The sequence below is a fragment of the Uranotaenia lowii genome, chromosome 1, assembly GCF_029784155.1.
Source record: "Uranotaenia lowii strain MFRU-FL chromosome 1, ASM2978415v1, whole genome shotgun sequence".
In the NCBI taxonomy this organism is placed as follows: domain Eukaryota; kingdom Metazoa; phylum Arthropoda; class Insecta; order Diptera; family Culicidae; genus Uranotaenia; species Uranotaenia lowii.
Window position 1 is genome coordinate 96,006,193 of NC_073691.1, and position 144,179 is coordinate 96,150,371.

The window sequence follows — 144,179 nt, forward strand, 5'->3', positions numbered from 1 at the left end:
ATTAAAGTTTTTTATAGCATCGAAAAATGTAAGAAATTGTCCACCCATAGCTCGATTTTTTTTTTAAATTTTCTATGAGATCAAAAACTTAAAAAAAACTATCTCACGATGTGAAAAACTATCACAAACTATATCATCATCGTTTGGTTATCATTAAATGATAACTTTATAACATACCTAATATTAAAATATAAATTGAAGAAGTGTCGTGGTATACAAATGTTGCATCTAACCATGCTTTTGCATCATGCCCCGTTAGACGGTACTTCGCAAGCTTTTTTTCATTTTTCCCAATCACAGCAACCATTTCCATCATGTGAATGTTGACTATCGCCAAAGATAACGTCACTTCAAGATAAAGAAGAAGGCTTTGCCGCAAACATTCATTCTTCTATGCGGACTTTCGATATTCGCAACGCCATTTAAAAAGTTCCGGCAACAAAACGATCGCATGTTACTAAGGATACCAAAGTGTGTCTTGGGAAAACAAACCGCATTCATAGTTATCATGGTTGGCAGTCAGTACAGTTATGTCGCTCCATGCGCTTTATATCCTGAAGAATATATTTTGATTATTTCGTTGAGCTAATTGAAAATCTGTTAGTCAATGTTACATTTGTTTTTTTAGATACGGTATTGAGCTATTTTTCGCAAACTTTTTTAATCCACTTTTCCATTAAATAAAGCGAGCTTTCAAAAAAAATCAATAACCCGCTATCAAAAGTTGGTCGAGAAAAAGACCGAGCGAGGGAAAAGAGAAAAACGGTTGGCGTTTTTTCATTGTTTGGAGGAACATCATCGAGAGTGGATCGAGAAAAGAACCGGGCCGCCATCACGACCACCATCGAAGGTGTGAAGCTCGAATCCAGGAGAGTCGGTCCACATTTCGCGAACTCGGCAGGGAACTTCTGCTGCACACGGACCTCTACACTCTGCAGGACTGAAACGGGTCAGACGATCCGAAAATCGCGCAGGAGATGCGGTGGACCACGATCCACTGGATTCAGAAATTCATCCAACAGCCGATCAAGAGGACCCAGGAGAAGAAGACAAGGAACCGCTACGATTGACAAAAGCACGTGGTTTTGATTCAACCGGGCGACCTGGTATTGGACCGCTTCTTAGTTTTTTTTTCTTCGGAGGAGGACGCGGTCGAAAGGGATTGCCGGTGCCGCGCGGCAGAGGTCCATCCAAACCGTGTCGCACTAAACCGGAATCGAAGCGACAGTGAGCAAGGGTGGATGGCGAAGCAGAAAGAGCCCCGAGAGTCATCAGCAGCGAATTTGCACCGATGGGCCACGACCAGAGGCCTTGGCGCAATTGCCGCGCAGTCGAGCCAAGAGCGTGTTGAGGATGCTGCCAACCCCCATCCGGCCAAGCGAAGGAAGAGATGCCAGGAAGAATAATGTGAGTCGCTTTGCCTTCAAATATTTTATGGAGTGGAAACAATAAAGGGTACAACGTTGCAACCTTTGGTTTGCACAAAAATCACCAGTTTGCGTTATTATTTAATCATCATCAATCAAACTAAAATCAATTTGTTTTCATTTGAAACTATCATTCAACTCTTTCGAAACTATCGTGCTTTGTAGAAGAAGAAAAGTATTTAAAATACAGGTTTGAATAAATCAAACATGTTTTTGTTATTGTCACAATTAATAAATAATTCATTCAAATTATACTAAAACTAATTTACCTTATATAAACCTTTCAATATAAATACTTATATAAAGGATTACATAATTTTCTAATTTTCAATTTTTTTGACTTATCAGTTATTTTGGTTTTTTTTATCTATTGCAAGTTGATAGTTGCAATTCATTTCTCTTAGCTTCGCCCCTATAAGCTTATTTAAATAATTATCTACTAATAATGACATACAATCTTTGCAAAGAATTTCCAAAATTGAGTAGGACTTGTCTTTCTCTGATGCTATGTTTTCAATTATGTCCTTGAGTTCACACAGCCTTCACACCAACCGGCCCTATCTTTAGAAGAGGGATCAAATTCTCTTCAAATAATTTACAAACTCTTACAAAATAAATTAAATATACTTTCGCTTGGTGTGACTATTTTTGATTCGGGTCTATATTTTTTTATGTTGGAAAGAAAAGTTTGATGTTCGTCACTTGTAACTTTTTTGAAGCATTCTTTATGAGTTATTTTGCTACAGGCCCAGCCAGCAGTCAATTAAAGCTGGACAGTTGGCTTAGGTTCAATTCCATGTCAAATTCGACAGGATCTTTAGCTGGAATATATTTTTGCCGAGGCATACGTTTCTGCACGAAACCCATTTTTTGTATTACATTAGAGTTTATAATATATCTTCCCAAATCTGCTTCAACGTTTCCTATTACTTTAGGAAGCAACAATTGATTCACTACACCGGATTTGTATGCCGTCGTGAACTGCGCTGCCTCAGGATAATTGTTATTTACGTTTTTCCAACGTATTATTGAAAAAAAATGCTCCAAACAACCCTGCGGAAGAAGCTTGAATTCATATGTAGATTGGAACTCTTCCCAGAATAATGTTACCGCTGAAATGCGCAGTGTGAATGTCTCGACTGGAATGAAAGCAAAATGTATACTGATGTCTGGTAGAGGTCTTTTGAAATCCTAATAAACATTGAATCATAAGAAATATTAAACTTTTTTTTAACGTACGTACCTTTGTTCCATTAAACGATGAAGAGTTTGCAAAGTGCATCGAAATCCTCATAATATTCTGCTGTGTTGAGTGAGATGGTCTTTAATTAGTTTTTCTGTTGCGACATAAGCTCTTAAGCCAACTGCTACTGACTTACTGAGTGTTTCGACAGCTTGCCCCACATTCATTTCCGAAAATTTTGCTGGCTGAATGTGCTTAAAAGACCATGCAGGTATCCTTCGGGGTCTTGTTTTTACATCTTGGTGATATAAGTGAACCACATGTTCAGAGGAGCAAAATTTGTTCATATAAATATCATTTTGCTTCAAGAGGTTGTTCCGGATTGATTTCAGCAGATGCGGTGCGTCATAAAGGCAATAAATTTAGTCATTGTTTGTTTGTTTTGTGGTTGAGTTTTGATCGAAAACAATTGCCTTTGGAATAAACCCTGTTGCTCGCAATATTGCTATTGGTTCTTCAATTATTGCCTTTTATTGACCGCTATTCAAATTGCTACAGAAAAAATAACCTATCGCTTGTTTGAATCCAGATTTTATGTACTTTATCATGATAGCCAAGCTCGATTTAGCCCTTCTTTCAATATTTATTTCATCTAGACCTGAAATTAAACTTGGGAAGCCTGTGAAACAATCCGAATCCAAATTTGCCACATATGTGGTCCTTTCTGTTATTGACATCTCGTCCAAAAATATTGACACCAATTTATCCTCGACATTCAACGATGATGCCTTCAATGTTAAAAGTTTAATTATGTGTTCAGAAAATCTGTCTTTGGTATCAATTTTGGCTAGCTTTTTTTTATTGTGCTAATCGAAGGTAGACACAAATACGTTTTTATTTGTCGGTAAGCTTTGGGAGAACAATATAATGGATTATTAATGCCATTTTTTTTTCATTATCCCTTTCATTGAAAATTGGATTTTGTGCAATGTTTTGCAATCGCAGTAATCCGTACAAAGGTTGACTGACATTCTTGTTCGGACTGCGCGACTGTACGGACGTTATTACTCGGTGCTCTTAGTTCATTTTTGCCACGAGACTTTCCCAATCACGGACTTCGCTTTGAAATAATATACAGTGCTTCTTCTTTTTCTTGCGGTGTCTCGACAGAAATTATTCTGAGAGTTTTCTGGGAGTCTTCCATCACTATGGTGGACCCAAATCCGCCATGGGCGAACAAATTCGCCTTTCCCAAACAGAAAAACGAACGAACCATTCCACCCTGGATGGACCCCGAAGGAATGCATGGAGACGTGCAGTTTCTAGTGTTGAAAGCGGCAGAAAACCACAAACTTCCCGTAAACCCGTTTATCGTGTCCAAATCAATAGACCGTGCCGTAGGACGCATACATGGTGCTAATCCAATCAACGACGGGGAAGCTTATTTGCTCAAGATAAGAAGCCCCAATCAAGCAAATAAACTTCAAAATCTATCCGAACTGATCGATGGAACGAAGATAAACATAGCGTGCCACCCCACCCTCAACACATGCCAAAGAGTCGTTTCCTGTCGGGAGGTTATTGACCTCTCGCACCAAGAAATCCAAGAAAACCTTGCCGATCAGGGAGTAACAAAAGTTTATCGCTTCATTAAAAAGGTTGACGGGAAAGGTATTAAAACCAACTCTATGGTTTTAACAATACGCGGAACTGTAGCTCCTGAGTACATTTATTTTGGCTACATCCGCGTTCCCACCAGGCCTTATTATCCAAGAGTCCTTATCTGTTTGAATTGTGGAAAGTTTGGCCACTCCAAACTTCGATGTCGTCAAGCCCAAATCTGCCTTAACTGTGGTGAATCTCCAGCCCACTCTGAATGTCCTAAAGAGCCTCATTGCCTCAACTGCGACGGTGCCCACTCTGCCATGAGCCGCCTCTGCCCTGTTCAAAAGGAGGAACAAGAAATAGTGAAGATTCGGGTGGACCTGGGAATTACCCAAGGAGCCGCCGTCAAGGAATTTCGAAACCGCCAAGCTGCATCTCAAATCAAAAGCCGAATTCAACAACGTCTCACGATTCCTTCCCCGACTGAAAGCGCAAAGGATTTACGTATCATTCAACTAGAGGAGGAAGTGGCCCAACTTGTTACTCAACTTAAACAACTCTAAGATCCGGAATCCAGCACAGAAACCGAAACGGATAACTCCGATACCACCACGGTCACCGGGAACAGCCAGCCCAGTGTCAACTCTGGCACTTCCAAAAGAAGCCGACGCAACAGAAAACCCAAAAATAACACAACCAAACATACTGCAACTCCCAAAAAACAGTGCCTTGAAAACAATAACCAACCGGGTTCATCCAAAACAACAGAAAAAACGTCCCCCCTCCCACTTCAACAGTCCGGTAAGTTAAAAAAGACCAATCAGTAAATATGAGAACCAATATCTCCAACCAGAACCCTACCATTACACCCACCACTTCTACAAGCAACATAACCTCCAACATAGTCTCTTCAACGCCTCCTCTCTGCAATAACACACAAAATTCGCCGACTCGTAAATCAAAAATTACCCTAGCCATCCAATGGAATCTTCACGTGCTAAGAGCCCGAGCATCAGAGCTGCAAATTCTCACATCCCAGTTCTCCCCGATACTCGTTGCCTTACAAGAAACCTTAGCGCCACCACACCTCATATCAAATAATTTTATCAAAGGCTACCATCTCCATCTACACCAGGCCGGACAAGGTGCTGGCCTGGCGGTCAAACATGGGAACCCTTATACACTTTTACCGATAAACTCATCACTCGACGTTGTTGCTATTGGCTTGAAATCTCCCATAAAAACATCAGCAGTCTCCATTTACATTCCTCCAAAACTACCGTTCCAAATTTTTTGTGATGAATTGGAAAATATTGTTAAACAATTACCCGAACCCGTTCTGATCATGGGTGACTTTAACGCACACTCCACAGAATGGGATGCTTCTCGCACCGACAACAAAGGCTCTTTTCTGGAAAACTTCACCAACAGGAAAGGCCTTACTATTCTCAACAACTCGCTCCCGACCAGAATTTGCCCCTCCTCAGGCAACACATCTGCAATTGACCTAAGTATTGTATCCTGGGAAACAAGCCCTAAATTAAATTGGAAGGTCCTTGAAGACTCCCATGGGAGTGATCATTTTCCCATTTCAATTTGGTTAGAACAATCCACCCCACAATCATTCTCCAGACCTAGGTGGAAATATGACGAGGCTGACTGGGCAGGATACCAGATAGATGTTGAACTTGCACTACACAGAGAGACTGCACAAAACATGGAATCCTTCTCCAAACTCCTATATGACGCTGCATCAAAATACATTCCAAGAACAAGTGGTAAACCAGGAAAACCTTTTGTTCCCTGGTGGAGCTCGGAAGTTCGCGATGTTGTCAGTGCTCGCCGAAAAAAGTTACGATCCTTAAAACGTTTACCCAACGACGACCCCCGTAAACAGGGCGCTCTCGAGGAGTTTAAAGCAGCCCGGTCCATTGCTAGATCGGTCATAAAAAAAGACAAACATGAATGTTGGAAAAATTTTGTCGAGGAAATAAATCCCTCCACCCCTTCCTCAAAACTCTGGGAAAAGATCAAGTGCCTCAACGGGTCCAACCGCTCCAGTCGGTTCTCCCTCCTGCTAAATCGACACTACTGTAACGATCCCTCCATCCTAGCTTACTCCTTCTGTGAATTATTTTCCTCCGTCTCCTCTCCCGATCCAAATTCCACGCAACACCCACCTATAGATTTCTCAACCCAGCTCCAATTCGACTACAATAACGACTTCAGCCTTAATGAACTCGAGAAAGCCCTCGAAAAGATCAAAGGACGCTCTGCTGGACCAGATGAGATAGGATGTCCTCTGTTGAAAAATCTCCCCCCGATTGGTAAAACGATGTTTTTAAATATCTTGAATAAGATCTGGAAAAACGGAAATATCCCCAACCAGTGGAAAGAGGGTCTAAATATTCCCATTCCTAAACCACAACAAGATCTGCATCAACCCTTGAAGGTAACCTTGAAAACGCACTATCCAAAAACTGGCACGCAGAATGTCTTTCCCTAGACATCTCCAAGGCTTTTGATCGAGTTAGCCGCCACAAAATTCTTAGCTCTCTTAAAGGTTGGGGAATTTTGGGTAGGCTAGGCAAATACATTCAAAGCTTCCTGTCCTGCAGAACGGCCAAGGTTTTCATCGATGGAGTTTACTCGCCTCCTAGAGAAATATCAAATGGAGTTCCACAAGGCTCGGTGATAGCTCCCACCCTTTTCTTGATCGGTATGCAATCTCTTTTTGTAATTATCCCCGAAGAAATTGAAACGCTAGCCTATGCTGATGATATCACCCTGATAGCCACCTCTCCTTTTTCTCGAATCGCTCGGAGGAAGCTTCAAACAGCTGTAGACAAAATTGCCGCTTGGGCCCCTACAATCGGCTTCACTTTTGCTCCGGAGAAGTCTAATCTGCTGCACTTTGGTCCCCATAGAAAAAGATTGCACAAAATTCCTCTTCTTAACCTGTGCAATAAGACCATTCCCCTAGTTCGCGCATCCCGTATTCTTGGGGTCTGGGTTGATGACCAGCTCAAATTCTCAAATCACATAAACCGAGTGCGTAAAACTGCCAATCGAAAACTTAACATCCTCAAGAAACTATGCGGACGCAGCTTTGCAGGATCGCGGGCAACTTTGTTGCTCTTCGTCCATGGTTGGCTGTTGCCTACAATGTTACATGGTAACGGAATTTTCGGCCGTGGATATGATTATGCAATAAGAAAACTAGCACCTGCCTACAAGCATGCGATACGAATGATCAGCGGGGCTTTCAAAAGCTCTCCTATACTTTCCCTCATGTCGGAAAGCGGCCAAGTTCCCTTTGAGTACATCCTTCTGAAAAGCCTATCCACAAAAACAGTACGATGGTTGTCATTTGCGCGAGACCCTGCAGTCCCATTGATTGCACGCACTGAAATGCTTCTTAATGAAATCCAAGCCACAATTCCTCATATATCTCCTCGTAACGAACCAAGACTGCTGAAATGGAATAGAAAAATGCCCAGCGTTGACCTCAGTCTACTATCAAAAGTAAAAGCAGGCGAAAATCCTTCCAAAGTGTTACCCCTTTTTCGCCACCTCTCAAGGGAAAAATATGGAAACGTCCCCAAGTACTATACGGACGGTTCAAAAACAGCTGACCAACGGGTAGGTTGTGGTATCCACAGCGAAAATCTGAACGTATCATTATCCCTCCCCACTACCTGTTCGGTCTTCAGTTCAGAGGCTTTGTTATCAACCGCCCTCAACTACTGCCCTCCATCTGGCTAGGTTGTATTCTCGGACTCTGCCAGCGTTTTGAAAGCTTCATTTGGCGGAAACGTCAAACATCCCTGGATAGCCGAGCTATCAGAAGTAGCTGTCCGAAAAAACATCACTCTGTGTTGGGTCCCCGGGCACTCTAACATCCCGGGCAACGAAATAGCTGATCAGCTCTCAAACGTCGGAACCCAAATGGATCCTCCCAACCAAGCAGTACCGTCTCCAGATGCAATCAAATGGCTAAAACAGAAAATCAAATTATCTTGGTCCCATGAGTGGACCCAGAGAGGTCAAAAATTCTACTGATACATGGAATGATCGGAAAACCGTCAGCGAGAGACGCATTTTAACCCGTCTTCGAATAGGTCATACCCGACTTACCCACGAGTACCTGATGGAAAAGTAAGATCCCCCTGTCTGTATTGCCTGTAAAATCCCGCTTAGTGTCAAACATATTATCCTGAACTGTCCGCAGTACCAACAAGCCCGAGTTGAAAGTGGGCTTGCAGATAACCTTCGACAGGTTCTTTCCAACTGTCCCACCGAAGAAAAGAAGATTTTGACCTTTCTCCAAAAAAGCAAATTAATAAGTCGCATTTAGACGAAAACAAAACAAAACCCAAAACAGAACAAAACCCAAAACAGAAACGGAGGAATGAGGATGAATAACTCGAGAGAGTTAAAATCCCCTAGAAAAAGAAAAAAAAAAGGTTGACTGAAAAGCAGTTAGCGTGTAGAACTCCGACAGATTTTACCAAGGTCTTTAAATTACGAGGTTTTCTGACTTTTACAGTCAATAGGCGTGGAGAGCGCGGTGAAGTGGGGTGACGCTCGTTATCTTTGTTTACAAACTAGCAGTGTGCTAGAATGAAAAGGCAAGCTTAGGTCTCAACTGTTCTATAGATTAAAGGTAAACAAACGCAACGAAGCAATCAACATGGCTGATTCTGAAATTTGAGGGATAGTATCTCCTACTATTTACCCCCCTTGGATTTTACTCTGATTTGACAGGTCGCACAAATGTACGAGTTCGCACAATTGTCGCAGTCCAATCTAGTGCGCTGCGGAATATGCCGTCTGCATATCTCGCTCCTTTAGATTTCCACATCTTATTTTTTTGGAGTTCATTCAAAATAGGATCATTTAAATTTCGTTTCAAACATGCGGTCCGTTTTCATAAACTCATTGAGTTCTTCGCGTAGAGCTCGAATTGTTAAGTTTTTGTGGTACAATCGTTATATTGTTTTTGTTTATTTATTTTTTTTAAGTCGAGGAATCTTGCTGTTTCTGTATTTTTGCACCATTGAAATGTATATTTCATTAAAAAATTGTAGTAATGATCGCGGCTGATATTATCAGTACATGAATTGGGCTTCTGAGCTGTGATTAACAGGGAATGTTCTAGACCGCTGCTCGTTATCGCATTTGACATCTCAATAAGAACCTCTCCAGCCACACTCAATTCTTCGATATCTATTGATTTAGAATGTAATGAGATTATATATTTTACATTCATTCAGATTATTTTAAAAATGCTCAAGATTTCACTTTCTTCGTTAAAAAAAAAAAACCTTTATTTCCCCCTGCTACATTTTTAGTTTTTCTGGATTTAACTGTATTTAACTGTAACTGTAACTGTAGTTTAACTGTATATCGTATCGTCATTCAATAAAATATTTGGATTAATAGTGAAACCTAGTTCACTTGTTTATTTTTTTTCTATCGTTTCATCCGTTTAATATTCAAAAGAAAATAAAAGATTAAGAAGCTCAGATAATCAGGTGAGCAAGAAAGCAAAGCAGTTGCAGTTTTTCAAGGAAAAATGCCTTTGCATTATAATTCGTAGCTCAAATTTGTGACATTTATATTAAATAAACGATCAACATATTCAAACTTATCATTTTCAGAAACTCAACAAAGTTATTTGATGAAGCTCAGTTCAGGGAACGTACAGCAACAGCTGTTTTTGGAGGAATTTTCGAATGTAAGTAGCTTAAACAAGAAAATGAAGTTTGTAGCAATTATTCTTACGAAAATTTCACTTTGAAATGTTCAACCTTTTAATACTTAGTATTTTTTATAACACATCACTAACTCGAAACAAGCGTGAATATTCTCGTGATTGATATTTTTTTTGGGAAATTGGAAGATCCGAAAAAACGTATCAAACATACGGGGAGATGAGGGCATAACGAGCACCCAGGGCATAATGAGCACTCTTTTTTTCTACATAAGTACGTATTTTCTTAAACAAATTTTCATAAGGACTTGTTTCGTACTACCCATAGTATTAATTTTTCACCAAAAAGAAAATAATCTTATCATCTTTACAGAAATATTAAATAATAACCAGCTAGGTTCTCAAGTGACGAAAATATTATAATTTTTGAGCACCACCAAATAAACTTTTATGACCTTTAAATCATCTTGATCTGAAATGTACGCACTGCAACATGATCTACACATTGTTTCTCAATTTTCAACATCATAAAATTTTTGATTTTTAACTTTAATCAATTTTAAAACGATTTTTTACTTTAATTTGTTCACTAGAGGCGAACAGAGCACTATCAATGAAGGCATAATGAGAACTTTCTGCCGGGGAATCTAGCAGCAAATTCAACTTGATGGAGTCAACTGAATGATAAATGAAAAAAAATCACCTCCACCAGGAATCGAACTCGAGCCTACTGATTACCTCTCCGACATCTAACCAATTGGCCAAATCGTCAGACGATACAAGTTAAGCTGTAGCTCTATTACTCAGCTGACTTCATCGAGTCGAATTCGCTGCTAGATTCCCCGGCAGAAAACGCTCATTATGCCTTCATTAATGGTGCTCATACTGCCTCGGGGAGTTTCTCATTATGCCTCTACAGTGACTGGTTTTCAGCTTTCGGCATAAAATTTTCAAATGCATTTTTAAACGTTTTTTCTACTTTTTCAAGTTTCATCCAATTAGGCAATAGACTATTTGAGTGTCTGAACACGAAACAATGATGTAATTCACATATTACAGCTGTTCTCTATGGTTAAATAAGCGTTTTCCTTAAGGTGGCCATTATGCCCCCATCTCCCCTAAATAAGACAAATTCCAAAAGAGAAACAGTTGTTTACAATTGATGTCCTAGTGTGATGAGCCACGAAGGTTGGTATCAGTATTTTCTAAAAAATAGTTAGGTATTTAGAATAGTTAGGTAGTTGGATTTTGAACCTTGAAATCATCGAAAAACTAATTTTTCACAAGTTTTTATAAGTTGATAAGTCGCTATTCATGAAAACTGCCCTGTGTAATGATTCCACTAATTATTGAATACCATGAAAAAATATGTTTTTCCGACTACGAATTTGACACATGTGGAAAAAAAATTCGTCAACCAGCACTGCGCAATATTTGTTTATGGCCTCAAATCTGTTTGAACGGTAAAAAAATTCAGTTCAAACAGTAAAACTTCAATCAATTTCCTTTAATTCCCCAAAAGTAGCATTAAAATCGTCTGATCATAAACTCGGAAATCCCGGAGGCCCTGATTTGGAAATTGAATGTCGTATAATGCGAGCAAAATCGGCTCCACATTCACGCAGAAAACCACCAATAAATGGTTCTCGTGAGAACACCTGCCCTTTTGAGTTCTTCCTTTTAGCGACGACTGGTAAAACTTGTCTTTAATTGAAAGTCTAGTCATCTGCATCGTGTTTTTGCCCAGCATAAATGAAAAAAAAAATCAAAGCATATAACGTATCATAACGACCATTCATAACTTTTTTCTTTGGTCTCGTGATTATCATCATCCTACCAACGATTACGTTGGTGCTTTAAGTTTTTTTACGCTATCGTATCGCAAAAAATGTTGAAACTATTATTTGAAAATAACAATTCAATCGAGTAGTTTTATATATATTTTTTGTCTGATTGGTTGTTACTCAAATAATTTCGATTGAAAATGAATCACCCTAAGAGTAAATTGCTCCCGAACCAACAAGATTACTACACAGTCCTTTTATAGCGGCATGTCCAACTTAACAGGTTGCTGCGATTGTGAACGCCCGGGTAGGTCTGAAGGAAGGATAAATATAACAAAGTCTGCTATTCCGATCTGTGGCCTATTCTGATTTTGTTGAAGAACTTTCGGAGTTGGTACCTATAAAATTTAGCAGAACAAAACGATCGACAACACCACATATTTAGATATTTTTCTAGATCCGTTGGGAATCATATCGCATGAAGACACCACTAGCTGAATAAAACGCTAACGATCGTTAATCAAAACTTTCGAACGAATCATAAAAATTGGCGCTTGCTTGATTGAAATGGTAATCGCTTACCATTGAAAACATTTAAAGATCCTTTGACAGGCTCAATAAAAAAAAATGTGATTTATATTTTTTCACTTCCTGGGACCTTACCAAAAATTAATACAGTGAGCGAAATAAGAATAGTACCCATACGTGTTTTGCTTGTTAAAATATGAATGATTGAAAATCACGAAAATTTTCTTATACAATTTGTTCTGAATTCCTTAACGGATAATTCAAGCATTAGTTTACTTTTTTTGGACGTAGCAATTGGCATTGAGGACCAAAAATGTGAAAATAAGGGTGCGAAATAAGAATAGTATAACTTGAGTTTTTCAACAAAAACAAAAATATTTACTGTTTAAAAGTGAATAATAATATTTTTACAAATTATTTGAATAGATAACTGCATTTTAAGGAGTTTTCCAAAATTCCAAAGGTTTTCAAAGGTATTAAAATGGGGGTTTAATTCCTAGAAACAGAAGGACTAATGGAATCAACATGAAAATTGTTATTTTTCATGGGTAACATATAAGGCACAGATATAAGGTTAATATAAGGTTTTATAAAAAAAACCAGCCTGCGCAATCTGATGAAACTACAACTTATCGTTTTTCCACTCGTAAGCACTTTCGGGAGACTTGAAACATAATTCTAACAAATTTCGTCCTTGTTCGAGTGAAAAAGGTGCATCAATCTTCGACTTGAAAAAGATATCCGCCGCCATGCTTGCCGCTATATGAGTCAAAAAATTAAATTTCGTTGCCTACCTGAAGGCTTTTTACCTTAAGGAATGTAAAAAATGTGTCTTTGAAAAACGAAATTTTCGATAAGTTTAGCAAGAAATAATGATTTTCCGTCAAAGTAGGGTTGGTTTATACAAATATGAGGAACATGTCATTGAAGATACACTAAAGTCTTTTTTTACGCGGTTTGATTTTGCTCAGTTTTTTATGATGTTTCAATTATCAACAGCCGTCCCGGCCCTGTATTCGGAGAAGGCAACGGGGCTCTCCAGCCTGTGCTGTCAGGCAAGTACTCTTCTTCTTCTCCCGTTGCGTTCAATGACTGCCCCTCAATTTGCAGCTCTCGTCCTATCGACTATCGCAAAACATGCCCAATTGACGCATCCAATTCATCTGATGCGCTGCGCCTGTATTACCAGAACGTGCGTGGTTTGAAATCAAAGATTTGTGAATGCTTCGTTGCTACATCAGAGCTCGGCTACGAAATCTACTCATTCACCGAAACCTGGCTCGATCCTTCTGTGCCGACCCTTCAGGTCCCCTTTCATTAAAATGAAATTGGACGATGCTACAAGAAGATATCGCAGTTACAACCGGTTTTGCTCTCGACGTTATGTTGCACGTACGCAAAGGGAGCTTCGACGCAATCCGAGAAACTTCTGAAAAATTTTCAACTCGAAACAGAAGGAATCCGGTCTACCTGCGGTACTCCAACTAAAAGACAGAATTGCCACGTCTCATGCCTACTCTCTATACTCCTACTTGATAAACCGACGAGCATTTGTGAATCTACGAGGAATCAGATCTCAGCCATTTGACGCCCCTTCAGGTGTTCCCCATGGCAGCCACATAGGACCACTAATCTTTATCCTTTTTGTTAACGATCTTGCTTGTTTACTGCAATCCTCTAAATCAGTGATTTTAAAAGTGGTCCCTACCGCCCCCTTGGGGGCGTTGAGAGCTTCCAGGGGGCGGTGAGCTCAATTTTCAAATTTGGGGGGCGGTGGGAGGGATCAGGTGGGCGGTGAGGTCGTAATTCATATTTGCACAACTCACGAAACAACGTAGATTTGAAATAAAAACGTGTAAGTTCGATGCAAAACAATGAAATGATATTGCAGGACTAAACATCTGGTTCAAGACTAGTATATCTTTAATTTTACAGAGCTGCAAAGCAAATTTTTATTCCAGTATTTAATTTTTTTTCTCAAAATGTACCTTGGAGATTTTTTCGAATTGTTACAGATTTTGTATACGCTGTATATGTTGATCTTGTTCTGATAGATAGAGCTAAAGGGTGATACGGTCAAAATTTGGTCAAGGGAAAATGCGTGTAAATCGGTGAAATCGTTTATTTAAAAAATCAAATTAAATTTCTTTTCAAGTTTAATTAGTATAAAATTCAGGAAAAATATTCAGTTAGGCTTCCGCTTTTCCAAATCCTAATTGCCGGGCCTTACGCTTAACCCCTGCCATCAGATTTTGTACAGCCACTTTGTCCACCTTCTTCGCCGCAGAAAGCCAGTTTGCCTTGAACTTCTGCTCGTCTTTAGCAGTTTTTTTTGGTCTTCTTTAGGTTCCGCTTGACAATAGCCCAGTATTTCGCAATTGGGTGGAGCTCTGGCGTGTTGGGAGGGTTCTTGTCCTTGGGAACCACCTGCATGTTGTTGGCGGCGTACCACTCTATGGCCTTTTTACCATAATGGCAAGATGCCAAATCCGGCCAAAATCAGTACGGAACAATCGTGTTTCTTCAGAAAAGGCAGCAGACAGTCCCGGAAGCTATGAAAATGCTGCTTTTCATGCCACAGGTACAGATGGCGTGCCAAACCAGATATTTCTTCGCGAACTTCGACAGCTTCATGTGCTTGGAGATATCTTCTACCTTTCTCCTTCCTTTTGCCGTATAAAACTCCTGTCCCGGAAGCTGCTTGTAGTGTGGCTTTGACGTAGGTTTCGTCGTCCATACCACCAGTCAAACTTCGTCAGCATCGTCGTGTACAGCCTCCGGGATCGCGCTTTGGCCGTCGTATTTTGTTTAACATCGCGATTTGGAGTCACTACCTTCTTGTAAGTCGATGGTCCGGTCTGTTTTTTGGCTCGATGCACGGTTGTAGACGATACAGCCAGCTTATTTGCGGCATCTCGGAGAGAGAGGTTAGGGTTTCGCTTGAAACTACCGGCAACTCTCTTTGTCGTCTCAGCAGCTTCCGGTTTTCGATTTCCTCCCGATCCAGACTTCCCGGCTGTCGACAAACGTTCCCCTAACACTTTATTTACATTTGTAACGGTTGATTTGGCAACTTTTAGCGATTTTGCCAGCTTTGCGTGCGAGTAGGTCGGATTTTCGCGATGCGCGAGCAAAATTTTGATACGCTGCTCTTTCCTTTTTTGAATTCCAAAATCAAAATAGGAGCAACATTCTACACACACACCTTCAAAATAAGGGGTGTTCAGGTTTTTTAAATGCAAAATTGAAAGAAATACGTCAAGTTTATATTGACCAAATTTTGACCGTATCACCCTTATACTAAAAAACATCAATATTAAATGGCAATACTTGATAAGACAATGCAACAAAATTAACATTTTTCCGAGATGCAAAGGACTTCAGAACTGATTAAGACTAATTTGGGGGCCCTGACTCCAAATATTCAATTAAATTTTTTTGAACAGCTCTTATTTTTTAAAGAACTTGGGAGGATTAGTTTAAAATGTATTTAATCAATTTGAGCAAAAATGTAGAACATTATAAAGTTTTATAAATAAAAGGTTTCAGTTAAATGATCAAATTTCTCCGAGATCGCAAGTAATTTCGAGAAAAAATAATCATAATTCATAATTATTAAAATTAATATGAAATACTCAAAAACTTTCCTCAGCGGTGTCAGAATTAGTTGTAACGTTATCTATTAAAATTTCTCAAAATTAAGGAATTCAATTTTTTGAAAGCTATACATTGTTAAATATATAATATTTTGGCCAAATCTGAATCCTTGATTGAAAGGAGAAAAATAGTTAGATTAAAAATCAGTTTCATTCATATGTTGTTCATTCATAAGTTATCATTGATCGATTTTACTCAAAATTGATAAACTTTAAAACTTCCACACGCCGTATCACTAAAACGAGAGCTGAGAGACAAAACTTAGCAAATTATTCGAGTTCAGAACGCCAAAGTCTCCCAAAAACAGTTATTAAATCATGTGCCTGTGATTAAAAAGTAAAAATGATGTTTCCTACCGAATCACCTCCAAAAATCTACTTAACAAAAAGACCTTCGAAAAAATCTGTGTAAAAGGGCACCATCAGTTATTTATTGATTGATTTTAGGTAAGAGAACTTTTATTTTAGCTTTGATTTGTCCATTTTTATTTCAATCGATTCAAAAATTCAATTGTGGCATTTCCCATGGTTTAACTGGATAAACTTCTAATCAATTCGGTTATCACTTACATTTCCGGAATTCAGTTATTGGAATCTAATTTAAAGTTTAAAAGTCGTGAATGCTGCATAACTTTCAACAGGACTCGAATTTCGATTTTTAGTTTCATAAATATTAGATATGTATGTATGTATGTTTCCCCCATCGGTAGCAAGGTCCTGCCTATGTCTGTGTGGCTTGGCCTTCGAATTTCTTCTAGGGCTTCCACGGTCCGATGGTTCGTCGAAGAAAAGCATCCAACCCTCAGAAACCTACAATGGCCGGCTACCCGTGCCGCTTGCAAAAGTTTCTTCAGGTTATCCCCAGATGCATTCCTTCTAAAATATATATCAATTTATCTAATTATTGGTAAGGAGAATAGTGAAAAAATCGTAGGAGTATATGATGAGAATATAAAAAAGAAAAATTATTACATATTTATTAATATTTAAAAAGGATACGAATCTGAAAGAAAAATTTATTAGCATATTTATGTCTCTTTCAAAATAAACATCAAGCCATATAAATTAAATCATTTATACAAGTGGTACTTTAAAGATTAGTCCAATGCCCAATTGCCGAAGGATCATTAATGGTTCTAATCATGTAGACCAGTTCAAATTACAATAATTTGGTTTTATGGCAGGAAAACATATAATATTGACTAGGATAGTTGATATTGAAAAAAAAAAATGATAGACAACTACGATAATCTATCGAAGTTAACAAATCTTCATGAAAAATGTTGTTCATTAAAATTAAAATGACAAATTTTATAATTAAATTTGGCAACGCTGGATCATTCGGCGAGTAGCGAAATTCAATAGCTGTAGTTCTGCTACTTGCCACTCTTATTCGGATGACGTATCTTTAATTTTATTTATCCAAGTGAGAGAGGAAGGAAGACGAAAATCTGTATACAAACTTTTGAAGTATACATGTTATTTTCTAAAAACATCGTAGTATTTCTAGCAAAAAAAACCTGTGAAAAAAGTTATGTTAAAGTATAGAACGAGCTCACCGAATCATCGCATGTTAGTTCCTGCTCCCGCCACGAGTCTGCGGCAATTTCTTTCTAGGTTCCTTTTTTCTACCGCATGGCACAGATTGAGCAAATTGTAGTCACTACACAAACCAACACTTATACTGTATTTGTTTTCTCCACTCGTGGAGTGTTCCACCGTACCCGATAAAAACAAACACAAATCCTCGCCAGTGTATTGCTACCTCGCTCACTCACACGCTCTCTCGCAACACTGGCAAAATTATCGGTGGGCCACCGTCCGTAAGCAGAACTCCGACAGGTCAAAACCAGTGCAACACCGTCCGAATAAACAAACAGTTTGACAGCACCTAGTGGTGCACCAGTGCAACACTAGTGCAACACTCGGCATAAACAAATACGGTATTAGAAAACCCATCTCGAAATTTTGTTCTCATTGAAATGCTACCAATACCAACTCATTCTACAACTTGTCGCCATCTTTCTTGGAAGGCTACATTCGATTGTAAAACCACAGATTAAAACACTCAAGTGGATCCAATTCACAAAGAATAACCACAAAATTTCAAATCACACTCTCCTGTGAAGCCCACTTTATTCCGCCCGCACTATTCGACCAAACAGATAAGCTTTTTCACGTTTTCTAACGCGTTTGCCGAAAAACCATCACGCAGCGCACTGAAAAAGAACCGAACAGGAGTTTCATAAATATTAGATATCAAGAAATAATACTATTTTACGTAATTCAGCGGTTTTACAGTAATAAATTTGTTTTCAATTACGCAAATTAATGGGAAATAGAGAATTTTGTATACCAAAATCTTAGATATATGATGTGATATCAAAACAAACTAACCAATCCGTTTAAGTATTTGTCCAGGAAACTTTTAAATTTATTAAATTTTGACTAAAGGTTTGATGCAATATGAGGCTCTTGGAGTTAAAGAGGTATAAGTAAATGCATAGAAGCTAAATTCGAGAAAACAGGCCTTCAAGTTGTTATGTTTGGTAATTTTCCTTATATTATTCGAAAATTTGCTTTTTCTTCCGAATACAAAAGCATGTAAATAAAATTCTAAAAATCTGAAAAATCAGGAAATATAGTTGAAATATGAAGAATCGTTTGACATTTTTAACTTATCACTTTTTATCACTTACTAGCTGATCCCATACGAACTCCGTTTCGCTTTAAACTTGGAATATGTTATGAACAGTTTGTATGAAAGTCAATTGCCAAGCATTTTTCCAGATGCACTGCCGAATACATTGTTAAGTAATAATCGCAAAATATTAGACGATCACTTTTCTGACGTCTGCTACTTAATTTGAAAACATGAATCAATTGACCGCGGTGAAAACCACCGTGTATAAATTTCGACTCGATCGTTGCATAATAACGCAATTATTGCCAAAAAAAAAAATAAACCCATTTTGGTGACATACAATCTTTGATATTTGAAATCGATGACCCTTCCCTCAAAACTCCCGTGTGAAAATTTCCTAAGCAATCCATTGCATAATAACGTCAATATTACTAAAAACAGTGGAAATTTAATTAATGTGGACGACCCCTTTCGTCGACCCCTAGCAAAACATTTGACATCTGAAATCGATTGCCCGTCCCTGAAAACTACCGTGTGCAAATTTTCATCCCAATACTATAATGTATAATAACGACGATATTGCAAAAATACGGAAAGGTTAATATGGACGACCTCCTTTGCCGACCTCTTACAATGAATTTAATACCTGGAATCGATTACCCGTCCCTCAAAACTCTCGTGTGCCAATTTTCATCTGAATCCGTTGTATAATAACTATTATATCGCAATAACAGTGAATTGTTAATATGGACGACCCCTTTGGCCGACCCCTGACTTTAATTTGGATAAGCGTAATCTATTGTTTGTCCCTAATAACTCTTATGAGCAAATTTTCATCCGACGTATGAAAACGTCAATGTCACTAAGATATTGAAAGTTAATATGGACAACCCTTTTGAACGACCCCTGACTCCGCATTTAGCATCTCGAATTGATTGCTCGTCATTCAAAACTAATATGTGCAAAGTTTAATCTCAATCTGATGGATAATAACGCCAATATCGCAAAAACAATAAACAGTCAATATGGACGACCCCTTTTGCCGACCCCTGACCCAAAATGCAATGCCTGAAATCGATTGCTCGTCTTTCAAAACCCTCATGGGCAAATTTTCATCACAATCCGACGAAAAATAACGTCAATATCGCGAAAACAATATTTGTCTTGTATGGACGACCCCCTTCAGAAGGGGTCATCCGAAAATCCAAAAACATTTTTCATCATTCCTGGTCCTAATGAACATACATGCCAAATTTCAGCTCTCTAGCTCTTTAGACGGCTGAGTCTATAGAGGACAAACAAACAAACAAACAAACAAACAAACAAACAAACAAACAAACAAACAAACAAACAAACAAACAAACCCACAGAAATTGCTTTTTATATCAATTATAATAGGTACCCCTTTGGCTATGAGGGCCTCATGTAAATTTTAATAATTGAATAATGCCATGAGATAATGGTTTTTTAACGATCCAGGTCATAATTTTGTTTTTAAGATCTTCAAAAACCTTGCTCAGGGGGGCGTTGAGCTCAAAAATTTTACAAATGTGGGCGGTGTGTGAAAAAAGTTTGAAAACCACTGCTCTAAATTGATGTACGCAGATGACGTTATGATTTTTCGGATCATCGAATCATTAGTAGACTATGCAGCACTTCAAGCAGACATCTCGACACTTTTGGACTGGTGCAAGTCTCATGGGATGGAAGCTGATGCCAGTAAATGATGATGTGAGCAAGAACTCCACTATTTTGCCTACAAAATAGACACAGCAGAAATGGAACGAGTAGTTTCGATTGAAGATCTCGAAGTTATTTTGAATTTGAGTCAATTCAAACAAATTTAGATAATTTTAATTGAAGTTGCTACCGTTACCTAGGGTTACATTGATCACCGGAGAAACGTTAAAAAAACAGGAAATCTTCAATAGCATCTTGAAACTATTTTTTTTTAATATAGATTTTTCGAAAGCTTGTAAAAATGCAACCGAACACTTTACCTAATGAAATAAACACATTTGGAAAATTTACTTTACGAACTTTTCTTTCCAGTTTTTTATGTATATGAAGATATGAAGATTGTGTGTTATTTTCATTGTCATATCGTGGTATAAATATTTTAGATGGATAATTATTCAAACTAATACTGGCATGGTGAGGCCGGTTGGATTAGAAAAAAAACAATTACATGGACCACAAGAATATATTCAAAGTTTCATCTCCAATCCAAAGTCGCATTCGAAGCTGTGAGGAAACTCAGTTCTGAAATGTATCGACAAATTTTCGATCTGATCTAGTCTACGATACGCAGGGTGATCGCGGCCTACCACAATGATCGATGCCGGTTTTCTGGGGTCTACAACGTGCTCTCTTTGACGCACCAATTGGACCTCGCCTCGTTCGGACCACAAACGTTCGCTCTGGCATCGCACTGGTTAACCAATAATGATCACCTTCGAAGATCGGGATGTGATATTCGCGATCATCGAGCGAACTACATAGCGCAGAAGACCGGTCGAAAAGATAGCCAAACAGGTAGACAGCAGGTAGGTAGGTTATTTTATATAAGCCTTCAGAGTTCGATATTTTTTCTCATTAGACGCCGGTATGTCTCCCAGTTAACATTGGTGCTCTTCCCTCGGTCTCGGTCTCGGTCTCGGTCAGGTCGATTTGTAGAGCTCGATAATTTAATGCGTGTCATATTTATTGCTTATCGCGAAGTCGTTCGTTCATCGACCGTTGCTTGTTGCGGTTCGCGAGTGAAGTGTTTATGATCGCAGAGCAGCCTGCAAAAGAAGAAAAGCAGACAACAAAAGTCGCAAAAAACAGTGTTCTACGATTTTGATTGATTCTTCCGATCGAGTGTGGGGATCCTAGCAACGGGTAAATTAGTTTCCTGGTGATCCGGGCCACATACGAATTAGATCTTGACATGATCGATACGGAGTTGATTTATTAATGAGCACCGCTATTTGACAAATTGTGAACTCGTGCTGTGATCAAATGAATAAAATCAATCAAGTTTAATGCCACGAACGTGAATGAAATTCTCATTGACAAGTTTTATAGTGAATGTTATTGCTGCCATGATGTTATTTTTGATGGGTGTTAACTTTTATAGAATTCGTTGGAAGTTTATTGATCGCCGCGCCTGCAGCCGGGAAGATCGATGATTTCCGATATCGACATTTATTGGGTGTAGTATTCTGAAACCAAAGTTTTGTTCATCAACGGTTATAAAAAACAGGATTTAATTTTATATTCTGCAATATAGAATATGGTTGTGTTAAAAGTAATATTTGCTTTTCGAGTTACACATTTTCATTTCGATTCCATAAAGATGGGCATTGGTGTCATCAAATAAATGACCAAAATGCTATTAATTTAAAATTTCTAGAACCAAGTCCAAGATTCGGTTTATTTTTTAAGTTTCCTTGCTCAAGTTTGTATGGTAGAAATATCGTTTTCGATTTTTGATGAAACAAAACTTTTCTTGAGACTTTTTGTTTGATGTTATAGAAAACATACAACAGATGTTACAAAATATAAATTTGTCAACGTTCAGTTTTAAATTTTTATTTGATGTTCAAAAATGAATTGTAACCATATTTCACAAACGATAAATATAGGACCAAACATAATAAATAAACGAATCCAAACGTACAAGCTCATAGTTTGTATGAGATTTCGATTCAAACCTTTAAAAAAACATCAGTTACCAAACCAAGTACCAGATATTGAACACTAGTAAAAAATCAAACTAATTATAACAATTATAAACAGTTGAAAAATAAAACAATAATCATTGTGTCACTAATGAGGAACTTTTTCATATGTTCAAAAAGTATCTAGGATTTTGAATTATAAAGGCTACAATCAGCGAAACTGTACGTACAGCAACAGCACCATTAATAATTATAATTATAATGTCATTTATTTGTCCTCATATAATTAAATTTGCACGAGCAAATGGTTATGAATTTTATATTTGTTTCAACTTCTGAGCTTTTTGAATTCTTCTTTTTTTAATAATTCTAATGGAATGGCAAATTTGAAAAAGTGAAATATTTAAGAGATGATGGTTATTAGACTGAAATATATGATTTTTTTTAATGGCGGCATATATTTATTGCCTTCATGCTGTATTAATTTTGTTGCTTACATAGAACAAAACAAGAAGATTTCCGTAAACTATAGATATATGTACGGAATTTTAAAACATTTTCTCCACGTTTTATAGATTCGCATATCTTGGTCCTTCTAATAACTAAGAATGACGTTGGGTCTTTAATTGTTGAACTGCTTTTATGGAAAGAAATTTTCAATGCAGTCAAATTTTCTATTGGAAGGATATTGTTTCTAGTAGGCGCTTCAGAAGCATATGACTTCCGCTGGCTGTCTAACTTTCTTACCATTTTTTCAACATAGTAACCATTATTTAATGTTTATGAAATTCGACTTGTGATTTTGTTTCGCTAAGAGCAAGTTCACTGGTGTTGGGAAAAAGTGGTAGAAATTTTGTCATTTTTAGCATATTTTGGAAATTTTGCCACCCAAAAAAACTTTCAAGATCTGTGGCTCCCCAAGTTTTTTAACAACACTTGTTGTAGTTTCGCATGCTGTTATGCAAAAATAGCATCTATCACATACGGCTGAAATAGAATCAGTGCTGTAAGAAAATACAGCGCCCAAAGATCTTGAAAACATTTTTGCATGGTAAAATTTTCAAAATGTCAAAATTTCTACCACTTTTTCCCAACACCAGTGAACTTTCTCTAAGTAACAAATTCAGAACAGCTATATTACCGTTGCCAGATTTTTTTCAGCACGTATCCGGGCCGGACAATCCGAGCTAATTTATCTACCTGTAAAAACCTGGCAACATCCGGGCATTTGATTTCAAAATTGTCGACCAAAATCCGGGCAATATCCTGGCAAATTTGGTCAAAACCTTGGAATAACTCATCGAAAATTAAGAAAAAAAAACCTTGAGAAAAAAGTTTATTCATTAAAGTTTATCAGCAGATTTCATATCGTATTTTAGGCTTTCAAAACACCTTTCATGATAACTATTATGTAACTTGCTCAAAAAATTTTGTTTTGGGCAAACGAATAAAAATATTTTTCAAAAGAATTTGTTTTTTTTTTTAATTGGATTTGAGAATGAGAATGAGAATAAACCCGGGTAAAATCCGGGCTTTTCCAATGAAATCCGGGCAACCGGGCCGGACTTTTCTCAAATTTTATATTGAATATCCGGGCAAACCCGGATTAAACTGGGCAATCTGACAACCTTAAGCTATATGTAACATAGAAAAGGCTACTTTTTTACTCATTTATTTCTTTGTTGTATATCGTTCCTTGGCGAAAGTGATTTCAATAGATAAATTAACAACTTTAAGATGAAGGATATAAATTGGTTGATTTCTTATTGCAAGTTCCGATTTTTATGAATGCAATCAAAAACGTGCTAGAAGATTTAAATCAAGAAAATACAATCCAGAATATCGAAAAATTATTCATGAAAACGGCCTGAAAGAATTCAAAAATAAGCTCAGATCTAACGAATACTGCTTTCACAATAAGAATTCAGTCGTAATATACAACAAATGTTGATGACGCATAAGGTTTTGGGAACGGATCATACTTATTAGGATTTTATTTTTAGTAATTCAAGATATTTTCTAAATCGAAGGAAAACCAGGGAACCAGAATCAAAATATTATAATAAAACATTGATATCAGAATAAAAAGATAATAAACATGTAAAATTGAAATAAAAATTTGAAGTTCAAATTCAGCATTGTGTGAAACTTATTTACAAAGTCATATCAGATGTCTCCTTAAAAATAAAACTTAAAGCAACAATGTCAATACTATTTTCACTTGTATTTACAATGAATTTGTGATATAATTGATTGCTAAATAAGAAATGAGGGTTTGAGTCAAAGTAAAAATTCTCTCGCAGCAATTTATTTTACCCTCAATTATCATTATCATTTAAAAATGAGTTATGAAACTCTAAATATATTAGGTTTTAGAAAACTAAAAAAAATTGTGATTTCAATTTAAATTTAAAAACAATATTGATTCCATCAAAAATAAATCAAAAGAGGGGATTTTGTGTTATCAGTATTGCGTTCATTAAGAATGTTCAAAGCCAAAAAGGGATAATAAGTATTCATAAATGCTGTTTTAATGTGAAGGAATTAGGGTTTTAGCGGGTATATTTTTAAATTCATCTCCAGTACTCAGAAAACACATTCATAAATTTAAAAACTGATATCCAAATTTGTTTTATTCTATAAGTTTAAGTTTTTGGTATGGGAGAATGAGGAAACTTGATTCCTTCGTTATATCTCAAAACCGTAATTTCTTACAAATATTAAATGTCTTAGAAAAATGTTCCAAATAGGACAAAACAACAATGTTGTTATCTCAACAAATTCTAAAAAAAATATTGTTCGAATCATTGAACTTTGTTTGAAAAATTTAACAGAATGAGACTTCAAGATCATTTATCATAACTTAAAAAATTTTCGCAGATGGAAAATTATAATAAAAATACTTTGTTAGAGTATCGTAAGAGTATATGAACTTCATAATGCCATATTTTCAAAAAAGTCGTATACTCTTATTTTTTTTAGAAAAAGTTTTCAAAAATGTATGTTATGGGTTTAAATTATCCCTACAGTCCAAAGATATGTATTGCTCTTCTGAATGGACCTTGTTCATTGGTTATCATGAAATTGCTTATATTTGTCCAATAACTAATCTTTAAACAGTAATCATCTGTTAAATTAGACTCAAAATACTCTATTTATCTATGAACTAGAAAATTGCGCCTTAAAGTATGCAATGACTCTAGGGTAATATACAAACTTTTGAAATTCTCTTTAAATGATACTTACAAACTGTGAAATGAGAACTAATATGGGAAAACATAGTCAACGGACTTATTATCTTCGGATTTTGCAAGGGCCCCCTTGATTGAGGATCAAGTCTCCTTTAACTAAAAATATGACATTTCTTATCGTCTTACGAAAATGCTTCTAGTTCATCCACGAATTCATGTATCGGTCTTACTTTTGCAGTATATAAACTAAAAAATTACATGCTGTCAGAACATGCAAAAGACGGCGAGTTGCAATTTTTTTTCCAAAAAGATATGTTGAAAATAAGAAAAGGGGATCAAGTATCCCAATTCTCCCCTACAGTTAGCATGTCTGAGATTTTTGAAAAGTTCTATAGATGGAATCAAATGTTATGCGGGGTACAATATTTCGGACATGAACCTCCGGGGTGGGATGAATCCGGATGGATGAAAATCCCCGGAAAAAAAAGACATGAACCTTAAAATCCGTTTTCTGTAGAATTTTGAACGAATGGTTGTAACTGTAAAATATAAGTATACTAATAAAATTTCTTGTTTTTTGGTCAACTACCTGTAAATCTATTGCTATCAAAAACTCAAATCAATATCGCAAGATTTTGATTTCAAAATACAAATGAATCATTCGTTCCATTTTTTTTCTTTTTGGTTTTGCTTTTGTCAGACATTTTTTGAATCATTTGTGGTTGTAAAAATAGTGTTTTTATGAACCGTCAAAAGTTCTATAGAAATCCCATTTTTCGTTCCAACCCTAAAGAATTGTACCTAGCATCACTTTTTATTATACCAATGATTTTTTTCAAAAACTCCAGACACGCTAGTTTTATAATAAAACAATCACTCTGCAAAATTTCAATCCATAAGTAATAGGTGTTGCGTAGTTTCGGAGATTTTGCAGTATGAATGGCAAATTTGAAAAAAGTTTGATTTTCGTAGAATTTTCAATTTTCTCAAATAATTAATTATTGTATCTCAGGCAAAAAAAACGTTAGAAACTCAGATTTAGGGAAAAAATAGTGTAAAAGTGTATGTTAATTGCGCAGAAAATTTGATTTAAAAATATCATCAGAGTGAAAAGCTATGGAAGTTAAAAGTCGAAGTGACAGTGCGCCTGCTTCCCATTTCTATACGAATATGAGCGGAACAGAATATATGTTCCAAATTTCACGTATTATTTCGACTGGATGTCGAGAACATATTTTTTTAGAGAAAAATTTTACTGAATACAAATAAAATTTGATGGTTATTTCATGATTGCAAGGTTGCAAAATCTCATGAGATTGACATTTTTATTGTGTGATTTTCCCTCTTCGGATTTCCCTGAGATGTTGATTAACTGCCTTGAATGTTGACGTGTTCTCATCCAGAGTGTCACAAGCAGGAAAAATACTTTTGCGGGGCCAGTGGTGAGAGATCGAAGGCATCGAAGGAATAAAAAAAAATATTTGCACAATCTCTTATAAACTAAAACAAGTGTTCCAGTTTAGAATTAATGATTATTTTTAATATTCAGAAACTCATTTGGAGTTGAAATTCTCACGCAGCTGTGTCGAGTTTCAATATTATTGAAGAAAATAATTCCGTATTTTTCCTAATGAATTATTAAGGGGGGGGTAGGGTCTAACGGGTAAAAAAAAACACCATTTTCACGATTTTTTCCTAGAGCTATCGTTCAAACAAATGTATTCAAAATTTTTGCATTATACAAAGCATTGTTAAAAGAACATTTAGCATTTTTTTCGTAGAAAAATATTGAAAAATGAGCCGGTGACGGAGCATTTTCGAGGATGCCTTTTAGAAAACAAGATTTGCGGTGGACACTGTATCTCAGCACAGAATCATCTGAAATCAAAAAATCAGAGCAAAATATTTTAAATAGATGTTTTTCTGGACCCCAACGTTTTTATTTTACTTAAAACATTTTTTTATGAAATTTTTGTGGCTGTTTGAAGTAAAAACTACGATTTTTCACGAAAAAATCCGCCATTTTTTATCTGTAAAATCTCCCCAAAGTAAATAAATAAAAAAAGAAAAACGTTGGGGTCTGGTATTTTATATGTAGAAAACATGTTCCAAATTTGAAAAGAATCGGATAAGTAGTTTTCAAATGACGATGTCCACGGACTTTAAAAATGTGCTTTCGAGAAAAACGCGTTTGAAGTTTCTGCTCTTGCTTTCTTGCAGTATTAGATAGGAGGAGATAAAGGCCTATAATTTCTACAGTTTTGCTTCAATTGACTTGAAAACTTGACACAACATTCTTGAAATGTTTTAAAATAAGAAAATAAAAAAATTAATAAATCGATTTTTTGAAAGTGTTAGACCCTACCCCCCCCTTAAGTTGAGAAACGTTTGAGCATAAAAAAAAAGTTAATAATCAACGAATAAATCATTCCAATAATAACGATCAAGCGGTTTGAGAGTAAAAAATCATATAAGTAAAAAACACCAATAAGTGAGTTGAGAGGACAGCTTGAATAAAATTTAAAAAAATACACCTTATAGCGAGTAAAGAGGACATATGGGTGATCAAGCGGGTTGAGAGGACAGCTTAAATTTTATGTAAAATAACATCTATAACCATGTTTGAGAGGACAACTGCCGCCGGTCGTGGCCTAGAGGATAGCGTTCCAGTCTTCTAAGCCAGAGTCCATGAGATCGAATCCCGATCACGGCACATATAGTACTCTTTCTGTGGTCTGGTGGTTTTAGCATTTGTAAGATGCTAGCCATAATATCTTTGAAAGATGTACGCCTTAGGGTTAAGTAAAAAATTAGATCTCTTCAAAGAAACATGAAGTTTCACTGAGATCCTATATGTGTGTGTTCGTTTTTTTTTAACTTGAATTAAGTATATACAAAAAACACTTATAAGCGAGTTAAGAGGATAGCTTGGTAAGTTGGTTGAGAGAACATTGGAATGTTAAAAAAATCAAATTAAAGCAAGTTGAGAAGAAGCAGGTGAGAAAGAAACCCTAAGCTGTATGAGAGTGCAAATTTAAATGAATTTAAAAATTACACCTTGAAAGGACAGCTTAGTGAAAATGGAATAACATGGAATTAACAAAAAAAAACTTAAAAGGGACTTGATACTTTTGAAAAAGTTATGCGCTGCAGGCTTAAAAAATGATTCTAGGCTTAGTACAAGATCTCATGCCAAATTTCAGCCAGATCGAATCACGGGAAAAAGCCGCTCATCGAACTTGAAATTTTTAAGAGATTTGGAAACTTTTTTTTTCGGAGGGAGCATGAAAATTCAGTTTTTTAACAATAACTTTGGTTTTCTTCGGGCGATTCCTTTCGTTTTTCTTAAAGCCTGAATTATTTCATTCTTTCAACATTTTATCTCAAGGGTGCATTTCGATTCGAGTGAAGATTAAAAAGTTATAAGGCCTCAAAAATGAGCTAACTTTTTTAAGGGTGATATTTATTACATGAAGCCTAATTACATTTACAGTCCCCCCACAATCATTAGTCAATTAACGTATCTTTTCACCACAAAATGTTCGTTTATTCGGGTGCTAGTTGACCAAATATCAAGCTTGGCATGAATTTCAGTCATTAAATACTTCCTCTTTGATTTAAAATATGTTTTTATTTTCAATTTTGTTAAAAAATGACACAATTTACCAAAACAATCAACGTTTTTCAAAACCACAATTATGGGTCAAAATTGTAGCTTGTAACAATTATTAGTCAAATTACCCACAATGATTAGTCACATAGAAGTCCATGGCAACACCCGAATATCAACATGAAAATCAACAAGTTTCTGGCAAACATTCAGGGGCGTTCTTCGCTAGTATACATACATTCAAGGGGCAATTGGGTTTTGTTTTGCTTGCGAAAAAGTGACCCATGATTGTGTGGAACTTGGTGGATTCTGTAACAATTATAGGTCACTTTTATTTTGCCAAATATTTTTGAATTTTTGCATTTCATTAGCTTAGTTTCACTTGGAAAATGTAAACTCGTCCGTTGTACTTATATGGGACCGATTTATTTGGTTGGAATCTTTGAAATAATCGCATAGGGGGCTTAACGGTTTAAGATGTCAACCTTATAACATTGGAATTTTATGCGATAGTTCGACAGCTTATAGTTCAACTATGATAAAAAGTATTCAAATAGCAATTTTTCTGTTATCAAACGCACAAATAATATTGTTAATGCATTTTGATGGTATTGTCGATTAACTAAAAATAATAATATGAAATAATAATTTTTTAACTTAGTATAGATATCAACAGTTCTTATGATCAGTGACTAACTATTGTGTGTGACCCATGATTGTGGGGGGACTGTATATCTTAATTCGAATCAAATTGCAGTAATCGGATGAAATATTTTTCATAATTTGGGTTTTAAGCAAAAAGGGGCCGAAGGGGACCAAAGTTGTTGAAAGTGAAAGAACTACTTTTTTTCTTTGTATGTGTATAGTGCTGTTTTTATAGTCATTTAGTGATAATTTTTATTTAATTTGAAAAATAGGACATTTTTCAATAGTAAGCCCGTAATGGATAAATGGATAGGAACACTATCAAATTGTTAACTTTGAAGAAAAAATGAAAATGGAAATAATGGGAGGGCCTACAGGAATGTTTGAAGGTAAAATTTCATTAGTATTTTGTAGCTCAAACTATTCAGCAATTAATTAAATTTTCGCCCCTAAATGTATGTACCATAATAGTTCTTGTTCGATTATAAATGTTTTAGAAAGAAAACGTTAAAAAGCTTGGTAAAGTTTATAAACAAGCATTTGTGAATAATACGAAGGTGTTTTGTATCCTTTATGATTAAGAAATCTCGTTAAAACCGTCGAATATAGAGACTGATCTATATTACCCCAAAGCATCAGATTCAAAACAGAGACGAAATTGATTTAAAATCAAATTTAAAGTATTCTAATAAATTTCTGCAACCATGTTTTACGTTCAGAGGAGTCCAGTACTGGTTTTAAAAATATGAAACATGCCACATTCCTCTTAACAGAAAAATAATAATAATAAAATATTGAAAATAATTTATCACGGTATATGAGGACAAAGTAGAAACAAGTTTGGAAAAAAATAAAATAAAAATTAGCCTTTAGACTTCATTACGTAGCACAAACTTCTTGAATGTATAGTAGATAAATGGTCAACAAACTCAAACTCATCACTTCACGCAACTCAATAAAAGCTATTCGAGGGAATTCGGACTGGGATTTCATGTTACATTGTTCAAATTTAGTGGACCGTTTTTTCGACCTGGTGTAACCGGAGGCGGTTCGGTTGGGGGAGTTTTTAAAAGGGGTAGGTAAGTGGCCGATTTATGCGCCACTCCCCAGAGGGAGATCTTCCACCTGTTTTGCTTTGCCCGGCCATGAGACCTATCCGCAGGGCGGGTATAGTCCTTAGTTTTAACCCAAATAAAATTAAGCCCCCAACTGTCCCTGGGATCCTCAACAGTTGATCGATGCCAACCGAATGTTCGGTGGAAAATTTAAAAGAATTTGAGAAAAATGAATGCTCGGTTGGCTAAGAGAGAAACTCTGGAAAATAACGCAAAATTATCATAGGTCAACCTCTTCTGACCGGGATACCCTAGATTGCTTTGGAGGAAGGAACGGAGGTTCGAAACATCGGAGCCAACCCAACTCAAAAAAGAAAAATACGCCCGATAAAATGTGAATTCCCTTCCTCTGAAATTTCCAGTAAAACTAAATTTTATCGGTAGAAAAACGAAAAGAGTTTTGTATTCAAAAAAATAATTTCCATTGTACAAAGTTTATTACAATCTTGCATTCGGGATTCAACTCCTTCTTGTTAGCTAGCTTCTATTTTTAACTCTGCACCCTTGGTGCGGCCTACTCTGCAGATTTTCCCCCAATTAACTTCTGAGCTACCTAATTTTACAATCTATTTTTAGCTGGAACTCAGGTGCGGTAAAGTAGTGCGTGTTCTAATCAAAAAACGGCTCAGTAGTTTGCTGGCCGGCCATGGACTTGACGGCTAATAACGACAACCGTCTTAAAAAAAGCAACTCAGTGCAGAAAAAAATGATTGGTCTAGATCCAAGATTTGAACTCAAGTCATTGGATCGGAAAGCACCAACGTTGACCACTAGGCTGTCAGGTGGTGGCGAAAATGGTTGTCTATGGACCAATCAGGTTACATCACATGCGCATGGATAAATGTTTCATAGATGAGTACTCACTCGTAGAGATTCATGGGGCTGGTGTTTAATTACCCATCGAATCTACCGTTGCTGTGCTGCTGTCGATGCTGCTGCTGTCGATGTTGCTGCTGCTGCTCATAGCACGGTTACAACCGCCAGTGGATTCACCAGCGTGCTTCACCGGATGTCGACGTCGTTGTTGAGGTCTGGTCGATGCCGTCGGCGTCCCGATGAATATCGTAGTCGTCGAGCCGAAAACTGAAGCCGTCTTGCGTATGCCGCTCAGGGGTAACGGTTGCTATTCCGCCTGAACGTACCACCGTTGTTGTAGGGGTGGAGCTTCGGCTGGCGTGTTTTGTCACGAGTCGGTGATATGCAGTACCGGAAGTGTGATCTGAATCTGCTTTTGGGATTAGAATTAGAACACGCTTCGCACTAATAACTTTCCGCATAATTTACCTAAGGATTTTCTGAATCGCACTATCAAGAAAACTCCTATGATTCTGAAGCACTTTATTGGCGAATGCTTCACTTTACTACGGGGGAAAACGACAAAATTAATTCTACTAAAAACCCAAAGGGTAGAAAATTCACATTATAAGCTCTACCTTTAATAAGAGCACACGATTCGCGGATTATAATACCCGGTCCTGCCTCTACCACAAACTAGGACAAAATGGACGAGCCAAGGTATCAATTCCTCAAAAGAAGATAGCGAGTCCATACATTTCTTCAAAACCGAAATTCGTGCCGACTCTCGAAGTCACGAATTTCTCCGAAAAAACATTTCTTTTCAAAACTCAAATTTTCGGTTGCCCATCCCGAGGCGTCGAACGAAAATTGAGAATCGAAGTTCGGCTGAGATTTAAAATTATAAGAATAAAAAGAAGAACGTCTCCCCTCTCTTTGGATCAGATTCATACACGGACAAAGCATCCCAAACGGTCATCGCCCTCTAAAGGTGTTGCATATATCAAATTTAGAAAACCCCAAATTTAGAAAATAGCCGCCCGCGCTAGGCAACAGATCTCATTCAATCTTGCGGCGGCTAACATGACTAAGCGAGGACACAGTCACTTGCGGAAAAGCTTTTCAGAAGACGGCGGCAAATTTGAGTACTGGTCGGCTGGAAATGTTTGTGAGTGATTATACGGTGGGTTCTCTCTTCTAAATCTCTCGATAAAATAATGGCTTCGTTCACGGAGTTTTAATAAAAGTTTACGCTAAATTGAATTAAGAAACAAATGAATTTCTTAATTTTGCTACCTGTTACACTGGTCTTCACGTGTTTAGAATTTAAAAGCAAGAGCCCACCCTCATACACGACAGAACGATTTCTTTACAAAACCCGTTCTTCAATTCGCACATATATCCGTTGCATTTCCCCGATAATGACGAATGATTCCTGAGAATGACTCCTGACTCTAAAATGACTCGTTCCTCGAACTAGAAAACTGAAATCAATAACGCAATTACTTAAAAATCTCTTGCAAATTTTTTATCCCAATCCTATAGTATTTTCCAACATCGCAAATACAGTAAACAGTTATTTGCTAGTCACTTTCACAAAATTTAATATCTGAAATTGATTGCCCGTTCTTCGAACCCCTATGTGCAATTTTGCATTCCAATTCGATGCATAGTAACGAAACTTCCTCAAAAAAGGAAGTTCAAATTTTCTTTTTACCTCGAAGGTGCTCCATTAGAGCGGCTCTCAGTTGGTTCTCAAAGTGGTCCATTTCGATGACTAGCGGAAATTTCACAAATAAACAATCGTGAGCCAAAACAAGAAAGTGACAAAATGAAATGTTTCGGTTCTAGATTTTATGCACTGAAATATTTCTTATCGAGAAATATTTCCGATGCATTAAAAAATTAAAAACTGAATCCTTATTTTTAATGACTGCAATAATAAACACAAAGAACACTGTTGGTGTTAAAATATATTCAAGACAATCATAAAAAAATTTTGATTTTTTTAAATTCAGTTATCAGTCTAGGAAAAGAAGCACAAAATGCAAATCAAATTAACACCTTGTAAATCTCGTTTCCATATGCAGGAATAAGATTGTTTTGCATCACACGTATGTTAATTATAATTTTATCCAAAATTTCATTTTTATGATTTCAGTTTTTGTTGCCCCTAAATGTATGCAGCACCCTTATGAAATTTTCAAAAAAAACCTAAAATTACTGAAATTGGTGTGTTATGCGTTATGGCATCACAAATCTATCAAAAATTAGAAATTTTCAAAAGTTTCCATAAGATTGTTCATTGAAACAAAGTTTGTTGCAAATAGCTTCAATTTTATGTTCTTCATAGGACGGAATTACGTCTATTTTCAGAAACTAAATGTGTCAAAAAAAATCTATCCATACACAAATATTCGATGCAAACAGCTACAACATATTCCCTCTTATTGAGATCGTTTTATTGTGTACTTACCAAAAGGCTTTAAATCTCTAGATTTAAAAATGCTTGCATGCCTTTAATTTCAACATTTAAAAAATCCTGGATGTCTTGAAAACTCTCGCTATAATCAAATTATTCTCGATGAAAAATGCTTAAGATGATGGCCATGATTTGTCAGTTGATTCAGATCAATTTTATTTCAAAAATGACACAAATTGTTATGTATTTAACGATAAAATTCTAGAAAATATAAGTTTTACATAATAACTTATAATTTGCCATTTTGTGAAATTTTTGGCTCATCTTATACGGTTTGTGCACTTATTGGCCCTATTGTATATTAATCAACTTTGTTGGTGTTTTTCAACTCTCCGAAGTTGTCAACAAAACACTACAACATTCCATTTTTGCTGTTAAAACATCATTTGTCAGGAAACCAGACTTGACGCGGAAGAATGCTCCCCAGCATCAACACGGGAGGAGAAAACAAAAAAAAAAACAACCGGAGCAAAATAACATCTTCTTCCTGCAGCAGCAGATCGGAAGGAACAGATTGAAAAATGCAAGCAGAAAAAAAGATGAATGATGATAAGCGAAATCATTGGCAGCAGTTCTGTCTCTGTGTTGTCCTGGGCTGAGATTGGAGTGAGAGATGTCTACGAAAGTGATTTCAGCATCAGCATCCAAACGGAAGTCTATGGAAATGCCGCTCAAAATTAACTGTCAAAGACAGATAGCATACACACAGATCTAGCTAGCTAGCTGGGCAGATGGTCATTTCGATGGAGGCGTCACGTGAAAAATGAGCCTTCCGGTTTGGACTTTCGCTGACTTCCAGAATCCAGGGAGGGTAGTAAGAATTTTCTCTTTGCCTAATTTGCACTTTACAAATGGTGAAGCTGATGAAGCAGATGACGGACAACGGCCGGTTTCAACATTTCAAAATTGATTCGTCTTGCCTTCAAGTACACTGGAACAGAGCACAGCTGCACTCGGTTCAGTCGCTTTTTTGATTTTTTAAAATGATATATTGAAGTTTTAATAATTTTCAATAGTCTTAACAATCCTGAATTATTGTTCTAGTTAAGTCTATTCCTTATCTTTGAAATTATATGATTTTTCACGGAAGCATTTGATTGTAAACATTCAGGCGTTTTCCAACTGAGAGAATACCGTCAAACGAGGCATCATGCAACAGCAGTGTTAGATGCAACATTTGTAAACCAATACACTTTTTCAATTTTTATTTCGATAAAATGTAAGAAAGTTATTTAATGATAACAAAATTATGATAACATAGTTTCTTACATTGTGAGATAGTTTTTTGAAGATATTGACTCTCATAGAAAATTTTAAAATCGAGCAAAAGATCTAAAAAAATTTACATTTACCCAAGTTTACCCAGTATGACGGATTGGCTGGTATCTCCTAGGGTTTACTTTTATTATTCCATACCAACACTGTTGGTGGAAAAATATTTTTCGGACGATCACCATTTTTTTTAAATAAATATTTTTATAACTCCGTTATTAGGCTGGGCTTAAATACATCAAAATGAAAATCAAAGATTGACCTGTTAAATATCGTTTTCATATGCTGGAATATGACTGTTATGCATCAAGCGTTTATTAATTTCAAAATTTCATCCATCCGAACATTAATTTCTATGTTTTCAGCCAGTAGAACTTTTTATAGTAATTTTACCCCTAAATGTATGCAGCACTCTTATGATGTTTCCTTCAAATCTTTTTTGACAGAAACATGTAAAAAATAATTCGACCGAAACCAAAAATTACTGCAATTGGTGCTTTATGCTCTATGATATCACAAATTTTTCAAAAACTATAAATTTTCAAATGTTTTCATTTGATTTTTCATTAAAAACAATGCAACTTTGCAACTTTTTCTTAGTAGAGTGAAAATCGCATGTTTTTGTAATTTTGAAAATAACCGGTAACCAATATTTTTTTCTGACTAGGTCAATTTGATGTCCCGCCAACCTTAAAACTTTTGGAATTTAAAATGTGAAAAGAAAGATAAGGAAGTTAGACTGCCAGATGAAGTCCTACGCTTAACCTAAAGGAAATTTTCGACTGCAATTTGAATTATCATAAAGGCAATTCAAATAACTTCTTTTGTATGATAAACATTCCCATAGAGTAGAAAATTTTGAAAATTTAAGGGCGTTTTTGACGTTTTTCCCAAACCATCAACAAATATATTGTTTTCTGGGTTTATGTTCGATGTTTGAGCTTATTATTATTTCTGTTAATCTTATTAACCCTCTCCGCTTAACCCTTCCGCTTTTATCAAAATATTCATTTCTGGTAAATTCGACCTGTAGTTTGTTGATTTTCTTCTGGCAAATGTTGATCGATTTTGATGATTCATTAGGTAGGTAATTCATTGAAAAACTTAACAGGAGAGGATTATCCGATAGAAAAAAATCTTACTTGAAAAAAATACATCTAATTATTGCTTTGCTTCGCTGTATCTCATTTTTCAATAATCCAATATTATAAATTTAAATTTTAGTTTTTTCGTTAATCTGATTATCATTTTCATCTATATATATAAAAATGAATGTTTGTCTGTCTGTCTGTTCCCTATAGACTCGGAAACTACTGAACCGATCATCGTCAAAATTGGCATCTGAGGGTTTTTGAGGCCGGGGATGGTTTCTGTAATAGTCAAAACTCCATCCGACTTAAGGAAGGGGGGCCTTCCATACAAAATTTGTAGTTTTTCGAACCAAATTAAAGTCATGACATCCATTTTCTCGAGATTTTTTCTTCCTTTGGGCGGTTTGTTTTTCGTCTCCAAGGTCGAGGCGTCGCGAGCCAACGTCGCAAAAGGATAGTAACCCTGGCATAGCATACTGATCAGTGGAAATATTTTGGCGCGTATTTCTCAACCAAGCATATTTTCTTTGAGGGGTTAGTTTTTCGTCTCCATGGGCGAGCAAACGACGTTGCAAGAGGATAGTAACCAAAGCACACTGTTCATTGATTGCTGGAAAATTTAACAATAAGGCGCCTGTTTCTCAAACACGTGGGGGCGATATGCAACCTAGATGTGTATTTTTTTCTTGCTATATACAGCAAGTGGTAATAAATGACGGATTGGTTTTTTATCAATCGAATCAAAACCAATTGAAAGATTTACAAAAATACTTCCATATTTAGTTCGTGTTAATGTAGGTAACATTCGACTTTTCATTCAAGGAACATTAGAACATGTTCAAACGTTCAACTTTTCCTGTTAAAAAAATTAAAAATTATGTTTTCTTCTAGATATTGTTACTTCGGCCCAGATACACAACTGAAACGAATTTAGAAATGAAAATGGGAGCTTTTTATTTTAAATAATTCTGAAAAAACCATCGTACTTTTTGCTTACATACCAATTTAAGTACGTACTTAACATGAAAAGTGTTTTTGTGTTACATGGCTGCATAAAAGAGACTTTTCTTCCGCTTCATTTTTGAAAAGCGAAACTTTAGAACTGATATTCAAATGGACGCAAAATTTTTAAGAGAAATTTTTAGTATACCCTTAAAGTGTTAAAAACAATATTCTTTTCTGTCAACTTACACGGTGGGGCAAGGGCAAACGTCGAACTTTTAAGAAATTCATCTTCAAAATGATTCAATATTTTGGAAAGACCAGGAGGGGTATTCCGAATGTTGAAACTGAAGCGGATATTGAAAATTCTTAAATGTTTTTGTAAATGAAGGTCATTCCCTTTGAACAGCATTCTTAAAAAGTGAAGTAAAAACATAAATTTTAGACTGCAGGAATACTGCAGATATATTAGTGAAACTTGATAGAACAAAAAACAGGAATACGTATATAATCCATTTTAAAGCCATTACTCTGACGCATCTGTAAATAAGCTTTGCATTGCCCCAATATACGGGACAAATGTAAACTTTGAAATTTGTTTTTGCCAACATTAATGAATATTTGACTTTCAAAGAGAAAATAAAAAAAAACGCTGAGAACTTATTTAGTGATGCAACTGAATTTTTTTTAAATATTTATATTTTTACCGTAGTAAATTTTAAAAAAAACAAAGAAATTTGCACTGTATTTAATACATAACTAATTTAATATATTTTTCATTACCTTTATAAGTGCTGTTTGGGTATCGAGCCGGTTAAATTTGCCTACCTTCTTCAAGCAGTGGGGGACAAAATTGAAAAAAGATGGGAGAGCTCCCATGTAAATTTAAGATAAAGAGCTTTTCAAAGAAGGGACCATATTAAAAAGGTTTTTTTGGGTACAGAATACAAATTTCATATCTTGAAAAACCAGTTTAGAGATCAAGTTTCAGTAAATAATATTTACCATCTTTGAATTGTAATTCAGAACTGCAGCTGCAGCTTCCACTTCAAAGATATTGGTTCTGAAGTATGATGAGGTTTGATTTAAAAAAATGCTCTCTAAAATCTAAATTTGAATAAATTTTTACAAATTACAATCATTTCCAGAAGGTGTAGCAAAGCACACCGGGTCAGCTAGTAGAAAATATTTGGCTTCTAAAAAATCTCAGTTCTTCATTATGTTGGGATGATGATTAAGATGCTTGGAATCTGCGCTTCGGGTCTTATTGACCCGAGCAGCTTTGGAAGGTTAGACATTTATTTTGTTTCGTTGAAAAATTAATCTACAGAAATTTAGCCAGGAACTATTGACTGAATCGGAACAATAAGATTACCTGTTTCTCATTTTGGTGATTGCATTTTTTCAAAAGTATTTTTTTCAATTGTAATGGTTCGTTACTTGCGGTTCACGGGTAACAAAGAAAAGTTGTTTCCGAATTTTTAACACTCCTTTATTCGTTCGAAGTTCGGCGAGTTTTAAAAACCTACGACAGAAACATAATGTTGATGAAAATACTAAATTCAAGGTTTCTTTATCTTACATTTAGTAACTTCTCCTATTCGCTTCCTGCTGTCTCGATTCGTATTAGCTGCCTTCCGCACCTTTAACATTGCTTAATTAATTGACGTTTTCAACATTTCTCAATGAAATTTCTCACCTCTACTCAACTGGTTGTACTTAGTTAGAGTGTCTCCTAAACCAGCGCGTATCAGCAATATTGCCCTAAATTAAGAGGTTCCAAATTATTCAAACCGCACTTAGAACACTGATAATACTCCTACCTTTGCTCAAGCGACCTCACTTAACTTCCGTACTATTGCAACTAGTTCGCACTTTAAGCCTAAGCTCGTTCTTTTAGGACGAATCTTTACAAAAGTAGATTCTTATGCTTCAAACAACTTCACACCTAACGCGAATTTATTGTTGTTTTGTTATTGTTTATTTTCGTCCTACGACTTTCCCGCCGAATAAACCGCTTTCTTTTCTCTCGCTCTTTTCCCTGTGTGAAAACCGTTATCAACTTGAGTGCGTTCAGTGCTGCCCGTTCAGTAGCTCCGTTCAGTAACTGGTTCTCAATAAGTATGATTCTGTTTAATAAATCCAGTTTCGTTGTATTTTTGCTGAACATGCTTGATTTGGCTACTTTGAAATATTTCACCGCTGATGGTTCAAATGTATAAAAACTTGCACACAGGTTTGATTAATAACAGCATATCTTTATGAGCTTTCTATAAAAGCGCCTGCTAGGTATGCTAACAGTAAAGCTTGAAAAGCTAATCATTTTATAGATTTTGTAAGGCGCAAGATTTTAATTTTTTTTTCTTCAAAAATATAAGATTTAGTACTTAAACATATGTTTGTGTGTTGAAAATTTAAAAATTTCGCTGTAATAATAAAGAAATTTAAACTGCGCAAATAGTAACTGGTATCATTTGTGAGTTTTAGAAAACAAAACTATCAAAAAAAATCTCGCAAAACTAGAATTTCAATATTCTTTTCCGCACAAAGAAAATAAATTGATACTAGAATTAAAATCGTCAAGATGTTTTAAAGTGTATTCTACAAATCAGGGTGGATAAAAATCAAAAACTTAAAAACTGTTTTCAGATTTTTTATTGTAAACAGGTTTTTTTTTTAAACTGATTTTTGGGGTAAACATTTTATCATTCAATGATTATTTCATCATACGATAAAGCTGAGTTATTGAAATTATTATATTATCCTCGCCAATCACAACTTTTGGAATATTCACTAGGTCAGAAAAATACTCAATCCAAATTCACTGACATTTATTTATCTATTGTATTCATTGAGTTTTCTTAAATCTTTAATTTATTTATATAAAGCCTAACTGGCTAGTAATTTAATCAAATCCAACCTGTAATAAATCGTAGCCAAAAATAAAATTGATTGTGCTCCTTCCGTTGATCAATATACAAGTATCAATGTTAAATCACTTTTTTTATATCCTACGACCATTTAATTGATCAATTTGAATTTTTAAGCACATAATAAAAATATTAAAATATACGAACATCTTTGTTTGGCGTAAAAGAATATAGGGTAATCAAAATGAGGCACATTTTTGAGTTTTGTAAATTTATCAAAAAAAAATCTTACAAAGTACACTTTTATCTGGTCGGGGTTCGACCAGACCGAACTGAACGCCATAAACTTGATTTCGAGAAAATCGAGTTCAAAGTTCCCAGCCCCACCAAATGATACCATTTTATTAGATATCTCATTTAATCATTTCAACATCACATTTAGACTCTTATAAAGCCGTCGAGGCTATACTGGTCGATTTCCGATCACACAATAAGCCGAAAACTGAATTTTAATAGCAATATGTTTGCACCCAGTTCACTCTGGTCGAACCAAAATGTTTAAAAAAATGCCATGCGCTATGATGTGACTCGGCAATTTGTTCTAAACGTAGGAGCCTACTCATAGGCGCTTTACGAACAGCACCCAACGAGTATAGCTGATGCTTGGAAAATGTTTTTTTTCGTTGAGCCAGAGTGAACCGAGCCATACAAATTTCACACTTTTGAAATCCGGAATATCTTTGATTGTTACTTACCGGTTGCGTTCTGAACTACAGTAAGCAATAAAATAAAGTATCTTTTATCGTTAAATGTTAAAAATTCTAACATCCTCTTGAGTAAATTGAAAAACAAAACTCAAGGGATTCGGTTCAGTCTGGCGGAGCGAAATTTTAACAAATGCTTACAATCCGAAATAATATGTTTTTAGCCACGGGAACGTTTTTAATTGTTTTATTTATCAGATTTTAGTTCGTGACGAGCCAAAGAACTGTTTTGAATCGAAAAAACCATCACATAACATTATTTCGCACAAATTTCAGTGTTCATTACCGAAACAGACATTTTGTCTTTACCTCTAAGGTGGCTCTCAGTTCACTTTGGCGCAACGCATTTTTGCCATTTCCACTGTCTGCAACATTGAAATTTTCTTATAAAATCAGAAAAAAAAAGGAAAAATCTTCTGATTTTCATTGGACACGTAGTTTATCATGTTTCGCATCCGTTGCAATAGATAACTCAATTTTTTTCAAATTGGCGCTCAGTTCGGTCTGGTCGAATCCAGATTCTGTATAATCGTCAATACGCTACGTTACAAATATTTTTATATTGAGTTTTAAGGCTATTGACACTAGATGGCAGGAGCCTCCAATGATTTAAACTAATGGTCGGAAAATCGCTCAAGAAAAGCAATCAGGAATGGTTTCTAGCTAGAATGATGCTTCCTCCGAGTGCTGTGATACGCACGTGGTAAAAGTATCCATTGAACATATGTCGAAAATCAACACTAACTTGATACAAGAAGATATACCATGCCCCATCGGAGGCTACCGTTGCTATTCGTCACGTGGCTAATCGACGGTGATCGACATACTTGGTGATACATTTTGAACGTCGCTCCCTCAATCATTCCCGAACAACTATCCTCGCATCATTGTTGATTATGCTCGTTATTGATAGACGATCATTAATGTTTCAAAAGGAAAAATCTGAATAAATACCAGGACCACATGTTAAAAAAAGCTGTAGCACATGCTGGACAGTTCATTGCGGTTACCTAGTCCTGATTTTGTCCTTCTAGGCAAAGCGAAAAATAAAAAATCATCTGATAGCCTACATAGATCGCTCAGAACTGATATAAGGTACACCGGGGCAAGTGCAAACGATCAACTTTCCTCTGTTACAAAAAAATTAAAAAATATTTCTTCTTCTAGAAGTTGTTATTGTTGTTCAAACCAACAATCTGACATAGATAAACTAAACTTTCTTTCAATTATTCACTAAAAACACGGCACTGTTTGATTACACACGAATTCAAGTACGTACTAGACATGAAAAGTGTGTTTTTGTTTTGCTTTTTTTGGCTACAAAAAAGGGCATTCAAATCCGATTTTTCGTCGAAAGGTAAGTGTTTGGGACTGATATTCAGGTGAAAGCAGAAAATTTATGAGAAATTTTCAGTAGACCCTAAAAATTGTGAAAATAATATTCACTCCTGTCAACCCACACTGCGGGGCAAGTGCAAACGACACTACCGGGGTAAGTGCAAACGCATCTTTAAGCCATGTAACATCAGACATTAAAAAAATCATCTCAAAAATGGTTCAGCATTATATTAGAGTGGTCAGAATGGGTATCCAAAGTGTTGTATCTGAAGCGGATATTCAAAATTCCGTAATGCCTTGGCAAATGAAGGTCTTTTGCTTCAAACAACAGTCAGCAAAACTGAAGTTCCAAAAAGTAATTAATATAGCAGAAAAACAGCAAATACATCAAAAAAAGTTGATAAAACATATCGGAACATGTATTAAATTCGTTTTAGTAACGATACACTGACGCATCTTTGAATAAGTTTGGAAAAAGCATTGCGTTTGCACTTGCCCCCATAAACGGGGCAAGTGCAAACTTAGAAATTTTTTCACAAAAGTGCCGTTACTTTTTATCAACATTTTTTAAATTTTCACTTTCTACGGGAATTTGTTGAGAACCATTTTAATGATGCAACGAACGATAATTGATAATTTTTGAAGATTTACATATTTTTCTAGGACATGTGAAAGTTGAACTATGGTGAAAATCGTTTGCACTTGCCCCGGTGTACCTTATATCAGTTATGATCCTAAAGGTTGAAAGTCGTCAAGGGAAGGAAATCAGCATAGAGACGTTCGTTGCTGATAGTCTGCGTCCTTTTTTACCTCATCATGTATCGCAAAAGTGTTTCAAATACGGAAGCGTCGTTGTCATGCATGATTGTTTGTATGATTTGGTTGAAGAAGGAAAATTTGACTGCTTTGATTTTTTGGCTCTGAATGTAGTCAAGCATGGCTCGGTGAAAATGATTGAATTTCGGAAGATTGATTTAAACTTTGAAAATATTCAAAATTTAGATAAATTTTAATTAATTATTACGCCCATGTATTCATTGCTGATGAAGAATATTTAAAAAAATGTGTTCTATAAGAATCCAAAAGAATCCATTCATAAATATAAATTAAAAAATAATGAAATTCGAAGCAGGTCTCAAAACCGAGAAAAATAGGAATTTCTATTAAAAACTAAGGAGTTTTAGGAGCATAGGAGCTTAGGATTTAGGTTTACCAAAGCGAGAATCAGTGCTATATCAGTGCCCTCAAACCCTCAATCGGTCTCTGCAAAACAAATCATCACACTTCCTTTCCCTTTATCGACTACACGGACTTGGCCGGCGTCATTATTGGTTCATATTAAAGATTGAGATTCCCAAAACTGCACAGTGAGATTGTGTTGCTTGTTCCCAGCATATCATTTGGTTACTGTGCAATATTGATTATATTGGGGAAAAAACAGCTGAAGAATTTTTTTGCCATTTTTTTTTGTAAATTGCGTAACCACAATGGCTTCGACCATATTTTCCCAAATTTTGAAACATATGGGAACAGACTGATTGAAATTGTTCCATAACTAAATTATATGAAAAGTGAAATTTGTTCATTTTTAAGGATTTATTGTTGTTTTTTCTCAACCACGCCTTAAGAAGGAGTTTATATTTCATACTTGAAATCAGTTTTTCATACAAAACCAAAACGGTGGTAATTCTTCGTAGTAACTGCCAATATTTCTTCATGGTCGAAAAACACATGGAACAAGGATTTTTAAGGATACACACATAATTTTTTTTTTCGAAAAAAAGTTCCTTTTTCAGTTTTCAAAAGTATTTATGAGCGTTATAATAACATTTTTTGGGACATTTTGCACAAAAAATAAGTTAAAATAATGATTGATTTTGGTTTTTAGTAGGGGCTAAAGGAGGAATCGAATGTTGAATTATTTGATTTCTTTTTATTTTTCACAACTTTTTATCAGGAAAAAAAGGAATGAACTTATTATCGATTCTTGATAAACTATATGGTAAAAGTGACGTTTTATTTGCTTAGATTCTTCTCTGAAATCAACTCCAGCTAAGGCTACTTTTGCGAACTTTCAAGTGGATTTTTTTTTTCGTTACAAGCAGAACCAACTATCACAACCATGATCTTTTCCGTTTTCCTTTTTCAGAGCACGTATTCGAGATTTTTCACAACTTTAGAGCTTAATTGACTCCGGTTGAGGACATTCTTTCTACTCGCCGCGGTGTTTTTTTGTTTCTGTTTCGCTCCCGCCCGAAGAAATTTAAACAAAATTAAGAAGAAGGATATAAAAAATTGCGGCACGAGTTGCAAAGTTTTCTCAAGCCATCAATTAGAGGGAAATTCCGGTCGGACGGCAGCGGAAGAGCATAAGCCAACCGAGGGATAAAAAATGGCTCAACGCAACAGCAGCAACACCCAGCATAAAAAGTCCAGAAGAAGAAATATATTGAACCTTATTCCGTCGGTTGGCCTATATATGCTCAGCCAGTTGGTCGGGCTAAGCACCCAGAGCTGCATTAATGGAGGCGTCCTGTTGAGTAAGTATAATAAATTTTAATTACACCTTCAACGAATTTTGGCTGATTTGGGTCTTACTTGGGCGGTGGGTTAAAGGTTCTTTTCCTAAACGAACGGAATATATTAATTAAGATCGCTCGGGCAATAAGCTAATGACGCAACGCGTTATAATTTCTAATTTTGCGCTTTTTTTTTTGGTTTGTTTGAACATCTGGAGGCAGCGACTATTGAAAAAAGCAATTCCCTGATTCGGGCTTAACTATGGTCATTGTGTTGCTTGCTAACACCTATTTTTTTTTCACTTCACTAGCGATGAGGATTACTATGTTCCACAAACGACTTCAAGACCCATTCCACGCGCCTGTCCAAATTCGACTTTTAAAAAACGAGATACCTACATACAATTCAAAAATATAATTTTTATTTTAAAAAAAATGTACTTTTTGTTGAATTCTTACAATTTTTTCCACTACACGGGTTGTACTCAAAAAGGTTTTACGTACTGTACCCAAAAACATGGCAAATGCCAACTGCTTTCGGGATGTCAAGACGTTTGGAGCAAATTTGATCAGTGTTGACAAACATGTCTAAAAATAAATCAGCGGAATCTAGTCCTGAATCAACCTGTATACACATCTCAGGTGGCGATGGAAATCCCGTGCTAAGTGTTAGTAAAAGTTTTTTTTTTGTAAACATTGAAACCATGACAATTTGTGACGTCAGTTGCATTTCCAAACAAACAACCAACCGCGAAAACTATAGAGAAAAAAATCATTGCCAACTACTGTTTACGATTCTCGCCTAGGAAACATAAATATCCTGGCAAGTGACGTAGGCTTTGTTTACCTTTTTACTTCTTGAATAACGAGTTCTGTATTAGTGTGCGTGTTTCTTCATCACCTTCTTTCCACTACATTGGTCCTGAATCATGTAGGCCTATGACATCTCATTTTACGAAACTAGATGACGTTCACAAATTGAAACTTATTTTAAATTTAAATTTCGAATTACAATTCCTCAAAACTTTCTTGTTGAAACTCAAATATTAAGCCATGTGACAGGTCTTTACTCCTCACGATAGTCAATGAGCAAAATAAATCAAAACCCTAGAATCCATAACTTTACTAGGGTAAATGTACCTAAGACAACGGCTTAAGGAAGCTTTTTTCATTAATTCAATAGAATTGCCTTCCATGTTGATTTGAAACTGATATTTATTCATTGAACTATATTTCTTATACTGTTTTATGAAACTATGTAGGAAATAGATCAATCCATTACGTACTTTTGAGTCAATTTATGATTTATTTTTCTCATTCAAGTTCCTCCATTGTCGTACCAGGTCCCTAATACCGTCGTACAAGAAGACCGGAATTGTCTTAATTTATTCCACCTTCTTCAGAAATGCATTTAAAATTTTGCGGTTGCGGCTCATGCAATTGGCATCAGCTTACATCGAACGGATCAACCGCGCAGGATAACAGCAGAAGTTCTCTCGAGTAACCAGTCGCAATAAGCTATGAAACTAGGATAGCTTTATTCTAAACAGGTCTACCATTGCTTGGCTAATGCATCTGCAGGCAGCAAAGTATTATACCTTATATTCAATTCTACTGAAATTGTCTCAAACTATTCCTCCCTCATGAGACCTACCTACCTACCTAAGGGTCCAGCGCCGATTGACCGGCGCATAGGGCTGAGATAAAAGATCTCCACTGCTGGCGATCCGGAGCCAGCGTCTTCACTTGCTGCCAGCCAAGGTTCTCGTCAACTGTGCGGATTTCAGCGGCTAGACTTCGCCGCCACGAGCTTTTGGGCCTGCCTCTTCTTCGATGCCCATCTGGATTCCAGTCAAGCGCCTCTCTGCAAATCTCGTTTTCATCTCTTCGCAGCGTGTGCCCAATCCATCTCCACTTACGTTCTCGAATCTCGATTTCTAGCGCCTTTTGATGACACCGGCGATGAAGTTCAACGTTTGAGATCCAGTTGCCAGGCCACCAAGCGCGGATGATGTTCCGCAGGCAGCGATTCACAAAAACTTGCAGTTTTCGCGTCGTCACCGCATATGTGCACCAAGTCTCACACCCGTACAGCAATACGGATTTGACGTTTGAGTTGAAGATTCGGATCTTAGTTCGTAGAGAGATCTGGCGTGACCGCCAGATGTTTCGGAGACTCGCAAACGCAAATCGGGCTTTTCTGATCCGGGTTTCGATGTCCTTCTTGGTACCACCATCAGGCGTAATCTGGCTACCAAGATACTGGAAGCACTCCACTGTCTCAACCTGTTGTCCAGCTACTACGAAATTGGAACGATTTCCTGTATTGATTTCCATCGACTTGGTCTTTCCGACATTGATTTTGAGACCTGCTGCCTTGGAGCTTTCGGTGAGGTCATCGAGTTTGCTCTGCATGTCTTGTTGTGTTTGGGCGAGCAAAACAATATCGTCTGCCAGGTCAAGGTCGTTCAGTTGCTCCATGGTTGAAGGATTCCACGGCAATCCTCGGTTTGGTCTACAGTCAATCGATCCAGTCAAGATCTCATCCATTACGATGAGAAAAAGTAGCGGTGATAAAATACATCCTTGTCTCACTCCAGCAGTTACCGGGATAGGTTCGGACAAGACACCGTCGTGCAAGACCTTGCACGAATATGCCTCGTACTGTGCTTCGATGAGATGGACTAGTTTCTCTGGGACCCCTCTTCGTCTAAGAGCAGCCCAGATGTTTTCGTGGTTCAGTCGGTCAAATGCTTTTTCGAAATCAACGAACACCAGCAGAAGAGAGTCCTGGAATTCGTTGATTTGTTCCAGTATGATTCGTAGCGTTGTGATGTGGTCCACACATGATCGTCCGGATCGGAATCCAGCTTGTTGCCGTCGGAGTGTAGCGTCGATTTTCTCCTGGATCCTGTTCAGGATCACTTTGCAGAGTACTTTGAGGGTTGTACAGATCAAAGTTATGCCACGCCAGTTACCGCACTCTGTTAGGTCTCCTTTCTTTGGGACCTTTACGAGGATACCCTGCATCCAGTCGGCCGGGAATGTTGCAGTATCCCAGATGTCAGCGAAAAGACGGTGCAACATTTGTGCTGACAAGGCAGGGTCGGCTTTGAGCATTTCAGCAGGAATGCAATCGATTCCAGGCGCTTTGTTGGATTTCATGTTCTTGATTGCCGCTTCTATTTCAGCCAGCGAGGGCGCTTCCGAGTTGACGCCATTAATGCGACTTACTGTGGGCGCCTCGAGCTGCGGGTTCTGTTGGCCATTGCTATTTGTAACTCGGAAAAGTTGATCAAAATGCTCAGTCCAACGCTTGAGCTGATCTGTTCGATCTGTCAGCAGCTGACCTGCTCGGTTTTTCAGCGGCATTCTTGCATTAGTCCTTGCACCACTAAGGCGGCGAGAAATATCATATAATAATCGGATATCTCCAATGGCGGCGGCTCTTTCTCCCTCTTCGGCTAGGGAGTTTGTCCAGGCTCTCTTGTCTCGTCTACAAGCTCGTTTAACTGCCTTTTCCAGCTCCGCATATCGTAAGCGGGCGGCTGCTTTGGCTGACCCGGTACATGCCTGCTCAATTCCGACTTTCGCCTTTCTCCGATCATCGATCATCCTCCAGGTTTCATCCGACATCCATTCACTTCGTCTTCCACAAACTTTACCGAGAGTACCATGGCTCGTCGTGATAAAGGCATTCTTGATTCCACACCACTGTTCTTCGACTGTTCCGTCTGTCGGCAGCTCCGAGGCTCGGGATTCTAGCTGTTCAACGTATGCCCTTTTCACCTCTGGATTCTCCAACCGGCGGACGTCGTATCGACACCCGACTTTCTCCTCGCGCCGTTGGACACGCGCAACTCTCAGTCGTATCTCGCCAAGGACGAGGTGATGGTCAGATGCAATGTCTGCGCTTCGTTTGTTGCGGACATCAAGAAGGCTCCTTCTCCATTTTCGGCTGATGCAGATGTGGTCAATTTGATTTTCTGTTCGGCCATCTCGGGATACCCAAGTGACCTTATGTGCTGGTCGATGGGGGAAGAGCGATCCACCGATCACCATGTTGTTGTTGCCACAAAATTCTACAAACAGCTCTCCGTTTTCGCTCATCTGTCCTAGGCCATGGCGCCCCATGATGCGCTCAAAGTCCTGATTATCGAAGCCAATCTTTGCGTTGAAGTCGCCTAAGTGGATTTGAATGTCACCCTTCGAAATTCTCTCAACCACGCTGTTCAATTGACTGTAAAACTGCTCTTTCTCCTGCAAATCGGCAACGTCAGTTGGCGCATAACACTGGACCATTGTAAGGTTTCTAACCCGTGTTCTGAATCTGGCTACGATTATTCTTTCGTTTATCGGTTCCCATCTTATGAGGGCCGCATGGGCCTGCGGGCTTAACAGGAAACCAACTCCTCGTTCCCGAGTAGCATGTTCTCCTCGTATGCCAGAGTAAAGCAGTACTTGCCCGGACTGTGTCTTGTGTTCTCCAGTGTTAGGCCAACGGACTTCGCTCAGTCCCAATATCTCTAGCTTGAGGCGGCTAGCTTCTCTAGCAAGTTGAGCCAGCTTTCCTGGCTGGGCAAGGGTCAAAACATTCCAAGTTCCAATTCTAGTCCGTGTTTTCATGCTAAAAGTCGTCATGAGAGATGGATTTGAAATTTTGCGGCTGCGGTTCATGCAAATGCGATTATTTACTTCGCACGGATCAACCGTGCACGATAACTGCAAAGTTCGAATGAGATCTAAGTCGCAATAAAATGGACTTGCCAAGAAATCCCAAGGTAGCGTTTTTGTAGCTAGGTACCATTGCTTGGCTAAGGCAATTGCAGGCAGCACAATATTAGACCTTACAAATTGAATCCACCCTGCAAATGTATTTTCTACCAACACACTCTCCAACGGACAGGGCTGCCATGATACAGGATTTGTCTGTAAAATAAGATTTTATAACATTCATACAGACATTTTTCACAAATTACATGGCACAAATTTACACAGTAACTGCATATATTTAAAGAACATCAACATTTTTAATAGTACTTTATGTTTTTCTACGCAATGAGACTGAATAGTAAGACATTTGAGGAGATGCAGAATCACACTTGCGTTTTGTCAACATGTGTATTCTTATGCATGTGGGAACCCTGGCGAAGGATATCGACACACAATGTGGTGGAAAGAGAGGTGATGAGAAAAAAACGTTGCAAAAGTAGAGGAAAAGTTTTTTCTTCGTAAACATAGTTACCATGACAGAAGTGACGTCACTACCGACCATTTTCGCGACGCATTTTGCCTAGGATAAATGGAGCTCCCTGACAACGACGCGTCGCGACGCAGGGCTTGTTTATGTTTATTATTCTTTTTTCTCTCCGACGTGCAATAGTGTACGTTCCTTTGCGCCACCTTAGTAAAGGTGTACCTCATTGATCGACACACAGCAACGCCACGTTGAAGCGTGTAATGCGCTTAGACTGGTTCAGCTCATCTATTCAAGTTTTTTTGCGAGCGATAAAAGTTTTTGCAAAAATGTTTTTTTTTCGGAAATTGACGCTTTGTTATTCTAACATTTTGTTGTTTGGGTTCAAATTTTTGGGAAATGACGTAGAGTAATCCAACTGAAATTAAACTTTTCGACTTTTTTTCATTTAAATTGTAATATGTCAAAAACGACAAAACATCTTTTGTTGAAAATTCACTGAGAATTTGTAAAAATGCAGCAAACATGAGTCAAGTATTAAAACTTATTTGGTAGAAATCAGAATATTTTTATCCAAACTTTTTTCCATGCTTTTTATCCAAACTTTTTTATCCAAACTTTTTTATCCAAACTTTTTATCCAAACTTTTTTCCATGCATCCAAATTTTTTGTCCAAACTTTTTTCCATGCACCGTAAAGATTCAATAAAAATCGAGATTTTCGGTCCAGGAATTGAAATTTTTTCCTCGAGTTGATCCCCATTTAGAGAATTTCTGAAAACTGGAGAAGTTTTAGTTTTCAAGGATCTCTCAGTGACCATTCTGTAGAGCAAAGCGTTTGGTCGTATGTGAGATATTGCGGTTTGAATGCAAGAAGTTTAAAAAGTCTAATTTTCAAATAATTGATGTATCTCATGTTTCAAACACTTGAGAAAGGTTAAGTGTCACCAGATAATAGAACCAAAAATAATCAAATCTTAAATTATGAAGTAATTTTGAAGAAACAATGTCATTGGAGTTGAATGTTAGAAATGTGAAAGTTGGAGATATTCTTGCGTGCACCCAAACGTCTATTTCATTATGCACGATACTGTTAGTAAATAATTTGTAAAACACCAACCACTAAGCTATAAAATCCATCAAATCTTTGTTCATTTGAAACCATGCATTATAAGCAATGCTGAATACATTCAAGTAATTTATTAATATAAATAGACTTTTGGCACTTATCTCCCAGCGCATCAAGTTCCTAGCTTTAAAATAAACAAAATCACTGTATTGTGCTGTGATTACTTGGAAATCCATTATGTTCATTCTCTATGAGTCCGACTGTGTTCAGCAAAAAATTGTAAAAATGAACCGGTCTAATTCCAATTCTTTCAAAACGGTTTCCTATTCCTGTCGCAAAATTACGACGAATTATGGGGCCCGAGCGATTCGATTTCAATCGAATATTGACAAATTTATATAGTTCAGATTAGTTTGAATTAATTTTTCTAATTTTATTTCAACACTTTTCTGTCGAATTTTATGATTTTGATCGTTATATGCGTTGCCAGGAAGCGATAAAACAAAGAAACACGTTGGGGGGATCACTAAGTTCGTTTTTCAATATGGCGGAGTGCGTCATAAATTCAAATCACTTCGCGATTTCAATATCAAATAAATTAAGAAATAGTTTTAAAAGTGACAAATTTGTGATAGAAAATAAATTCACAAGCTTAAGATTATCATGTGAAGTAGCCAATTAAAGTGGAAAGTGATTTCTCGGCTCTAAAACATGCATTCATGAATTGCGACGAATCAGAGGGATACGACGGAGGAGGGTACACCTACCCTACTAAACACTTTGACTTTAAAAGTATGTTTCTTGTTCTTTCAAATGCTCATACATTCGTAGGGGTTATGATAAATTATACAAGGCAACAACATTTTTCCGAGGTGCAAAGAATTTCAGAACTAATTTTGGTGCATTTTAGTGTCCTGAATCGAGATATGCAATTTGGGTTATGTTTCTATCGGCTTTTGTTTTTTAAAAAACTTTTGAAAATACGTGAAAATCATTTACGAAATTCCTGCACTTTTTTGACAAAACTGTAAAACATTGAAAATTTTGAAAATAAAGGTTTTAAATCAACTTCTCGAAGACTGCAAGTAATTTTGATTTCTGCGACTTACGGAAGCTTTATTTTTGTTAACTTTACCTAATTTGTAAAAAATGGGATTTCTAAATCTAATTTAAAAAATAATTTTTTTTCACTTTCTTTGCTGCCGCTTTTTGAAGGACTGTCACATATGCATTTTCAACATATTTCAATTTATCTATAAATCGTTCTTATAAAGTTAGTTTTTCAACTTTGTTCCCAACATACATTTATGAAAACAGTACTACCTATACCAGTACTAAATTAGTGATGTCAGATTTTTAGATCATTGTAAAGGGTGTTACGGTCAAAATTTGGTCAATATCAACTTGATGTATTTCTTTCAATTTTGCATTTGAAAAACCTGAACACCCCTCATTTTGAAGGTGTGTGTGTGTAGAATGTTGCTCTTATTTTGATTTTGGAATTCACTCTTCAGTTGTCAAAATGCCGTCCAAGGAAGAAGAGCAGCGTATCAAAATTTTGCTCGTGCATCGCGAAAATCCGAGCTACTCGCACGCAAAGCTGGCCAAATTGCTAAAAGTTGCCAAATTAACCGTTACAAATGTAATTAAAGTGTTTGGGGAACGTTTGTCGTCAGCCAGAAGTCTGGATTGGGGGAAGTCAAAAACCGGAAGCCGCTGAGACGACAAAGAGAGTTGCCGGTAGTTTCAAGCGAAACCCTAACCTCTCTCTCCGAGATGCCGGAAATAAGGTGGGTGTATCGTCTACAACCGTGCATCGAGCCAAAAAACGAGCCGGACTATCGACTTACAAGAAGGTAGTGACTCCAAATTGCGATGATGAACAAAATACGACGGCCAAAGCGCGATCCCGGAGGCTGTACACGACGATGCTGACGAAGTTTGACTGCATGGTAATGGACGACGAAACCTACGTCAAAGCCGACTACAAGCAGCTTCCGGGACAGGAGCTTTATACGCAAAAGGAAGTGGAAAGGTAGCAGATATTTTCAAGCACATAAAACTGTCAAAGTTCGCGAAGAAATATCTGGTTTGGCGAGTCATATGTACCTGGGGCTTGAAAAGCAGCATTTTCATAGCTTCCGGGACTGTCAATCAAGAAATTTACGTGAAAGAGTGTTTGAATAAACGTCTGCTGCATTTCCTGAAGAAACACGGTTGTTCCGTACTGTTTTGGCCGGATTTGGCATCTTGCCATTACGGTAAAAAAGCCATGGAGTGGTACGCCGCCAACAACGTGCAGGTGGTTCCCAAGGACAAAAACCAACACGCCAGAACTCCGCCCACTTGAGAAATACTGGGCTATTGTCAAGCGGAACATAAAGAAGACCAAAAAACTGCTAAGGACGAGCAGCAGTTCAAGGCAAACTGGCTTTCTGCGGCGTCGAAGGTGGACAAGGTGGCTGTACAAAATCAGATGGCAGGGGTTAAGCGTAAGGCCCAGCAATTCGGATTTGGAAAAGCGGAAGCCTAACTGAATATTTTTCCTGAATTTTTTACTGATTAAATTTTATCCGCGTTTTCCCCCTTAAATTTTGACCGTATCACCCTTTATCTCCGCTATTAGAATATATAGGCCAAAAATGATTTCTTTATTAATTATTTTATCAAACAAATTCAGAATCAGTTTTCGTTTTTCGTGTAGATTTGTCGGTTCATCGGTTGGCAATGATTGCTTTCACTCAAATCTGATTAATTTTTTTTAACTTCTAAATAGATTGATAGAAAAAATCTGACAAAAGATTCGAGTCCAAGACCTTAAAAAATCCATCAATACATGTACAAATTTTAACAATTTTCGATGCCGTAAAAAAATTAACCCAGTATGACGGATTGGCTTAATGATATCGAATGAAACTTTTTACTGGTTTTATGATCCTTTTCTAACACTGTTGGTGTGAAATTTTTTTAAATAATATTTTAATAATTCAGTCACCTGTCTGGGGTAAGATGCAACAAAATGCAAATAAAAGAGACACCTTGAAAATTTCGTTTCCATATACTCGAATATGATTGTTTTGCATCACGAATTTGTCAACATTGAAATTTCATTCATCCAAACATTTAATTTTATGATTCAGCTAGTAGAATTTTTTTACCCCTAAATGTTTGCAATATCGTTATGTTCAGAAAAAGTGTAAAAATTAGTTTCAACTTCAACAGAACCAGACTTCAATTGGTGTTTTTATGCGTGATTAAAATGATGAAAATATTCATTTACATGCGTTTTCATTAGATTTTTCCTTAAAACCAAATTTTGCTGCATTTTACCCGTTCTGAATATAGTGAAAATGTTCTTTAATTGAATGTTTGCAAATTTTCAATCAATATTTCAGAAACACCAAAAAAAACCGTCAACTGTAGCAACATGCAACACTTTTCAACTTCAATGGCTTCTAAAAACCCACGTCCACAGATAATCATACTCTTTATGCTTCAAAAGTTTTAAGATTAGTGGGATATCAAACTGACGTAGTCAGAAAAATTATTGGATTTTTCAGTTATTTTTAAGTTTGAAAAAACATGCGATTTTCACTATATTTACAAAAAAGGGATAACATGCACAAAACTTTGGATTCAAATGAATATTTTTTTAACATAATTATTTTATCAAATTGGACAAAAACGCTAATTTCGACGGTAATTTAATTAAAACCAAACGTTAAAATTGCCGGAAAAAAAATCTATGTTCTTGATAAAATCCATATTGTTATGTTTAATTTGATCAAAATAACTGTGAAAATTTTCTTTGATGTTATACCAAACGTTGACAAATTTATTCTTTTAAATTGGTTAATAACAATTCATATAAACAACATTAAGAATTCTTTTCAAACTAGCTCTACAAATCATTTCCAAGTAGCACTTAAAATTAATTTATAAAATCTTTTTCTAAATGTCAACTAACAACAAAGAATGTAAACTCTAGCCTTAAATCTTTGATAAAATTTGCTTGGGGATCTGTTATATTATTGTTATTTCCAGGGTTTCAACAAATTTGACCAACATGTTATGTTAAAAATATTTTCTCACCAATTGCAGGAAAAAAGAACAGGACTTGGAGGGCAAATTTTAACCGTGGAAAGACTTTTTGGAAATACGTACAGAAACCGAATTTTCATCAGCGAATTTGAACCACAAATTTAAAAAAATATATCTCTCGTTTTTAAGTCATTGGTGTGATATACTTAGAGCTCCAGAAGACTTTTGAATGAAAGTCATTAGTTGATACCGCCGCGCCGGTTTAAATAAAAAAAAATTATTTGTAAACGAGTTAAATTTTTTTTATGCATCGTAGAAAGATCTCGAAAAATTTCCGTTTTTAGGGAAAAATGTGATGCAAATGATCCATGATTGAAATAAAAATTCGTTCTCAAAGAAGTCTAAGTTGATTTAAAAAATTCAATATTTTTCAAAACGATAACAAACCCTGACTTTCATTTAGTGCGGTATGTACCTTAAAATTTCGGCTGATTTTGTCCGGTTTGCATCATATAAAAACTATGTTCAATTTGTTTTTAAAGATGGGAAATAATAATAGCTAAAAGTTTGTAGCTATTCCGATTGAACTTTTTTTACCTAGCCATTATCTATTATTGTTATTATCTATAGAGTTCTGCGGATAATTGACGAAAATAAATGTTCTGGGCTAAAATGCATCAAAATGCAAATCAAGGTTTCACCTTTTAAATCTCGTTTCCGATTGCTGGAATTTTATTGTTTTTTATCACGCGTTTGTTAATTTCAAAATTTCATCTATCCAAACATCAATTTTTATGCTTTCAGATAGTAGATTTTTTTGTAGATTTTTTTACCCCTGAATGTATGCTGTTGAAAAACATTTTTGACAGAAAAAATGTAAAATTTAATTCGAACAAAAACCTAAAATTACTGCAGTTGGTGCTTTATGCGTCGTGACATCACAAATATATAAAAAATATAAATTTTCAAACGTTTTCATTGTAAACATACACCAAAATCAAGGTACGATATTGAGCGGTTTCTTTTGCAACACTTTCACAGTAAAAAAATATTTAGGTGATGTTCAATTGCTCGAGCTACACGATGCATCTGATTACGCGCAAAGATATATTTGAATTTATTTTGGAACTACACGAGATTTTAAAAACCTAGTCTAGTTTGTCAATTTTATACAAAAAAAACTTCTTCGACGAGAAAGTTTAATCGTATCATGGTAATTTCAAACCTATTAAAAAAAAGTTTCACGTTTTGAATCTTTGGTATGTTATCTATGTTACCATTTAAAAGTTCGTTCCAGATTTCGGCTCATACGGTTCCGGACGTTCAAGAATGTGTTCAGTTCAACGGAGCCTTGTAAGAAGTTGCATTCAAAAAACCACGCGCAGCCATTATACCTACTTCCCATACTTGAACATTTCTTGCACGGGTCATTTCGGTCTAACACTTTACCGGCTATTTCAAGTATATGTGTACAGCTTCTAATTAGCAATATTTTCACGCCGCATTTCACCACCGAGAAGCAGCAGCAAATAGTTACTTCAGCCGTCCATATATATAAAAAGATATTTCCTCCAAGACTTTGCAGAAGCTAGCTGTTGAGGGTGGGTGGGTGGTTAGCCAAAGAAGGGGCAAATGGCACATCTGGTTTACCGGACAAAAAAGGAACTACCAGAGCAGAGCGAATAATTTAGCGACAATAAAAGAAAGGAAAAACTAAAGCACCCAAGAAGGAAAAGTGAAAAAATTGGTCTCATAGTGAGAAAAGATACTGCCATTAGCCAGCATCAACTTTGTGGCCTGACCTGGAGAGTGTAGTGAAAAGAAGAAAAAAATACATAAACTTCTTTACACCGTTTCTTCCGGGAGCGTACCGAGCCTTCTCCTCGATTGTAGTGGTCGCTTTTCCATCTCACCAGCCATTTTACGGTCGACGTAAAGTTGATTTTAAAAATTATCATTAAAAATGTAAATTTTGCTTCTTAATATTCTTCCTTTCTGCCGGCACATCGCTCCCGGCAATAAATTTGTTCAGGGAAAGTTAACTTGCACACTATTGGCTGGTTGGCCGGCCGGCTGGCTGGAAACGTTGGGAAGTGAATATAAAATTTCGAACAATATTCCTGGGGAAAAACCTGAGGGATGGGAACCGGACTCTGTGTGGTAATACATGCAACATTCAATTAGTTTTATGGCTTTTATTTTGTTCTTTAAATTTCTAATAGACCAGTTCCCTCTTTAAAAAAAGTACTCTGGCCGACTTTGAACTCAGTTGAGCAAGTTTACAGCATGCTCTTGGTGTTTTGGTGAAAAAATTAATCAAAAAATTTCGAATATAAGTCTAGCATAGGGTTACCATATTCCGCGACACCAAAAAGAGTACATTGAGATCATTTATCCAAAAAGTCAATAGAAACGTTAAACGTTAGAATCCCGCATATCCGAACTTCTAGTTCTTCGCGTTATCCTATCCATCAGGTTGTTGAAGTTCCATACATCATCAAGTTTTGCGCCCGGATGGTATGCAAAAGAATGTACGTACAGTCACGCTTACCCAAGGTAGTCGAGGGCAGGACCACCTCGGATAAGGGAAATCTTGGATTTAACGAAATACATTGACAAACCTTTTTGCACTGGCAACTTCAATTTAATTGCTTAACAATATACCGCAAAGATAAAACATATTTTTACATGGATTTTGGATAAAAACGGTGGCTCGGATAACGAGCACATAAAAGCGGGTTTCTACTGTACATATTTCAGGCTATCTGAGGTGTCTCCGAAATAATTTAATTTAATCAAATACTATTTATGTCTTGGAGGTCACATAACCATAACATGAAAATAATAAATTTTCTTTTAAATTAATATTGTACTAATACCTAAATTTTGTGCATATTGATAAATGTTTGCATACTCAAAGGCGCTTATCGCGCTCACTGTTTATAACCATTAAAAATGCATGTTCATTAAAAAAAGATATTAAAATAATTTGTTGTAAGCTGTATTCCTTTCGTAGTTTTGCAAAAGATTGACACATCTTCATAAAATGGAAGAAATTTGTTGATTTTTCTGATTAAATGTCTATTAACAAAAAAAGAGTAGTGGAGAGTGGGGATACTTGATCCCCTTTTCTTATTTTCATCATTTTTTTTTTGGAAAAAAATAGCAACTCGCCGTCTTTGACATTTTCTGACAGCTTGTAACTTCAAGTTTCTATGCTCTAAAAATAAGAACGATACTTGAACCCGTTGATGAACTAGAAGCATTTTCGTGGGAGTAAAAAAATTGCGATTTTTCTGAAGTTAGGGGAGACTTGATACCCTATTGAAGGAGACTTGATCTTTTATTCAGGAAGCCCTAATCCTTGTATAAAAATCAAACAAAACCCCAAGATAGAATGTTAATTGACTATTTTGGTCATGTTTGTTCTCATTTCACAATTTATAGCAGACATAAGAAGAAAATTCTATAACTTTGTCTCAACGCTAATAACATTGCATACTTAAAGGCGCTATTTTTTATAATTAAGAGAAATTAATTAATTAATTTTGCTCTTTTATTCAGACAATTGTTTGATAAATATTAGTTTTTGGATAAATATTAGTTATTTTGTAATCAGCAATCATAACGACCAATTCAGAAGAAGAATATGCCGTTTGGAAGGGGGATCAATTGTACCCATAATCAACATTTTAGAAAACTTTTTCTGGAAAAAGTTTAGAGCTTTCAATTGCTTTGAAAATATGGCATTATGAAGTTCACTTTACGCTCGAACGATTGATATATTGGAACAAATATTTTTTTTCATAATTTTCCCATGTAAGGAACATTTTAAAGTGATGAAAAAAGATCTTCAAGTTACATTTTGTGAAATATTTTAAACAAAGTTCAATTACTCAAACAATTATTTTGTTAAAATTTTTTAAACTACAAGCTTTGTTATTTTGCTCATTTTGGCACATTTTTCTGGAACATTTGATCTTTGTAAGACATTCCAGTTTCGAGGTATAGCTAAGGAATCAAGTATCCCCAGGGATCAAGTATCCTCATTCTCCCCTATTTAGTTCAAATGTAGGTTTATTAATTTATCAACTGGAATATAATGAAAACTGCTCATTTTTTAAATTTTACGAGCCATTGAACCAAATCTTGAGTCGATAGAAAAAATCTGACGAAATATTTCCGGAACAGTCATTAAAACATGTGCACCTATTCTTCTAAGAAATTTTTGGCGTTTCGATGAATTATTGAAATCAAAGTAGAATTGTTAGACAAACATGAAGTATCAATGAAAAGATCAATGCATTTTGAGTTGAAGAAATTGATCAGTTTTCAAAAAATGTGAACTAGAGTTTTTTTTGTAGTGAACTTTTCACTACTTATGTGATTCTTAAATTTAAATGCATCTTCTTAATAATTGAAATTTTCTAGTTACTTTGATTGTCTTTTTTTGAAAAAGAATGAAGTTTAAAGCTGTTTTTTGTTTAAATAAAGACTTTTAATTGAAACTGTTTCAAGAAATTTAGGACTGAAATTTATTTGAAGCTATCACAAAATAAATCTCTTCATTTCAATGTTTTTAATTTTTTTTTAAATCCTGTTTAACAGGCAACTTTCACGGAAAAATAATTGAAAAAAAAATTTGTGTTATTCTCTGATATGTACGTTTGTTTTAAATTTGTTATTTTATTATAAAGAAAACAAAAATCAAATTTTACTAACCCTCTTAAAACCAATCCCGGTTTAAGATGGGATTGTCTGGAATCAGCATTAAACAAAGCAGATTGGAACATGCTACAATTCATACTTATGGCAACTGTTTAACAATGAGTTGTTAAAGGCAACATTTAAGTAATGCTAAAATAAAATTGAAATACTGAAAATGGAGATATTGGGAGAGCTGAAGAAATCTTTTTTCCATGTGTTTTTAGATCTAAAATAGCTACTGAAAATTAGGTCTTAAACTTATCACAATCTGGTTTTTATTTTTGAACAAAAATTATTCTATGTTGGGTTGAAAAGAAGAGATTGAAAACAAGTGTTAAAGCGGAATTGGGAAAACGATGAAAAATTAACAAATGATTGCAACCAAAAAGAATTGATATTAGGTTATATAGCCCCTAAATGTATGCAATTCTCGGGAAAAAATGTTTCCTAAACGATGAAGTTATTCTTCGAACTGAAGTGATGTGTTATTTGTTTTCTCTCTGCCAAAAAATTAATTCAAGTATCGTTTAATTTGGAAATTTGAAGTTAAAAGTGAAATATCTTTGTATAAGTGCTCGACAGAAGTTTGTTATGTGTTTTTGATACTGTTAACTTTATTGAAACCTCGTTGGGGAGCCTGAAGTTGTGTTTCGATCATGATAAGTTTCCTTTCGATTCAAGTGCGCACCCCGAAATGAAGAAAATCATAGAAAAGCCCATCCAAAAATGTGGTTGGCGGAGTAAAATCTAAAAAAATCAAGCTGAAACTGTTATTGATTGGGATTTTTCGTGATGAACAATAAAGCACGGCGGCCGTATCATTTGTGGAAGATACGATTGTTCTTAGATGTTTGATGAATTAAATGGAGAAAAATATCATACCGTGAGCCTTGATCAAATATTTTCGAAAAATACCCAAGCATGAGTGTCAGAATCATTGCTTCCCCGGCTTGAAAATGTATTATTCGGAGAGTGAATCCTATCAATCCAGTGGCATTAATTGCGTTGAGTGTTGCATCCTGGAAAAATGAAGGGGTCTACATACGTGCAAAAAGTGACATTCCAAAAAAAGACATGTTGGCGGAGCATGAGGCGTCGTCAAACGCAAAAGCCGCTAGCCAATACAGGGCTACTAGAAGGAGGCAATCATCATCAAAGCAAAGGTTGCTTTGGTTTGCATCATTTGGTGAGGAATTTCCAATTTATTTTTTCCATATTCGCTCTTCACGTTTTTTTCTCTCAATGTCAGCAAGGTTTTATGATTTCTTAATACAACACAACTCTACAGGAAAAATTTAGGAAAACACATCAGAATGCTTACATCAGAATGAAACGAACTCAAAATACAAAACTAATAATTCCCATGATGCAAAACACCAGCATTGACCGTATTAATTATTTCCAAATTTACCAATGTGCCTTCTTGTTCAGACACTATTACTATAGGGTAGAATACAAAAAGTTTTATGAAGGCCCATTTTATTTAAATCTACTCTACGTCACTTACATATATTTTTAGCCAATAATGGAAATTACCAGTATTTTGGCTTAACAACATTTCATAAAATAATTGAAATTGGATGCAATGATTTATTTAGGACGTGTCTGATTATTTGGCCTTGTCTGACTGTAATAATCACCTTTCAAGGTCTCAAAAGACCTTGAAAGGTTTATGTTCTACTAATTTTTTTTTTGTTCTTCTTTACTTTCAAGAGCGAGTAAAGGCGCTATATCCTTGGTCGATGACCAGAAATGATGGAACACGGAAATCTAAAACAGTTATAGAGTTAAATTTTAATGATTGAAAATGTTAATGTTTAATGCAAACTTTTGCCTTGTTTAATGATTTCTGTGTTTAAAATAACTCATTTCCAGCCGCTGAATGATGGGTCACTTCATTGGTTCAATAATCTACAAGGAGCACTTTTTAGCGTGCTTCCAACGAAATGCCCCTCGGAGCGTATGGTACTGGTGGTCCACGCTTCTTCTTTCCCCTTGTTCCTGACATCTCTGCGTTCTCTGCTCCACGGTAGGCCCGACCATTTTATGTTTTTAATTATTTTAATGTTTATATGTTAACATAATTAAAAGCATGAACAAAGACAAGAAGAATAATAACATGTTTTTATTATTCTTCGGGACTCAGACTTAAGTTCTGGCTGTGGAAGTACGATTAGTGATTAGTGATTAGTGAACTGAAGTGATGTGTTATTTTCGTGTTATTTTTAACGGGTTTTTCCCACTTGAGACCTCCCATTGGACCGCGCATGACCGGAGCTCGGATAAGCGGGATTCTACTGTATAGGGTAAATGATCTTGAGCGGAACTAAATGGCCCAATTCGATGCAACTCGGAATAGTTCATCACGCGGTGTGGATAGGGGTTATATCCAAACGATTTTTTTTAAGTTCAGCGGATAGATCTTGGTTTCTGCTTTCAAATGATGATTTTTAGAATATTTTAGTGTAAATCTTAATAACTCTAGAGCTGTTTTACTGAAGTAAGAATTCTGATCTTGAGCGGAACCACGCTGATCTTGAGCGGAACTAAAATATGATCTTGAGCGGAACCATTTTATACTGAAAAATTTCTTTAATAGCTCTCATTCCTAATCTTTGTGTAGCTGTGAAAACTACAACTAAATTTCATCTTTAAAGATTTTAAAGTTAAAAAATTAATGTTTTCACGTTAATAACGAAAACTTAGCCTTCCAAAGTTGTTATCAAAATATCCTTTCTAATTTTTTTTTAATTCAAAAAAGATATACAATTTTCACTTTGATTCACTGTATCTTATTTCTTTCGAAAGAAACGATTCTCTAAACTCAAATTTAAGTCTTTTTTTATCTCAAAAGTTCAATTCGTAAGTATACTTAAATGACTTTTTGAATGTGCGCGTTTAGGGTCATATTGCCTCGAACAACTTTTGAAGGTTACGACAAAGTCAGTAATACAAAAGTAAATGTCGTAAATTATAGATTATGCAAAAAACAACTGTACATTTCTCTTAACCAAGGTGTTTTTGAGTAAAATATCTGTTTTTTTTAGTGATTTTATCCGAATATTCTGTGATGCTAATTCCATGAATTTCTTTGAAAATTCATGATAAATTAGGTCTTTTTTACATTTGATTTGGAAAAAATCAGTTTACATTGAAAATCTCATCATACTTTTCTAATTCTAAATAAGAAACCGAAATTTCATATGGAACAAAAAAAATAATAATATTGGAAATCCATTCAAAATATAAAAATTCTGTGAAATTTTTGAATATCTCGAAATTTATTGATTTTTCTCACAGATTCTGTGATAAAAATTGGCTTAAAATCCAGTAAAACTACAGAACCTTGCTCTAAACAACTCTTTCAAAGAATATAGTTTATAATAAATTCCAGTTTCATATGGACTACGATAAAATTTTATTTATATTAAAAAAATATTGATACATTAAGTATTTAGCTGAATTGATAAAACAATTATTTTCAAACCGATTTCCATGAGTTCGAGCTCAAGTGTAACATCAAATACTAGGGAATCGGATAGGTCTTCAATACCAGGTTACTAAGTGAATCGTTAAATATTATTATTTATTAATTAAATCGATATTATTGACAAAAAATATGTAGAAAGCCTTCCTTCTCTTTCCCGTCGTCCCTCTGAAAGAAAGAATCAATTTTTGTGTGCCTGGTTTTGTACGCTGTAACTTTTGGTTCTATTCGAAACTAATTTTACATCTTTTCTGTCCCTAAAGTTTATATATAAAAGATGCTGCATATATTAAGGTGTAAAAACCCCCGTGAGAGACATAAGGCATAAGGAAGCGCACCTAGCGGTTTATTTTGGAAGCTAGTAGTTCCGCTCAAGATCGAAGATGGTTCCACTCAAGATCATATTTTACTTTTAAAAACAACGCGATAAATTGATATTTTAATGGAAAACTTTCCACAAAAACCAGAATAATGCTTTTTTATGAGTTTTTCTGCCATTTTAGTCATTAAGAATCAGTTTATAACGGCCAAGGGTTACATAAATTGACCTTCAAAGTCAGCTTAGATTGGTGAAAATTGCAGCAGAAATGCGTATGTTTTGGAAGCTTCTAATAACATTATTTCATTTCATAATTTTTAGCAAGAATGATAAAGGATGTATGAAAAGATCTTGAAAAATTGTTATTTCAACATTTAGATAAGATTCATTAATAATCATTGCCTAGATCCTAGGAAAAGTAAATGGTTCCGCTCAAGATCAGATTTCGACTAGTTCCGCTCAAGATCATTTACCCTACAAAAAAGCGAAAATTTAATGGACCATGTTCACAGAAGCCCCGCTCTCCCGAAAGAGAAAAGATAAATAAATAAATAAGAATGTTCAATAGAATGCCCCAAATGACCCGACTTTTGAAAAAGTTATACGCTGCAGGCTAAAATTGATCCTAGGCCTAATACAAGATCTCATGCCAAATTTGGGCCAGATTGGATCACGGGAAGGGGTCGCTCAACGAGCCTGACGTTTGTATGGGATTTTGAGTCATTTTGTTCGGGAGAAACATGAAAAACCAGTTTTTCATCAATAACTTTGGTTTCCGTCGGTCGATTTCTTTCAAAAAAGAGTTTTCTTAAAGCCCAAACTATGAAAAACATTTCATCCGAAGACTGCATTTCGATAAGAGTTAAGATAAAAAAGTTATTAGGCTTCGAAAATGGGCTAACTTTTTTAACGGTGGTATTCATCAGTGTTAATGAGGCGACGATATGTTCGACCTCTCCGACTCATTAACAGTGATGAATACCATCCTTAAAAAATCAGCTCATTTTTGAAGCCTAATAACTTTTTTATCTTAACTCTTATCGAAATGCAGTCTTCGGATGAAATGTTTTTCATAGTTTAGGCTTTAAGAAACCCCGTTTTTGAAAGAAATCGGCCAACGGGAACCAAAGTTATTGATGAAAAACTGGTTTTTCATGTTTCTCCCGAACAAAATGTCTCAAAATCCCATACAAACTTCAGGCTCGTTGAGCGACCCCTTCCCGTAATCCAATCTGGCCCAAATTTGGCATGAGATCTTGTACTAGGCCTAGGATCAATTTTAGCCTGCAGCGCATAACATTTCACAGGTTTTGAATTTCCCATACAAATTTGAGGCAGTCTAATGTTCAAGATAATGTAAAACTTAAGTTAACTGTCAAGCATCCCACCAGAGCCATGTTTGGAGCGGTTGCTTCGAATGGATTGAAGATGCCTCCTGTTTTCATAAAAGCTGGAGTTAAATTTAATACTAATGTTTAGATGAACATTTCTATCAATCAGGTCCTGCGTAGATTCGGGCAAACTTCAGTGAACCCAAGAATGATGTTTACTAGCAAGATGAAGCCATACCTCGAAACGGATCCGAAACCTTTACATGAAAATTGAATCTTGAAGTCAGCTTTAAACTACCGATTGCGAATTTCCATTCCAATCCAAAACATTATAACGTGAAAATAGCAAAAGCTCTGAACAGTTAATACGGACGATCCGTTTTGTCGGCCTCTTTCACAAAATCTAATACATGATACCGATTCCCCATTTGTTGAAACTTTCGTGTACCAATTTTTATTTCAATCCAATGCATAATAACGACAATATCCGAAAAACACTGACCAGTTAATATGTACGATCGCGAATACAAAATTTTATACTTATATCAGTTGCTTGTCATCCCCATCACACTTTTTTCTCGAAAGTGTGCTACACTTGGATGACACACAGCATAATCTAAATGTTATAAATTTTATAATTAAACTTTCAACTACAAAATTCAACACAACATTTGTGGTAACTCTAAAATACTAATTTTGTAGAATTTGTTCCAGTAATTTCGAATACATACAATGCCGATTTTTTTTTTGTTTCACGACTCAATATGGAATATATAGGGGAGAATGAGGATACTTGATCCCTGGGGATACTTGATTCCTTAGCTATATCTCGAAACTGGAATGTCTTACAAATATCAAATGTTCTAGAAAAATGTGCCAAAATGAGCAAAATAACAATACTTGTAGTTTAAAAAATTTTAACAAAATAATTGTTTGAGTAATTGAACTTTGTTTGAAAAATTTCACAAAATGTAACGTGAAGATCTTTTTTCATCACTTTAAAATGTTCGTTACATGGGAAAATTATGAAAAAAATATTTGTTCCAATGTATCAATCGTTCGAGCGTAAAATGAACTTTATAATGCCATATTTACAAAGCAATCGAAAACTCTCAACTTTTTTCAGAAAAAGTTTTCTAAAATGTTGATTATGGGTATAATTGATCCCCTAGAGTTGGGTACAAATGATCCCCCATAAAAACGGCATATTCTTCTTCTAAATTGAGCGTTATGATTGCTGATCACGAAATTACTTATATTTATCCAAATACTAATATTTATCTAACAATTGTCTGAAGAAAAGAGCAAAAATAATTAATTTTCTCTTAATTATAAAAAATAGCGCCTTTAAGTATGCAATGTTATTAGCGTTGAGACAAAGTTATAGAATTTTCTTCTTATGTCTGCTATAAGTTGTGAAATGAGAACAAACATGACCAAAATAGTCAATTAACATTCTATCTTGGGGTTTTGTTTGATTTTTATACAAGGATTAGAGCTTCCTGAATAAAATATCAAGTCTCCTTAAATAGGGGATCAAGTCCCCCCTAACTTCAGAAAAATCGCAATTTTTTTACTCCCACGAAAATGCTTCTAGTTCATCAACGGGTTCAAGTATCATTCTAATTTTTGGAGCATAGGAACTTGAAGTTACAAGCTGTCGGAAAATGTCAAGGACGGCGAGTTGCTAAATTTTTCGAAAAAGATATGGTGCAAATAAGAAAAGGGGATCAAGTATCCCCACTCTCCCCTACCGTATGACCCGGTGTGCTCTGCTAAGTTGCAGTGAAAAATCGGGCAAAAAAGGTTCAAACTTTAACATTTACATTACGATCTAAAAAGGTGGAAACAATTTCAAAAATCAGTTAACTGGGAAGCATAAACCAATTATTTAACTGAGTCTATTGTTTCAAATGATAGTTCTCTACCCGCAAAGCATTAAATTACAGTTCAAGAGTTAAACACAGCACCGAGATAATGAAACTAGTTTTAAAAAGCATAATTTACCAGAAGGTTGTCCGAGATCAGCGAATTACGATGACCGTTCTTAGCCTTTTTTTCCCTGCACGCTGCCTGATTACTCATTATAGCAATTATACTTTTGGTTCCCATGCTACACATCCCTCGCTGCATGAACTATTACTTATAGCAGGTATTCTTTTCTTTGCCATTCGCAGAATCCGGTCTGGACCCGTCCGATAAGTATGATATATTGGAGGAGCACAACAAATTGCGACAGGCGGTGGCAAAAGGACTCATACCGGGGCAACCGGGCGCGGAAAACATGCTGGAAATGGTAAGTGAGAACCACCACCAGGCAGCAGCGTTGACTGGTCCGGGAAAAGCAAAAATGTCAACTTTTAAGTTCCATTTTCTTCACCTGTTCTGGTCTGGTCTCTGCTGGACCCCGAGACAAGATGAGTGCTAGGTGATAGCGAAATTCTCCCGTTCATTACCAGATCGGTGTCGCTGGGTATAAATGTTCCTCTCTACGGCGAGTGCTGATTCATTTTTTTTATCTTCTCTTTCTCGGATTTCAGCAATGGGACGATGAGCTGGCTAGTCGGGCACAAGCTTGGGCAGATCAGTGTCTATTCAAGCACGATCCCAAAAAGAAACTGGGTAAGTATTTAGTCGTCAATTATAGAATATACCTATAATTATTGAAACTATAGCAATTTCTGCTGATTTTTAAATTTATTTTCTTTTTTTTCCTATGGGAATTCTGGCTTGCAGTCTTTTTTTAAGCAAAAACGATTTTTGTTTTTATAAATCCAACGTTTCGTTTTTGCTTAAAAAAAGGCTGCAAGCCAGAATTCCCATAGGAAAAAACAATATATTCAGTCGATCCCCATACACTAAATTTATTTTCATAGTTTTCCATCTCACGTCCTAACTATGAAAAAAAATAAAAAATAAATAAAAAGATCTCTTCACTCAGATCCTATGTTTGTGTGTTCGTTAATTAAGATATTTCGGAAAAAAAATTTGTTAAGCTGAAAAGGGGATATTTTCTGATGTTTTCGCTAGCCCTAAATGATGGCTCATCTTAGATGATGGTAGCTTTAAATCCAAATGCCTTCTATTACAGTTCATGACAAATTTGTGGTACCATTGAGCCATTACTCAGTTAAAAAATAACGCCAATATCAACATTTCTTTTATGTATTGTCCAAACATGTTAAACCGCAAAAGCATAAATCTGCTGCGTACATTTAGGAGTAAAACAATATTTAAAAATTACTATCCTACGTTGTTGAAAAGCTAAAAACGAACTTTTAGACAGATGAAATTTACCTTTTATAAACGTATGTTGCAAAACAATGTTATATGATTGATGTGCGTTTGGATGTTATGGCAGGAACCGGGCCCTTGAGTAGATAATATTAAGCTAGCTCAAGTTTTAAGAATGTTGTATAGTAAATTATGATAGTTGCAACAAAGTTTTATGTTTTGAGTGTTTGTGTTTTGGGTAAGAGTTAGTTTCACATAGTTAGGAAAAATCGACAACGAATCGACGAATGCATATGTAGGTCCATAGTTGAATCTTGTAAAAGTTGAAACATATCAATTATTTGTGAAACAGTTTAAACAATAATTACATGAAAATATAGCTATAAGGCAGTATAGTATGTTCAAAAATTATAAAATGAATTATTGTAGTAAGTAAAAACAACAACCACATATTGATTGAATTTTTTTATGTCTCTTTTATATGGACTTTCATCGTTTGACTGGTATCAAAAGATACCTTCAATGCTTTGAATAATTCTAAAAGTTGCAACATCACTTGTTCTTCAAAATATATTCCACATCTTGCAACATGTTAAAAGGCAGATATTTGTTTTGAGAACTTTAAGTGGAGAATGGAAAAATTTAGAAAGAAGAGTTGAGGTAGGCGGTTTTAGCTTAGAACATGGGTGGCCAAAGCTTTTTCCAGAATAACCACATTCTAATCTTAGTTCTATTTAAGAGTTGGGGATTTTTCAATATTTGACATATTAAAAGTACATTTGAATAAAAGATGTGTATTGGGATGAATCCAATGGTCCGAAAATCAATCAAAACAAACACTCAGGATACGTTTCCTGTTGGAAACATTCCGATTGTATAATGGGATAGCGCCTCTCGCTACTGCTTCGCCTGGCTGGTATGCAATCTCGATCAGCGCTCCTATCAGCTATGCAAACCGAGTCGCATCATTCAGAATCATCGGTTCAGCAAACATCGCATATCGGAGATGAGTGAGATACAAACTGATCCATTCTGAATGTAGCTCACTCAGTATCTGCCTGAATTATATGAAATTCAAAATTATTTTTTTAAGGACGAGAAAAATCAAACAGTTGTGCGGGACACCATAAATTCTCAGTAGTTTTAACGTGACGTACGACATTTTGATAAGAGAACTTGTAAAAATTGAAAAACACGGCGAAAGTGAACATCTTTCCCTCACAAACACAACTGCAATTTGATTTTGATCATACTGATGTTAAAAAACGTTATAACAACAAATAAATTTATTAATTTGCTTTATATCAAATCAAACAAAATACGCTAATGATCGGCTTCATGTATCATTCACTCACTGCCTGATCCATTCACTCCTGATCGAAGACCAACAAGATTCGCCATATGCATTGCGCATTGGTGATATTCCAATTTGATGATGGTGCTGCACTGTTTTGACAGCAAGCATCGTGCGAGGTGATCTGTATTTTAGCGATGAATTGAACGATCAATGATCGGGTAGGTCCAGTAGCAATCAATAACGAAACCCGACCGCTGTACGTTCAGGTGCGAAGTGCAATCAGAAACATTCATTGAAAATGAGTGATATTCAGAACACTGGATGAATCCTCCTTGTTTAATTAGCTAATACCATCACTTTCAAAAAATCCAATTTTATAGTACTCATAACATATGGGCACATGGTAGAAGTGAGTTGACCTTTTTTTTCATAACGCTTGCAGTCGATAAATATCATCCCATCCTTTTCTTTGTCCTTTTTTTTTTAAGGAAAAGTAAGACAACTCAACAAAAATTATGGTGTGGCCCGCCAGCCTATCTCATCTCCAAAATTTGGACCACCTGTTCAAAACGTTGGCTACCCATGGCTTTGAACGTAAACGCGGACAAAACGGATTCAAGTTATTCCATACTTCAGAACAGATCAATTGAACTTTGTACATGGTTCAATTACAAAACCCCTTACTGACGTGAGATAAAAAAAATCAAACCAGCCCTCTTGGATCTGTTCATAGAGGTTATAATAAACCAGTGATAAATATAAGATTTCAAAAACAATATATTTTGAATTTTCAAAACGCCTCTAACGTTTAACGGGCCATATTATCTCTACTTTCTGCACCACTCGTGGACTGTTGATTCCGCTTTGCCATATAACTCAGATAAATCCTTATTGTTTAAATGCCCAGATGAAAATTGTGCAATAGCTAATTGCTTATGGAAAATCACCCGACTCGAGAGGTTCTAAAGTCTGTTTCGCATAGAATCTGGTCGGATAAAATTGATCATTTCTCCGCAAAGAAATAACGTACAACAAAAGTAAAAATGTCGTTTTGTAGGGTTTTTATTGCACTTTAAGGAAAAAAATACATAAAAATCATTCGTCAGCTTTTCGGATGAATTTTCGAACTTTTTGTGTGATACCACCCATAATTTTCTGCACAGTACTGCTGGTAACCTAATTAGCCATCATGTTCCACCACTTTTCCATTTGAGCGGGTTTTTCATGGTTCTGCCACATTTCTTCAGTTTGCCCTTAACTATTGCCCAATATTTCTCGATGGGACGAAAATCCGGACAGTTTGGTGGATTGATACTTTTTTCAACAAAATCGATCTTGTTCTCTTTATACCACTTAACGACATCCCGGCTGTAGTGGCAGCTTGCCAGGTCCGGCCAGAACTTCACCGGACTTTTGTGGGACCGAATGAATGGCAAAACTCTCTTCTGGAGACATTCTTCTTTGGAAACATTTCCATTCAATGTGTCCCCAGTGATGAAAATCTTAGTCTTCTTCCCACAACTACAGATCCCTTGCCAAATCATCAACTTCCGAGCAAATTTATCTGCGAAAACAAACTTGAATCTACACGCAACATTCCCTTTACGCTTAGCAAGGTAAAATTTCAATCATTTTGACGTAAGTTTCGTCGTCCATCAAAATGCATCCGTTGTACTTGGTCGACACTTTCTCGTACAACTTCCTTGCCCTCGTTTTGGCAACCAGGTTTTGTTTCAGCATCCTTTTGGGGTGTTTGCTTGCATGATACGACCGCAAGCCTTCTCGCAAACAAATTCGTCGAGCTGTACTGTAGTTCCCCAAGTAACCATAAGCACTAAAGCTTTGCATTTTTATAGCTTTACACCAGCATTCAATGGCTAAATTACACTATATCAGCACATCAAGTGCAATTTTGCATTACAACAGCTCTTCGAGTGCTATGTTGCATCATTTTAGAACTATACCACCCTTTTAAAATGCGACTAGCATTTTATCAGCTTTGCACAATGCTTTTGAAATTCAACATTGCTCTAAATCAGAATAACAAATGCTATATTTTCTAAGCATTAAATTGACATCACACAAGCTTGTTTTAATGCTTTTAAGCACTATGTAAGCACTAAAGTGGCATTAGGCCAAAGCTCATTAGCATTGATTGATACTGAATCAATGCAAATTCAGGGCACCGGTTGCTAGAAATTTGATTCAAATAGGTCTTTTTTTCAAAGATTTAACGCGGACCTGATAGGTTCACAGGCAGAGTCAATGTCAAATGTCAGAGCCATATATGTCATGAGTTCGATTCCAGGTCATCAGCTGAAAAAATATATCATGTAGAAAACTCAATCCGAGAGATCTTCTCAATATGCATAAGCGAATATAAAAATAATTACAAATTAAGTATCATGGCAGAAAAATGGAACCAAACAAAAATCCGAAAAACCTTTTTTTTCCGCATGGTCGAACCTCATTTGAACGCCATTTGCATTTTCCCAGCATTTTGCCCGCCAACGCTATAGCATCAACCAATGCTATAACAGTGCTTTTATAGGATTATACCAGTTTCTGCACTAAAGCAGCAGTTAATTTCGCCAAACCTGGCTCACAGAGCTAAAATGATGCACAGAATCAAGCTCTATAGCTGACGCTAGAGCATTTTAGTGCTTATGGTTACTTGGGTCGTCTTGAACTTTTTCGACAAATCACGCAAGGAGATTCCAGGATTATTGTGAACTGATCGAATTCCAGCTTTCGGTCATATGTTCCACTTTTACGCCTGGTTTGTTTTGCTCGATGTTGTGGTCTCCCGGTAACGTTACAGCACCAAATTTACAGTCGATTTTGGATATTTCAGGAATTTCGCGATCTTTACCCCTGACCACGTCGGTTTTTCTACGTGAGTGTGCAGAATTTTCTCTCGCCTTTCGCGTTCCATCGTCGATAACTTTTGACTGACTGCTTCAATCTTGATGAAATTTTCACCACTTAGTAAACAAACCATCCGGACTGTCAATAGATTCGCGATGTGACAACTAGGGGCGCTACAGTAAATGAAAAGATGCGACCAGTAGTGATCAATGAGTTCGTTTATAAATATTAAAAATTTTGTTTTCCATAAAATTGATTTGGATGTTGGAATGTAATAAATGGCGTAGTTTTGTGCAATGTATAAAAAAATCAGTTACGAAACACTATAATACTATCGTGTATCAATTTTTTTGGAAAAAAAATGAAAGACAGTTGGAGGTAGTTGTGGAGAAAAAGATGGATAGACACGCCAGAAAATCAAGGTTTCTGCTCGGAACACAAGGATTACTCGACACCTGCACACTGCTGAATTCAGCAATACACAACAGGTGGAACAGATTGCCTAATTGAAGGAAGCAAAACGAAGCTTGGTGTCCAATCATGAAACTGAATCGAAAGTTCTGAGGAAACGGTTACGTGATTTGGAGAAGTCTTCCGAAATATTTTTATTGCATCACATGAACAAGGATTAGTTCATAGGAAAACTTCGAACTGTACTAAATGAGGCTCTAACTGAAAATCAGACGTAATTTAGGATCGGAAGCAAAAGCCGAATTGGACATCCCAAGAAATATCATCTGCATTTGCCATCTGGTATTTAAGCAAACGTTTTAACGTACATTTAAGAACTGAGCTCCGTATGTACAACGGTGGTTGCGGTGGACCAGTAGGAAAATCAAACAGTTAATAGCAGGTGTTGCAGAGTAACCTATATAAACAAGCAAAATTATAAACTTGACGCTTATAATCTTTAAATTTTATCGATCGCTAGAAGTGCAAAAACCATTCCGCCGAAATGGAGCTGCGAACTCAGATCTCAGCCGACTAGTGGTTTGTTGGTTTGGCAAACGTGAAGCCCGCAGTTGCAAAACCAAAATGGCTGAATCGGAAATTTGACCTATTGATTCACCTCCCCCACTTGATAAAGAATGAAGTTCATGGACCTCGAAAAAGCATTTTGAACAGCAAAAATGTTCCACGGAACTTTTTTTTCAGCTCTATGTGAACTTATAAGTTAGTTCCTTAAGTGAAATCCGAACTTTTGGCTGCCTGGGATTATCCGTCGTTTGGTTTCACTGGATAACGAGACCAAATCTAGATCGATTTTTGGCGCAGACTTTTCAATCTGGGTTAATCAAAGCAATCTGGATTTTGTTTTGACATGTCACTTTACCGCACGGTGTACAATATAATAAGGTGATATCTTCCCGATAATGTCGTCATTATTATCCATCTAGTGATCTACGCGCGCAAAACTTTTTGCTTGGCACGCTATAGGCAGATAGTAATGACGTCACTAGTTTGCATTCAAACGAGTTGTTTACTCGCGTTAGTAGCCTACCTTATATAATTATACCGTGACTTTACCGTACAATTTGTTTTCACTTGGCCCCACATTCAGGAAGCGCAACTTGAAAACCTTTTCTGGTAAGTCGATTCTTATAAAAAAAAAATTTAATAAAACGTACTTAAAACACCGAGAGGATTGTTCGATTAATCCTCACACCACTAAGCCAAGATTGTTCGAGGATAGAATCTCGATAGTAGATTAATCGAAACCCCGACAGGGAGAGGGGAAAACTTTACAAGACGCACCAGTTAAGCATAATCGCTATTTACAGCGATACCCATCATTTATGAACCAAATTGAAAGTTCACGACGGTTCAGGGATCACATTTACATCTTATCAAAAAGAAATAATATGTTAAAAACACGATTTTGGTTATATTTTCGTGAAAATCTTAAACAGCCAGAAAACAAGCCGCAGGGTAGAACGCCAAAACTAGTGGACAGAACGCACTATACCGAATGGGTGGTGCGAAATGGAACAATGATTATACGGAATATAGTAATTGAAACATCAAATTTTTTATTACATGTTCATCGTATTTTTACAAACTAACCATACTTTGGTAAAAAATCATTTATTATAGCTTAATTTAACAAAAATTTTGCATTTCAAAATTCACTTTTTGATATCCTTATAGGGAAAACGCCTTCAGGTAGGCAACGAAATTCAATTTCTTGACTGATATCGCGGCAAACATGGCGGCAGATAATTTTTTCGAGTCGAATATTGGTGCACCTTTTTAATTCAAACAAGGACGAAATTTGTTATAATTATGCATGGATATCGTAATTTGAAAGTCAGCAAATAAAAAGGAAAACATTTTGTTTTGATATTTGGTTTTTCTGAAAAGTTAACAGCACTCAAATTTTGAGCCTAAAACACGCGGTTTTACGGGCATTCTGCCCCAGTTTTTATAAGATTAATTTTAGTTAAAATTTGTGGAAGGTTAGTGAAATATAATAAAATATTAATAGTCATTCGAAAGTGCAGACGAGTGTTATAACGAAAAGCTGCAGTTGGAGCAGATTGCGCAGACTGGTTTGCCATAAAACCTTCTATGTTAATCATAAAAAATTACAAGTTTTAGGCAGAATCCAATAATCCTTCCGTTTCTAAGTATTAAAGTCGTTTTTGTGAACTTTTCATCTAAAAAATGAATAAATAGCTCGTTTGCTACAATAAAAATGAAGAAAAACACCATTCGGAGCCAAAGGATAGTGTATTTTTGAGAAAGAATGGCATGGGCCGTTTTACCTCGCTGGTGCGTCTTGTACAGTTCTCCCCTACCTATCTATTCGGTAGAAAACTGTTCAGATGTGAACAAAATGGACGAACGAAAAAGAACGCCGATAGGAAGAAGCGTTGTGAATTTGGCAAATTCGGATTATTCTGATTGCGGCACCAGAAACTCCGGGTCGGGTTCCGAATTTTTTATTGCTCTCTGCTCAAAGAACATTTACGTACTAAATGTGTAGGAAATTTTCCATAAAAAATCAGAGTTTTGCTCAATTTTACTTCGAGTTTGTATGGTGGCTCCCCTTTCTAGAAGGGAGAGGGTCTCAAAACTTCTTTGGAACAATTTCGGCCTCAAAAACTTCTCCAATCCGATTCTTTTAAGCAGTTTCCGAGTCTTTGCGTTACATACAGACATAAAAAGCCTTTTACATAAGATAAACAAATCAAAACTTTTAAGGTTGATGGGTTGATAAAATAGATGTAGTCAACAAAAATATTAGTTTCTCCCAAAATTCTTATTTTCTAAAAACATCCGATTTTTTACCCTACTAACTTGAAGCAAATTATGTTTGTAATGAAAAATCTTATCAAAACGTAGGAAAATTTGTAGTTTTTCATTATTTGTGACGCCATGTAGGCCATTACGCATAATAACACCAGATGCTGTAGTTTTTTGCGTTGCTCGAACTAAATTGTACAGTTTTTCAGGAATTAAAGTTTCATTGTGTTGCATACATTTAGGGGTAATCAATACCGTCAACTGGGGCAACATGCAACAATTTTCAACTTCAATGGCTTCTAAAAAACTTATGTTCACAGTTAATCGTATCCTTTATGCATCAAAAGTTTTAAGGATGCTGGGGCATCAAATTGGCGTAGTTAAAAATTTTTTTGGTTTCTTCAGTTATTTTTAATTTTCTAAAAACATGCGATTTTCACACTCCTTAGAAAATGGGGTAACTTGCAACAAACTTTGTTTTAATGAAAAATCTTATGAACACGTACGAAAATTCAAAGTGTTTAATATATTTGCGATGCCTTAAAGACTATTACGCATGACAACACCAATTGCAGTAGTTTTTGGGTCTGTAAAAACAAATTTTCACATTTTTTCTGAAAATAAGGATGCTGCATACATTTAGGGGTTAAATAATACTACGAAAAAATCTACAAGCTGAAATCATTAAAATAAATGTTTGGATGAATGAAATTTAAATGTTTACAAACGCGTGATGCAAAACATTCATATTCCAGCACATGGAAACGAGATTTACAAGGTATTTCTTTGATTTGCATTTTGTTGCATTTAACCCCAGACACCTAACTGAATTTTAAAAATATTCATTTAAAAAAATTGGGTGATTGTTCGAAAAATATTTTTACACCAACAATGTTGGTATAACATGAGGAAACCTGTAAAAAGTTTGTAGGTAATTTTATCAAGCCGAACCGTCATACTGGGTAATGTTTTTTTCGGCATCAAAAAATGTTAAAATTTGTATATTTATTTTCCGATTTTTCAAATTTTACATAAAAATAAAAAATTTAATACAACTAGCTTAAGATGCGAGAAATTATGTCATCATCATTTTGTTATCATTAAAAGATAACTTTATTACAATACATTAAATTAAAAATTGATTCAATGTAGTGTTATATAAATGTTGCATCGAACCCCGCTGTTGCATGATGCCCCGTTTGACGGTACTTTAAAAATTTCTACAAGCTGAAATTATGAAAAAAAAAAGTTTGGGTGAAATTTTCATGTTAACAAACGCGTAATGCAAAACAATCTTATTTCAGCATATGGAAACGAGATTTATGAGGAGTCACTTTGATTTCTTTTGCACTTCTTTCCTTTGTGAAAGGTGACTGAACTAATAAAATATTTACTATAAAAAATTGATCGATTCTACATCAGAAATATGGGTAAATAAATTTCACGCTTTTTTGGATTTTATAAACTAGTGACTAATAGCACTATGAAGCACATGGCTACACCCAGAAATCAACAAGAAAATCATTATGGTTTGTTGGTTGATTGCATACATTTAGGGTCATTAAGCTTATTTGTATACTGTGAGGGGGTAATTTGGGTTCAAATCAATATTTTCAATCTTTCACCTCGGAAGGTAGAATTTTCAATGTATCGAAAAAAAGGGATATCATTTTAAATTCCGCACGTCGTGTAGATTTTTATACTTATTGATTTTTTTAATCATTAATTTAATTATAAGGGTTAACATAATAAATGTACTTCACCAGCTACTTGCTGGCTCTTTCAGCAACTTTTATCGAATGAATCGATCTTAAACTTTACATACTGCAAATGTCTATTCTCAACTCCTATCCCTGATCTGTTTTATTCCTCAGCTCGTTTCACCATGGGTCAAAACTTAGCAACGATATGGAGCACGGCCACGCTGGACGATGATCATGATAGCGATTTTCCAGGTCGCATCCGGAAATGGTTCGACGAGGTGAAAAAGTACTCGTTCGGGGCCAAATTTTCTCTAGCCACCGGGCATTACATGCAGGTATGTATGTATGATTGTATGTTCTCATGTTCACTAACAAATGCGGTAAAAAACTGGATAAATAAACGGCAACAGTATTGACTGAATTGTGTCAGAGGCAAAATAAAAAGACTGAAAGCCTAATTACAGTTCGATGTTATTTTGGATGGAAAACGTGAGTTTCATGATTTTCTCGTTACTCTCAGTTTTAAAAGTGAAAAATTGTCGATAAAAACTATTTTTAAAAATGGTACTGAATTATAAATTTCAAACCAATGCTCAAAAAACCCTTTTCAACTAGGAAAAACATTGAATTCCAAAAATTCAATTCGGTCGAGCTAAGCAGAAAAGCTGGAAGCAAAAAAAAGCGGATGTGGCACGGACTAATTGCTAAGTGGATCGAATGATTCTTTCATGTTCGACCCAACCCGAATGTGCATCGCCATCATCGAAATTCAAATAACAAACATACTATCCTTCGTTGGTACTACATAGCTACATAAACCTACGGATCGTTCCGCTTTTTTGTGTCGTCTCAAAATCATTTCCTATTCATTCGTTCAACCGCTACATTCAGATTTCCGTCCGACGACGACGGACGGACATTTGCTTCAGTTTTAATTCAATTCGTGAAACTCTTCTCCTATTTCGAGTTTTAATTACATTTCACACTAGACTCTAGACGCTATTAATCGCGTCGTTCAATCTTCGTTCATTTAGTGGAACGTTTTTCATGCACTAACGAAACTGAGCTCAACTTGATTTTTCTTAGATTGATTCGTAATTTTCCTTTTTTAAATAGATATATACGTAACTATAAAGAACATCTCAAAAATACTAAATTAAAAGAAATCAAATTTGAACAGTTCAAATGTGGAGACTATAGATCTCATCTCATCAAACCTTTAAGAAAACATGCATTTTCTGTGAATTCAAGTTTTAAAATCAGTTTTAAACTTCAGAAATATCTGATTAGTGATTTAGATTCAGAATTCCTACTGAAAATTTAGCATTCGGATTGTGATTTAACTTCCAGCTCTAGAATTCAGATTCCTTTTTTCAAAAAAATCTGAAAAACCGGGCCGAACCAAACTTTTCCCAAATTTTGTATTGAATATTTGGGCAAACCCGGATAAAACCGGGTAATCTGGTAAGCTTAGTGTAAAAACCCTTTAGCCGAAATTTATTCCCCGGCTACACTCTATAAGGAAATGCGAGCTATTTTTCCATGAAAATACTCTTTTATCGATAAAAACACAATAAGAATGCTCTTACGCGTCGTTTGGGTCAAATAAACTTGAAAGATTCCTGGTGAATTTTAATTAGCGATTTAAAAAAAGGTTGCAAAATTTTCAAACGCCTTTTTCTCATGACGTAATAAATGAACTTATACCGTTTTCACGTGTTGGTAATTGATTCAACGTCGGACAACTACCGTAGAAAGAAGCTTTGCATTCAAAATTCTCTATTTACTAAGAACAGGAAAGAATCCTCAAAAAAATTTTAATTGAAAAATCATAACATGTTTCATCAAAATCAAGGATTTGAAAGTTCCCGGTCAGCCTAATCCTAAACTGCAGTTTAAAAACCCAAAAATTAGAACAATAATCGTAACCAACATTGAACAACAAAAATGGCAGTTTATAGATCACAATATATATCTGCACTATGGACATTACCGTACAATGAGAAAAATCGCTCGTCATGTGATATTTTTGTCAAATCCAACTCACAAATTGGTTTAAATGGTGCTAGATGTACACTTAAACAAAAAGAAGTGATAACATATTTGAAACAAATCGGAAATAGGGTGTTCAACTCAATTTCAAAAAGTCGTGATTCGGGACACTGGCTCACTAGTTAGAGAAAAATATAGTTTTTCAAAGCTTTTGATTCTGATAAAAAATTAAAAAAATCGAGCATACGTGAATTTTTTATACATTTGTCGTAAAAAACTTTACCGAATATGACGGATTGGCTTAATGACATCACCTATAAACTTTATATTGCTTTTGTTATCCTATTCCAACAATATTGGTGTAAATACATTTTTTGGACAATCATCAATTTTTTTAAATGAATATTTTTATGATTCATTTACCAGTCTGGGCTAAAATGCATCAAAATGCAAATCAAATATTCACCTTTGTTGTGTCAGACCATTGCGGATATTGGAAAAATAACAGTTGTAATTCCGGGAACAGTAAAAACCATAGAGGATTTTTATTTTGTCTTTGCCTTAATTACAACTTTTCCCGCTTAGTGATGAACCAATTTACAAAAGAATGAACAACTGGCTTCATTATAGCGGTGGATAAATTGTTAGCCTGCTAGTATACTTTACGGCGTTATCATCATCTCAGGGTAACCAATAGTGATGAGATTCATCAACCTTTTAAATCTTGTTTCCATATGCTGGAATATGATTATTTGGCATTACTCGTTTGTTAAATTCAAAATTTCATCCATCTGAACATAATTTTTTATGATTTAGGCTAGTAGAATATTTTACCCCTAAATGTATACAGCACCCTTCTGATTTGTTGCAGAGTTTGTTGCAACTTTCCCCTTTTTTCTTAGTAGGGTGAAAACCGCAGGTTTTTTTTTTAATTTATAAATAACTGGTAAAAGTAATAATTTTTCTGACTACGTCTATTTAATGTCCCATCAATCTTTAAACTTTTGATGTACAAGAGGTACAAGATTTTAGAAGCCATTGACATGTTGTCCCAGTTGACGATATTTCAAAGTCCTATTACATCACGCTCAGGAGTTATAGGCAAAGTAAAAAAAAATACATTGAAAACACAGTTTTTTGAATCTGACACGTTGTAGATTGGATGAATTGGTTCGCTGTCTTCGAAATAAAGTTGTAACAAGCCTAGATTTACAATTGTCTCATACATTATGATGGTTTGAGGGTTTGCTGAAGCTCAATAGCATTAAGTGTATTGTATTGGCAATTTTGGAAGGCTCGTCCATAAAAAGTTGAAATTTTCGCAACACAACCTTTTTGCCTTTCTTACAGAAAGGTATAGTTATCGGTCGATTTGGGAGATCCTTAATTTTGGGTCTTAGATATACCTTTATAGGTACCTATCGAATCAGCTCGACGAGTTCAGACGATGTCAGTGTGTTTGTGTGTGCTGGTGTGATTTTTTGTAAACATTGTCCACACGTTTTTGCGAAACTGGGAAGTACAATAAAAATGATTTTCGTCTTAAAAAATTTGATTTTTTTCCCTCTTCAATGTATAAAAGAAAGAAAAAAAAACAAAATAGTTCGAAAAATAAATTTTCATAGTAATTATCATCAAATAATCACTCCAAAAAACGTGTCAATTTGGCTTGCTAGCCACAACCAGCAATCACTAAAATCAAGATTATTGTATATATGACGTCAATTTATATGTGACGTCATAGATACGCGCTTGCTATCTGAAAGTATGGTCCTGTCGATGTGTGAAAGGGAGGACAGACTGGCTTCACTCCCACTCAGGTTAGATGTCATCGTGACAGACACCGTGTGGGCGGAAGACGACAGGTCGAATTTTCCCGGCCAATGATTTTTTTTAAATTTATATGGATCAGCGTGATACCGATCCATTACAAAAATTTCGGAACCGAAGCCCCGAATTTGAATCATAAAAATGGTTTTCACCAAGGGGAACTACCCCGAAATTGATGAAGTCGTTGATGAGTACGTCATGCCCACACTGCATGGTACGTAAGCGATAGTAACTTCGCCCAACATTATTTTCAGGAAGATTGCTCTGAGAAGGGGAAAACAACACGGGTACGCGGACGATGTATGTCCTCTCATCTTCTCACATGCCGTTCGTGCTTACGAAGCTTTTTCTTAAGCAGCAACGACAGGAGAGTATTTCGCCCGTGGAAGCAAATTAAATCCAATAAGACAAATGCTACTGAATCCTCTCGAGCTTTAAGCTCTCGGGCTTGTTTTTTTGTTCCCTTTTCTCTTCCTCTCTTCAGATCTAACGTTGCGTTGTTGTTGTTGGGGTTGGTGTCTAGAGAAAAAGGAGGTCAATCTGAAATTTCACTTGCTGAAGCCAATGGAAGATGACAACCAAACAGTAGCGCCACCAAGCCCTCCATAGTAGAGTTTGAAGCATTTGGGATTTTTTTTGGAACATGCATATAATGCTAAAAAGCTTATAATCATTTTTGACAAAGTTGAAGAAACAGGAAAGAACTCCGAATTAACCATTTTCGCCAGGTTGACCAAATACAAAAATGACAAAATCGACAAAATTGAAAAAAATTGACTAAATAGACCAATTTCACTAAATTGACGAAATTGACAAACTTGACATAATTCATTGATTTGACAAAAATAACTTAGTTGAAAAAATCATAAAATTGACAAAATCGAGAAAATTGGCAGAATTAATCAAATTGACGATGACAAAATGGACAAAATTCACTGAATTGACAAAATTGACAAAATTGATAAAACTGACAAATTTAACAAAATTGAAAAACTTGGCTTAATTCATTGATTTGACAAAATTCACATAGCTGAATCATAAATCATAAAAATTGATAATATTTTTAAAATTGACAAAATCGAGAAAATTGGCAGAATTGACAAAATTGACTATGACAAAATCGACAAAATTCACTGAATTGACAAAATTGACAAGATTGATAAAACTGGCAAAAATCGACAAAAGTGACAAAATTGATTAAATTGACCAAATTGTCAAAATTCACTAAATTGACAAAATTGAAAAGATTGACAAAATTGACTGGCGAAATTTACAAAATTGTCCCAATTGACTAAATTTTGACCAAATTTACAATATTGACAAATTGACAAAATTGACAAACTTGACAGAATCGAAGGAAATTGAAAAAAATGGCCAAATTGACAATGACAAAATCGACGAAATGCACTTAATTGACAAAATTGGCAAAGCTGTCAAAATTGACAACATTGACAAGATTGACAAAATTGACTAATTTGATAAAACTGACAAAATTGACAAAATTAACAAAACTGACCAAATTGACAAATTTGACAAAATTGACAGAATTTTCAATTTTGAAAATGAAAATTGTTAAAATCGACGAATAAACAAAATCTAGAAAATTGGTTAAATTGGCAAAATTTACTGAACTAACAATGCTGACAAAATCATGAAAATTGATAAAATTGACATTATTGACAAAATTTAAAAAATGACCAAATTAACAAAATTAACGAAATAGACTAAATTAACAAAACAGAATAAAAATCTCAAAATAACAAAATTAAAAATACTTCGCTTTCAAAATTTTCAATATTTTTAATTTTCAAAATTTATTGTAACGATTTTATACATTTTGGTATCGTTTTTTACTCTAGCATTTGAAATTTTATCCAATAATTTTATTTATATATTTGTTTCATATACTTGAGAGGTTGAATTATTTGAAATACATGGTCAGGCATCTTTTTTCAAATTGTATTCTTAATTTTTATACCCCTTCCATTTTGAAGATATCATATGCTGTAACTCCAAAAGGAGTAAATTGAGTTAGATTATAATGTCATAGAAACGAAATCATACATGATATTCCAGAATCTAGTCATTCAAAAAGGTTAATTTATATGAAAATTATGATTATATAAAAATACTTTTATCCTAATAAAAACTTTGAATCTTTATTTCCTAAATTCATTTTGGATTTATTGCGTATGAAATTCATTAATCATAATTCATAGTTCATTTTGTTTTATATGTACCCAAATATATTTTACAGGCTGTAAGAAAGGCTACAATCCACTGTAAAGTGTATTAAATCGGGTTTTTGTGATTAGTTTTGATGACAAGCGGAACCATTTACATTCAAAATTAGCGGGGAAATCGATGGAACTAAAAGAGTTTTGAATGTTTGAATATACTCATTTTTACTTGAAGAAAAAACGCTGAAAATATTTAATTTATTGATTAAGTGTTGCATTTTTTTATATATATTTTGAATTATGAAACTAAATTTGAATTCAATTTTTGAAATCATTAAACTTCAAAAAAAATTAAGGGAACTAATAAGTCAAATTTGGAAAATTTGGAAGAGCACGAAATTAGTATTTAATATCAGATCAATGTATAATAGAACCGGTTTGACAGTATGTCATATAAAATACTTAATTTTTTTTTGCGGGCCGAACTTGATTAAACTTGGGAACGTTTAGCAGAACTTTATTGATAATAATTGTTGGAATAGAAAAACATTGAAATAAAGGTGAGGTTTGGAAAAAAAACGACAGCTAAAAGTTTATTTTTCGAATCAATATCTCAGTTATTTGAGGAGTACAGTCCCCCCACAATCATCAGTCACTTAACGTATCATTCCACCATAAAATATTCGTTTATTCGGGTGTTAGTGGACCAAACATCAAGTTTTGAATGGACTTCAGTCATTAAATATTCCCTCTTTGATTTCCAATATGATTTTTTTTTTAAAATAGCATAATTAACCGGAACAATCAACGTTTTTCAAAACCACAATCATGGGTCAGAATTGTAACCCGTAACAATTATTAGTCAAATTGCTCACAATTATTAGTCACATAGAAGTCCATGACAACACTCGAATATCAACATGGAAATCAATAATTTTCTGGCAAACATTCAGGGGCATTCATTCCTAGTATACGTTCAAGGGGCATTTGTGTTGAGCTATAGCAACCAAGAAATGTTTTGTTTTGCTTGCAAAAAAGTGACCCATGATTGTGTGAAACTTGGTGGATTCTGTAACAATTATGAGTCACTTTTATTTTGCCAAATATTATTTAACTTTCGAAAATGTAAGCTCGTCCTTTGTGCTTATATGGGATCAATTCATTTGGTAGGAATTTTTGAAATAACCGCATAAGGACCTTAACGGTTTAGGGTGTCAACCTTATAACATTGGAATTTTATGCGATAGTTTTGCAGCTTATAGTTTACCTATGATAAAAAGTATTCAAACAGCAATTTGACAATTATTAAATGTACAAATAATATTTTTAATGCATTTTGATGATATTATTGATTAACTAAAACTAAAAATATTAAATATTTTCTTTTAGTTTAGTAGATATCAGCAGTTCTATTGCTCGTTGACTAATAATTGTGTGTGACCCATGATTGTGGGGGGACTGTAATTCCAATAAAAACTAAAATATAACTATGAGACGATCCATATGTTCAAAATTTTGGAGAGAAAAATAGTTGAAGTGTGTAATAAATACAACTGAAAAAGTAGTGAGTTCTTTAGCCTCTGTTATTATTTTTGACTTGAAAAAAGTTAATTTTTTTCAACAACAAGTTTTATTGTAGTGCAAATGTTATTTGGTTTTACCACGATCAATCATTCTTCTATATGGACCTTAAATGTAGGCAACGCCATCTAAAGAGTTCCGGCAACAAAATACATGCATCTAGCCATGGTAACCAAAGTGTGTCTTGGAAAAACGAATCAACATAAAATGTATATATGTAGGAAGTCAGCACTGCAGAGCCATCTACAATACTTTGAATGGTTATCTTGTCATTCGGAAAACACTTAAAATTGATACCAATGTTTCACGTAGAATCTGGTCGCATCTTTTCATTGACTGCAGCGCCCCTAGTTGTCACATCGTGAATCTATTGACAGTGTTTTGATCCGGATGGTTTGTTCACTTAGTGGTGAAAATTTCATCAAGATTGAAGCAGCCAGTCAAAAGTTACCGACGATGGAACGCGAAAGGCGAGAGAAAATTCGGCACACTCACGTCGAGAAACCGACGTGGCCAGGGGTAAAGATCGCAAAATTCCTGAAATATCCAAAATCGACTGCAAATTCGGTGCTGCAACGTTACCGGGAGACCCTTACGGTGGATCGAGCAAAACAAACCAGGCGTAAAAGTGGAACATATGACCAGAAGCTGCGAGCAAAGGTGATTCGATCAGTTCACAATAATCCTGGAATCTCCTTGCGTGATTTGGCGAAAAAGTTCAAGACGAACCACAGTACAGCTCGACGAATTTGTTTGCGAGAAGGCTTGCGGTCGTATCATGCAAGTGAACACCCCAACAGGACGCTGAAAAAAAAACCTGATTGCCAAAACCAGGGCAAGGAAGTTGTACGAGAAAGTGTTGACCAAGTACAACGGATGCATTTTGATGGACGACGAAACTTACGTCAAATGGATTTTGGACAAATACCCGGTAACAAATTTTACCTTGCGAAGCGTAAAGGGAATGTTGCGGGTAGATTCAAGTTTGTTTTCGCAGATAAATTTGCTCGTAAGTTGATGATTTGGCAAGGGATCTGAAGTTGGGGGAAGAAGACTAAGATTTTCATCACTGGGGACACAATGAATGGAAATTTTTCCAAAGAAGAATGTCTCCAGAAGAGGGTTTTGCCATTCATTCGGTCCCACAAAGGTCCGGTGAAGTTCTGGCCGGACCTGGCAAGCTGCCACTACAGCCGGGATGTCGTTAAGTGGTATAAGAAGAACAAGGTCGATTTTGTTGAAAAAAGTTTCAATCCACCAAACAAACGGATTTTCGTCCCATCGAGAAATATTGGGCAATAGTTAAGGGCAAACTGAAGAAATGTGGCAGAACCATGAAAAAACCCGCTCAAATGGAAAAGTGGTGTAACAAGATGGCGAATGAGGTTACCAGCAGTATTGTGCAGAAAATGATGGGTGGTATCACAAAAAAAGTTCTAAAATTCATCCGAAAAGCTGACGAATTATTTTTATGTATTTTTTCCTTAAAGTGTAATAAAAACCCTACAAAATGACATTTTTACTTTTGTTGTACGTTATTTCTTTGCGGAGAAATGATCTATTTTATCCGACCAGATTCTATGTGAAACAGACTTTACTCAAACCATTGACCCCATTGACCATTGAGGGTGTACCAGGTATTTCAGCCGCCTGTTATGATGCCTCCTCTCAGGCGGAAGCAGCACTGAGCGTATAGAAAGGATTTACGATAAGTTACTTGAACGTGCTTAGGGTTAGGAGTTTTGAAATGTACCAAAAAAAAATAGTGGTAGGTCAAGAAAAAATTGTCCCTTTAATGTATACTCTTACTTCACCCTGAATGTATACAGTCAAGTGTGTTCGATAAAAAAAGCGTGTCAGAACGAAACTATCTATGTGGTTGATTGTTAATACAGAACCGTTTTTGAATTTATAGATATAATTTTGGATTCAAACAACATTTATTTGTCTACCCGCATAAATCAGTATCATAAATTGACCGTTCCTGTAATCTTTTTCCCGAGACACCATAAAGATTCCCCTTATAGTAATGGATTATAAATGGAAGATTAAGTAAATAGTATTGGAATCGTTTGGACACACTTAACGATACAGTGAACGGGTCGTTAAGTAGAGTTACGATAAAATGAAGATTAATTTTTTCGAACCAGTTCGATCATACGTGTTATCTTTTTATAATGATCCACCCATAAAATGATGAAGATACAGCAAATCCTCACTCAACAATTAAAAGATTCAAGGGTTTTTATTAATTTTACATAATTTTAATTCGATTTTCGTATACAATGAAAACAATTCACATAGTTTTAAAGCATTTATTTCATTCGTAGTAATTGAGAAACATACTTATCGTATCCTGATGCTCAGAATAACATTTTCTGGATGTTGTGTGTAGCACCGTATGTATGCGGGTGTTGCTTTTGGTTTTGACCATCTCGAGGGCCGCTCGGTCGTTGGTAACATCATGCGGATTCGCAGATTCGCAGTGCTGCTACGGTGGTGTTGCTTTCCGCTACTTTCGGTATTAGGGTTCTTCCTCCAAACCTAGAACAATGTGGTTAAGAAAAACCATTGAAATATTTCGCGAAACAAAATAATATTATGTGATTTAACTTACCTTTACGCTTGCGCTGTTGTGATCCTCGGCTTTAAATTGGATCCGTGAAGATTATAAAATTTATACGACCAAAACTGCCCGAAGATTTTGTCTTATTCAAATAAATCATGCAGACCGCGTGTTTCTGACAGAAGATAAATTGAAGCGTGTTGCAAAAATAAGCAGTTCATTTTGAAGACCGTTAATTGTATCTTTCAGAAATATTTTTTTATCATATCGGCGCGTTGCAAAAATAATCAATTTGTGTTTCAGAATATTAATCGTATCTTCCAAAAATAATATTTTATCCGTTCTAGCAAAGGCACTTCGAGCCAAGACGCATCAGTGAACGTTAATATAAATGTAATCAGAAACGTATAATATGGAAGATTTAGAGTATCGTATTGACTTATGCGGGTATACAAAGCTATTGTGCAGCTTTTTCAAATTTTCAAAAATGTGTTTTAAATACAGTTCTTTTAATGCTTTTATCCTTCCCACATGCACATGTTCGTAGTTCTCAACATATTTAACTATGTACTTCAATCGCACGTTAAATCACTGCATTAGTTTCTAGCATCAGAGTGCCATCAACTTTCCACTAAATATTTGAAACGTTTCTCGTTTCAGCTCATTTGGGCAGATACGTATCTCGTCGGATGCGGCTATTCGTACTACTATTCCGGCCAGAAGTACAACAAATTATACGTTTGCAATTACGGACCGGCGTAAGTGTGTTGACCTGTCACCGGTTGAGCTGAACTGTTATGGCCTCCGGTTTTGGCCAAACAATATTGATCAAATAAATTATTCCTTATCGTTTCCTTTCCAAAACAGCGGCAATGTCCAAGGTCAGCAGCCATACATCACCGGACGTCCGGCCTGCGAGCAGCACGGTCTGTCCAAATCCTACACACATCCGGGACTGTGTTTGGCCAACGGCGGTGACGCTTCCGCTCTTTACCATCACAATAGCAACAACGTGATTCCTCCGAATTATTACTCCTATCAAGGCTCGTCAAATAATCATGAGAATCAACACTACACTTCAGCGCCTCTGCCGGTGGCATCAATGGCCTATACAGCGGCACTACAGCCGTCTTCTTATCAGCCACCCCAGCACCAGCAACAGCCGTATGACAATCATATCCTCTACAACTTAGTGTTTGATCAACATAAACAACAGCAGCAGCAACAGAATCATTATCAGCAACAGCATCCGGCAGTCCAGCAAACATATCATCACCATCAGCAGCAGGCACAACAATTGCGACCCGCTGTAACGACCATGATGACCTTCCTCAAACCGACCGCGACTGCAGCCAGCAACATTCTCAAGTCACCCTTTTTGACCTACCGGTGGGATTTGCTGTTCAATTTCCTGCACTGAAAGCCACAGCAAAAGAGCTAAAGAGGAGAGTCACTAGAAGAAGGTAAGCGTTATTTTGAAGGCACTCGAGTCCGCTTCAAGAGGCCCACTCGGAAAAGCGTCCAAATTCCGTTCGTTCTACCTACCTTTACAAGCTAACTCGAGCACAAACAACGAATGCGAATAAACGGCGAGACGTTCCGATGGATCAGAGAAGCAGAGAAACTTGGCTTGCAGTTGTTGTTGTCCTTGTTGCTGCAACAGGATGAAACTGAATCCGGTGTTACAACTTCCCCACCCCCTGTTCCAATTCGATTCCAACAAACGCAAAAAACCTACAAGAAATTGGAAACATCAGGAATCAGGAAAGGAATTTCGAGGTTAGGATAAGTGGTGACATCACCTGGACCATTCCATTGTCATCCTTATTGGAAGCACAAATAGATTAGGAGAATGCGTGAAAAAAGAACGATGAAACAATTGTGTATGTTGACCAAAGAATGAATCCCTAGCTTAAGTATGTATGTAGAAGAACTAGAAAAAATAAATAAATCAATTATCCAGAATAGTTTAAGGTGAATAATAAGCAGGCATTTATAACAAATTTAAGAAAGTGGTGTAAGACATCTAATGTATTGTTAAGCATCAATCTGCGTTGTGAGTTTAAGACATATTCTATCCAAATGGAAACATTTACTAAATGTATGTTGAAGGCATTGATGACAGATTTCTCATCGGATAATTCATCCAAATAGTATGTAACAGATAACCCAGTTAAACTAACAATAAAATTATATGTGATTAAATTTTCAATTAATGAAACACATGTAGATATGACAGCAATTCTTGATGGAGTGTTCCTGTAATCTTTATCCTTTTCTAACTAATTATCCGAAATTCCTCACAAAGCTGTTCACATTTCTAAAATTCGGGAGATAAAAGATCAATCTGATTCTAAACTAAAAGTTTAAAATCTCATTCTGCTATGGGAATCTTGATCCTGGAATCTGAATTGGAAATCTGAATCAGAAATCGGAATCTGAAATCTGAATTTGAAATCTGAATTCGAAATCTGAATTCGAATCTGAGTTCAAGATCTGAATCTCAACCTGAAATCTGAATCTGATTCCTAAGTCTGAAACCCTAATTTGAAACTTGAATCTGAAACCTGAATCTGAATCTGAAATCTGAATTTGATACTGAAATTTGAATATAAAATCTGAACATAAAATCTAAATCTGGAATCTGAAATATGAATTTGAAATCTGAATCTGAAATCTGAATCTAAATCTCAAATCTTAAATCTGAAACTGATTTCTGAATCTGAAATCTTTATCTGAATCTGAAATCTGAATCGGGAATCCGAATCTGAAATCTGAATCTGAAATTTGAATCTGAAATCTGAATCTGAAATCTGAATCTGAAATCTGAATCTGAAATCTGAATCTGAAATCTGAATCTGAAATCTGAATCTGAAATCTGAATCTGAAATCTGAATCTGAAATCTGAATCTTAAATCCGAATCTGAAATCTGAATCTGAAATCTGAATCTGAAATCTGAATCTGAAATCTGAATCTGAAATCTGAATCTGAAATCTGAATCTGAATCTGAAATCTGAATCTGAAATCTGAATCTGAAATCTGAATCTGAAATCTGAATCTGAAATCTGAATCTGAAATCTGAATCTGAAATCTGAATCTGAAATCTGAATCTGAAATCTGAATCTGAAATCTGAATCTGAAATCTGAATCTGAAATCTGAATCTGAAATCTGAATCTGAAATCTGAATCTGAAATCTGAATCTGAAATCTGAATCTGAAATCTGAATCTGAAATCTGAATCTGAAATCTGAATCTGCAATCTGAATCTGAAATCTGAATCTGAAATAAGAATCTGAAATCTGAATCTGAAATCTGAAATCTGAATCTGAAATCTGAATCTGAAATCTGAATCTCAAATCTGAATCTGAAATCTGAATCTGAATCTGAAATCTGAATCTGAAATCTGAATCTGAAATCTGAATCTGAAATCTGAATCTGAAATCTGAATCTGAAATCTGAATCTGAAATCTGAATCTGAAATCTGAATCTGAAATCTGAATCTGAAATCTGAATCTGAAATCTGAATCTGAAATCTGAATCTGAAATCTGAATCTGAAATCTGAATCTGAAATCTGAATCTGAAATCTGAATCTGAAATCTGAATCTGAAATCTGAATCTGAAATCTGAATCTGAAATCTGAATCTGAAATCTGAATCTGAAATCTGAATCTGAAATCCGAATCTGAAATCTGAATATGAATCTGAAATCTGAAATCTAAATCTGAAATCTGAATCTGAAATCTGAATCTGGAATCTGAATCTAAAATCTGAATCTGAATCTGAAATCTGAAACCTGAATCTGAAATCTGAATCTGATATCTGGATCTCAAAACTGAATCTGAAATCTTAATCTGACATCTGAAATATGAAATCTGAAATCTGAATCTGAAATCTGAATTTAAAATCTGAAATCTGAATCTGGAATCTGAAATCTAAATCTGAAATCTGAAACTGATATCGAAATCTTGAATTTGAATCTTAAATCCGAACTTAAAACCAAACCTGAAATCTTAAATCTGAATCTGAAATCTGAAATCTTAGCTTGGCTTCACTAAAAGGGGATCAAATTTTCCTAAAATTACACACCGTTAGATCGTTTAAGCATATGCCTGTGAGTTCGGCAGACGTCGAGTATTCTGGACCCCAAAGCCCCAAAACCGAAAATACAGCTTTTCACAGATGGCAATTGTCGACTTTGTGGTATTCGTCTAGCTCGGAGTCTGCTGAAGTTGTGTTTCCATGTGGACCAAAATGCTACGCGCTTGAAGTTACACTCAAAAAACCAGACGAGGGATACTTCCAGGGACACAAACTCGTTTTTTTTACAAGAAAAAATCCGAAATTTTTTATGCTGTAAAATTGTTCTGCTGACCTTCCTTGAGCAGTTGGTGGTAGTAAAGGGGATCAGTTGCCAAATAATAATATTCTGTTAAAAATATTCTGTAAAGAGTTTTAATAGCGAGCATCCTCGAATAAATGTTTGGGGATCTACTAGTTGTTTGGTTAATTTGATTTGATTGTGTATATTGTGGTAGTTATAGCAAGGAATTATAATAAAATAGATTCTGTCGGTTAGAAATTATTGTTGTACAGTAAATTATAGTTAATTGGATTGCTATGGATATTAATTATTTAAAATATATGATAAATGAATAAATTTATAAAACAAAGTATCAAAATAAATGATCAATTACTAAACTTATTATTTATAATACAAAATACATTTTGAGTTTCCGATCGTGTATAATGATGTGTCTATGTTGCTGTTTTAAGTTTAGCATGTATTTTACAACAACAAAAAAAAAGGGTTGATGGATGTATACGTATACCTCTGATAGTATGAGTGAATGGGCGCTTGGTCGAATATACTTTCGAAGTTGACGTGCGGAAAGAATGATCTGATTCTGTAAACGAGTTTTGACGATGATAGTCACGCGCGAAAAAAAATGTTAAAAAAAATCACTACAATGGCGCAGTCCTACATCCAAGGCGGGTAAAGCTTCAGGTGTGTTCTTATACCAATGCACGGAATCGTCCATCTTGTGACAGGCAATCGTAATCGTAGGCATGGTAGGCGAACAATTCGCTGTCAAAAAGCGCACCGTCTCCACCCCCCACCAATGAGAAACTTTTGGTACCCCTTGCCTACTTTTCCTCAATATGCACCCACCCTACTGGAGGCACTCTGCCTACATCGAACCTGAATCGAATATTATTGATGCCGAACTGGAAGTGTTTCGAGATTTAAAAAAAAAATCGTTGTTTGAAATTTAAGTCTTGGGAAATTTCCGACATCAAAAGGGAAATATGAAATCAAAAATATGCTGTGCGCGGCCATTTTGAAAGGAAATGGTAAGTTACAGAATTGATGAAACGACTCGACCGAGAAAATCAAGTAAGTTTATAACTATTCCGAAAAATTAATGTTATACGAATGGTTTAAAAGGGAAGCCTGTTTCATTCGTGGATATTTTATATAATTTTGTTCGAAAGATGTGCTTACTTGAATGATTTTCATTTGATTGAACACGAAGCGAGATAATTGAAATCCAATTTAAATGCAAATATCTAATTTCATATCAACAAAGTTAAGCAAATTAAAGAATAAATGGAAGTTTTAATGTGTAAAGTTTGATTGCAAATTAAATTATGTACCAGTTACGAAAAGTCGACTGGCATCGCGGAAATAAAATAAACGTTTACTGTTGTTGTGTGGGTGCTCTTCAGAATCCATCTCGAAGCGAATGAAGGCACTAGAAAAATAACCAGCTATGATATGAATTTACTAATGAACGTCAAAGTCCTAACTATAGTTGAAGTATCTAATTAAAATTCGTTCGCAAGAAGGGTATGATTCATACTTGCAAAATAAGATAATAGTTAGAAAACGATTGCACCTAGTTATCATTATCTAAATAAAAAAAAATGAAAAGAAATTGTGATAAAACAATTTATGAAAAGATAACGATGATAACAATTTTTAATCAATTTAACTAAACTTTTTGTTAAGAATTGATCGTTTGTCATTATATTTGAAATTTCTTAATTGAAACCAAAATTTATTAAAATATGTTTTAAATATTTCGGAAGCGCTTTTTATCTTGGTGCTAAATACCAACGCCAGAATCCATCTAATGTTTTGTTTTGTTTTATTTGTGTTGTCAAATCAATTGGTTCGTGTGATATTTGTGATTGGTGTTATATTTGATGCGGTGAAAAATAACTTCAGGATGGCTGTGTTATTTACATACCCAAGTATTGGAAATATGTGCCTAGATAGGAAACTTTAAAAAAAACGGTTATTTAGAAGTTCCCGGATGGTAAGGAATTGTTAGATGAATTGTGATAGTGATCAAAATAAGCTGCCTCTATCTTCTTCACAGGGCTAGTGATAAAAGGAGGGGACTGGAACGAATTATATTTGTCGAAAAAGCAACTTTACGTGGCACACTAAACAAGGATTATTTACACAAAGCAATCTGTCCGACTTTACTGTGGAGTTTTGGAAATCTTAAACGACATTCTTGAATTCTAGAAAGGGCATGAAACCTGCTGGTATTTTTTAATTTTCTCAACGAAGGTGTTTTGAAGAAAACGATAATTCTGGTATGTACGCACTTTTAATCATATTATTTTGCTGGGTTCCCATCAATTTGGTAGATAAACAAAATCCATACAAATTTAACACAAAAATTAATGGGTTGTCTCTTGTAATCGAGTGAAGAAGAAATGGTGAGCAAGATCGTTTTATTTATGAAGAGTGTACTATATCTATTTAGTAATTATCATACACAAGTTGCTTCTTAGCTATCTTGGAACCTTAAATCTCGAAATATTACAAAATCTTGAAACATGGTTCTAAAAACTGCCAGAGCGAAATTGGTTTTAAAAGAAAATTCGATCAATTTATTCTTGTACAGCATTTCTCTAAGGATGTGTAGTTGTACTAAAATGGTACACCTATTGAAATTGACATAAAAGCGCATTTTTTATGTATAGTTGAATCTACATAATTTTTTTGATGAAGTTTCAAAATAGATTAAGCAAAATGGCATGAATATAAAAATGTGTTTTCAAAGACGGTCAATGGATTTTCGGTTTCAAATCAGGATAAGGGGCCGACAAGAAGAATATTTATTAACTGTTCACTGATTTTGCGATATTTTGATTAGGCATGCGAATGGGACGAACGGTCGTACGCAGTCGTTCTGTTGGAAAGCGAAAGCTCCGTGGTTCTGGTTTAAAGGCCAGAAAAGGAGGCACTATACAAGTGAATCAATTTTTTTGCGATATTATTCAAGACATTCACACACGGAGATTGTATGGTCTGTTCGAAGGCCGGCCGTGTACAGGGTCAGTCGATTCTTGAATCTTAATTCTGTATTAGAGATTTAAAAAAATATTGTCGTGATTGTGCCTTGAATCGATACAAATTTAGCACACGGTGTTTCAGGCAACGGGTAATAGTTCCTTAATTTTGAATTTTGTGATGAATGCTGGAAAAGGGGTCGTCCATTTAAAATAATGAGTTTTCTGATATTGTTGGAATTTTATATCTGATTGAGAAATAAATGCGAACACGGGAGTTTTGTTAGTGGCCAAGTGATACTGGATTTTGGATTTCGTGTTGAAAGCCAGGAAAAGAGATCGTCAATATTAAAATGTTTTATGTTTTTACCAATATTGTCGTGTTTATGAGTAGGAGCGAGATGCAAGTTGGCACATGGAAGATTTCAATAATTTAGTATTAATAAGTCTAAATGATTGAATCATAAGAAAAAAAAGCATGACTATTGTTGCAGTCTAATAATGAGCGGCAATGGTAAAATTGTCGAGTAATGAAAGCAAATTTTGAACAATTAGATGCTAAAGAGAAAATAAAAATTGTTGGATAAGAAAGCAAAGGTCAAGTTCAGTTCGATTCATGCGACAGGTCATGAATCGATTTATGATTGAGTGATGCAAAGATGAAAATTGTTGACTGAAAAAAGCAATCAAGAGATAACTTGCGAGAGGTCAAGTTCAGTTCGATTCATGCGACAGGTCATGAATCGAATTATGATTGAATAACGAAATGAGATGCAAAGATGAAAATTGTTGGCTAAAAAAACAGCAATTAAAAGATAACTTGCGAGAGGTCAAGTTCAGTTTGATTCATGCGACAGGTCATGAATCGAATTATGATTGAGTAACGAAATGAGATACAAAGATCATAATTATTGAGTAAAGAGAGCAATCAAAAGATAACTTGCGAGAGGTCAAGTTCAGTTCGATTCATGCGACAGGTCATGAATCGAATTATGATTGAGAAACGAAATGAGATGCAAAGATGAAAATTGTTGGCTGAAAAAAAAAGCAATCAAAAGATAACTTGCGAGAGGTCAAGTTCAGCTCGATTCATGCGACAGATCATGAACCAAATTATGATTGAGTAGCGAAATGGTAAATGATGATAAATGAAAATTGTTGACTGAAAAGCAATCTAATTACACTAGTTTACAGCATTTTTGAACTCAGTAAACTGAAGGTCATTTCTAATGTAAAATCGGGCGTTGAATCCGAAAATGATATTCAAAAAAATCTCAGTAGAACCGTTTTTGAGTTATGCTCCAAATATGAAATTTCGGAAAAATTAAAAAAGTTCTTGTACTTAGATTAAAATATCTCGGACGGCATAACAGTAATTTGAAATCTCTTTTTTGCATATTGAAGGTAAATAAATTTTCTATCGATCATCTGAACACTGTTTTTGCGTTTGATTAACAGTATTGTTGATATTAGTGACTTTATGAGGAAAAAAAATTATAAAAAACGCATTTTTTTAGAGAAAATTTTGTTTCAACGAAAGTTTTTGACTCGATGGTAGCATTTAAAAAATCTGATTTTCTTGTGCGCTTAAATGTTAATTTAAAACAAAGATTTCAAGTGGTTATTTATCAAAAACGGTTGAAAATTGAAGAAGTTATGGCTACTTTACCATAACTGTAATTTTTGCAGTTTTTAATAATTTAACGAACCGCAGTACACTTATCATAGTATAGGAAGAATGAAACATGATAAATCTCACTCGCTCCAAGTCAAAATTATTTATTAGCTTACCAGAAGGTCTCATTCCAAGTTTCAGGAAGATCTGACCATAGGGAGGGGTTGCTTGAGTCTCAAACGTGAATAAAATTTTGAGGTATTTTGCCCGGAAGGAACGAAAAATACTGGTTTTTCATCAATAACTTTTTTCATCACTAGCTGATTGTTTTTTATGGTTGATTTTCTTAAAGTTTTGGATGAGACAAATATTTCACCCGAAGACTGTAACTCAATTGGATTTGAAACAGAAAAGTTATTGCGGTTCAAAGATTGTATTTTGGTCGAAAATTGTCGTATAAAACGCAATGCGTAAAAAGTACTCATTGCGTGTTGGACAAAATTTGCGGCCTTTGAACCGCAATAACTTTTTTGTTTCAAATCCAATCGAGTTACAGTCTTCGGGTGAAATATTTGTCTCAACTTAGGCTTTAAGAAAATCAACCATAAAAAACAATCAGCTAGTGATGAAAAAAGTTATTGATGAAAAACTAGTATTTTTCGTTCCTTCCGGGCAAAATACCACAAAATTTTATTCACGTTTGAGACTCAAGCAACCCCTCCTTATGGTCAGATCTTCCTGAAACTTGACATGTGACCTTTTGGTAAGCTAATAAATAATTTTGACTTGGAGCGAGTGATATTCATCATGTTTCATTCTTCCTATACTATGATAAGTGTACTGCGGTTCGTTAAATTATTAAAAACTGCAAAAATTACAGTTATGGTAAAGTAGCCATAACTTCTTCAATTTTCAACCGATTTTGATAAATAACCACTTGAAATCTTTGTTTTAAATTAACATTTAAGCGCACAAGAAAATCAGATTTTTTAAATGCTACCATCGAGTCAAAAACTTTCGTTGAAACAAAATTTTCTCTAAAAAAATGCGTTTTTTATAATTTTTTTTCCTCATAAAGTCACTAATATCAACAATACTGTTAATCAAACGCAAAAACAGTGTTCAGATGATCGATAGAAAATTCATTCGCCTTCAATATGCAAAAAAGAGATTTCAAATTACTGTTATGCCGTCCGAGATATTTTAATCTAAGTACAAGAACTTTTTTAATTTTTCCGAAATTTCATATTTGGAGCATAACTCAAAAACGGTTCTACTGAGATTTTTTTGAATTTCATTTTCGGATTCAGCGCCCGATTTTACATTAAAAATGTTGGTCAGTGAATCAAGTTCACGATTTTTTCAAAATTTTGTAAACTAGTGTTATGATTGAGTAACGAAATGAGATGCAAAGATGAAAATTATTGAATAAAGAAAGTAATCAAAAGACAACTTGCGAGAGGTCAAGTTCAGTTGATTCATGAGACAGATCATGAATCGAGTTATGATTGTATAATGAAAGGAGAGACAAAGATAAAATTTTGAGTAAATCTATATATATATATATATATATATATATATATATATATATATATATATATATATATATATATATATATATATATATATATATATATATATATATATATATATATATATATATATATATATATATATATATATATATATATATATATATATATATATATATATATATATATATATATATATATATATATATATATATATATATATATATATATATATATATATATATATATATATATATATATATATATATATATATATATATATATATATATATATATATATATATATATATATATCTATATATATAAAAATGAATTTCTGTCTGTCTGTCTGTCTGTCTGTCTGTCTGTCTGTCTGTCTGTCTGTCTGTCTGTCTGTCTGTCTGTTCCCTATAGACTCGAAAACTACTGAACCGATTCGCGTGAAACTTGGCAGGTGGGGGTATTGGAGGCCGGGGAAGGTTCCTATTATGGTTTGAGACCCCTCCCTCTCTCATGAAGGGGGGGAGGGGCCTCCCAAACAAAAGACAATTTTTTGCATAACTCGAGAACCAATCAAGTAAATGGTTACAAATTTGGCATGGGTGGGTACAGAGGTGCGAGGAATGTTTCTAAGAATATTTGGTACCTCTCCCTCCTTCCAGTTGGGAGATAGAAAGGGGGGAGGGGGCCTACCTTACAATTTTTTACAGAACTGGAGTGCTAATCAAGCTAATGGAACAAAATTTGGCATGGGAGGGTAGTGGAATACGAAAAATGATTCTATGATTATTTCAAACCCCTCTCTCCTTCCATTGGAGATACAGAAAGAAGGGGGGGGGGGGGCTTTAACCAATTTTTATTGCATAGCTTGAAAACTATTCGAGCAAATGAAACCAAATTTGGCTAGGAAGGGTATATGGGTACGATAAATAGTTCTATGAATATTTGGTACCCCTCCCTCCTTCCAGTGAGAATATAGAAAGTGGGGAGGGTGCTTCTTTACAACTTTCAGCATAACTGGATAAATAATCAAGCAAATGGCAACCAATTTGGCGTGGGAAGGTATTTAATTACGATAAATGTTTCTATGATTTTTTGAGAACCCTTCGTTCTTTAAGTCTGAAAATCTTAAGGAGGGAGGGTCCTCCCATATAATTTGTACATCCCTCGGGAACTTAGTAAGCATATGGAACGAAATTTTGCTTGAGAGGGTATTTGAGCACAGGGAAGGTTTCTGTGAATTTTGGTACTACTGCCTCCTTCCAGTGGGGTGATATGAAGGAGAGGGTGGGGGGGGGACTCCTTTGCAATTTTTCGCATTATTTGAGAACTAATCAAGCAAATGGAAACAACTTTGGTATGGGAAAGCATTTGGATACGTAAAATGGTTATTAGCTTATTTGAGACTTCTTTCTCTTTCAATTGAGAATGCAGTTAGGGAAGACGGAAGCTCCTATATGTATGATTGTTTTGCATAAACCGAAAACTTATCCAACAAATGGAACCAAGTATGACATGGGAACAATCATTCAATTTAGCAACTGGGGAAGACTTTGGTATAGGAGTGTATTTGAATACACGGAATGTTCAATCTTGATCCCCTTCTTCCAGGTAGGGGATAGGTAGGAAGAGCGGCTCCGATACAAATTTTATAGCATAACTCGACAACCAATAAATCAAACGAATCCAAATTTGGCATGAGAGGGTATTCGAGCACAAGATATGTTTTTTTTTCGGTAGTTTAGCATCACTACCACAAATCAGTGGAACGATATAGAGAGAAAAGAGGGCATTGATACAATTTGTTAAATATTTCGATAACTTATCGAGAATATAGAACTAAATTATCATGGAAGCAAATTGGAGTACGAGCAATGTTTCTTCGATGGTTTGAGAACCCCTTCTCTTGCCAGAGGGGAGATATACAGTGAGAGAGGGTCACCCATTTTTTGAATAACTCGAGAACTTATCGAGAATGGAGTCATATATAACGTGGGATCGTATTTGTATACAAGAAGTGTTTTTCTGATGTTACCCACCTTCCTTCAACTAGGGATATAGGATTGGGTGTAATTTTTATGATAATTCGAGAACGAATAGGTAAAATAAATGTCCTATGATGTTATTTTATTACTAAAAATGTTTATATGATAGTTTGAGATAGTTTCATATTTATATAAAAAAAATATTTTGGCATAAGGTATAAACTTAAGAAGCAAAGAAATCTAGAGCCATAAAAAGGATTAAAACACTGATTTAAAAATAAATAATCAAGATTTCAAAATAAATAAAATTGCAAATTCATTTTGAAAAAACATTTAAATGATTTTGGAATTGAACTTAAAATTTTGTGCAAATAAATAACAAGTTAAACAAGTCACAAAAAATTTTGGAAGGTGTAGCAAAGCACACCGGGTCAGCTAGTATATATATATATATATATATATATATATATATATATATATATATATATATATATCCGTCCGATGGGAAGCACGTGCTTTACCAATCCATCGGGTTGGATGTATGGGTGAACGTAATTGCGCCTCTCGCTATTACTTCTCTCAGCCATTCAATTGATGTGGGACAAAGGGTCTAGAACGCACCTTTGAAGCTTTTCATAAAATATGCTCTTGGCTCATTTTCAACATCTTTCAATTTTCTTCTATTAAGCATCTGCTTTGTCTATCCGTCATTTAATTTCAATCTTTAATTCTTCTATCAAGAATTTTCATAGTATCAAGTTCACCGCAATGCCATTAAACTTTCATAAAAAGGAGTCAAATTTTGTATAAGGGGCAGTGATTGAATTTTGCTGAGCATGAATTGATCAACCATCTCTCGCTCAACGCTTTACTCGGAAGCAAAGGTTGCTTTGAGGCAGCGAAAACGACAAAACCGATGATGCATACGCTCTCACATGGCCCACCTTCAAGAAGCAATATACATTCGAGGCAGCGAATCCAAAAAACCAAACGAATGGCTCTCACTCATCTCCTGTTAAATTCTTGAGGGAGCCGAATTCAAAAGGCAGAGCAAACCCGAGTCTCCTCGTTTGTGCCTGGATCGAATACCCGAAGTTTTTCTGCTATTGCTATTATTGCACAGCAACCGCACGCGGGCAGCTAGTTTTTTCGTTTCTTTTCCTCCCCTCTCCTTGCTCCATACGTTGCGGGCCAATGCTATGCAATAAGTTCGGTTCTCCTCAACAACAGCTATCGGCTTGAGTCCATCAAATTCAATAACGTAAATGAGTATGTGTGCCTCGTTTACTTCATGCATCATGTAGCGACCGAACGTTGAGAGAGTTCGTTCTGAGCAGCGAACGGATAGTGTCTCTCGGAGCAGATCCTCCTCATGGGGGGAGGTTTGAATGAATGTATATGTATCGTCTCCTGTATTACTATACGAGGCCTCAAAGTGTGTATTTTGAATGCCTCTGATGAGAAAATGGTTGAGGATTTCAATCACTGATAAGGGGTCAGCTAAAGGGGTCGTCCATATTAACTGTTCGCTGTTTTTGCAATATTGACGTTATTGTGCATCGTATTTAGAAGGAAATTTTTACACGATAGTTTTGAGCGACGTGCAATCGATTCGAGGTATCAAATTCAGTGTAAAGTGTCGGAAAAAGGGGTCGTCCATGTAAAGTTTTCAATTTATTAGTGATATTGACGTTTTTATACATCGGATTGGGATGAAAATTTGAACATAGGAGTTATTAGACACAAACAATTGATTTCACTTATCCAAATTCAAGTCAGAGGTCGGCCAAAGGGGTCGTCCATACGAGCTATTCACTGTTAATGTGATATTATCGTGTATCGTGTATCGTGTAATGTTTATTTTAGGGGTCGATGAAAGTGGTCGTCCATATTAATAAATTTTTCACTTTTTTTAGCATTATTGACGTTATTATGCAATGGATTGCTTTGCAAATTTGCACACGGGAGTTTTGAGGGAAGGGCAATCGATTTCAGATATCATGATATTCTTCCTGTAAGAATGTATACTTCACCGAAATGCCATTAATCATTGAATTTAAATTACATCAAAGATTGTATAAGAGGCCTCCGAAAAGGGTTTAACTTTTTAGCAATAATTGCGTTGTTATGCAACAATCGAGTCAAAATTTATACACGGGGGTTTTTGACACGGTCAATTGATTAAGTAGCAGACGACAGAAAAAGTGATCGTTCAATATTTTTGCAATTATTATTTAACATAGAATTCGGAAGTGCATCTGGAAAATGCTTAGAAATTGACTTTCATACAAACTGGTCATGTCATATTCTAAGTTGAAAGCGAAACGGAGTTCGTATGGGATCAGTCAATAAAGAAATAAAATTAGCAACATGCAACACCTCAAGTTCTTTAAATAAGCGTTATCAATGATAAAATGAAAAGGAAATTTAGACAAGTTATGTTTGATTGAATTTGTTGATGATTCACAAACATTGTTATTAAATGTGGTAAAGAAAATGGTTTGCGAACAATGAATTTGAGCAGAATTTGTAGACCATTATTTTTAAATAAAATATTGAAACAACGGTTAAAAAAATCAAGATTATAAATTTGATAAATTTACCCAGAATGGGAATCAATACTCTTAAAAGTCGTTTCATAAAGATTTTTTTTTATTTTTACTCAATGGAAAAAAAACTTCAGGGCTCGTTTCGCCCTAGCGATATGACAAGAAATAGAATGGTATTTTTTATTATGTTGCTATGTAAGTAAAAAGCACCAACGTGAAAGTGACAGTTAGAGTACAGGCGAAGGCGAATGTGGTAGTTATAGCAAGGAATTATAATAAAATAGATTCTGTCGGTTAGAAATTATTGTTGTACAGTAAATTATAGTTAATTGGATTGCTATGGATATTAATTATTTAAAATATATGATAAATGAATAAATTTATAAAACGAAGTATCAAAATAAATGATCAATTACTAAACTTATTGTTTATAACACAAAATACATTTTGAGTTTCCGATCGTGTATAATGATGTGTCTATGTTGCTGTTTTAAGTTTAGCATGTATTTTACAACAACAAAAAAAAAGGTTTGATGGATGTATACGTATACCTCTGATAGTATGAGTGAATGGGCGCTTGGTCGAATATACTTTCGAAGTTGACGTGCGGAAAGAATGATCTGATTCTGTAAACGAGTTTTGACGATGATAGTCACGCGCGAAAAAAAATGTTAAAAAAAAATCACTACATATATGAAAGTTGTTGTAGTTTAAAAAAGTACAGGGTACTTTATTGTCACTCTGGAGTTCGAGTAGGCGTTGACTCGCGCGGACGTCAAAATATTTTGGCTCCGTGAAAAAGTTTGTTAAAATTAGAAAAAAACGGTATCGAATCGAGTTGAAAATAACCGTAAAAGTGTATAAAATTGTGATGTGTGATGTAGCAAAAAAATCTACAGGATGTGGGAAGAAACAATTCAGCTTCAGAATCTTCGGTTACAGTAGGTTCCGATATCAAAACATCATCAGTCTGGCTCCTGTCAACTTTAGATGGTTCCGAATCAACGAAAAATGTGTCCTGTTAACGATAAACTATTTTGTGAGATCCAACCTTTTTAACGTTTTTTAACTTTAGCATGATATGAATTTTATATAAAATAATTGTACATAAAGCGTTTGGCAGGGAACTCCACGCTTTATTCCTCCCCTTGTTCCAGTATCTTTAACGGTATTTACCACATGGTTGGCCTGGCTGTAGTTTTCTCTGCAATGCATATTAACAACTAACAGATATTACGTTGATAAAAAAAATGAAGGACACAAGTCATTCATTTTCCAGGATGCTTACATGTGTTGGCCATGTTGATAAAAAGAAGAAGAAGAAGTACAGTAACTTCATTGTCCCTCTGAAAATAAAATATGAAAAAAAAACTGTGATCCCCCTTTGAAAACATTGCCGCGAGCTCCCGAAGGCTTAATCCGACTCTTAAATCAAATCTGAAAAATCTGGAACTAATGTGTGACAACTTTTTTTTAATATGATGAGATGTTGAGAAACATACACGTTTAATAGCCATAACAAAAATGCAATTGAGTTGACATAGAATATTGGATGCCTTTGTAGATAATTTCCATTGCTGGTGTTTTACTGAAACCTGTATGGGCACGGTCTAGGTTCCACTCCACATCCAAGGATCTTCTTATCCACACTAAGCTCAAACAAACTACAGCAAGAGTCGATTACCGACTAATCAGTGATGTTCCGGTAGATGTGACACTGTCACATTCGTCTAGTTGTACACCCAACATTTGATTTCCGGTATATTTTTTTCAAGTTAAGTGGTATTTAGGTTATTCGTTTGAACAAAATTTCATCTAGCTTTTCTTGATGTTTGATTGTTTTTACTTAACTTAGAAGCAATGGGAGTATTAAAGGTAAATGATACCATCTTCAGCTGTGGGTGTAGCAAAAAGGACTCGTCTGAATGTAAGGACAGGACCAAGAAAAAGGCGTTAATTTATTTATTATTCATCGAACCGAGATAACTGCTCGGCAAGAGTCTGCTCTAGCAAATTTTCCTCGTTTGATATTTCAGGGTATTCCCAGTTCTGTGAAGCTGGAGTCGGCATTTATAATACTTTGATACCTAACCAGCTAGGAGGCGAGGGCTTAAACCTCAAAGGCGTCCCCATTCCCCTGATAATTCCAGCGTGTATCTCTATGTATGTCCGCCCAATGGCCAGACAGACGGAAGCACTATCATCGAAACCAGGGGCTTAGATAAAAGATGTGCCGGAGCAAATGTGTGTTGAATCTGTCTGGCACCACAGGATTATAATCTTGCTTCTTTTATTATTATCAACCTCAGCTCATTTCCCGGTCGGCCCAGGACCAATCGGTGCGGTTTCGGAAAAACGGACAGGGATGGGATGCAAGGGTTCCAAGATTATGATGATGATGGGGGTATTCCAGAATGAGCCTGATTGATCCGTCGGGAGAAAAGTGTCTCATCGGTCGTTTTGTAAAAACGAGGTACGAACTCCTTCTTCTGTTCTCTGTGAATCAGGTTCAATTATAGCCTTAGTGAACGAACTATCAACATCCAGCAGTACCACGGAATTTTTTTCTATCTACCGGAAAGAGGTGCCAGAAAATTTTCGGGCGATTTCGTTCCAAATATAATTTGATTTCGGTATCGTTTCTGGTCATTTGATGTATCTATACCTACATACATATTATGTTCAACTTAAGAAAATCAATCGATTCTACACAGCAAAAAAAAAATCATTTTATTTTTTTCACAAGTGTAATTCAAAAAAATATGTAATGATCAACTCCTTTGGAGGTTATTTTAGTCTTTTTTCAAAAAGTGAATAGAAATAAATTGTTTTGGTTCAATTTTACATTCCGTAATGCAAAGTTAATTTTATTCTGAGTTGGCATTTCGGCAGATTTATAAAAACTAAGAAGAATTTTTTTTTTTTAAACTGCGACCCAGAGATGGGTCTTGACTCAAACATTCATTCAGCGAAACTTTTTTTGAAGAGAAATGAATCCAACTGTGTTAGATGAAATTTCAGGGAAATAAGGCGGTGCCAAACACCGAAATTGGCTGGATATCCAAATACGGCAAACGCATCATTTCTCATCATAACTGACAACCCGTGCAGGATATGAGAAGGCAATGCAAATCTTGCCGTGCTTAAAAATGTCCAAACTTGATTCCAACTACCGTAAGATGAAATGATGGGAATAGAAATAGATCAAGAAAAATGATTATGATCACATGGGAGAACTATTCCCTTCATTCCGATAGACATCGACACTCAACCAGTATAATATTCATACGCCAGGTTGGTCTCCTGTAGTAGAATGTTAATACATGGGCCTCGGAGAGGCGCAAGATGTGGGTTCAAGTCCTACCGGGAGACAAGGCGAATTTTTTTCGCATGTATTTCAACATCGATTTTCTCTTATCTAGTCCCTGAAATTTCATCTAACACAGTTGGATTCATTTCTCTACCAAAAAAAACTAAGAAGAATTATATTTTAAAGATGATGAAACTACTAGGTTGGCAGACCAAAGCTTGAGCGCTTTGAGTAGAAGAAATGAATAGATGTTTGAATCCCATGTGTTCGACCCATCCGTAGCTGGTTGTGGGTAACAATGTGGCTTCTTCGCCACTTTCCTACTACACAGAAAAAGCTGTTGCTGGGCAAAGAATTACACAAGTAGTATAATGCTGTCGATAACACAAAGCCATAGCTCACATTTTTCAAACATCTATTCGTTTCTTCTACCCAAAGCGCTCAAGCTTTGATCTACCAACCTAGTAGTTTCATCATCTTTAAAACATAATTCTACTTAGTTTCTATAAATTGGTCGAAATGCCAACTCAGATTAAAATGAATAAGATTTCAGCGACGATCAAAATTAGATAACGTAATGCAAAGTTCAAACAATCGATGAAATTTAAATCACAAAAAGTGTAAAATTATACTTGTTAAATTATATATTACAAGTTAAATAAGATGTACGCCGCCAAAGATGGTTCTTAACACTCGTCGCTTGAATACTCCGCGTGAACGCAGGTCCTCCTCGAGCAATATCCGTGTCTCGTGCCCGTAGAGAACAACTGGTCTATTGAGCGTCATATACAGGTTACACTTCGTGCGAGGGCTAAGTCTTCTCGACCGCAGTTGCTTGTGGAGTCCATAGTAGGCACGACTTCCGCTGATAATTCGTCTCCGGATCTCACGGCTGGTGTCATTGTCTGCGGTCACCAGTGAGCCAAGATAGACAAAGTCTTCGACTATCTCCAGCTCGTCGCCGTCGATTGTGACCTTGTTAATACTGGACAAGCGAGTTCGGTCGGTTTTGGATCCGCAGGCCAGCATGAAATTCGTCTTGGACGTATTAATCATCAACCCAATCCTTCCTGCTTCGCGTTTCAGTTTGCGGTAGATCTCTTTTATCGCCGCAGATGATCTGCCGACTATATCAAGTTCATTGTCAAAGCAGATAAGTTGACTGGATCTATTTAAAATCGTGTTCCGCATTTCGCCCACCGCTCGTCAAATAACACCTGCTACAGCCACGTTGAACATCATGCAGAATAGACCATCGCCTTGTCGAAGCCCTGGCACGATTCGAATGAACTCGACAATTACCCGAGATCCACACACAGCACTGCGTTCTATCCATCGTCGTCTTGATCATTCTGGTTTGCTTCCCGTAAAAACCGTTCTCGTTCATGATTTTCCATGCCTCGTCACGGTCGATCGTGTTGTATGCGGCTTTGGAGTCGATGAAGAGATGCTGCCTAGGGACTTGGTGTTCACGGCATTTTTGGAGGATTTGCCGTAGATCTAGTCCGTCGTAGACCGTCCCTCCATGAAGCCGGTCTGATGACTTCCCACGAATCTGTTTGCTTGTGATGTTAGGCGGCGGAGTAGGATTCGGGACAGCTTTTTGTAGGCTGCATTTGGGAGTGATCGCTCGGTAGTTCTTACAATCCAATTTGACGCCCTTCTTGAAGATAGGGCGTATTACCCCCTCCTTTCACTCCTCCGGTAGCTGTTCTGTGTCCCAGATCCGGACCATCAAAAGCTGTAGGTAATCGGCCAACTTGTCCGGGCCCATTTTGATGAGTTCCGCTGCGATGCCATGTTACTATTGAAACTTTACTTTTTCCCCAGGAACGGGTTCAGCCCAGAAGGGGCTGCCCAGCAACACTCAGTCCCTGGTCTAAAGCCACGGGGACTAATGGGTTTGGGCGCTCAAGGTCTCTATTGTTCCTGGGTCTCAGGGCGTATGTTAGGCTGGGGGAGTTTTCGGATGGGTAGATTCCTACAACAAAAGTTACCTTTTTTAAAGCTGGTGTATTATTCGGCGAATTCACGTTGGGATGTCACGCACACGGGGATCGGGAAGGCAGGAGGGAAGGGAGGAGCGGCGCGGTACAACGCACCAAACTCACAGCTAGTTCGGTCTCTCTCCTCGGTTTGGCAGACCGACCACGCGCTTTTGACTAGGCGCGTACCTCGGTCTTCGGCTGGATCGATCGTCGGGATGAGATGGGGGCGATAATGCGGTACCACGCACTACCGGCTGAATGATGCGGTTCTGTCTCTCTCGACTCGTTCGGGACGGGCAAACCAGACTGACCAACGCAAGCGTAATGAAGGGTCACGCACACAAGGCTGGTCTTCGTTGATTTCGGTTGTGCTGCTGGCTTGGCGCGCTTGTTTGGCGCACACCTCGGGCTTGGATGAGATGCGGACCAAAAATGATCGAGCCACGGAGGGCGGTCACGCACACAAGGTTGATCGCTACTCAATTCCGCTGGCGGCTGGCACACCAGAACGGGTAAATCCCACCAACAAACGCGCTGGTTGGATTTTCGGACACGGGTTTGGTCGGTGTTGCTTGTGATGGTTAACCTCTGGCTCCGGCCTCGTCTCACCTCGGAATCACGCTTATCGATCACCTCGGACCACTGGCTATCGATATCGGTCGATCGATAGGAACCTTCGGAACTTGTTAGTGGATCGCTTTGGGTAGTCATACTTTCTTCTGGAGCACTCACTAAGCACGTCTGCCTTTGATCGCTGCCGGAAACCAAGAGACTTGGTGAACTCCCTCGCCTAAGCAAGAAACCTCTTTCTCTTCGCTTCGTCGTTGCGTTCTCCTCTGAACGCGTGCTTGGGTGGTTGTTGCGTTCAGCTTATACGCAACGCTTCAGGTCATGTGCGTTTGGCTTTTCACCTACTCCTCGCTGACCACGCTTTTGAATTTGAATCCGCCGTTGTCTTAAGCTATCTATTTACAATATTTATTCCTAGCTCCAACCCATCAATAAATATTATAAAAAAAACAAAAACAATATTACCGAGTTGGTTACACTATTCAGCTGGCGAATGGCTTCCTTAACTTCACATATCGTTGGGAGTGGCTCCTCTATGTCGTTGGCTACGTCAGCGATGTACCTTCCCCACCACCTTTAAAGTATTCATCGAAGTGCTGCTTCCACCTTTTTATCACCTCCCGAGTGTCCGTCAGGATTCCCCCGTCCTTTTCTAAGCACATTTCGGCTTGTGGCACGAAACCTTTGCGGGATGAGTTGAGTTTCTGATATAACTTTCGTGTTATTTTGGAACGATGCAGCTGCTCCAGCTCCTCGAGCTTCTCCTCCTCCAGGCGGCGCTTTTTCTCCTGGAAAATTCTGACTCGCTGACTCTTCCGCTGTCGGTGATTTTGCACGTTCCGACAGATACCTCTTTGTCCATCACTCTACTGCACTCCTCGTCGAACAAGTCGTTCCGTCTAGTTCGTTCCACATGACCGATGACGTTCTCCGCAACACTGTTGATGGCTGTCTTGATGGGGGCTGTCTGAAAGGGGCTTCGTCAAGCTCGCCTTCTGCCGGCAACGCTGCTTCGAGCGATTGCGCGTAGTCTGCTGCAACCTCAGGTTGCTTCAGTCGTGCGATATTTAGCGGGCGTCGGTTTCGTATGTTGTTCACTACGGAGAGTTAAAATCCCTGTTGAAGATCTTGATATCATGTTTTGGGCAGCAAGTTTGGTCCATATTACCTAATCAAAATAAACTCTAGAAATAAACATAAACAAAACCTGCGTCGCGACGCGTCTTTGTCAGAGAGTTTCATTGATCCTAGGCAAAATGCGTCGCGAAAATGGTCGGCCGTGACGTCACTTTTGTCATGGTAATGATGTTTACGAAGAAAAAACTTTACCATTATCTTTTTTTCCTGTTGGGGAGAGAGTCCACTGCGCCCATTTAGTTGATCTATTGTGGTTTAACCTCGCGTTACTATTTTTACTTTACTATTCTACTTGACACCTTTGCACTATTGGTTAAAATTTCAGATATTCACCGGTAGCACTACGAACACACACATATCTAGGTAGGATCTCCAAGAGCAATCTAAGTTCCCTTGAGAAGATCCATCCACATGCATGTGCTGCATAATTCAGGTGTACAATTCCAAGGTATATCTACCCGGCTAGCATTTCACTAATGCTAAAACCGCTAAAAGAGCAATCAAAATATGCGCGCGAACGGGTTTGTTTTGTTTGGGTCCAGTTCTTCATTATGTAACAGAAAAAAACTCGGTAATCGACATCGTAGCGGCAAGAGAGGTGTTTTTCGTGGCTTCAAAAATGAGTGTTGCATGTATCATAAAAAAACAAAGTCTGGCATCACTGTTTCGGCCGGAGATGATCAAAGTTGTCCATCCCCACCGCACGCAGTTGTGCAAAAAGCAACCCACAAACTGACAAAGGATAAATAGGATTGGAACACCCACCATGTGGTTGGAAAAATGGCAAGACGTTAGATATTATGAGATAGGTAAATGTGTAGACGATAATGGCGCAGCAAATAGTAATTATATGAAAACGGACCGTTATGAAGATAACCACCACAAACATTAAACAGGACGCTTTATGGTCTGTTCCGCCTGATTTGCCTTTCACATTCTCTCGTGTAGATTATGACTGTCATCAATATTATCACCTCAAACAATACTTGGATTGGGCGGGAAACACAAAATGTCGTACACTCTGCTACGTGATGATTGGAAGAGAAAAAATGCGCTTGAGCTTCGGGATATAGTTTTATCAACCCACGAATTTTAGGACGAACCTATCTACAATACCAATCACCACAAAGCGCCGACAAAAATGTTATCTTATTCTCGTTATTCTTTTCTTTTTCGAGCGGGAGGCAATCAAGGCGTAGGCTGTGCCTGCAAGTGCAAGTTCTTCTTTTTCAATTAGCTAGAAATAGTTTCCTCTGAGTCCAACTTCGCTACCAAATCTTTCACTGAGTTGCCAAGTTACAATCCAGGCATTTTTCAAAGCAATATTCGTAGGTAATATTGCTTATTTTCCAAGAAAAAAATTATCACATTGCTCTGTTGAAATCAATACTGATGTTATGAAATCGCTTTGGTACATCTCTGTACTTGAAAATAATCACATTTTCGTAGGTGATGGAAAAAATTAAAGAAACATAAGCTATCAAAGAACGAAAGAACATAAGCCGTAAATATCATGAATTTTTCGAAAAAGATACAACGGCTCACCGGCAGGACTTGAACCTGCAATCTCCACTTCAGTACAACGGCGCGTTAGCCAATTTCACCACGGTGAACGTGATGAATCCGGCGAACAAGAGCAATCGAGCTCTGCCGATCAACTGCTGGACCTTCTATCGAAACACCATGTATATCCCGCATGTGATCTTTCCCGCTATTGATCTCTCTTGTTTCTCTAACCCCACCCATCGACTCGGGATTTAGCCGAGCGAGCACATGGTCGATTGCTTCGGGTTTGCCGCAACTTACGGTCAGCAGATGAAGAAACAATCAGTGCTGCTCAAGGTTCCGAGCAGACCAGTTACACAGGGAGGTGTTGCTCTGTTGAAAGTTGCGGCAAACCCGAAGCAATCGACCATGTGCTCGCTCGGCTGAATCCCGAGTCGATGGGTGGGGTTAGAGAAACAAGAGAGATCAATAGCGGGAAAGATCACATGCGGGATATACATGGTGTTTCGATAGAAGGTCCAGCAGTTGATCGGCAGAGCTCGATTGCTCTTGTTCGCCGGATTCATCACGTTCACCGTGGTGAAATTGGCTAACGCGCCGTTGTACTGAAGCGGAGATTGCAGGTTCAAGTCCTGCCGGTGAGCCGTTGTATCTTTTTCGAAAAATTCATGATATTTACGGCTTATGTTCTTTCGTTCTTTGATAGCTTATGTTTCTTCAAGTATTTCCATCACCTACGAAAATGTATCACATTGCATTTTGAGGTGTTGAAATGGTCTCAAGTGACTTCCCTGTAGTAAACAACGGCTAACCGAGAAATCTCAGTATTTCACTTTCTTACACAATGCCGACAGAAGAGCGACTATGTCGATTACTTGAACGGTTTTGGAATATGCCGCCAAACCTTGGTTTAACAAACAAACTCATTTAAGTACATTATGAGCGTCTTTCCAGGCATCCAAGCTGAACGTTTGAAGTTAAATTAGTCGTGTACAATACTCAAGAATAGCAAAATTGCAGACGGTAGTTTTCGCCGGTGATTCTGAAGCCGTTATTTTTATCAGTATTACATGCGAGATTCTTTTTTCAAAATTTCGGGAATAACTCTCTACGAATCGAAGCAACAATCTCACTGAAACTAACAAGCCTTTTTTATTGTTAGAGTTCTTTAAAGGTTTTTCACAGTTGACTAATATTTTTTGAGGTGATTGTTTTTCCTTTGATAAAGTAATTATGATTATCTCGAATTATGATCTTGATGTGGCCTTTTCTCGGTGGTCGACTCGTTAGGAGACTACTGCTGGACCGACGTAAACGGATGGAGTACAAGCACTTCGGGCAATCCGAGGTGTATGTCTTCCAGATGCTTCCAGAAATAAGATACTTTGGATGTACTTAAAATTACTTCTTTATTCTAGGACAGTTAAAAATGGAATCAAAAACTAACATGTGGTTTCAGTCAATGACTGCTTAGATAGATTTTGAATTTAAACTGATTGCTTCGATTGGTCGAATATGACATCGAGCAACTACTCGGCCTGTTGGGCGTAGGCCTATTGTCCACTACATGGCCCGGGGAGCTACATATGTAGCTCGTGACCGAACAGTTACAAGGGGATTGGGTGCCTTTGAAAATAATTAATAGAGGCAGTTTCTCCCCAGAAGCACTTCCACCCATCAAAACGGTCAAATTTTCACGGCCTGGTCCTGTAGTGACTCGATGTGCTGCTGTTCCTTTCTTTCCAACTACTTTAACACGTGAAGGATCGAGACAAAAACTCGTTTCGTCAATAATTGACTCAATATTATAGATACGTGACGGTGGTATACCTTCGGTAACCTCTTTGAGCAAGTCAAAATATTCTGAGATTATAAATGGGTACATACTTTCCTTGACAGCTTGAGGGTGTGTTTGCGAAAGTCCATGTCGTTTTTTTTATTCAAACCAATGAAATAATCATCTCCGGGAATTCCATCTTTGAACGGAGTCTTAAGTCATTTTCAACAACATATTTTTGAATCGCTTCCAGAATATCTGGCTTCGATAGTCCGGAGCCCCACTTTTCAAACGTTTTTATACAATTGACCAATCTCAATTCGACATCCTTATTTAGTGCCATGCATCGTCCTTGGGTGTCGCTTTTACGTCCGCGGATTCCATTGGTATGATTATGAAGCGTCGATTTTGGAAAACCATATTTTTCCAAAGCCCCTTTAAGGGAGAGCACTCTGGATTCAACGGCATTCTAGGCAAGAACCATGTTGGTTTCCGTGTAGGTTTCCCCCCATCTCGTTTTCCGGACATAATGGCAAGTCATGTCGACTAAAAATGACGAATTTGCATCATTTGTATGGAAATCTGGAACGGAAATCATATCGTCCCCACTTACCCCAGGTGTGGCCGAAAATTTGATTTTCTTTATTTTCTTCAGTTTCGGACTTTATTTAACAGATTTTCTAGTTTTTTTTTCTCACAGACCTAGATTACCAATCACTTTTTGAACCTTTAAAAACCCGAATAGTTCCCACTCGTTTTTAGATGAAAACAACTAATTTGAAATTTGCCGAAATCACCTCGTAGGCAGAGTTACAAACACTAATGTAAACAAAAACAAAGTTTTTTCTTCAAAAGCTGCCAGAAAAAAAAACTTTTTCCGCAGTAACATGAGGCAGACATGTGTGCTTAACTTTTTTATTCATTAGTTTTTGAAAATAGTGTATCGTTGTTTTTTAATAGCTGCCGTCCCCACTTACACCTTATTTGAATTTCCAATTTTGTTTGATCACAGCAATCGTTTACTAGCTGATAAACGATGGTGTCTTGTCTGATTCAATCCCGGTTACTGCTGGAGTGTGTAACCAGTGCGTTAACTTACTGTTCAGTTTAGTGAGAATCATTTGTTGTGTTAGTTTACGTGAACACTTACATACAAGGAAGTGCTTTAGCGCGTGAGGGAGAATGATCACCGTAAATTTCCCGAACACTAAGGCAGCACAATTGGGTCAACCCGGCGCTATTCGATACCAGATGGAGCAAATGAAGGCGTTAGCGCTACCAATGCGCACAGAGCAAACAGGACATGATGGGAGGAATCACTGGATGGACTTCTAAGCCTTTGTCCTGGGTACGGGGTCAGCGGACTCGCGGCCTAATAGCGTCACTTGGCATCCACACCGCGTGGCAACTACATCCTCTGAACCTTGCGTTTCGCAATAGCGTGCCGAAAGGTGTTAGTGTATAAAAGACATCCAGGTAAATGCTAACCCGAGCCCCGTACCAGGCAATCTGTAGCTAATCCCAACCCCCATCATGTTCCCCGGGCCCCGAAGTTTTATGCTGGAATTTGGCCGACAGCTCCACCTGGCGATCGTCGACAAACTTCGCTGAACAATCAGCCATCGTCGATCAGGAGCTGTATGCTGGAACATCCAGAGCCAACCTACGTTATCGTGGTACTCGGTGAACCGCCCATCGCCCTACTCGAGGTTTGGTCCCCAGTTTTGTGCCGGTGTCCCCCGCCCCCGTGTCCAATTTTCGGTGGTCTACAGTTGGAGCTTAACTGCCAATACCCAAGCCCACTGAGTCCCTGTCGAGACGCCACACAACAACGGCGAGACGATCACAGACCAGCGCAGGGGACTAGCAGAGCTTCACAATACGTCAGCTCTGAGGACGCCAGCTATTAAGGTAGGACCAAACAACCTTTCCCGGGGGGTGGACTCACCGCGTGGTCCATAAGAACCACTTCACCGTATCCGTGTCCAGTGTCCAATGTCGCAACCTTAAAGTGCTAGGGAAAATAAAGTGGGATTTCAATCAAACAATCTAAAGTGTTTCCTTGTATCGCGAAATTTCCTTAACGAGTGTGCCGTCCCTGAGGCTTAGAGGGGGGTTCTTGCTCGGCTGAGCAGTAGGCTAGCCCGTTGGTTACAAGTGAGACATAAGTAGATGTATTTTATCACCGCTACTCTTTCTAATCGTATCGTAATGGATGAGATCTTGACTGGATCGATTGACTGTGCACCAGACCTAGGATTGCCGTGGAATCCTTCGACAATGGAGCAGCTAAACGACCTTGACCTGGCAGATGATATTGTTTTGCTCACCCAAAGACAACAAGACATGCAGAGCAAACTCGGTACCTACCTACCTAAGGTTCCAATTCGGTTATTTCTTCTCTCAGTTTCCGTAACAATACAAGATATCAGGAGCAGTAGGTTGTTAGCCTAAAGTCCCTATCCCGCGATGGGGCTGCCATCTTAGCTTAGCTGGCGGGAGCGGCATTTCATAGATTCAGCCGCTCGCTGCGAGACAGACGCCGCTTGAGCCGCCCCTGACCTGGAGAACAGACGCTCGGTTATTGTTGCACAATTATTGTTCCCTGACCTGGGGAACAGACACGTGCGGCCACCTTCTCAGTCTGCATGCGACCAAAGCATCCACCGGGGTTAGGTACCCGATATCCGCTTAGGTTACTCGCATCCCAGCCGGCACCACGGGGAGGTAGAGAGCAAACTCGGTGACCTCACCAAAAGCTCCAAGGCAGCAAGTCTCAAAGTAAATGTTGAAAAGACCAAGTCGATTGAAATCAACACAGAAAATCGTTCCAATATCGCAGTGGCTAGGGAACAGGTTGAGAAAGTGGGGTGCTTCCAGTATCTTGGCAGTTTCTTGGTAGTACCAAGAAAGACATCGAAATCCGGATCAGAAAAGCCCAATTTACGATTGCAAGTCTCCGAAACATCATCTCCAAAACACCAAACAAACACATATGCGATGACGACTTTATCGCAGGTGTCATCAAAAGGCGCTAGAAATCGAGATTCGGGAACGTAAGTGGAGATGGATTGAGCACACGCTGGGAAGAGATTGAAACGAGATTTGCAGAGATGCGCCTCCAGATGGGCATCAAAGAAGAGGCCGGCCCAGAAGCTCGTGGCGGCGTAGTCAAGCCGCCGAAACTCGCACAGTTGACGAAAAACCTTGGCTAGCAGCAAGTGGAGACGCTTGCTCCGGATCGAAAGTAACACTTATAGTTTTCAGTACATAACTAGTTTCATCCTGAAAGTGTCCAGACATACTTAACAATAAATAAAGACAATTTTTTAAAAAATATCCGAATAAACAAACACTAGAGTCCTAATTGACACCAGGCCGATGGTTATTAAAATCAGGACAAGACACCACATCTTCATTTATACTTACAATATTTATACAGTTTTTCATCCAAACAGGCCCAAGAATCAAAAGTTTAATTGTAACAATTTTATGAATGGTAACAAGTTGTTCGAAAAGTGGGTTATTTTTCGGATTAATACCAAGACGACTTTAAAAGAAGACCGTCGTTTTTATTCACGACAAATGTATTAATTAACTGAAAAATGTTATTAGATTATAAATAAAACATCCTTTGGCAAAGGATATGTTATCGAATGGAAAAAAAATCTTAGTCTTAGTCGTCATCATCGCTAATTACAGCTCGACGGTGGACCTTTTTAGCTTTCTTCTGAGTTACGGCATCGTCATCGGATTGATCGGTATCATCCAGCGATCGATTTCGCTTTGTTGTCGTCGTACTCGATTCCCCTACGCCCCCATCGTAGATCCGCTCTTCGTCCTCATCATCCGACACGACCAGCCTTACATTTTCGCTATCGGATCCCGGTTCCGAATCTGAGTCAGCTAATATAAGCTTTGGTTTTGACGTTTTCGCCTTCTTATCGTTTGTTTTTGTCATATTAGTAGCAGTCGAAAGAGCCGAAAATGCACCATCATCATTGTCTTCCTCGTCAGACGAAACGATCAGTGAACGGTGGCTGGGGAAATCTTCGAGATTTTCCTTCTCGTCGCTATCCAATGCCGTTTCCTCCTCTCTGTCTTCATCGCTTCGCGCCACCAAATCGTCCAGGTTTAGTTTGTTTCTTTTGGTTTTCGATTTTGTTTTCCCGCCATTGGCGGATGGCTTGTTGTTGTTGGCGGAGGATTTTTTGCGCTCTTTTTTGCCGGCGGCTTTCTGCTTCAATGGCTGGCGAACCTCACTCTCGTCATCGCTTTTGCTGTACAGCACGTTTGATTTCGCCCGCCAGGCACTGAACATATCCTCAGATACATCATCGTCTTCCGCTGCCGGGTAGGACACATTTTCTAGCGCCAATGGCTGCGAGCCATCGTCTGCGTCTTCCTGTGGTCGCTCGGGCATGTCCGCTTCCTCCTGATAGTCGCCATTCAGTATTTTCACACGCAATTGAAGATCTTCCGGCTTCATGGAAACAGGTATGCGCCAGTAAGCTTCCTGCAAGAGAGGAAAACGGTTGACAGATTGGATCAAAACGATTACTCTTTAATGAAAATGGAACCCATCGCTGCGAGAATGTAGAACGGAAGTGACTCGAAGGAATTATAATTAGAAGTTTAATTGCAAATTGGTGTGATTGCTTTTGCGCTTCACCTTGTTTCATTACTTTGACAAATTAAGATCGTTTTCTCTACAAAATGAAAATGATGTTCGATGAGATTTAAGTTGTTCGAGTAGAATGATGGTTTGTTTTGAATAATCTAATAATCTCTATAGAAATCTGTAGCTGAGAGTGAGGACACTTATTCAAGAGTTATATCTAGATATTGTATTATCCTTAAGGTGTCTCTTATTGTGAGAGACACTGTATGATTGTCTGCTGATAACATCGCATTGATTGCGATCGGAAACTGCACACGAGAAAAAAATAAAATAGACGATCAGCCTCATCGAAGCCGTGAGTAATAACGGAGTCAATCTTAAAAGCGCGTTTTATTACACATCGGAAAGTTCTTATAACTAATTGTTTGATAGTAAAGATTTTACAGATATGTATAGTCATTTTACTTTTTCTACATTCTTGAAGTCTTCGAGATTGAGGTGCGCTTACACGGATTCTATCTTATGTATATCAGTTTATATAAAAATGCCGGCGTTTTCTTTGTAACACCATCACGCATAAATGGTCGGTCGATATGAAGTAGATTTGTTTTTATCGATTATTCCATTCACGAGCACGATGAAATAAAGAACGTGTAGATGAAATAAGAATTTATTACGATTTATTTATTTAAAGGTAAAACGAAGTTTACCGGGTCAGCTAACCAAAAAATTGTGGATTTCTGAACTTACATTATCAATCGGTGCCGCCACACCCAGCTCCTTCAACAATTCGCAAAACTGTCCACTCTGTAGGGCATCTCGTTGCGATTGCATGATAGGAACCAGCGGCACTCCGTCATCCGGATCTTCCGACGCTTCCTCGTAATCTTCGCAGGCTTCGCTGAACGATTCCATGATCCACTCGACGGCCTCCTTCATCGATTCCTCCACTTCGGTCATCAGGCTACGAATACGTTTGTGATTCAGCGACGATTTAGTTGTGGGTCGTTTTTTGGTCACACCCGGTTTCGTTTTAGGTTTCGAAGGTCTTTTGGCAATCGTATCGCTATCACTGTCGCTATCCGATCCTGACATCGATTCTTCGCCACCTTCCATATTGGATTTCTTCGAGCGCGATTTGCGAGGTGCTTTAACTTCCGATTTATCCGCAATCAGTCCGATCGAAATCATTCGGTTCACGATCGACTGTTTCGAACGCTCCCCGTCGAATTCGCCCGTGATGATGGCAAGGACGTTAGCATCTAGCCGATGTTCATCGTATAGTTGCCGTAGTTTGTCGTCTTGCTCCTGGGTCCAAAGATTTTTGTTAACAGCAGCGGCGTTGCTTTTCTTGGTCGGAGCTTTGAAAATCAACCCTAACTCTTTGAGCTTTTTGATGACAGCACGGCGGGTTCGACTTTTGTCAATGAGATTATCCAGGATCCAATCGATAACGTCTACAAAGAGGAAGAAAAAATAGAAACGTGTTATAATTCAAACTATTGAAGTTTTTTGCTATATAATGATCCAATGTAATGTTAACGAAAGAATAAACAGATTCAGAACATGGGTTAGAAACCTTATGATGATTCAATTAACGTTGCCGATTTGCAGGAGAAAAAGCAATTCTACAGTCAACTAAACAGCTTGGAGCACAAAAGGCGAGTTCAACGCACTCCGATAGTCAGGAAGGAGCCTTCTTGATTTCCGCAAAAAACTAAGCACCATCACCTCGTCCTTGACGAGATACGACTAAGAGTTGCACGTGTCCAACGGCGAGAAGAGAAAGTCTGATGTCGATACGACGTCGTCTTTCGTTTGGAAAATCCAGGAGTGAAAGGGGCATACGTCTGTTTTGTGCAAGCCCCACAGTGAGACATGCTAATGGTCCATAAATGCTCAATTTCTCACATTCACTGTCACACCACAATACTTATTTTTGAGAGAGATCTAGAGAGTCGAATTGGAAGGAAAACAAACGGCAAATTGTTGAGATTTGTCCAATCGAAGCAATCGATGGGACAAATAACAACATACACATATTTAGTAAACAAGTATTATATGTAACCATGGATATGGTTTAGTATATAAGGTAGCGATATTATTTAAATAAAGTATTCCTAGTTCTACCACCAACCAGAACAAGTAATAAGTAAACTGCCCATGTGCTGCATCAACAGGTTATAGGCCCAGCACTAGTGGAAAGGAGAAGAAGCGGGATCAAGAGTGGATAGTCATCCAGCCAGGAAGCCGATGGAAGGACAACGAGCCGAAGCCAAGGAAAGTCAACGAGTCGGGAACCGTGGAAGGTTGTAGGGACAGGAGCTATCTGGAAGGTCGTCGGACCGGGAAGCCAGGTGGAGGTCGACAAGCCAGGAAAAGCGGTGGTCGTCCGACAGGTGCCAAAAAAGGTTGTTGGGCCGAATCCATTGCGATCTGACCGAAATCCAACAAAAAACAACATACACATAATCAGTAAACAAGTGTTATATGTTGTAACAGGGTTACATTTTCGTTTTTGTGTAAATATTATTATCATATAAAGTTTCGTTACTTCAATAAATTCGTTCATTACTGTAGTCAATTGCATGCTATAATATGTAGACTCATACTTAGAACTTACAGCTTAGAAGCGCCTTTATTTATGTAATGCATTTGATAATGCACGTGTTTAAAAGGAAGTGGAGGAAGCTTGCGCTCTACAGGAATTGTCTCAATGAGAAGTTGCGCGCTCAGCGTCATCTCTCGAGTTGACCCCATTATTTTAAGGAATCGGGATTCCAAGGGTGGATCGTTATGAGATGGAACGATTAGACTGAGTAGGAGGGAAAAAGAAGCCCTACTTTCAATTGGATGGAAGCCCATTGGTTATTGTGTCCAAAGGTCAACGACTTCCTTCAGGAAATCTTCGACTCCCCTTTGAAACCACTGATGGCCCTTGTGCGAATCTGAGGAATCCCTTGAATCCACTGGGTTATTCCGAATTTAACCGTGGTAAAAATCAGAAGCGAGATTGTTCTTGTTCCGCGTCTTTGTACCGTAAGAACACGTTAAGTGCCTTTTGATTTGATTGTTTTAATGTCCCATGTTCCTTCCCAGGAAATTAATTAAGTCCATTCAGTTAGCCAGCTAGAATTTGTGTGCGGTCCTATAATATTCGTGTGCGTAGCTACCAAAAATAAAAGGTAAAACCCATTTGCCTAAAATGTGTGTTCTGTGTGTGATTTATTAATTGTTTGCCGTAATCTGGCAATTATATACAGCCTGAAACCCGTCGCACATCTAACGATTGCTAACACCGCTACAGCTCAGCAGTTCCGGTACAACACCACGGTGAGGATTCGGACACCGGCCACTGAGAGTCGGACGAGGTCGTCAACCGTCATTTAGATGACCCAATCTATCTGCATCAAGCCATCAACATTCTTCTTGAAGCGCCGCCCACAGTAAGCGTTGGACCAGATACCGTGTCGAGTAACCACGTGTTCGGTAATCACTCCACCGAAGGTATGTACCCCTTTGGGAATTTTTCCAGGAATAGGAAGTGCTGATTGCACAATATGATTTTTCCCAACCTCCAGAATAATTATTCCGGCCGTTCAAGACTTATACTTGCTGTCCCTGAACCACATCATCAACTCGTCGTTTGACCCACGGTCTCAAAGTAACACCGTCTTACTATCGTAAGCAAGCCTACTTTATCGGCCGGAATCTAAATCGGTACCGCATGAGTGAGTGATAAAAATATGCGCATATATAAATAGATTTACACTCAGCAAACTCCTCATGTAATTCTAACATAAAAACACACACAGTTTATTTCGGAACCGCCAACCATTGAAGGGTTCCTCTTCTGAAAACTCGCCGAAAAGTCTTCAGAACATGTAAACCGCACACGAATAGGGGAAGTTAGGGAAGAAACAATTATAAATCAAATTTATGTAATCCTAGGATAAGAAAAATAAACCAAAATTAGCATGCAGAAAATAGTATAATAGTTTCTCCGAATATATGCTTAATGAACGTTAAATACAAAGTTAATATTATGTTTTCTTCCAACAAAATGTTCTAGTTTGTTATTTTGTGCTTCCCCGAATATTGAGCTCTTGGGTTAAAAGGTGGTTCACGTGTTCTTCCCCGATTAGCTTTTCTTTTACTCTGGGAGGACTGCCCGGGAAATCAGTCTGCTCGCTTCTGCTTCGTATCACGTGTTAAGCTAGGGTGATTTGGTCTTTTTAAGCCAGTGATGAGAAGCACAAGCGAGTGTTTCTAAGGGGATAGAACGCTGTATCCATAAGCTTTCTCTCAATTGGGAAAGGAAGCCGATACGAGTAGTTCCTACTCAGGCTAATTGTATAAAACCTGATCTTTCGTATCCATTCTTGGATCCTTTTAGGAACGACCTGCCCTGAGGTCAAAGTTCTCGCCGGGCAATTTGGACTCGACGAGTGGTCCTCGACTTAAAGAGGTGGCGCTGAAGCCGCTCGTTTAACGACCGCGAAACTGACCAGTGTACAATTCCCAGTAGTGTTCCTCCGCACACTATAATGTAACCATGGAAATGGTTTAGTATAAAAGGTATCGATATTAGTTAAATAAACCATTCGCTGTTTACCTCTCGAGCAGAACAGACGTGTTTTCCCGCTGCGAAAAGTTTGCAGTTTTCTTTCGGACTATTTTCTTTCCCGCGTTTTTCCAATAGTAAAGCTCGAAAGTACGTACCGCGATTTCGGGTCCTAGTAGTGTTTCTCCGTCGCTTGGCCACCTTCTAGATTTGGCTAGTATTAAAACTAAGCTGCAAAATTTCGCTTTCAACCCGTCGCCACCAGTTGCTGCTGAAATGACGCGCAACAAAAAAGCACCTGCCTCAAGCCGCCGCCCAGCTGAAAGTAGCTCTCAAGCCAGCGCTTCAAAACTACCCCCAAGTGAAGAAGATTCCTGCCCATCGGACCACAATGCCAGACTGTTGGCCAGAAGCAGTTTTGCCTCTCTTCCGGTACAAGCCGCTCCCGATTCTTAAAAAGGCGAAAGTACCGCCGCTATTCACAACTAATAAAGAAATCGCCTGCCTCCGGAACGAGCTCGCAGCTTCTCATATCCATCCCTTATTCAAGCTTTGCAGCGTGGGTACCAAAATAGTTTGTTCCACCGAAGACGACTTTAATAAAACCCGACAGTATCTCAAAACCAAGCAGCTCGAGTACTTTACCCATGACTCCCCGGGAAACAAGCCATTGAAGGTCGTTATTCGAGGACTGCCAGAAATTAAACCGGAAGACATCGTGATGGAGCTGAAACACCTAAACCTAAAGCCGATTAAAGTGTTCCCCATGAAACGTGCTGAAACAGGAAATCATCGAGACCTGCTGTATCTGGCCCATCTTGAGAAAGGTTCCATTAGAATGAGCGACCTCCGCAAAGTGCGAGCTCTTTTCAACATTATTGTTGAGTGGGAGTCTTACCACCCTAAGAAACGCGACGTCACGCAATGTATAAAATGCCTTTCCTTCGGTCACGGGACGAGGAACTGCCACATGAATCCCCGCTGCGGCAGATGTGCCGGTGCGCATGAAACATCGAACCAACCTAGAAAAAACCTACAATCAACCTTCTCCGCACAACATCGAATTACCAAACGCTGCCGCAGAACCATCAGCGCATCACGTTCCCCCGTCAACCTGGGGAAACCCAGGCTCCTCGACCATTTCCTCTGCTGATGACACCCTTTTTTCTCCAGACCAGATGATGGAATTTGTCCAAGCAATGTACAATAGACTCAGCCAATGCCGATCTAAGGAACAGCAAATCCAAGCCGCAACTAGAGTGTTGCTGAACTTTATGAGTCAATATGGGCCCTGAAGAAAGCGTCAACATCCTCAATTGGAATGCTTGTTCAATCAAGAACAAAACTGTAGAGCTCACCGATTTCCTTGAAAAACCAAAAAATAGACATCGCTACCATCACGGAAACTCACCCCAAACCTGATGTGAATCTCTACATCCCTGGTTTCCGCATTGTCAGGATGGATTGCAACCAATCGGGGGGCGGAGGTGTTGCCATCATTTTGCGGTGCAACATTAACTGTCGGCTGTTGCCCAGCTTTGGGCTTGGAATCATCGAAGCGATAGGAGTTGATATTTAAACTGCGGTCGGTCCAATCACCATCATTGCAGCTTATTGCCCCAAGCAATCAACCATTCACGACGGATCGGCTACAGCATTTCGCCAAGACATCATGAAACTAACTCGACGACGTGGGCAAAACATTATTGCTGGTGACCTTAACGCAAAGCACCAATCCTGGGGCAATACTCGGCGGAATAGTAACGGAACCATCGTCCAACAAGTTCTTGAGGAAGGTAATAACATAATCCTGAGTCCTGATTCTCCAACCCAATTGAGTCGCTCCGGGATCCACTCAACCATCGACATCTTCATCACCAACATGAGGAACATTTCCAACCCTATGACCATTTAAGATCTAAGCTCTGACCACTACCCAGTGGTGGCGAGAATGGGCTCCCTCGTGAACCGACATTAAATCCAGCGCCGGAATTATCATCGTACTGATTGGGTCCAATTTCAACAGTGCGTTGGTGTGGTGATAGCTTCAATCAAAGTTAGCCCCTGGTTTTGATGGGGTTTTTAACCTGGAGTTGAAAAACTTGAGTACGACATTTTTTACTCACCTAAGTATGGTCTTCAAAAAATGCCTTGAGCTTGGTTATTTCCCATCTCGATGGAAGCTAGCAAAAATTATACCAATCCATAAGCCCGGACCCCACAAGCGCTAAAAGCTATCGACCCATCAGTTTACTGTCCTCCATCTCGAAGTTATTTGGAAAGCTGATTCTTAACCGAATACTTGAGTTCTGAAACCAGAATAACATATTTCTCCCAGAACAATTCGGATTTAGAAGAGGTCCAATCCATCAATTGCTTAGGGTTACTAACATCTTAAGGCGGAACAAGTCCATATCAAAATCAACTGCCATGGCCTTTCTGGATATCAAAAAGGCGTTCGATAATGTTTGGCATGATGGTCTTGTATATAAGCTGCACCGATCCAACTTCCCCATTTACATCGTGAAAATAATTAAAAACTATCTAGCGGATAAAAAGTTTCAGGTCTTCTTGAGCGGCTCTCAATCTGAAACATTCATCGTAGATGCTGAGGTTCCACAAGGAAGCCTCCTAGGACCTATCCTGATTAATATCTACACCTCAGACGTTCCTCCCCTTCCGGGTGGTGGCATAATATCTATGTTTGCAGATCATACAGCCATCCTCTGTCAGAGCTCGATTGAATTTTGATAAGAATAATAAGAAACCTTCTTCTTCGTATACTCTTAAAAATGAAAAGGTTCCACCAATTGCGGTCACGATTCCTGAATCAATGCCTTCCGTAAAGAAATCGTCACTTCCGTCAAGAATGTGACGATTTTTTTTTCAGATCGGTTGAAGGGGAACTGCTCGTATATTGGCGGAATCTTTTGAGAATTTTCAAAACATTTTAAATTATTTGAATATTAAAAAGCAAAATTAATTCAAGTAATTCAAATGAGGAAAAGGCACAACACGAATAATACCAGTAGTGTTGGTTTTGCTCCTGAGCTTTATTTGATCCATTTTAAAAAAGATCAGGTTAATAATTTGCAAATTCTTGAAAAGGCTTATGTTTCATTGTTGAGTCAAATTTGAACCATTTAAAAAATCTGCAATTCTCAAAATTTTCTTCAAAATATTAAACAATGTCGTCATTGTCAAGCTTTTTGACACGGCACAAAAAAGGAGAATGAATGCTAGATGCAAGCTTTGCGGTTCATTCGATCATGAAAACACGAAATGCTTTTTTGACGGTGATAAACCACAATCTGAATTCTTCAAGTGTGTGTATAGCGCAGGTAATCATTCATCCAATTCCATCGACTGACCCGTTAGGGCAGAAATTTTTGCTTCTAGGAAAAATCTAGGTCTAGTTGCAAGAGAAAATCTAGCAAAGTTGTCAGAAAATTTCTTCTTCTTCCTATTGAAAGAAGAACCCACGTCAGGCCGATACCTGTTACCTGGCCTGATTCAGTGCTACAGATTCGTTTTTTAACGTTCTCAGAGGTGGTTAAAAATGGGTTCCCAGCTTCGGGAATAACTCATGGGAAAAAAACCAATTTAGAATTTAGAATTTATTTATAAATGATCCTAGGCTAAGCCTTTTATCTGAGTCTGAACTTAAAATACATCGACCACACTTTAATTTGTAGTAAAACACTTTTTAATACTAGCTTTAATTTGGTTTCTGGACATATTCAAGTTAATTTCTTCTACATATGCGTTGTAAAGCGCCATCATCCTGTACATTGGCTCGTTTCTTGCGTAATTTTGGATCCTGTTTGATAGCTGGAACGGCCTTATGCTGCGCAAACAATTGCGTCCTTCGTTGGGAGATATCTGTGAGAACAAGTACGGCGAATAATACCTTCCACTTCCTTAAAAAACAACGCGTCAATCAACTTCCTGCGCTTCTCAAGCGAATCCAGTCCGACCAGCATGCACAGGGCTCGATAAACCGGCATTTCCTTTTGCCATCCAAGGTTTCTTAGCGCGTATTTGAGAAACTTCTTTTGGACTCTCTCCAGTCTATTGTTGTTGTAGTACGGTTGCCAAACAATGCTGCCATACTCAATTGAAGTCCGCACTAACCCGACATAAATTGAAACGATAGTATACGGGTTGTTCAATTCATTACAAATTCTGCTGATCATTCCAAACATTGAATTTGCTTTGGCTACCACTTGCTCTATGTGCTTAGAGAAATTCAGTTCTCTATCTATCTCCACTCCAAGATCTTTTACCGACGTTTTCCTAGTAATGATCAAGCTGTTTTCGAGGCTATACTCATAGATTATGTTCGATGTTTTCCGAGAAAATGAAATAACGCTACATTTCGATGCGTTAATTTTCAATCCATAGTTTCTGCAACATTCTGAAAATCGGTACAATGCGTTTTGCAGAATCGAACAATCTTTCTGGTCACGAACACGAAGAAATATTTTCAAATCATCAGCGTATATCAGCACGAACACGTCGTGCAGAACTTCGGGAAACTCGTTCATAACAGTGATGAAAAGAAGAGGTCCCAAGTGACTCCCTTGTGGTACGCCACTGTTAACCGAGAATGCACCAGATCTGACATTTCCCAGCCTCACGTACTGAACTCTTTCAATAAGGTGTATCCATTTAAGGCAGTTACCAGCAATTCCATTCTTGCCAAGTACGAAAAGAAGAGCATTGATTTCGACCACATCAAATGCTTTCGACATGTCCGTGTATATATTATCGACTTGAAGTCCTCGCATCATCCACTGTGAAGTTCGCGATACAAATTCGCCAAGATTTGTCACGGTCGACCGCCGTCTCAGAAAACCATGTTGAACGTCCGACATTTTCCTCTCTAGCCAAGGGTACATTTGGTCGTAAACGATGCTCTCAAAAAGCTTTGGTATGGCAGACAGTATTGCCACTCCACGATAATTTTCAACTAAAAGCTTAGAAGAACTTTTATGTATCGGTACGATGTGCGAAATCTTCCAAAACTTCGAAAAAATTTCTTCGTGAAGTGAGTCTGAGAACAGGCGGTGTAAGGGTGCTTCGAGTCCGTTTACACACTTTCTAAGGACCGAGTTCGGTAAGCCATCGGGACCACTACCTTTGGATTCATCGAGCATTAAAATTTTCTCTCTGACATCTAAAATCGATATTGTTAGCTCAGGAATGACTTCTTCTGGAAATTCTAAACGTAAATGCGAAGGCTTGGGAAAGTCCCAGCAATTCAAATAACTTCGCTTCTGCTTCATATTTCTATCTCAACAATTTTGTTAATTTAAGTGACTTTTCCGTGGAAAAATTTAAATTTTTGCATCAAAATTCTATGGAAATGATGCAACTTATGTTGAAAGCTCAATTTATGTTTGAAGCTTTCAAAAATTTGTTTTAATTTTGCTAACAAAATTACTATGAATTTATGATTCCCTCATAGATCCAAATGATTTTTTATGTATTATGAATTGAAACACTAAATCTTTGCTGGCAAACCAAGATAATTTTTTTTCTATTTTTGAAAACTCTTAACATATATATTGCTGCCATCACTGAAACTTTTTTAAAGCCGGACAATGCTTTCTTTAAAATTTTGCGAAATGGTCGACTTGATCGACAAGGTGGGGGTGTAGCTATTGTCATCAATAGTCGTCTCAAATTTAGATATCTTCCTTCTATCAATACAAAAGTCTTAGAAACATTTGTAATAGTTTAGAAACATTTATGGGGAAAATTATAATTGTTGGCGCATACTTGCCTTTCCTATGTTGCGGATAACAGAAAAAACATTTGAAAGAGTATTTTCAAAAACACATCAGAAATAAAGCTAAATTCTTAGTCATTGGTGACTCTAATGCAATACATCGATCTTAGAATAATATTTCATAAATTTCTAATGGGAATATTTTATTTAATGACTGCCCTGCAGGAGATTATACTTCTGAATATCCTAATGAGCATATTTGTTTCTCTTAAATTAGAAATCCCTCTACAATTGATTTGGTTCTAACGGATTTAAAAGGCGAGCATTGTAGTCAATAAGTTACTTATGCGGACCTCGATACAGACCGCCTTCCAGTAACTTTTTCTTTATCCCTAGGTCCCATTGAAAACCCTTGACAATCAACATTTAACTTTCAAAAAGCTGACTGGGAGCAATTGAGGAATTTTATTGAACGTAATTTGGATGGGAACGTGCCACTGATTCGGCTGTAGAATTATTGACAACTTCACTTCATTTCAAATTTTAGCTCAAGTAAGTAAGTAAGTTAGTAAGTAAATAAGTTTCATCAATTGCATTTATATTTCTCTTGAAAATTTACTTCAATAGCTGTTTTCGTCAGTTTTAGGAATAAGGTGCCCATCCCTACGTTAATTTATTGTTAGTGACTCCATTTTTTTTTACTTCGATTACCTTCGTATAGAATGAACAAAAGGAACATGAGTCTTCATTCTTGGGTTTTTTTTTGCCTTCATAGAGTAAGTTGTAATTGTATATAGAAAAATCAAGTAAAATAATTCCGCGTACTCCTTCAACTGCACCCAACTGCATGGGGGAAGGCAAAATGGAAGTCAGAAAAATGCGCTTTCCATTCGAAACTATAACGGGCACTTTTGATAATTTCTGGATACAATGAAACTACGCAACCGGCTTCAATGCGAGCTCTACAGATGGAAGAAAGCGCCGTTCCGAGTTAGAAGAACCAACCGGATGAACATCTATCACTGTCACCACTCTCTCTGGGCGGTGTGGAGGATGGAACAAGTTTCTGCTGACGAAAACGAATAGAAGGAAGCACATACCCACATACACATTTTCGTGCACAAAAATCTAAGGGACCGTCGGAGTCAGACAACTATTCCGGCGGACGGTGGAGATTAAATGTGCGGGTTGCGGGGGAAAACTACATCCGCCTTAATCGTGTTTCGGCACAAGAACCGACATTTACGTGGTGGGAAAAGTTTTATTCAATTCGAGATTTTCTGCTCTAGTGCATTTTTCTTGTTGCTTCCATAGACAAAATGATCCCCTGGAAGCTCGCTTTAGTGATATTTTGGTGAGGAAAATGAACAAGATTTCTGGAAAATTGGATCCTACCAAAAGTAGTAATCTGCAGCTTAAAAGTAATTTACAAAGATTGAGCTCGTATTTACCTTGATCGGTTTCTGGACTCTGTTGATTTTCCATGTACAGTCTTCTGAGTTCCTCTTCTTGTTCCTCACTCCAGGCAGCTTTTGCACCTCCTCCGGTACCTCTGTGGGTAAAAAATTAGGAATGAATGACAGGAACCCTTGATAAAATCTTAATTCAAAGACTTATTTTTAAAACAACACAGTAAACGAAAATTACCGAGTTCGGTAATTTTTTTACCGAAATCCTAACATGTGTAAATCGTTAAACTGTTCGGTAAAAAATAAACGAACATCGGTAAATCGATTCTTCATTTACCGATGTTCGTTTATTTTTTACCGAAAAAACTAACAAACAGTTTAACGATTTACACATGTTAGGATTTCGGTAAAAAATTTACCGAACTCGGTTATTTTCGTTTACTGTGTATGATATTGAATATAAATTCTGGAACTGTTGGAATACATCATTTTCAAATGTTTGTCTCGGACCGTTCCTTGGATTTCATTACAGCTTCCATTGAAGCGGTAACTCCTCCAAACGACAACGATATAGTAAGTAAATAGTGGGCACTTACACACTATTGCCGTAAATGTCTTCGTAGCCCATTTCGATTGCATTGGATTCCTTGATCGATTTGTAGAACAGCAGCTCGGCGTATATTTTGGGATTTTTCGGCGCTAGGGCGGCGAACTGTCGGATGATAAACACTCCCAGCCGCTGCAGCTCGACATGGTGGGCACTTTTCAGGGCGTGGAAGGTACGCTGGAAGATCCGGAACAATGATGCCTTTGGATGGAGAGGGAGAGAAAAAAAGATAAAATCAGTTTGGTATCTATTATAGAGTTTTTTTTATTACGTATTCGACTTGTGACCCATTTAAAAAATCGAAATGAAAGCACGCTATGAATGATTGGTTTGGTAAAGAAAGATTATTCCATTATGTCATTGCTCATTGAGATCTCCAATATTGACATCATGACATGATGGATAAAATGGGTTTGCCAAGCTAATTTTCATTATGCTGTAGGTACTATGACAAAACTTAACTACCAATACATAGAATAAACCTTAAAAATAGAGATAAGCGTTTTTAGGCGCCTTTTTCAAATATTCCATTTGCGTTTCTGAGTTAAAGGGAGCTTCTCTGAGCGATCACATACCAATTTTTTTGTTCGTCCTCACTGCAAATTTTCCTGCTTGTGGGGCGAACCACGCACACAGGGGTAAATGCACTTAAGAGGCGATCAAAATTATTTGCGGACAAACGGTAAACGGTAGACCTTTGATGTCTTCGCAACATTTTTATATTTTTTGATGATCTATCAAATTTTCGAAAGAAAAAAGGGATTTTTCCACATGGAAGGGAGATAAAAAAAATATTTCTTGAAACAATTAGTTTAGAGACTTAATGTCTTCACAAAAGTTGTAGATCTTATTATTTTAAGCAACTTTGTTGAAAACACCATCAAGATCGCATGAAAATCATTAAAGCTACGAGCATTTTAAAAATAACGAGCATTTTAACAAGTAATTTTAAGTCTTTATTTAATATATTTTTTAGAATACAATTTACAAACTTGGTATATTCGAGAAAGTTGTTCAAATTGTTGGAACACACAATTTTGTGGAACATTTCAAATACATATTTCAACTAAGAAAGGAAATATACTAGAAAATATCCAAAATAATGCCTTTTTTCAGTAAGTTATAGTTATAACCTTAAGAGTTCGGACGAGTTCGTATAATTTTTTGAGTGAGTTTTGTTGGTCAAGTTATTGGCTTTCCATTGATATATAAAATTAACATTAGTTTTGGATAGATTTTCTGCAAACTAGCAACAGGCTTCGGATTCATTTGAAAGCAAACACCCACGGAGCTAAAATCTGCTCCCACTCTTTCAGCGGCAAGAAGAAATGAGAAAGAGTGACCATTTGCCTCGAAGATGCAATGCTCCTAAGGAGTTCTTTTTGCCTCTCACTCTGCTCTGAAAAGAGTAGTGAGCGCTCTACGGGAGTAGCTCCCTAGGAGAATGTTGATGAGGCAAACGTTATGTGCTGGGAATTTGACTGGCCCGTGTTCGTTTGTTTTGGTTTGCGCCGGCGCGGTGTCCTTTGGAAATGATTTAAAATAAATAGCAAGAGCTAGAACGTGTTCTCGCTGATTAGTTTGTTAAGTAAAGTAGCCCAAATAAGCAGATTTTTATGTGAAGTTTACATGCAAAATTTAAGTCTGACAGCACAAGAAGGGATCGCGTGACGAGCCTCAAGTTTGTAAAGAAATTTGAGATATTTTTTTCGGGTAGCTATTATTACATCAATAACCATCAAACGGGCATCATGCAACAGCAGGGTTTGATGCTACATTTGAGTACCACAACACTTTTGCAATATTTATTTAAATTTAATGTAATAAAGTTATCATTTAATGATAACAAAATAATGTTGTGTAAGTTTCTTACATCGTGAGATTGATTTTTAAAGTTTTTGATTCTCATAGAAAATTTAAAAAAATGAGCTATATATGTATAATTTTTTACATTTTTCGATGCTGTAAAAAACATTATCAAGTTTGAGAGATTGGTTTAATGACACACCTATAAACATAGTACTGTTTTTATTTTCCTATACCAATGATGTAAAAATATTTTTTTTGAAAAATCACCAAATTGTTTTTATAATAAATATTTCTATAATTCAGTTACCACTCTGGGTAATAATTCATCAAAATGCAAATCACCTTCTAAATCTCGATTCCATATGCTAAGATATGATTGTTTTGCATCACGCGTTTGTTAATTTCAAAATTTTATCTATCATAACATGAACTTTTATTATTTAAGCTAGTTGAATATTAGTATTTTTTTACCCCTAAATGTATGCAGCACCTTTATGCCTTTTCTTTAAAATCATTTTTGGCATGATTTTTTTGCATCACGCGTTTCTTAATTTCAAAATTTCATCTATCATAACATGAACTTTCATGATTTAAGCTTGTTTATTTTTCGTTTTTTTTACCCCTAAATGTATGCAGCACCTTTATGCTTTTTCTTTGAAATCATTTTTGACATAATTTTCTTGCATCACGCGTTTATTGACTTCAACATTTCATTTATGATAAAATGAACTTTTATGATTTAAGCTAGTTGATTTTTTAATAATTTTTACCCCCTATGATGATGATTTTTCTTAAAAATAAGTTTTGTTAAATTTTTTTCGTACAAAACCAAAACTTACAACAAAAACAAAGTTTGTTGCAACTAACCCCTTTTTTTGGTAGTGTGAAAATCGCATGCTTTGTAAATTTAAAAATAACTGGGGAAACCAATGATTTTTCTGACTACGTTAATTTGATGTCCCATCAACCTTAAAACTTTTGATGTGCAAGCATAATGATTATCTGTGGACATTAATTTTTTAGAAGCCGTTTGAGTTGAAAATTGTTGCATGATGTCCCAGTTGACGGTACTTCTTTCAACACCGGCCAATTTCTTTGTAATACATATTATCTGAAAGCTTAAATTGCGACAAACGTTGTACATAAACATTGAAGGGAACTTAGAGTAATAATGTAAACGATGTTGAGATTCAAAAATAGTCTAAATTTTTTTGTGCTTACATCGTCCGCACAGCCACCTCATCAGCCAGCCATCAGCTGTGAGCTTCTTGATCAAATATGTACTTAACTTGAACGAAATTCTGAATCGTCACACGTAAAATGATTCCTCCCAGGGAGGCCTCTTTGGGAGGAGCGCTGAGCCTCTGAGGGAGCAAAGAGCGACTGGCGCTCTTAGCGATTCTGGAGGCAGGAGTAGCGAGAAATAGTTATTTTCGACTGCCGGGAGTTAGGGAGTTCCTCCTCTATGAGTGATACTGCTCTGCCTCTTTTGAGTGGCGCCTCAGGATCCGTCCGAAGCCTGACTAGCAAACAATAATGTTTTTTTATGTTTTTTTTTAAATCTAACCTTTAACTGATATTTTAGATCTAGGTCCAATAAAGGGTACCAAAGCAGGAACGGTAGATTCAAAGAAGAAAATTTTGACTGTCAATTTTTTTGTAAATCTGTCAAAAACAGCAAAACCAAGGATAAAAATTTTTATTGAAATTTGCAGATAAGACCATTAACTACGAATGGTCAGACAAAATTGCGTGTAAATCGATTATTTGTTTATTAAAAAAGTCAAAGTATCTTTCATTTTGAAGTTTCATATGTATAAAAGATGGAAAAAATGCTGAGTTAAGATTCCGGTTGACCTAGTCCAAAATAGCAAGCCTTTCGTTTGACGCCTGGAATCAGGCTTATCCACTTTCTTCGCCGCAGAACGTCAGTTTTCTATAAACTGCTTGTCGCTGCAAACAGTTTGTTGGGTCTTTTCATGGGTCTGCTTAGCTATCCTCCAAAATTTTTCGATTGTGCCAAATTTTGGTCAGCAGCCAAATTAGCAGTCACAACCTTCTTAAAAGTCTATAGTCCGGATTGTTTTTAACCTTCCAAAGTCGTTCGGGTCAATATGACCCGAAGCGCACATTCAAATCATCATAACTCTTCGAGAAAAAATCGCAAAAATTTGATTTTAAAAACTTCCCTGGGGAATCACGAAATACACAATCTGTAGTACCAGACAACTTCCTGTGACCACCGGAAGTGCTCGCTCAAAAAAATCCGTAATTAGGCTGTTCGGGTCTATATGACCCGAGAGTTTGCGTAAGTTCCCCTGGCCGCAAATATCGACCGATTTCGATGAATTCATTGTTTAGATAATTTATTCTAGTTTTTCAATATTGAAAAAAAATTTCAAAATATTTCACAAGATCACCAGTAGCTGATTCCGAATGAAAAAAGTCCCGAAAAAGAGCTCTTTTTAGAATGCTTATAACTTGTGACAGGTTTCAAATATTGCGCTGATTTTATAATATTTGGAATTGTCAAGAATAAATCTATCCAAGGATGTATAATTATCTGGTGGTCCAAAGGAAGTTTTGGCCGCTATCCCGGAACTTCCGGTAGAAAAAAAATCTTACTTCAAAAAAGTCAGCCAATTTTGGCTTTGCATTGCTGTATCTCGCTTACCAATGGACCGATTCTCTAAATTTAAATTTTAGTTTTTTTTCGTTAACTTGATTATTATTTTTGTAGAACATAGTTGGTTTCTCAAAAATCACAGTTGTGCAGTATATTGTAATGAAACTCACATCTTTTTTGTCATTTTTCAAACTCCCCCTCGTGTCGGTGGGTTTACGGGATTTTGATAGCGTGATTTCTCTAAAATTTGAACTCAAATAGGTCACTTTTTATATACCTAGAGATTCATTAGAATCTCCTCTTTCGATTGACATACTTTTTGTGTGGTGTTTTGAAAATTTGTAGCAACGTTTTTCGAATTTACTGAATGCTGCCAGATTTCAGCCAGTTTGGCCCACGTTTTCAGCAGGTTGGTGTACAAATCTCGCACCCCTCACGTAGCCGCGGGAGAAACAAATCCTGTAGCTCTCTTTTTGTCGCTCACCAAATCTACCACCCAACCCAGAAGCAGGAGGAACTGCCGTCTCGCCGCATGGTTTGTTGATTGATGCTGAAATTTGAATCTGCAATCTGAAACCAGAAATCTGAAATCTGAATCTGAATCTGAAATCTGAATCTGAAATCTGAATCTGAAATCTGAATCTGAAATCTGAATCTGAAATCTGAATCTGAAATCTGAATCTGAAATCTGAATCTGAAATCTGAATCTGAAATCTGAATCTGAAATCTGAATCTGAAATCTGAATCTGAAATCTGAATCTGAAATCTGAATCTGAAATCTGAATCTGAAATCTGAATCTGAAATCTGAATCTGAAATCTGAATCTGAAATCTGAATCTGAAATCTTAATCTGAAATCTGAATCTGAAATCTGAATCTGAAATCTGAATCTGAAATCTGAATCTGAAATCTGAATCTGAAATCTGAATCTGAAATCTGAATCTGAAATCTGAATCTGAAATCTGAATCTGAAATCTGAATCTGAAATCTGAATCTGAAATCTGAATCTGAAATCTGAATCTGAAATCTGAATCTGAAATCTGAATCTGAAATCTGAATCTGAAATCTGAATCTGAAATCTGAATCTGAAATCTGAATCTGAAATCTGAATCTGAAATCTGAATCTGAAATCTGAATCTGAAATCTGAATCTGAAATCTGAATCTGAAATCTGAATCTGAAATCTGAATCTGAAATCTGAATCTGAAATTTGAATCTGAAATCTGAATCTGAAATCTGAATCTGAAATCTGAATCTGAAATCTGAATCTGAAATCTGAATCTGAAATCTGAATCTGAAATCTGAATCTGAAATCTGAATCTGAAATCTGAATCTGAAATCTGAATCTGAAATCTGAAATCTGAAATCTGAAATCTGAAATCTGAAATCTGAAATCTGAAATCTGAAATCTGAAATCTGAAATCTGAAATCTGAAATCTGAAATCTGAAATCTGAAATCTGAAATCTGAAATCTGAAATCTGAAATCTGATATCTGAAATCTAAAATCTGAAATCTGAAATCTGAAATCTGAAATCTGAAATCTGAAATCTGAAATCTGAAATCTGAAATCTGAAATCTGAAATCTGAAATCTGAAATCTGAAATCTAAAATCTGAAATCTGAAATCTGAAATCTGAAATCTGAAATCTGAAATCTGAAATCTGAAATCTGAAATCTGAAATCTGAAATCTGAATCTGAAATCTGAATCTGAAATCTGAATCTTAAATCTGAATCTGAATTCTGAATCTAAAATCTGATTCTAAAATCTGAATCTGAAATCTGATTCTAAAATCTGAATCTGAAATCTGATTCTAAAATCTGAATCTGAAATCTAAAACCAGAACCTGAAATCTGAATCTGAAATCTGAATCTGAAATCTGAATCTGAAATCTGAATCTGAAATCTGAATCTGAAATCTGAATCTGAAATCTGAATCTGAAATCTGAATCTGAAATCTGAATCTGAAATCTGAATCTGAAATCTGAATCTGAAATCTGAATCTGAAATCTGATTCTAAAATCTGAATCTGAAATCTGATTCTAAAATCTGAATCTGAAATCTGATTCTAAAATCTAAAACCAGAACCTGAAATCTGAATCTGAAATCTGATTCTAAAATCTGAAATCTGAATCTGAAATCTGAATCTGAAATCTGAATCTGAAATCTGAATCTGAAATCTGAATCTGAAATCTGAATCTGAAATCTGAATCTGAAATCTGAATCTGAAATCTGAATCTGAAATCTGAATCTGAAATCTGAATCTGAAATCTGAATCTGAAATCTGAATCTGAAATCTGAATCTGAAATCTGAATCTGAAATCTAAATCTGAAATCTGAATATGAAATCTGAATATGAAATCTGAATCTGCAATCGGAATCTGGAATCATGAACTTTAGAAATGTTACCCATTAAAATTCATTAAAATATTTATAATATAAAATATCAAAAAAGATTTAAGCAATACCTTCAACAATAAAACATTCATGGTAGATTTGGTGAGCGACAAAAAGAGAGCTAAAGGATTTGTTTCTCCCGCGGCTACGTGAGGGGTGCGAGATTTGTACACCAACCTGCTGAAAACGTGGGCCAAACTGGCTGAAATCTGGCAGCATTCAGTAAATTCGAAAAACGTTGCTACAAATTTTCAAAACACCACACAAAAAGTATGTCAATCGAAAAAGGAGATTCTAATGAATCTGTAGGTATATAAAGAGTGACCTATTTGAGTTCAAATTTTAGAGAAATCACGCTATCAAAATCCCGTAAACCCACCGACACGAGGGGGAGTTTGAAAAATGACAAAAAAGATGTGAGTTTCATTACAATATACTGAACAACTGTGATTTTTGAGGAACCAACTATGTTCTACAAAAATAATAATCAAGTTAACGAAAAAAAACTAAAATTAAATTTAGAGAATCGGTCCATTGGTAAGCGAGATACAGCAATGCAAAGCCAAAATTGGCTGACTTTTTTGGAGTAAGATTTTTTTCTACCGGAAGTTCCGGGATAGCGACCAAAACTTCCTTTGGACCACCAGAAAATTATACATCCTTGGATAGATTTATTCTTGACAATTCCAAATATTATAAAATCAGCGCAATATTTGAAACCTGTCACAAGTTATAAGCATTCTAAAAAGAGCTCTTTTTCGGAACTTTTTTCATTCGGAATCAGCTACTGGTGATCTTGTGAAATATTTTGAAATTTTTTTTCGATATTGAAAAACTAGAATAAATTATCTAAACAATGAATTAAAATTCATCGAAATCGGTCAATATTTGCGGACAGGAGAACTTACGTAAACTACAGGTCAAATTTATCTAAAATAGATTTGTACGGAAATTTTGCGAACAGCTTTGGAAGGTTAAGCTTCATGCACGGTTGTAAACGTTATTCCCAACTTATTGGCGACATCTCGAACTGAGAGATTGGAGTTTCGCTCGAAAGTACTAGCCACTCTTCTGTTAGTCACTGCGGCTCCCGGATTTTGATCTCACAGTTGTCGAAATACGTTTCCCGAACACTTTGATTACTTTGGTAATGATCAACGATTTTGCTATTTCTGCGTGCGTGTAGTTTGGATTTTCACGACGCATGTATAAAATTCTGATACATAGCTCCTCTTGCTTGGACGCCATTTTGAAAACTAAAGACTTAATGTCAAAAGCCAAATAGAAGAATGATGTACACAAACACCTAATAAATAAAAGGTGTTTTTATATGAATGATTGATTTTTGTTTTATCGCATGCGTCGTGAATGATTAGAACCACTTTTTGATCCGAACACCCTTTATTCATTTGTTGATTTTTGATACTTTTCATAAACTTAATACTGATACACAATTAATGATTCAAGGTAAAAATTTAGCTGAGCATAAACATTTATGTGATGAATACACAACAATTAAAATGGTCATAGGGTAAGTGAGCCCTATTTTGGCATGGTCCTTTTCTTGGCATGCCAACATGTCTTTTCATGTTTTTCAGGTCCAAATTGAGCTTGAAAAATTTTGAATATATTTTCATTGCGAAGAGAATAATTTGTTTCAAATCTGTGCATACCGAATTTTTTGTTTCTTTGAACTTTAATAAAGAAGTAAATTTTTTTCGATCTGCATCCGAGGAAATTATGTTGGAAATCATCGTATGAAAATCAGATGAACTCACCTTTCTAGTGCAACTGTTAAATTCACATGCGATTTCAAACGCGGACATTCATTTGAAAAATTTGCAATAAATACTCATGCTTACAGTTAAACTCGATAAAAAATAAAAAAATACTAGAAAGACCAAAAAGTGAATATTTATTGTGGTTTCTAATAATAATTTAAAACTAATTTTGTTCCTTTTCTTGGCATGCAACTTCAATCAAAATACACCACCAGTGTTGGAAGCTGGAAAAAAATACATGTTCATTAAAGAGGTATTTTTGGGCTGATGTTTTCCCTAAAACTTCATTTAAAACTACGCACAAATGTTTTCATACTAATTGGGTTGTATGATAAGACCGTTTCTATCAACTTAAGCTTTGAAATAAGTTGGAGAACATAAGTGATTCGACTAACTAAAAGTCATATCCAAGCATTGAAAATGCAAAAATCGCTATTTGGGAACCATGAATCGAAGGTACATTGGTATGCGTGCCAACAGCATTTGCATTGCAGTCTGCCGAGCAAAAGCCACGTGGTCTCCTACAGAACACAGTGGTTTGAAATATAAAAAAAAACTAAGTTAACTTAAGATATTTTTCTTATCCAAAAATTGTTAAATCGATGGCAATTTATGACTTAAGTATATAAAATACACAATTAATTGAGTTTTGGAATCGTTTTCTATTGCTTGGGAACCAAATACTCAGAGTTTTTTTTTGGATTTTTGTTCTAATTTTTTTCTTGAAAACAGAACCTGGAAGTTCAGGAAAATATCGTTTTCTTTCCAATTATTCCTTAAAATATGTGAGTCGATTTAAAAAATGTTTACAGCAAGGTTTACATTATAACATCTTTTTGGCGTATCAATCCACTGCGCAACGCCCCGGGCATTCGACATGGCTCTTGCCAGAAGCTCATAATCTCAGCTAACAAATTCAAAAGGGCAAAATTTTAAAATACCATTCAAGGAATTTTTCATTTTCTTTCTTTATGGAGCCAAACTCCACAATATGAAGACAGTTGTTTTTTAGTGAAAATAACCCTATGTGTCGCAATCGCATTGCGGAATTTCTGGACTTCCGACATTTTGAAAGGAAAGCTTATTTTGTGCTTCCCTTCCAACCAAGTTCATCAATGTTTTCAAAAGCCTTTTTGTTGTATGAGTGGCGCCCGGTGTTCCATCGTCGCATAGAACTTTACGCTCAGCTGACGTCATTCTGTCAGTGGCCTTATATTCAGAATAGCCAACGATTCTGTTAACTGTCAATTGAGCAATGTTGGTAAAGATCTATTGCACTTTGCTGGTGGCCAAGAATCGAATCATAGAAACGGAAAACAATTGGTACGGCGGCCAAGTGATTGGAGCACCGCAGTGAGTACTTTGCATGCATTTTGCTCACATAATTGAAAATTCCATAGAGAACACATATTTTTGTTGAACTTTAAGCAAGTTAGCAAGTAAATTCTTCAAAGGGTGTTCTATGGTACACTCAACAGGAAGGTTGGAATGTCGGAAAAAAGGGTAAACCATGCCTTAGGTGCCAAGGTCGGGTACATTTACCCTAATCAATAAGGCCGGAACAATATTCAAATCCTTCTTTTGTCACTCGGAGTTGGAACATCGCGAAGGGGAGGTCACTGTCAGTTTTTAATTGCCAACATTAAAAAAAACCTTCGACATTTTCCTTATGGCCAAACTAAAAACAAACATTTTCAACGCTTTTGAAAGATAATTATTAAAATATACAAAAATTATAAAAAAAAGCATAGCAAAGGATTTAAAACTTACAAGGTGACCTTGATTGATAAAGACTCTAAATGAAAAAATGTCGAAATTTTCATAATTTAAAACTGATAGCAAGTAAATAACATTTAACAACAAAAAATATAAAAAATAAAAAAAAGGATGTAAAAAATAAATTTTTGAAACTGCCAAAGAATTTAAAAATTGTGGAAATCGTCAAAACCTTATAATATGAAAAAAACTTATTATACTTAATTATAAATTTGCTTCGAAGCTTCACAAATTCCTATTAATGTTATTCGTCTTCCAACACAATCTTTTTAAAGTAAAATCACAAATGTCAAATCTTTTCTCGTTTTTTATCGAAACCGTAGAAATCTAGCCAAATTGTAACGAAAGAAGAAACAAAAACAATGAAACCAGTTTGCAGTTTGGCTTGTAGCGGATTCCGATGTTTCTTTGTGAATAGTTAACTTTTTTTCCCTGACAATTGTCAAAACTAGCAGAGCCACATTCCATGTAAGGATTTTCCCCGAGTGTGCAGAAAGAGAAAAGAATAAAAAAAGCATTTCCCCGACATCGTTTCAGACGGAACAATTAATTTGTTGCTCCTCCATCCGACCATCTCGCTCTGTCTCTCTCTATCCGTATGGCAGCATCTCATTGCCATAGAAATAAACGGCGGAAAAATCATTCCGACTGTTGTTTGGGAGCAAATCCATTCCACATTCCGTTGCTGGCTGACTGGCGCTCGTTTCGCTGACTGTCGGCTTTTATTTCTGTATATTTTGCCAACCCCAAAGCCAAAAGGGACTATAAACACAAATATCCTTTAAAATGGTGCTCCCCCTCACTCCCTCTTTTAGCCTCTTTTAGAGTTGCTTCATCCTCATCAAAAAAGGATTGTATTTAAATCCCCCGATTGCAAACTTGGCACACTCAATTACACTTTTCCTGTTTGTGTTGATTCTTTCGTGGTGGCTGCTGGCTGAGTGCTTGGGGGAAAGTGCTAGACTTAGCTTAGTGGGGAGGGGCGGCCGGGTTTTGTCTTGATGTCTGGGAGACTGGCAGAATCCGTGATGTTCTTATAGTGCTCTGATGCTGCTGCTGCCTGCCTGCCAGTCAGAGGGCTGATGATGACAAGGGAAGGATGAGGGTGGCGCCGAGTGGCCGTGCCGGGCTAGCGGAAGTTTGTAGAGTTTTGTTTGCCTAATAGACGCCAACCACCCGTGCGATTCATCTAACAAAGACTCTCGTCATCCCCCACCCGTTTACCGCACCGTCCGCTTTCGTGATTTTAGCGTGTCGTTTCCGAAACCCAATCTACCTACCAAAATACAACCCGTTAGTTCTCATCCGCCCGCGAGAAATGGTAATAGAAAATGAAGAAAAATGCCGACTTTTGAACGGATTAAGTGAAGAAAAGCGATTTTTTGTTCCACCACCGCCACCGTGAGAACAATTCCATGGGTGGGTGTGTTTTGAGATGAGAGTTTGAATGATTTATTTACAATATCTAACTAGAAGTAATTTCAGTCATTTTAGTCATTTGTGTCATTTTTGTCACTTTTGTCATTTTTGTCATTTTTGTCATTTTTGTCATTTTTGTCATTTTTGTCATTTTTGTCAATTTTGTCATTTTTATCATTTTTGTAATTTTTGTAATTTTTGTCATTTTTGTAATTTTTTTTCATTTGTTTCATTTTTGTCATTTTTTTCATTTATGTAATTTTTGTAATTTTTGTCATTTTTGTAATTTTTTTTCATTTTTTTCATTTTTGTCATTTTTTTCATTTATGTAATTTTTGTAATTTTTGTCATTTTTGTATTCTTTTGAAATTATTGTAATTTTTGCAATTTTCGTCATTTTTACAATTTTTGTAATTTTTGTAATTTTTTGAAATTTTTGAAATTTATGTAATTTATGTCATTTTTGTCATTTTTGTGATTTCTGTGATTTTTGTGTTTTTTGTCAGTTTTGTGATTTCTTGTCATTTTTTGTCATTTTTGTCATTTTTGTCATTTTTGTCATTTTTGTCATTTTTGTCATTTTTGTCATTTTTGTCATTTTTGTCATTTTTGTCATTTTTGTCATTTTTGTCATTTTTGTCATTTTTGTCATTTTTGTCATTTTTGTCATTTTTGTCATTTTTGTCATTTTTGTCATTTTTGTCATTTTTGTAATTTATGTAATTTTCGTCATTTTCGTCATTTTTGTCATTTTTGTCATTTTTGTCATTTTTGTCATTTTTGTCATTTTTGTCATTTTTGTCATTTTTGTCATTTTTGTCATTTTTTTCATTTTTTTCATTTTTTTCATTTTTGTCATTTTTTTCATTTATGTCATTTTTGTTATTTTTGTTATTTTTGTCATTTTTGTCATTTTTGTCATTTTTGTCATTTTTGTCATTTTTGTCATTTTTGTCATTTTTGTCATTTTTGTCATTTTTGTCATTTTTGTCATTTTTGTCATTTTTGTCATTTTTGTCATTTTTGTCATTTTTGTCATTATTGTCATTTTTGTCATTTTTGTCATTTTTGTCATTTTTGTCATTTTTGTCATTTTTTTCATTTTTGTCATTTTTGTAATTTTTGTAATTTTTGTCATTTTTGTCATTTTTGTCATTTTTGTCATTTTTTTCATTTTTGTCATTTATGTTTTTTTGTTTTGTCATTTTGGTCATATAAGTTTCTTTGGTCTTTTTGGTCATTTTTGTTTTTTTTTGTCAATTATTGTCGTTTTTGTCATTATTGTCGTTTTTGTCATTTTTTGTAAATTATGTTATTTTTATAATTTTTTTTTTTTTTTGGTCGTTTTTCTCTATTGTTATTATATTCGTTTTTGCCATTTTTCTCGTTTTTTTTTCATTTTTGTTATTGATGTTAACTTTATTTGGTGTTGTCATTTTTGTCGTTATTTTGTCATTTTTTTTGTCATTCTCTTTCATTTTTTTTTTCATCGTTAGGTTATTTTTTTTTTTAATATTTGTCATTTCGGTCACTTTTGTCATTCTTGTCATTTATGGTGTGTTTGTCATTTTCGTCATTTTCCTCATTTTGGCTATTTTTGTTATTTTTGTATTTTTTTGTCATTTTTGTCATTTTGTTTTTGTCTGATTGTTATTTTTTAATTTTTTAATTTTTGTCATTTTTGTCATTTTTGTCAATTTGGACTTTGTTTGGCTTTAAAAAAATTTGCAACAACACAAACTGAAGGATTGAATTCGGCGGCACTGGCCGTGTCGCAACACGGGGTGTTGTGTTTCTCCCTATGGATGATACTCCAATCCGTGGCCTCTACTCCGTTGCCGTTTCTCTAATTTCATCATCAGCGCTTTCCGGATCAAACCACCCGACCTCATGCCACACGAGGATGGAGGCAGGCAACCAAGTTGTTACGACGAGCGACGATCTGGAAAGTCTTGGAAGGATGGAAAACAACAGCAACAAAGATGCAACATCAACAACGAAAACAAAGCGCTGCCAGTGTGGGAGACAAGCGTAAGTAAATAGCTGTTTTATTGTCCTTTTCCTTGGTTTGCTTTCCTAAAAAAGGGTGAAAAAAGTATGGTCGGGGGGCGATGCAAGATCTTGGCTTCTCCAAGCCCGGCAAGAGAAATTATGATACGAACAGGGGGTGTTGTAGAAGTGCACTTTAACATTAATCATAAAAAATGGAAGAAAGCGCGAATAAATTATGCTCGCCATTAATTAATCAACGCGTCATTTGCAATGGTTGTAGATAATTAGCTGAGCGAATTAAAGTTGGAAAGTTGTTATATCATTTGCACGAGTTTTATTTCTTTCTTTGGGGTTTTTGTACTTTATCGAAAGTAAGTTTTTTTAAAATGTGCCGTGGGGAAAAATAAAACCAATATTCGAATATCCTATTTGAAGACTGCTAAGTAATAGATCAAAATGGTGCTTCGTGGGTTATATCGCATACCCCAGTTTACTTTACATTATGAGACTAAATAAAAAAAAAGAATAAAAGCATTTAGGAAAGAATAATTTCCAGAGATTTCACAAAAATGACAAAACTCATAATTCTAATAAATGCATCTCAAATATTGTTAAATTACTCTATTTAGCAAACAAAAATCGAATCTTTTGATTATTCCGCAGAAGATGGTTTACCACAGG

At 36.5% G+C, this 144,179-nt stretch overlaps 2 protein-coding genes across 2 annotated transcripts in view; one reads left to right on the plus strand and one right to left on the minus strand.

Moving 5' to 3' along the window:
- The first annotated feature begins 21,151 nt into the window (after window positions 1-21,151).
- Window positions 21,152-89,721, plus strand: LOC129739093 (protein lon-1-like). Its single transcript, XM_055730489.1, has 7 exons — window positions 21,152-21,426; window positions 44,473-44,863; window positions 67,170-67,288; window positions 67,533-67,614; window positions 77,512-77,675; window positions 88,150-88,247; window positions 88,357-89,721. The coding sequence occupies exons 2-7, from the start codon at window positions 44,716-44,718 to the stop codon at window positions 88,907-88,909; spliced, it is 1,164 nt and encodes a 387-aa protein (XP_055586464.1). The 5' UTR covers window positions 21,152-21,426; window positions 44,473-44,715; the 3' UTR covers window positions 88,910-89,721.
- Window positions 89,722-116,404: 26,683 nt separating this feature from the next.
- LOC129753099 (protein timeless homolog) overlaps window positions 116,405-144,179 on the minus strand; it is a 225,096-nt gene continuing 197,321 nt past the window's right edge. Inside the window, exons 12-15 of the mRNA XM_055748904.1 lie at window positions 129,692-129,903; window positions 129,138-129,238; window positions 118,139-118,845; window positions 116,405-117,283 (exon numbers count right to left, since the gene is read on the minus strand). Of these exons, the coding sequence (XP_055604879.1) occupies window positions 116,444-117,283; window positions 118,139-118,845; window positions 129,138-129,238; window positions 129,692-129,903 (1,860 nt within the window). The 3' untranslated portion in view covers window positions 116,405-116,443. The remainder of the gene's footprint in view (window positions 117,284-118,138; window positions 118,846-129,137; window positions 129,239-129,691; window positions 129,904-144,179) is intronic.

What these genes read in the sequence shown, in the direction of transcription:
- LOC129739093 (XM_055730489.1), top strand. Translation starts at nt 44,716, where the DNA reads ATGGCTCAACGCAACAGCAGCAACACCCAGCATAAAAAGTCCAGAAGA. An exon ending in TAATGGAGGCGTCCTGTTGA is followed by an intron (nt 44,864 to 67,169) that starts GTAAGTATAATA and finishes TGCCATTCGCAG; the next exon opens with AATCCGGTCTGGACCCGTCC. An exon ending in CGGAAAACATGCTGGAAATG is followed by an intron (nt 67,289 to 67,532) that starts GTAAGTGAGAAC and finishes CTCGGATTTCAG; the next exon opens with CAATGGGACGATGAGCTGGC.